This window comes from Bufo bufo, chromosome 4 (assembly GCF_905171765.1).
Source record: "Bufo bufo chromosome 4, aBufBuf1.1, whole genome shotgun sequence".
Lineage (NCBI taxonomy): Eukaryota > Metazoa > Chordata > Amphibia > Anura > Bufonidae > Bufo > Bufo bufo.
Window position 1 is genome coordinate 119,414,724 of NC_053392.1, and position 144,179 is coordinate 119,558,902.

General features: G+C 45.9%; 2 protein-coding genes across 3 annotated transcripts; one reads left to right on the forward strand and one right to left on the reverse strand.

Annotated features, from left to right (window-relative positions):
- Positions 1–1,124: 1,124 nt before the first annotated feature.
- Positions 1,125–29,524, reverse strand: RNF168 (ring finger protein 168). Of its 2 annotated transcripts, none has more exons than XM_040427769.1 (7): positions 29,461–29,524; positions 20,037–20,377; positions 19,865–19,941; positions 19,305–19,484; positions 18,403–18,527; positions 6,100–6,172; positions 1,125–2,216 (listed from the first exon to the last, which is right to left on the reverse strand). In XM_040427769.1, exons 2-7 carry the CDS (start codon positions 20,347–20,349, stop codon positions 1,332–1,334), a joined length of 1,653 nt encoding a protein of 550 aa, XP_040283703.1. In that variant the 5' UTR covers positions 20,350–20,377; positions 29,461–29,524; the 3' UTR covers positions 1,125–1,331. The 2 variants fall into 2 exon arrangements, with proteins under 2 accessions (XP_040283703.1, XP_040283704.1); XM_040427770.1 differs by lacking the exon at positions 29,461–29,524 and adding an exon at positions 28,982–29,138 and having other exon boundaries at positions 20,037–20,374.
- On the forward strand, positions 29,512–86,667 carry GK5 (glycerol kinase 5). Its single transcript, XM_040427771.1, has 16 exons — positions 29,512–29,737; positions 43,420–43,513; positions 43,633–43,708; positions 51,713–51,806; positions 56,358–56,489; positions 57,720–57,795; positions 58,754–58,815; positions 64,444–64,517; positions 65,178–65,238; positions 65,339–65,465; positions 65,555–65,659; positions 66,099–66,193; positions 68,129–68,232; positions 82,436–82,495; positions 82,579–82,712; positions 85,394–86,667. Exons 1-16 carry the CDS (start codon positions 29,615–29,617, stop codon positions 85,540–85,542), a joined length of 1,566 nt encoding a protein of 521 aa, XP_040283705.1. The 5' UTR covers positions 29,512–29,614; the 3' UTR covers positions 85,543–86,667.
- Positions 86,668–144,179: the final 57,512 nt, after the last annotated feature.

The following is a 144,179-nucleotide window of genomic DNA, read 5'->3' on the forward strand; positions in this document are numbered from 1 at the left end:
AAATGATCATCAGACATCTTATAGTACATGACAATCTTTCTAACAAAGCTGAAACCAGCCATGCCCTTCACATGGATCCAGAGATTTCCCCATTCATTGCTCCAATTGTTAGATTGCTAGATTTATTTCATGCTGACAGCTCTGGGGTGTGTCCTTTCTGCTGCAGCTCTTTCCCTGTAACTGCAACAGCTTCTAACAGAAGATATGGCTGGTGACAGTGGAAGTTTTAAACTGAGAATGTGCAACCACCACAGTGGACACGAAATAAAGAAAAGAACAAATAGATGACATTGTACAGATATATTTTATTATATTTTTATAACTTACACTGAATCTTTTTCCCATAAAACTATATATAAATCTTCCCAGCTCCTCCTGCTCTAGAACACGCTGCCTGTATATCGCACAGCATTTTGTGGTGACTGGTTTGCTTTTAAGAGGTCATCTCAGCAAAACAACCCCCATTTATATGGTTTATTGGACATTATAGAGGAGGGGTTCCTGCTCCGAACCCAAAGACAAACTGTAGGAGAAACTCCTAAACTCGAGCCGTCCTTGTATTACATACATGGACATTTATCTGAATAGCCACCCTGTAATCCCACATTTGCCTAGGGCATCAGTGTCTTTCTACAGGACCTGGGGTGATCAGCTGATGGGTCAACCTCTTTAAAACAGTGAGAACGTTAAGGTCTCGAGTTCAACATATCATACCTACTCCTCCCACATACAAAACCACTCTGATCCCCACAGGTGATAACATTATGGCTCTGGATGGTGCCAAGGATCACGAGGGCATCAGTTGCCACATATGTGAATTAAAACCCAATACAAAAACAGGAACAGAAAGTAATTTCAATGCTATGAAATCCTTAAAGGGGTATTCCCATCACATACAATGGGGGCATATCTCTACGATATGCCTCCCATTGTCCCAGAGGAGGGACCCACACCTACAAAGAGAAAAGAGTGGGGAGAGCTGTGGTTGGAGGACTCCGTCCACCACCAAGCACTGCTCCCATACAAGTGAATGGTAGCGCACCGCGCACGCGCGGCCCCTGCTCCCATTCATTTCTATGGGCAGACAGAAATAGCTGAGCCAGCGCAGTGCACCTTCCATTAATTTCCCCGCTCAGTTCTCATTGCAGGTGCGGGTCCCAGAGGTGGGGGCCACACCTATCAGACCATGGGGGCATAGCCTAGCGATATGCCCCCATTGTATGTGATGGCAAATCCCCTTTAAAGTTATAACCAGAGGCAACAATCTGAATGCAGCAACCTGAGAGAAATCAGCAGTATCCATAAAACGAATATAACAGGCACTTATGGCTTCACTTTCCAGCCGACTTTTGAAACATGCCCAGTATTGTTTGCTGCTTATTACTTGGCCTCAAGACTTTGAGGCCTTCAGATAGTTGTGTTCTTGACGAGTGTCCTACTCCATTCCGCTGCACAGATTTTTTGGGGGCAGGTTTTTTATTTTCATCTGATGTGTCCCCACTTCCAGGGCTCTCCGCTTTGCCGTCATTAAATTGTGACTTTTTCTGAGGTGTAGTGTCTGATTCTTCTTGTTGCTGGCTTGTTCTCTTTGGCCGCAGCTTGTACTCATCCGGGGATCCTTTGTGCCTGCTCACCATGCTTTCTTCTTTGTCTAACAGCTTTTGCAGCTTCAGTGCCATCATCCTGTCCTGTTCTTCCTGTAGCTTCCTTTGAATGAGCGCCTCTTCCTGCTCCTTTATTCTCTCTGTATATAACTCTGCAACCGAGTTGTTCTCCAAGCAAGAAACCTTCTGACGCTTTTCGGTTACATGGCTGTCGCCATCTACAGGGGACTCTAGGGTTCGTTTAGCTGTTTTAATCCACTGGTCAGGAGAACTGGGAACATGGCTGGATTCTGAAGAGCTCCACCACCCAACGTCACCTCGATCACTGGAAGACATTGGTGGAGAGATGTTTATAGCAGCCATGTCTGATGGGGTCTTATTTCTTGAACTGAATTTAGCAGTCAAACCCTCAGAGGAGCTTGCCACATGCAGGTCGCTTTGGGCTGCATCAATAGGCGAGTATTTCGATAGACAAGGTATCGGCAGCTCTGTGTCAGAAGCGTGCATTTTTCTGCCATTTACAGAAAAACTGAATTGAGGAGATAAAGATGGCATGGAGTCTTCATCCGAGTCCAACACACTTCCATTACTTCGCAAGGTGGAATTAAGATGCTGAAAAGACAGGAACAGATGAGTGAAAAGTGCAAACACAAACCTGACAATCACACAACACATCAGGATCTTCATTCTGTACCAGCCAGATTAAAAAACTACTTCCTGGTACAGTCTTCACACACAGGAAATGCCACTTGAGCTAACATGGGCCCCTGCTACGACCAGTGACTGGCAGAGCGGACTTTAAAGGAGTATTCCGGTAAAGTAACTTAATTTTTGAAAAACTGCATTAAAGGGGTTGCCTCACGAAAAATATTCTAGTTTTCAAACCAGCACCCGGACCCAAATCCTTTTGTAACTGCATGTAAAAAACGAAAAAATTTTGCATAGCCATTTAGTTATTCAATAAGATGCATCTGTATAGCGCCACCTGTTTGTTTTTTATTTCTTTGACTGGCTCATGAAGAAGGCCGCACATGCTCAGTGTCATCCTACAACTTCCTCCTGAGCTGTGATAGGGAGAGCTGAGACACGCCCCCTGAGCTGTGATAGGGAGAGCTGAGACACGCCCCCTGAGCTGCAGCAGAAAAGACACTCCCCTGAGCTGTCAGCTTGATATAAATCTAGGAGAGCAATGAATGGGGAGATCTCTGGATGTGAGATACAGGGCTGGTTCTAGCTTTGTTAGAAAGAGACTGTTGTGTACTATATCATTTCTGATTTCATTTATTACATTAATCATGGGATAACCCCTTTAAGGCTGCAAGCTGTAACCCAACCAGAACCCATACATACAATCAGAGTTTCAATTTACCTTGCGATCCACTTGTCTAGCTCCTGTGTGAGCCTGCAACACACTGAGTATCATGGCGCCTGATCTTCCCTCACAAAACTTAAAAGACTACAATCCACACAATCCCTAGCTTTCATGCTGTGAGTGTTGATGTTTATTGATTGGCTGCCTGATATACAGTCCAGCCACGCCGCCTCTACTCAGTAATCAGCAGCACACTAACCAGTCCTTTGTTTCACAAGACATTTAGGGTACTTTCACACTAGTGTTTTTCTTTTCCGGCACTGAGTTCCGTCCTAGGGGCTCAATACCGGAAAAGAACTGATCAGTTTTATCCCCATGCATTCTGAATGGAGAGAAATCCGTTCAGGATGCATCAGGATGTCTTCAGTTCAGTCACTGAACGGCGTTTTGGACGGAGGAAATAGCGCAGCATGCTGCGGTATCATCTCCGTCCAAAATTCCGGATCCGGCATTAATTAAACATTGAAATGTATTAGTGCCGGATCCAGCATTAAAAATACCGCACTGTCGGATCCGATAAAAATGTGAAGAAAAAAAAAATAGAAACGGATCAGTTTGTCCGTATGACAAATGGAGAGACGGATCTGAAACAGTCTACAAATGCTGTCCGTTTGCATGCAGATTGCCTGATCCGGCAGGCAGTTCCGGCGACGGAACTGCTTGCCGGATCACTGTACCGCAAGTGTGAAAGTAGCCCAAGCTAGAGGATTGATAGCAATACACTGAGCATGCTCGACCTAACAAAGGCTCAGAACTACAGGTCAATGTCATGGTAATTAATGAGAAAACACAGTGGGTGGCAGAAGAAGAAAACTGGTTTTATAACTACTGAACGGTAAATATGCGAAATTTACATTATCTTAGGTAATTATTTATGATGAATTAGTCTAAAACATAAGTCATATTTATAGTAACCGGAATACCCCTTTAACCTTTGTGCTGAGATGGGAGTTCAAATATTGTTTCATAAAGACTGAAAATAATTAAAACATTCTATCATGGTAAAAATAGAAGCCAGGCCAACAATAAGCCCATCACTGTCTAGCCCACTATTGCACCAGAAAGAACTAAATACGTACTCCTCTAACTTTTAACGCAGGAAAATATGTGTTAGTTTTGGTAAAGAATGTGTTAGAATGAGAAAAACACAAACACTTGTTTTATTCGCAGCCATTGAAACCATTACTCCTAAAGGCCCAATTACACCTGCAGATTATTGTTAAGATGATCGCTAATGAGCGTTCGTAAGAACGCTCATTAGCGATCATCTTGTAGTGTAATACTGCAGCCCAACGAGCTCGTTCATTTAGCAATCAGGATCTTTTAACATGTAAAATAATCCTGGATTGCCAGCGGCTGATCGCGCCGTATAATAGGCACTCTGCTGCAGGCAAAACAGTGAGACAGTATAGGGATGACAGATAGTCAGGTCCATAAATATTGGGACATCGACACAATTCTAACATTTTTGGCTCTATACACCACCACAATGGATTTGAAATGAAACGACCAAGCTGTGCTTTAACTGCGGACTGTCAGCTTTAATTTGAGGCTATTTACATCCAAATCAGGTGAATGGTGTAGAAATTACAACAGTTTGCATATGTGCCTCCCACTTGTTAAGGAACCAAAAGTAATGGGACAGAATAATAATCATAAATCAAACTTTCACTTTTTAATACTTGGTTGCAAATCCTTTGCAGTCAATTACAGCCTGAAGTCTTTAACGCATAGACATCACCAGAAGCTGGGTTTCATCCCTGGTGATGCTCTGCCAGGCCTCTACTGCAACTGTCTTCAGTTCCTGCTTGTTCTTGGGGCATTTTCCCTTCAGTTTTGTCTTCAGGAAGTGAAATGCATGCTCAATCGGATTCAGGTCAGGTGATTGACTTGGCCATTGCATAACATTCCACTTCTTTCCCTTAAAAAACTCTTTGGTTGCTTTTGCAGTATGCTTTGGGTCATTGTCCATCTGCACTGTGAAGCGCCGTCCAATCAGTTCTGAAGCATTTGGCTGAATATGAGCAGATAATATTGCCCGAAACACTTCAGAATTCATCCTGCGGCTTTTGTCAGCAGTCACATCATCAATGAATACAAGAGAACCAGTTCCATTGGCAGCCATACATGCCCACGCCATGACACTACCACCACCATGCTTCACTGATGAGGTGGTATGCTTAGGATCACGAGCAGTTCCTTTCCTTCTCCATACACTTCTCTTCCCATCACTCTGGTACAAGTTGATCTTGGTCTCATCTGTCCATAGGATGTTGTTCCAGAACTGAGAAGGCTTTTTTAGATGTCGTTTGGCAAACTCTAATCTGGCCTTCCTGTTTTTGAGGCTCACCAATGGTTTACATCTTGTGGTGAAACCTCTGTATTCACTCTGGTGAAGTCTTCTCTTGATTGTTGACTTTGACACACATACACCTACCTCCTGGAGAGTGTTCTTGATCTGGCCAACTGTTGTGAAGGGTGTTTTCTTCACCAGGGAAAGAATTCTTCGGTCATCCACCACAGTTGTTTTACGTGGTCTTCCGGATCTTTTGGTGTTGCTGAGCTCACCGGTGCTCACCGTGGCTTGCTTCACTGATAGTGACAGCTCTTTGGATCTCATCTTGAGAGTTGACAGCAACAGATTCCAAATGCAAATAGCACACTTGGAATGAACTCTGGACCTTTTATCTGCTCATTGTAATTGGGATAATGAGGGAATAACACACACCTGGCCATGGAACAGCTGAGAAGCCAATTGTCCCATTACTTTTGGTCCCTTAACAAGTGGGAGACACATATGCAAACTGTTGTAATTCCTACACCGTTCACCTGATTTGGATGTAAATAACCTCAAATTAAAGCTGACAGTCTGCAGTAAAGGCACATCTTGTTTGTTTCATTTCAAATCCATTGTGGTGGTGTATAGAGCCAAAAATGTTAGAAGTGTGTCGATGTCCCAATATTTATGGACCTGACTGTACATTAGCGATTGCTCATCCCTATATACTGGGGAGTACGCTGCATGTAATCGCAGCAGTCCCCTCCTCCAGCAAGCAGAAACATTTCCCTCCTGACAATCGTCTGCTCTGCCTGTGTAATAGGGCCCTACCAAAATGTGTTTACCTTTAAATCTTCACTCCTGATTTGAGCAGAGCTTCTAATATGAATGCTTTCATTAACTTTAGGGGATAGAAATCTGCAGAGTCAAGGAAACGCAACAAGGTTATAAACAGGTCACTGTAGAATACAAAGTTAATTCATTAACCTTAAAGGGATTCTGTCACCTCGTATAACACAAATTCAGATTTTAAACCAGTCATGCTCCACAGCTTACCTTGAATCGGCTGTGCTGTTTTTTATTGTAATCCGTCCAGCAGTTTTGAAGAAAAACGTCTTTTATAAAACCCTGAAGGTGCCCAGAGGGGCGTTATGTTCCCCAGTGCCATTTGCTGGAGACTGAGGGCAGGAGCTTCATCGTCGTCACTGGGCATGCGCCGAGCCCAGTGATGTCCGATGCTCACTCTTCCCTCAGTCTCCAGCAAATGGCACTGGCGCAGCCCTCAGTGGGTACTGCGTCTGCGCGAGACTTCGCTCGGCCGTCAGGGAGGGGGGAGGAGAGGGATGAGACGCTGTGGGCGGTTAGGGATTCTGGAGGAAGGCGTTTTGGGCGTTACTGGGCACACAAAGGGGAACATAACGCACAATAAAAAACAGCACAGCCGATTCAAGGTAAGCTGTGGAGCATGACTGGTTTAAAATCTGAATTGGTCTTATACGAGGTGACAGAATCCCTTTAAAGGCTACAAACACCTTTGGGGTAATTTTTTTATGAATGTCAGCAGTTTTTGCGATATAGGGGTTAAATTTCAATCTATTTGCAGACTCACTTTCTGCTTAGTCCCATCAGGTGCCTGCTCCTTTAGAGCTCCTATCACTGACCTCAAACACTCATTAGGCTACTTTCACACCAGTGTTTTTGCAGGAGCAGTCATGGATCAGCAAAAACGCTTCCGTTCTGATAATACAACCGCCTGCATCCGTTATGAATGGATCCGGTTGTATTATGTCTTATACAGCCGAGACTGATCCGTCATGAACTCCACTGAAAGTCAATGGGGAATGGATCAGTTTTCTATTGTACCAGAGAAAACGGATCTGTCCACATTGACTTACGTTGTGTGTAAGGACGGATCCGTCTTGCTCAGCACCACATCGGACAAAAAAAACACTGCTTGCAGCGGTATTCTGTCCGATGGGGACGCAACTAAACAGAATGCATTCTGATGCACTCAGTTTCGTTCACTTTTGTCCCCATGGACAATGAATGGGACAAAACGGAAGCGTTTTACCCCGCGCTATTGAGATTTTATGACAGATCTCAATAGCGGAAAGGGAAAGCATAAGTGTGAAAAATGGATTTTTTGTACTCACCGTAAAATCCTTTTCTCGTAGTAGGCATTGGGGGACACAGCACCATGGGTATATGCCCAGCTGCCACTAGGAGGCTGACACTAGAAACAAAAAAGTGTTGGCTCCAACCAGGTGGGCTATACCCCTCTGCAAGAGCCGAGAGAAACCAGTCGGTACAAAAGCAGTAGGAACGTCACACCTGAACAAACCGAAAACTGAACGCCAACAAGTCTTCAACTGGGGAAACCCAACGACCACAAATCGCCGGGACCTCAAACAAGAAGAAACTCAAAAATGGGTGGGATCTGTGTCCCCCAATGCCTACTACGAGAAAAGGATTTTACGGTGAGTACAAAAAATCCATTTTTCTCGTGCATGGCATTGGGGGACACAGCACCATGGGACGTCCCAAAGCAGTCCCTGAGGGAGGGAATAAGAACGCCATGTCGCCAATCTAAAGCACAGCCGCTTGTAGAACCTTGCGCCCGAGGCTAGCGTCAGCGGAAGCCAGGGAATGAATATGGTAAAACTTAGAGAAAGTGTGAACTGACGCCCAGGTGGCGGCCCGGCAGACCTGGGAAGCAGATGCCTGATGACACACCGCCCAGGAAGCCCCAACTGCCCTAGTCGAATGAGCGGTCAACCTGGAAGGGGGAGCACGGCCCTTCGCGATATAGGCCTCCTTGACAGCCGACCGAACCCAGCGAGAGATGGTGGCCTTGGAGGCAGGCAAACCCTTACAAGGACCCTTGGGACCATGAAAAAGGAGTCCGAACGACGGAAGGGTTCCGTGAGGCGAAGGTACAGGCGAAGAGCCCGAACTACATCAAGGCAATGGAGGGATTTCTCCCTAGGGTGAAAAGGATTAGGGCAGAAAGAGGGAAGGACGATCTCCTCATTGATATGAAACGAGGAGACCACCTTAGGAAGAAAAGAAGGAACGGGACGCAACACCACCTTGTCCTGATGAAAAACCAGGAAAGGCGAACGGCAAGAAAGCGCCGCCAGTTCGGAAACCCGGCGGATGGAGGTGACTGCCACTAAGAAGGCCACCTTAAGCGAGACAAACGACAGAGAGATCTCTGTCAAAGGCTTGAAGGGAGAAGACTGAAGGGCGTCAAGGACGAGATTCAGGTCCCACGGCTCAACTGGAAAACGAAAGGGAGGGGCTCGGCGAGCGACACCCTGCAGAAAAGTCCTAACCTGAGCCCGTGAGGCCACGGGACGCTGAAAAAGGACTGAGAGGGCCGAAATCTGTCCTCTGAGAGAAGCCAGGCGAAGACCCTTCTCAAAACCGGCCTGAAGGAAGGCCAGAACGTTAGGGACGGAGAAACGGACAGGGCAAAAACGCCCAGACTCGCACCAGGCAAAATACGCTCTCCAGGTCCGGTAGTAAAAACAGGCTGACTGGGGTTTGTGAGCGTGAAGCATCGTCTGAATGACCGAATCCGAGAGGCCACGGGACTTCAGGACCGCGGTCTCAACAGCCACGCCGTCAAACGAAGCTGAGGTAAATTCGGGTGGGACAGAGGGCCCTGTGAAAGGAGATCGTGGCGCAGAGGAAGTCGCCACGGAACGTCGGCGAGCAGAAACACCAGATCTGCGTACCACGCCCTGCGGGGCCAATCCGGAGCCACCAGGATTGCCGGAACACGGGCTGCCTTGAGACGTTTGAGTACTCGGGGCAGGAGAGGAATGGGGGGAAACAGGTACAGAAGGTCGAACTGAGACCAAGGCAGAACTAGGGCGTCTACCGCGAAAGCCTGAGGGTCCCTGGACCGCGCGACAGCGCGGGATCCTGTGGTTGAGACGTGACGCGAAGAGATCCACGTCCGGAGTTCCCCATCGGTGACAAAGTTGGAGGAACACCTCTGGATGTAGAGACCATTCGCCCGGGTCGACTAGCTGACGACTGAGGAAGTCTGCCGCCCAATTGTCGACCCCGGGAATGTGTACTGCGGAGAGGACGGGAACGTGGTTCTCCGCCCAGCGCAGGATGTGGGAGGCTTCCTGCAAGGCCATCACGCTCCTGGTGCCCCCTTGGTGGTTCAGATAAGCCACTGCGGTGGAATTGTCCGTTTGAACCCGGATCCCGGACCCGGACGAAGTGATTCAGCCCCTTCAGGTCCAAGATAGGACGGAGCGAACCGTCCTTCTTGGGAACTGTGAACAGATTTGAATAGAACCCCCGAAAGCGTTCTGACTCTGGAATCGGAACGATGACCCCTAGAGAGCGAAGCGAACGAATGGCCTGAAAAAAATATCTTCTGCCCCGGAGGGGGACCTGGGGGGGCGACGTCAGGAAGAATAGTCCCGGCGGAAGAACGGAAAATTCGATCCTGTATCCGGAGAAGACTACCTCCAGAACCCAAGCGTTTTCCACACTTGCTTGCCAGACATTCTGAAAGGCGAGCAGACGCCCTCCCACCTTGACAGAGTCATGCGGAAGGAGGTTTAGTGGACTGGGGGCGAGCAGGTTTGGGCTTGGCATGCCAGGAGGGCTTGGCATGCCAGGAAGGCCTGGAGGCCTTCTTGTCAGATCGGGCGGGGGGGGCCCGAAAGGACTGCGCCCGAGAGGACGACCCAGGGAAGCGACGGCGGCGAGGCCGATTCTGGGGAAGAAGAGAGCTCTTACTGCCAGTGGCCTCCGAGAGGAGCTCTTCCAAACGCTTCCCAAAGAGCTTCCCACCGAGAAAGGGAAGGGAAATTAGAGCCTTCTTGGAGGCGGAATCTGCCGCCCAAGAACGAAGCCAGATGGTGCGGCGGATGCCACAGAGTTAGCGGCCGCACGGCCGGAACGGCGGGCCGATTCCATAGAGGCATCGCAAAGAAACTTGGACGCCTGGTAAATTTGAGAGGCAAGCACAGCCAGCTCCCCCTGATCTGAGTCTGGGGGTAAGGCACGGACAAGCTGTTTTGCCCAGATAGCGCAGGCCTTAGCCACCCAGGAGGCGGCAAACGCAGGGCGGATGGCGGCACCCGCTGCAACGAAAACAGACTTGGCCAAAGAGTCGACCCGTTTGTCAGCGGGATCCGACAAGGAAGCCGCGTCAGCCAGGGGAAGGGTAGTAGCCTTCGCCAGGCGGGCAACCTGAGGGTCTACCTGAGGAGGAACCGTCCAGGTATTGACAGATTCCTCAGAAAAAGGATAGGGGACGTCAGAGGCCTTAGTAAGATGAAGGCGCCGATCAGGATGACGCCACTCCTTAGCCAGAAGCGAGTCCAGATCCTCGTGATTCGGGAAGACCACAGTGGACCGTCTAGACCGGCGGAAGGACACCGACTCCAGGGAGGAGGAAGAGGGAACGTCCTGCACATGGAGCGCATTACGGACGGCTTTGATGAGGTCCTGAACGGCCGCAGACATCGCCGAGCACCGCTCCGATTCAGAATCTGAAGCGGAGGAGTCCCCAGGAACGGCGGAAGCGGCTGAAGAAGAAATTTCGCCCGACTCAGACAGACGGTCCAAGGACTGCGCTAAGGATTGGGAGAGGCTGGCAAGGTTACCTATGGCCTGGGAAAGGGTAGCAGCCCATTCCGGAAGGACCGACAAAGAAGGGGCCGCAGGGGCGGACTGGGTGGGCCTGGGGGGGGAGGCACTGCACGCAGAGAGAGGTAGACTGGCCGCATGGGAACTTCCTATTAAACATGGAACAGGCGTAATGAGTGGAAATGGCGGCAGGGGGAGTGGGGGCCCGACCAGAAGAAGACATGAGGGCGGATGGTGGAGCCTGCAAAACAAAAAAGTCAGCCAGAGGCTGCCTACCAGACCCAAGGTGCTGCGTCCCACAGGAGCGCGTTCAGAGAGCCGAACCGCAGGAGAAGCTGCAAGATGGCGACAGCTGCAGGCAGGACAGGAGCCGGTAGTAGAGGAAGGCACGCCCCCCCAGCAGCCCGCGCTGGTGTTGGATTGGCAAGAAAAAAGCGCCTCCCAGGGCACCACCCACAGAGGGGAGGGAGAGGAGAAAAGCCCGGGAAGGCAGAAGGCGGAGACGGAGCTCCGCCCCACGTGACCTGCGGCCTAGGGGGCAGAAAAGCCGGGGCCTATAGTAGAAAATGCTGCCGGAAACGGACGTCCGCGGTCGCGGTAACGTCCGGAGGCAGCAGCAGAAGCGGGGACTCAGCGCTGATGCGGGGGGCCCGGATGCCAGGTAGGAGCAGAGGGAAACCCGACAGTGCGGGAAGGAGCAGATAGTGACAAAAAAAAAAAAAAAAAACGGCCGTCTTAAAGGGCCAGGCCCTAGAAACAAAGGTGCCCCCAAACAGAAGTCCCCGCGCAAAATTGACGCCCAGGGGAGTAAAAAAAAAAAAAAAAAAAAGGCATGCAGTGCCCCCTTGCTCAACTCTAAAAGGGGATCAGGGAGGGGAGGGAGCACAGGATACTGCCATACTCACCTTCCGACGTTTTCAGGCGCGGCAATGACCACCCCCTCGGCGGACTCAACACGGGAGCCGTGGGTCCGCCGGAATTCCACTGCGGAAGCAGATAAGTGGGGACTGGGTGGCTGCCGGGTACCTGAGTACGCGCCCGCAGGGGGGCAACTAAAGTGGAACACGATGGAGCCACCCCTGCATCAGGAAGAAACCTGCAGATAAAAAGAGAAAATAGAATAAAATAAAAAATAAAATTAGCAGGATGACCTGCGAAAACAGGTCATGTCTGCCTCCTACGGACACTAGAACTAGACTGGTTTCTCTCGGCTCTTGCAGAGGGGTATAGCCCACCTGGGTGGAGCCAACACTTTTTTGTTTCTAGTGTCAGCCTCCTAGTGGCAGCTGGGCATATACCCATGGTGCTGTGTCTCCCAATGCCATGCACGAGAAAGTAGCCTTATAGCTAAACGGTTATCAAACTGGTAAGAAAATGGCTTAAACAAGTGTTTATGAGGTCAGGAGATCAGAGATAATAGCCATACATGAGCCTTCAATTTGACGGAACTCTGCAAATAGACTGAAATTCAGCACACCAACTGCTGAAATTATTTTAAAAAAAAGACCAATTGCAAAAAATATTTTTGGTCTAAAATGAGTAGAATGCAATAAACTAAAAACAATTGCCTAAGATGTTCATAGTCTAACTAAATTACACCATACATCATCTGCTTAAGTGTTAGGATGGATTCATAAGTAGTGCGATTTTATGACAAGTACAGGTCCACCCTGAATTGTAAAGGGTGAAATCCGCAGCAATTCCATGGTAAATGTAAAGCAAGTGGATTGGTCCATGGTATAAAAATATATCCCACTTAAATGGGGGCTTATCTGCAGTCATTTGGCACAGTCACTACACTATGAATGGAGCAGTGCTTCCAGATAAGTAAAGCTAGACAGTATGTGGATACATGGGACCTCATGCAGTGTGCATCGTGTATCGAATGCTGACCGAAAATACGGTCAAGAGAATGAGACCTGCCACACATCTTTTTCTGGACTTTTTGGCTTGTTAAAAATGCCATGAAATTCTGACTTCTTAAAAAAGGATATTTTGGAGGTGGGATTTTAGTTAAACTTTTTTCAGACTCGCCAGTTTTTTTTTGACAAAAAATAAAGTAAAAACACCCTCATTTTTTATCTTTTATGAAGATTGTGCTGTTGCCTTCAAAACTAACTAGCTCAAAAAAAGGTACAGAAAGGGTGACACCCAATAGTCAATTCATTCATAAATATTGAGGAGGAATTACAGAGGAACTGCAAGTAGCAAAGAAAGTTCTATGCCAGGGGTCAGCAACCTCCAGCACACCAGCTGCTGTGAAACTACAATTTCCAGCATGCTCCATTCATTTCTATGGGAGTTTGGAAATGAGCAGAGTAAGTATGCATGCTGGGAGTTGTAGTTCCACAACATCTGGCGTGCCGGAGGTTGCCTACCCCTGTTCTATGCTCTAGAATTGTTATTTCGTGGGGATTCAAGTACTTAATAAAACAGACATGTCAGGAGAGTTTTTAACCACCTCCGGACCGCCTAACGCAGGATCGCGTTCCGGAGGTGGCAGCCCTGCGCAGAGTCACGCATATATGCGTCATCTCGCGATGGGCGAGATTTCCTGTGAACGCGCGCACACAGGCGCGCGCGCTCACAGGAACGGAAGGTAAGAGAGTTGATCTCCAGCCTGCCAGCGGCGATCGTTCGCTGGCAGGCTGGAGATGTGTTTTTTTTAACCCCTAACAGGTATATTAGACGCTGTTTTGATAACAGCGTCTAATATACCTGCTACCTGGTCCTCTGGTGGTCCCATTTGTTTGGATCGACCACCAGAGGACACAGGTAGCTCAGTAAAGTCCCACCAAGCACCACTACACTACACTACCCCCCCCCCCCGTCACTTATTAACCCCTTATTAGCCCCTGATCACCCCTGATCACCCCATATAGACTCCCTGATCACCCCCCTGTCATTGATCACCCCCCTGTCATTGATTACCCCCCTGTAAAGCTCCATTCAGATGTCCGCATGATTTTTACGGATCCACTGATAGATGGATCAGATCCGCAAAACGCATCCGGACGTCTGAATGAAGCCTTACAGGGGCGTGATCAATGACTGTGGTTATCACCCCATATAGACTCCCTGATCACCCCCCCTGTCATTGATTACACCCCTGTCATTGATCAACCCCCTGTAAAGCTCCATTCAGACGTCCGCATGATTTTTACGGATGCACTGATAGATGGATCCGATCCTCAAAACGCATCCGGACGTCTGAATGAAGCCTTACAGGGGCATGATCAATGACTGTGGTGATCACCCCATATAGACTCCCTGATCACCCCCCTGTAAAGCTCCATTCAGATGTCCGCATGATTTTTACGGATGCACTGATAGATGGATCCGATCCACAAAACGCATCCGGACGTCTGAATGAAGCCTTACAGGGGCATGATCAATGACTGTGGTGATCACCCCCATATAGACTCCCTGATCACCCCCCTGTAAAGCTCCATTCAGATGTCCGCATGATTTTTACGGATGCACTGATAGATGGATCCGATCCTCAAAACGCATCCGGACGTCTGAATGAAGCCTTACAGGGGCATGATCAATGACTGTGGTGATCACCCCATATAGACTCCCTGATCACCCCCCTGTCATTGATCACCCCCCTGTAAAGCTCCATTCAGATGTCCGCATGATTTTTACGGATGCACTGATAGATGGATCCGATCCGCAAAACGCATCCGGACGTCTGAATGAAGCCTTACAGGGGCATGATCAATGACTGTGGTGATCACCCCATATAGACTCCCTGATCACCCCCCTGTCATTGATTACCCCCCTGTAAAGCTCCATTCAGATGTCCGCATGATTTTTACGGATGCACTGATAGATGGATCGGATCCGCAAAACGCATCCGGACGTCTGAATGAAGCCTTACAGGGGCGTGATCAATGACTGTGGTTATCACCCCATATAGACTCCCTGATCACCCCCCTGTCATTGATCACCCCCCTGTCATTGATCAACCCCCCTGTCATTGATCACCCCCCTGTCATTGATCACCCCCCTGTCATTGATCACCCCCCTGTCATTGATCACCCCCCTGTAAGGCTCCATTCAGATATTTTTTTGGCCCAAGTTGGCAGAATTTTTTTTTTTTTTTCTTACAAAGTCTCATATTCCACTAACTTGTGTCAAAAAATAAAATCTCACATGAACTCACCATACCCCTCACGGAATCCAAATGCGTAAAATTTTTTAGACATTTATATTCCAGACTTCTTCTCACGCTTTAGGGCCCCTAGAATGCCAGGGCAGTATAAATACCCCACATGTGACCCCATTTCGGAAAGAAGACACCCCCAGGTATTCCGTGAGGGGCATATTGAGTCCATGAAAGATTGAATTTTTTGTCCCAAGTTAGCGGAACGGGAGACTTTGTGAGAAAAAAATTAAAAATATCAATTTCCGCTAACTTGTGCCAAAAAAAAAAAAATTCTATGAACTCGCCATGCCCCTCATTGAATACCTTGGGGTGTCTTCTTTCCAAAATGGGGTCACATGTGGGGTATTTATACTGCTCTGGCATTCTAGGGGCCCCAAAGCGTGAGAAGAAGTCTGGTATCCAAATGTCTAAAAATGCCCTCCTAAAAGGAATTTGGGCACCTTTGCGCATCTAGGCTGCAAAAAAGTGTCACACATCTGGTATCGCCGTACTCAGGAGAAGTTGGGGAATGTGTTTTGGGGTGTCATTTTACATATACCCATGCTGGGTGAGAGAAATATCTTGGTCAAATGCCAACTTTGTATAAAAAAATGGGAAAAGTTGTCTTTTGCCAAGATATTTCTCTCACCCAGCATGGGTATATGTAAAATGACACCCCAAAACACATTCCCCAACTTCTCCTGAATACGGCGATACCACATGTGTGACACTTTTTTGCAGCCTAGGTGGGCAAAGGGGCCCATATTCCAAAGAGCACCTTTAGGATTTCACAGGTCATTTACCTACTTACCACACATTAGGGCCCCTGGAAAATGCCAGGGCAGTATAACTACCCCACAAGTGACCCCATTTTGGAAAGAAGACACCCCAAGGTATTCCGTGAGGGGCATGGCGAGTTCCTAGAATTTTTTATTTTTTGTCACAAGTTAGTGGAAAATGCTTATTTTTTTTTTAATTTTTTTTTTCATACAAAGTCTCATATTCCACTAACTTGTGACAAAAAATAAAAAGTTCCATGAACTCACTATGCCCATCAGCGAATACCTTGGGGTCTCTTCTTTCCAAAATGGGGTCACTTGTGGGGTAGTTATACTGCCCTGGCATTCTAGGGGCCCAAATGTGTGGTAAGGAGTTTGAAATCAAATTCTGTAAAAAATGACCTGTGAAATCCGAAAGGTGCTCTTTTGAATATGGGCCCCTTTGCCCACCTAGGCTGCAAAAAAGTGTCACACATCTGGTATCTCCGTAATCGGGAGAAGTTGGGGAATGTGTTTTGGGGTGTCATTTTACATATACCCATGCTGGGTGAGAGAAATATCTTGGCAAAAGACAACTTTTCCCATTTTTTTATACAAAGTTGGCATTTGACCAAGATATTTATCTCACCCAGCATGGGTATATGTAAAAAGACACCCCAAAACACATTCCTCAACTTCTCCTGAATACAGAGATACCAGATGTGTGACACTTTTTTGCAGCCTAGGTGGGCAAAGGGGCCCACATTCCAAAGAGCACCTTTCGGATTTCACAGGTCATTTACCTACTTACCACACATTTGGGCCCCTAGATGCCAGGGCAGTATAACTACCCCACAAGTGACCCCATTTTGGAAAGAAGAGACCCCAAGGTATTCGCTGATGGGCATAGTGAGTTCATGGAAGTTTTTATTTTTTGTCACAAGTTTGTGGAATATGAGACTTTGTATGAAAAAAAAAATTTAAAAAAAAATCATCATTTTCCACTAACTTGTGACAAAAAATAAAAAATTCTAGGAACTCGCCATGCCCCTCACGGAATACCTTGGGGTGTCTTCTTTCCAAAATGGGGTCACTTGTGGGGTAGTTATACTGCCCTGGTATTCTAGGGGCCCAAATGTGTGGTAAGGAGTTTGAAATCAAATTCAGGAAAAAATGAGGAGTGAAATCCGAAAGGTGCTCTTTGGAATATGGGCCCCTTTGCCCACCTAGGCTGCAAAAAAGTGTCACACATCTGGTATCCCCGTACTCAGGAGAAGTTGAGGAATGTGTTTTGGGGTGTCTTTTTACATATACCCATGCTGGGTGAGATAAATATCTTGGTCAAATGACAACTTTGTATAAAAAAATGGGAAAAGTTGTCTTTTGCCAAGATATTTCTCTCACCCAGCATGGGTATATATAAAATGACACCCCAAAACACATTCCCCACCTTCTCCTGAGTACGGAGATACCAGATGTGTGACACTTTTTTGCAGCCTAGGTGGGCAAAGGGGCCCATATTCCAAGAGCACCTTTCGGATTTCACAGGTCATTTTTTACAGAATTTGATTTCAAACTCCTTACCACACATTTGGGCCCCTAGAATGCCAGGGCAGTATAACTACCCCACAAGTGACCCCATTTTGGAAAGAAGAGACCCCAAGGTATTCGCTGATGGGCATAGTGAGTTCATAAAACTTTTTATTTTTTGTCACAAGTTAGTGGAATATGAGACTTTGTAAGAAAAAAAAAATAAAAAAAAAAATCATAATTTTCCGCTAACTTGTGACAAAAAATAAAAAGTTCTATGAACTCACTATGCCCATCAGCGAATACCTTAGGGTGTGTACTTTCAGAAATGGGGTCATTTGTGGGGTGTTTGTACTGTCTGGGCATTGTAGAACCTCAGGAAACATGACAGGTGCTCAGAAAGTCAGAGCTGCTTCAAAAAGCGGAAATTCACATTTTTGTACCATAGTTTGTAAACGCTATAACTTTTACCCAAACCATTTTTTTTTTACCCAAACATTTTTTTTTTATCAAAGACATGTAGAACTATAAATTTAGAGCAAAATTTCTATATGGATGTCGTTTTTTTTGCAAAATTTTACTACTGAAAGTGAAAAATGTCATTTTTTTGCAAAAAAATCGTTAAATTTCGATTAATAACAAAAAAAGTAAAAATGTCAGCAGCAATGAAATACCACCAAATGAAAGCTCTATTAGTGAGAAGAAAAGGAGGTAAAATTCATTTGGGTGGTAAGTTGCATGACCGAGCAATAAACGGTGAAAGTAGTGTAGGTCAGAAGTGTAAAAAGTGGCCTGGTCTTTCAGGGTGTTTAAGCACTGGGGGCTGAGGTGGTTAAAGGAATCACTACTTTCTACGTATACTGTTGTAGTGATCACACCACCATTCCTTTAAATGTAGAACTGCACATCCCCTGCTCAATATCTATAGCGTGTTCCACTAAAAGAAGAACATCAGGCGGGGCCTGGGTGGATTTTTACCACTGCGGAGTGCCTGTCCAGTAAACTTAATGGGCGATATGGAAACATTCACCTGTTTTTCTCCACATTTTGAGGTTAGCCAAGTGTCATTAGTAACTAGCAGTCCTCACCTTTCAATGTCTCCAGATTGTTTTGGTTTGGCCTTCACATTTTTGGATGACTTTGAGCTGGGAGTCTGCTTGGAAGCTACGGGCACCTCAATAATGGATGACTGGTCAGATGTAAAGGACTCATTCTAGAAGATGGAAAATGGCAAAACTTGTATTATTGCATCGTTACCCATTTCCTTACTCCAACAGCTCACGTTCCCTTCAGCTTTACATTCTAATTAGAAACTCAACTTTTCAAGCTGGACTACACTCTTATGTGCTCCACTGTATCAGAGGGCATTGTTATAAGAGGTACGGAAAGGGGTTCTGTGATGGTTAATGTAAAACATTTAAAGCAGACATCATATAACACATGACAATTCCTAACAAAGCTAGAACAGGCCCTTTATCTCACATGATCCATAGACCCCCCTTCCCCATTCATTCATTGCACCAGTTGCTCTGCAAGATGTATTGAAGGCCAGGGGGTCAGGGGCATTTCCTTCACTCCCTATAAGGCTCCATTCACACGTCCACAATTCTGTTCCGCATTTTGCAGAACGGAATTGCAGATCCATTCATTTCTATGGGGCTGCACGATGTGCGGCCCAGATCCGGAATGCGGAACGCACATTGCCAGTGTCCGTGTTTTGCGGATCCGCAAAACACACACGGATGTGTGAATGGACGCTAACTGTGACAGCTTCTAACTGTACTCAGTGACTGGCAGTGGTTTGAAAAACATAGAATATTTTTCATTAGACAATCCCTTTAAAATACAGGCTTCGGGTGTCACAGTTGCCTCTGTAACTGGGCTGCGCAGTCTGGTGCTACAGCTCCTGATGCTGATTGCATATTTTGGCAGAGATTTGGCCACTAGATCATAAACGTCACCAAGTCAAAAGGCGGAACATTTAACTTACCATATTACTGTTTAGCATCCGAGCCAACTCTTCATCTCGCTTTAGCTGCTCTTCCGACTGCCTCTGCGCACGTTCCTGATGTAACCGTTGTTCCTCCTCTTCCTCAGCTAACAGTCTACGAATATACTCTTCACTTTTCTTACGTTCTTCCTCTTCTCTGCTAAGTCGCTCAGCTTCAATCTAAGGAGATATGTGCAAATGAAAAAGATTACATTGAAAAGGGTATTCCTTCAAATACACTTATGGCATACCCATGATGATGCACTATATGGAGAAAACTATTGAGACACCTCTAAATCACTGAATTCAGGTTTCATTCAGTCCCATTACCACAGGTGTATAAAATCCAGCCCCTAGCCATGCAGTCTGACTTTACACACTATCCTGAGGATAGGTCATGAATACATATGGCAGGACAACCCCTTTAAACACATAACATTTAGGACAGCTGCAGTGTAAGTTACTGGAATCATATGACAGAATAATTGCTTCAAGTACAGAAAACAGCAGGTTGGTGACGGGCTCCCTTTAAACCAGCACCCTCGTTAGGAAATCCTTACCTTTGTAATTTCAGCCTCATATTCCTGTCGGATTTCTCCAGGCTTGCATATACGAGGTGCTGGATAGGAGATAAAACCTAAAGTGGGGAAACGAGTTTGATAAAAATGTGATCCGGCTTCACAGTGAAGACGTTAGACACACATACATACATAGATTTTCTACTGGTCTTACCATCTTCAAAGTCATCTTCTACAGAGTCCAGTCCACGGGCGCGGCGCCCACACTCCTCTGGGTACTGACGCTGGATGATTTCCCACAGCTCCTTATCCACCAGAGTCCCGGAGCGGGCATTTTTACGTGCCCAGTTAGAAACTCTATGCCGACAGTAAGGACAACACAAGCTAGCTTTTTCTACAGTTAGCCGGAAGCATGGGTGGCACAAGGTGTGATCGCATGGCAGCGTCACCGGCTCCAGAAGTATCTCCCGACAGATGCCACAGATGGATTCAGGGCGTGACAGGGGATATTTTCTTTTCTTCGACATGCTGGCCTTAAAGAGCGATCATCATCATCTGCGGATAGAAGATGGCATGAATCAGGAAACGCAAACACGAAGGCTACTGTAATACTGTCCTAGTGCAGTGAATGAGATTTGCCAGACGTCATGTACACAGTGCGTATTGTGCAAATGCCGACGTTGACCTGCGGTGCAGTTTTTAAAATCTGCAGAATGTTTTTTTTTTTTGAGTGTCTGTGTGGATCTGTGGCAGATATAATGTAGATTCCCCGTTTTGTGTGCAGGCAGCCTAAAAACTATGACCACAGGGCTCTGAAAATACAGCGAAAAGCTCTCCACTGCACAGGGTTAAATCCGCAGCAGAAATGGACATGCTACAGATCTGAAATCCACACCGCGGGTCAACAGACACTCGTTTTGTATGCAGCACGTGGATGACATTTCTTAAAATCCTCATCCACTTTGCTGGTACTGTACAAACAAAAATCCAAAATGGAAAATTCATAGCATTTCAGTCACTCCTGGACGTAGCCTTTGGCTGGAAAAAATAACTTCCTCCAGGTCTAGCAGCAATTTGGCCCTAGCGACTCAGTCCTCTGTTCCTGTGTTAGGGCTCATGCACATCAGCGCGTGTGCCCCGTACCAGTTTTGCAGAGCGCAAATAGCGGTCCACAATGTACAGGTACCGTCTGAGCGCACGCCGTTTGCGGACCCATTCACTTGAACAAGTCCATGATCAGCAAGATACGTCCGCACCACATCTTGAGGATTGCATACGCAGTACAGCCTGCATATAGCAGGTGGCCCTATATTGCGGACCGCAATACAGGCACGGGGTACACACACTTACGTGCATGGGCCCTTACAAGCATCTGACAGCTGGCTGCTTTCACCAGTTGCCAAATGCACAAAGCTGTATTCTGCGACAGCAGACCCGACCCAAACTCATAGATCCCTATAATGCTATAATACAGGAGGAAAACAGGACCATCTTATGCTTGTGTGAACCCAGCCTTACACTAGTTGTATGATTAGAGCCTGAAGAGCCAGATCAGGCCGCACACTTCACAGCTAAGGGTACTTTCACACTAGCGTTATTCTTTTCCGGCACTGAGCTCCGTCCTAGGGGCTGAATACCGGAAAAGAACTGATCAGTTTTATCCTAATGCATTCTGAATGGAGGGCAATCCGTTCAGGATTCATCAGTTCAGTCCCTCTTACGTTTCTTTGGCCGGAGAAAATACCGCAGCATGCTGCAGTTTTACCTCCGGCCAAAAATCCTGAACACTTGCCGGAATGCTGGATCCGGCATTAATTTACATTGAAATGTATTAGTGCCGGATCCGACATTTGGTGTTCTGGCAAAACGGACCCGGTTTTCCAGTCTGCGCATGCGCAGACCTTTAAAAATGCAAAAAAAAAATACAATAAATACCAGATCCGTTTTTCCAGATGACACCGGAGAGAGACGGATCCGGTATTTCAATGCAAATGCCATCTGTTTGCGTCCAGATTGCCGGCTCCGGCGGGCCTGCCTTTCGGAATCCTCTGACGCAAGTGTGAAAGTACCCTAATGCTGAGCAGCAAGAATAACTCACGACAGGCATTGAGGGCGAGCTCTGCGCCCAGCACCCGGCAGAGGGGGGCTCTGACATGTTCAATAATAAAATAATAAGAGGATGTTGTAATACAATGCCGGAGAAGCCCCCCTGGACCAGTAGAATATATTTAATGTGACCACTGTCACGGTATATTGATGTATAATGGAAAGTGAAACCCTGTGAAGGCCCACTGCGTACCCCAGCATGTCTGTAGAAGCCCCCCAGTGTGCAGGATGTAAACAGATCAACAGGTCCAAGATGGCAGTGCTCACATGATGTACCCACGTCATCGCCTTCCCAGTTGTGCCCCTACTGCGCAGGCGCAGATAAGGCAGCACCACCACCTTGATGACGGTGCTCTGTTAATATGCCCCCCGTAGGTTCTCCAGGCCACTACACATCCGCACACAGCCTTTACGAGATCTTTTTAGGCCATAATCACACGGTGTTTGCTCAGTGATTTCCGTCAGTGACTGTCGGCCAAAAACCCAGGACAGGCGCAGATCTCTCCAGCACATCTGATCTCTGTTTAGGTTCCACTAAGGCCACATTCACACCACTGCAGATGCGCAGAACATGGATACCGGCATGTGTGCGTCCAGCAATTTGTGGACTGCACATGGCTGCAACTATAATAGAAAGTGTCAGGGTCTCTCCCCTTACCTGCAGATACTGACATACTTAGATCAACTTCAGAAAAGGTCATACAATGTAAAATGGCCGCTGTAGACACAAAGATGGCGTCTCATCCCTCACAAAAGGGCCTATTCTTCTCTGATTGCAGACAAGAATAGGACACGCTCTATTTTTGTGGGGCCGTGGAACGGAACCAGGATGTGGACAGGACACAGTGAACTCTTTGCGGCCCCATTGAAGTGAATCGGCCCGCAGCCGTTCAGCAAAATTGCAGAACTGATGCGGTCCCATTCATACTGTTGTGTGAGTGAGCGTCTGATCCACATTATTTGCAGATCGCACGTGGACCCATTCATTTCTATGGGATCTAAAAAAAAATGCAGACAGCACACGGATGTCATCCTTTTGGCTATTCTGCAAATTATAGAACATGTCCTATTCTTGTCCGTTTTACGGACAAGTATAGGACAGTTCTACAGAGGGCAGGAGGTTTCGCAAAATGCGGACTGCAAAAGACAACTATGGCCGTGTGCATGAGCCCTTAGGCCACCTGCACATGAGTGCAGGTTAGGCTACTTTCGCACTTGAGTTTTTTGCGGATCTGCAAAAACGCTTCCGTTACAATAATACAACCGTCTGCATCCATCATGAACTGATCTGGTTGTATTCTATAGCCATGACGGATCCGTCATGAACACCACTTAAAGTCAATGGGGGACGGATCCGTTTCTATTGTATCAGAGAAAATGCTTCCAGCGTTATTCTGTCCGGGATGGGAGCGCAACCAAATAGAACACATTCTGGCGTACTCAGTTCCATTCAGTTCAGTCCCCATCGACAATGAATGGGGACAAAACGGAAGAGTCTTCCTCCACTATTGAGACCCTATGACAAATCTCAATAGCGGAATTGAAAATGCTGGTGTGAAAGTAGCCTAAAGGGCTCATGCACACGAACGTATTTTCTTTCCGTGTCCGTTCCTTTATTTGTGGACCGTATGCAGAACCATTCATTTCAATGGCTCCGCAAAAAGAAAACGGAAAATAGAATGTCCTATTATTGTCCACATTACGGACAAAAATAGGACTGTTCTATAAAGGGCCAGCTGTTCTGTTCCGCAAAATACAGAATGCACACAAATATCATACGTATTTTTTGCAGATCTGTTTTTTGAGGACTGCAAAATACACATGGTCGGGTGCATGAGCCCTAATGCACATAAGATCCGCAAAAATTTCCATGTGGATTTATGTGCATTTCTGCAGCGTATTCGCACCAAATGCTGCAATTTCTATTTAAAGGTTTTTGGTGCGGATTACATACGGTTTTGCTGCGGATCTCACCCTTCCAATGAAAAGGGCGAAATCTGCTGTTAAAACCGCAAACATAACGGACATGCTGCAGATTTGAGAATCCGCAAATGCAGGTCAATTTCGGCACAGAAAAAAAAAAAATCTGCAAAGTGTACACTTTGCCAGTACCGTAATACGCAGCGTTTTTTCTGCACAGGAATCGGCACGGAAAAAATGCACGTGTTCAGCAGCGTGTGCAGGTGGCCTTAAAGCTTCTGTCACATATAGGGGCAGATTTATCAATAGATTTGCACCACTTTTATGACGTTAAAAAGCAGCAAACATTTGTAGTATAATTTGCCACTTTCCCTACTGCTCAACACGGACAGTAACCGGCATAAATTAGAGCGCAGATCTCCTGCCGCTCGCTTTATTTTGGGTCTTCTTTGAGCTTTTTTAGTCACACGTTTTTGACAAGCCTTTTCCGTTTTTTTTTTTTCCTCTTTCTTTTCTATAGAGAAGTCAATGGATAAACGCTTGCTGCATTGTGGCATGTCCTTTCTTGGCGTGGTTGTGGCCATTCGAGTGCGACATCATAGCCTATCATTATAAAAATTGTCGCGCGACAAATGTTGCAGTGTAGTTGTGCCCTGTCACGCGACACATGTCGTTGTGTAGACCTAGCCTAACGGCCTCCCATTGAGAACTTTTTGTTGTGGAACCTGCGCCACAATTCCCAAGTCAAAAGCCGCCATGTGAGCAGCGCCTTAGGGTACAGCCATGTGGCGTGGCAGCTGTGGATTTTCCGCAGTGAAGAAGGATGGCCGTCTAATTTGTAGTGCCAAAATGCGCACCAAATGGTGGGGACTGTGGACCGGTCACAGATGTTACCCTTTGCACTGCAAGGAGTAATATCCATAGGGGCCGTTTCCCATGAACGTGTGCAGTCCGTGTGTGAGCGTGATCCTCCATTCTGGACACTGCCCACGGCATTATAATGCTGTGTCTCTCTGCATGACCTTACATTATACAGTCGTGGCCAAAAGTTTTGACAATGACACAAATATTAGTTTTCACAAAGTTTGCTGCTAAACTGCTTATAGATCTTTGTTTCAGTTGTTTCTGTGATGTAGTGAAATATAATTACACGCACTTCATACGTTTCAAAGGCTTTTATCGACAATTACATGACATTTATGCAAAGAGTCAGTATTTCAGTGTTGGCCCTTATTTTTCAGGACCTCTGCAATTCGACTGGGCATGCTCTCAATCAACTTCTGGGCCAATTCCTGACTGATAGCAACCCATTCTTTCATAATCACTTCTTGGAGTTTGTCAGAATTAGTGGGTTTTTGTTTGTCCACCCACCTCTTCAGGATTGACCACAAGTTCTCAATGGGATTAAGATCTGGGGAGTTTCCAGGCCATGGACCCAAAATGTCAACGTTTTGGTCCCCGAGCCACTTGGTTATCACTTTTGCCTTATGGCACGGTGCTCCATCGTGCTGGAAAATGCATTGTTCTTCACCAAACTGTTGTTGGATTGTTGGAAGAAGTTGCGGTTGGAGGGTGTTTTGGTACCATTCTTTATTCATGGCTGTGTTTTTGGGCAAAATTGTGAGCGAGCCCACTCCCTTGGATGAGAAGCAACCCCACACATGAATGGTCTCAGGATGCTTTACTGTTGGCATGACACAGGACTGATGGTAGCGCTCACCTTTTCTTCTCCGGACAAGCCTTTTTCCAGATGCCCCAAACAATCGGAAAGAGGCTTCATCGGAGAATATGACTTTGCCCCAGTCCTCAGCAGTCCATTCACCATACTTTCTGCAGAAGATCAATCTGTCCCTGATGTTTTTTTTGGAGAGAAGTGGCTTCTTTGCTGCCCTTCTTGACACCAGGCCATCTTCCAAAAGTCTTCGCCTCACTGTGCGTGCAGATGCGCTCACACCTGCCTGCTGCCATTCCTGAGCAAGCTCTGCACTGGTGGCACTCCGATCCCGCAGCTGAATCCTCTTTAGGAGACGATCCTGGCACTTGCTGGACTTTCTTGGACGCCCTGAAGCCTTCTTAACAAGAATTGAACCTCTTTCCTTGAAGTTCTTGATGATCCTATAAATTGTTGATTGAGGTGCAATCTTAGTAGCCACAATATCCTTGCCTGTGAAGCCATTTTTAAGCAACGCAATGATGGCTGTACGCGTTTCTTTGCAGGTCACCATGGTTAACAATGGAAGAACAATGATTTCAAGCATCACCCTCCTTTTAACATGTCAAGTCTGCCATTTTAACCCAATTAGCCTGACAGTGATCTCCAGCCTTGTGCTCGTCAACATTCTCACCTGAGTTAACAAGACGATTACTGAAATGATCTCAGCAGGTCCTTTAATGACAGCAATGAAATGCAGTGGAAAGTTTTTTTGGGATTAAGTTAATTTTCATGGCAAAGAAGGACTATGCAATTCATCTGATCACTCTTCATAACATTCTGGAGTATATGCAAAATGCTATTATAAAAACTTAAGCAGCAACTTTTCCAATTTCCAATATTTATGTAATTCTCAAAACTTTTGGCCACGACTGTACAGCTTTATGTCAGTATGATCCTGCAGAAGGTCAAGCAGAGACACATAGCATTAGAAATCAGTATAATGCCGTGCGCTCCCGCAAGTCCAGAATGGGGGTTCACGCACAGAGCGCGATTACCGCACTGCACACGCTCGTGTAAAACAGTCCTTATGGATCTGCTGCAGATTTAGAATTTGTACGTTGTTATGTGTGGATTTTCTTGCAGAACACATCCGCAGCGCATGGACAGTATTTGTGTAAGTCACATTCACTTTGCACCTACCGTACACAGCGCTATGTTGCGGCCGCTCTTTATGGGTATATGCACACACAATCACATTCAAGTTTTTTTAAGCAATTTTTGAAACCAAATTCAGGAGTGGCTTCAAAGGGGAGGGGAAGTGGTGAAGTAATCTTTATATGTCTTAATTACTCTCCTTTTATGACCAACATCGGCAAAAGACCTGATCAAAATCTGCACGTGTGAATGAGCCCTAATAGAACGTCACGTGTGAAGCCGCACCACCACAACCACATCTTCCTTTTCACCCGAGGTCCCAACACAGGAATTTGCTATGAATTTTTTTTGCCACTAAAAAACACTTGCTTTTTTTCATACTGTATGGAGTTTAAGTGGCGTAAAACAAATGTGTGGATGGAGTTTTTTGATCGGGTGGCTTTTTTCCCTATAAAGTAGGAGATAAAACAGTCATAAGTAGAGATGAGCGACTTTCATATTTTGAAATTCGTTCACACTTCGTTTGGTGGTAAAAGCAGAATGACGTTATGGATTCCGTTACCACGGACCATAACGCAATTCTATGACGGAATGCCTTTAGAGGCATTCCGTTATTCATTCTGTCATAATAGAAGTCTATGGGCTGCAAAACGAGACGGATCCGGATGCCGATTCATCTGAAAAATGCAATAAAATACCGGATCCGTCTCTCTGGTGTCAAATGGAAAATCGGATCCGGTATTAATTTTTTTTTGCATTTTTAAAGGTCTGCGCATGCACAGACTGGAAAGCCGGATCTGTTTTGCCAGAACACGTAATGCCGGATCCGGCACTAAAACATTTCAATTCTTGCTGCTCAGCGTTAGGGTACTCTCACACTTGCGTCACCGGAAAGGCCCGCCGGAGGTGGCAATCTGGACGCAAACGGATGGCATTTGTCAGACGTATCCGTCTGACAAATGCATTAAAAATACCGGATCAGTCTCTCTCCGGTGTCATCCGGAAAAACGGATCTGGTATTTATTTTATTTTTTTGCATCTTTAAAGGTCTGCGCGTGCGGATCCGTTTTGCCGGAACACTTAATGCCGGATCCGGCACTAATACATTTCAATGGAAATTAATGCCGGATCCTACATTCCGGCAAGTGTTCAGGATTTTTGGCCGGAGAGAAAACTGCAGCATGCTGCAGTATTTTCTCCGTACAAAAAAACGTAAGAGGGACTGAACTGATGCATCCTGAACGGATTGCTCTCCATTCAGAATGCATTAGGATAAAACTGATCAGTTTTTTTCCGGTATTGAGCCCCTAGGACGGAACTCTATGCCGGAAAACAAAACCGCTAGTGTGAAAGTACCCTTAAAAGTGTAAAAAATAAAACAAACACCACAAAATACCAGTGTGTGTTTTTAGCCTCAACCTGGACGGTATATTTTGTGGTGAAAAGCATTTACGTAGACTGGCGTTTTACGCCGATCTTTGTTTCCCTCCCCCGTGCTGGAGGATAAGGCACAGTATTTAGGCCACTTTCACACATCTGCGTTTCCTTTCCGGTATTGAGATCTGGAAGAGGATCTCAAAACGGGAGGAAAACGCTTCAGTTTTGTCCCCATTCATTCTCAATGGGGACAAAACGGAACAAACCGGAAAGGAGTTACCAGAATGCGTTCTGTTCCGGTTTGTTATGTTCTCATGCTGGACACAAAAGTGCTGCAAGCAGCGTTTTTGTGTCCGTCTTGGGAAACAAAACAAACAATTATGTAAAAGTGTCCGGCATGTTCATTTTCGATATAATACAACCGGATCCGTTCTGATCGGATGCAGCCGGTTGTATACGTTTTGCTGTTGTCAGCAATAACGCCGATGTGAAAGTATCCTTACGATGAGGCTCAGGCCATGTCATAAATTAGGTGTACCACCAGCAGTCTGTGCCCCTCGAGGAAAAACGACTGCAGCCCTGACTGGCGTGGTCTTCGCTCCGCTGTCAGTCGGTTTACAGTAAGTCGCGCCCAGTGTCCCATCCCAGTCACTCCTAAGGGGCGACTACGGTACAAAAACAGCCGTGAGACAAAACAGGGTCTTGCAACTTTTTTTTACGTTTTTGGCGCAACGCTGTAAGTAAATGCCCCCTGACCACCGTGTTCCAGTGAATGGCACAGTGTAACATCTCCAGTATGATACTGGGTCAGGAATATAGGCTCACACACTGAGGCCACATCCTCACATATACTGAGGTGACTGATCCATACATGGCAGTATACTGTCAGGATGGAGACGTGTCTGTACATGCCCGGTGCACCCCCTGATGTCCTCGGCTATACTGACCGTCAGCTGACACCCGCTGGGGGCGCCCAGTACAGCCGCCTCACGAATCACGATCATCCATCTGGCGCCAAACAAACCACCAGCCAAATCTCCTCACCACACACCCGCCAAATCCACGACAGGTAATGCTTCCGCTAGAGGGCAAACTGCAGACCAAGGCGCCATTTTCCCGTAGACCATGGAAAGTACTCGACAATACAGTAAGTCCAGAGGCCGGGTGTTCTGTCAGAAAACCTTACCTCGTCAGATTCCCTTACCCCACGTGACTTAAACATGAATTCTTGGCTTGAAGCTAACACAGACAGGGACACGAGCGTGTCTCCTATTGCTGAGGAAAGGTTTTTATTTTCCATCCGTAACCTTATTGGCCAGAATAGGGAATGTATTCAGCATTATCGCTACGTATAATATCGTCTATTAATTCTTTATGACATGCACGCCCTGTCATATAATATACTTATTAGTGAAGCCTCCCGTACCTGCCAGTAGTAAAAATGGCCGACGTCTCCAGCAATCACAGCCTTCCTTCTTGTGTCAACAAGCCCCGCCCACTGTAAACATGGTAACGCCTATGGCCGCTCCGCCCAGGAGATTTCTGTAGCCTCCGCTGAATGAGCGGCGGTTCGCCTGAGCATGGGGTCTGTTAGGAACGGATACCGGGAGCGGCTGGTGCTGGCCGTGGACGTCGGGAGCACGATTCTACGTTGTCACGTGTACAACGCGTCCGCAGAGACTTGTGGGAGCGCGGAGGACAAGGTATGGGTCCTGCAGGGGAAGCAATGACCGAGCGGGGATCGGCAGTGCCCTACTGTCACAGATGACGTGCAGTGGTTGTGGTGCCCCGTAAGTGAAGTGTAATGTATGGAGAATTGACATTATCATGGCAGCTTGTTGGCTAATGTAAGAAGACTGAGGGCTGGGCTCACCGGTACAGAGGGTTCGCGATGCCACAGACATGGGCTCACAGGTACAGAGGGTACACCATACCACACGGACATGGGCTCACCGGTACAGAGGGTTCGCGATGTCACACAGACATGGGCTCACAGGTACAGAGGGTACACCATACCACACAGACATGGGCTCACCGGTACAGAGGGTACACCATACCACACAGACATGGGCTCACCGGTACAGAGGGTACACCATACCACACAGACATGGGCTCACCGGTACAGAGGGTTCGCGATGTCACACAGACATGGGCTCACCGGTACAGAGGGTACACCATACCACACAGACATGGGCTCACCGGTACAGAGGGTACACCATACCACACAGACATGGGCTCACCGGTACAGAGGGTTCGCGATGCCACAGACATGGGCTCACCGGTACAGAGGGTACACCATACCACACAGACATGGGCTCACGGGTACAGAGGGTACACGATGCCACACAGACATGGGCTCACAGGTACAGAGGGTTCGCGATGCCACAGACATGGGCTCACAGGTACAGAGGGTACACGATGCCACACAGACATGGGCTCACAGGTACAGAGGGTACACGATGTCACACAGACATGGGCTCACGGGTACAGAGGGTACGCGATGCCACACAGACATGGGCTCACGGGTACAGAGGGTACACGATGTCACACAGACATGGGCTCACGGGTACAGAGGGTACACGATGTCACACAGACATGGGCTCACAGGTACAGAGGGTACACGATGTCACACAGACATGGGCTCACAGGTACAGAGGGTACACGATGTCACACAGACATGGGCTCACGGGTACAGAGGGTACACGATGTCACACAGACATGGGCTCACGGGTACAGAGGGTACACGATGTCACACAGACATGGGCTCACGGGTACAGAGGGTACGCGATGCCACACAGATATGGGCTCACGGGTACAGAGGGTACGCGATGCCACACAGATATGGGCTCACGGGTACAGAGGGTACACAATGCCACACAGACATGGGCTCACGGGTACAGAGGGTACACGATGTCACACAGACATGGGCTCACGGGTACAGAGGGTACACGATGCCACACAGACATGGGCTCACGGGTACAGAGGGTTCGCGATGTCACACAGACATGGGCTCACGGGTACAGAGGGTTCGCGATGTCACACAGACATGGGCTCACGGGTACAGAGGGTACACCATACCACACAGACATGGGCTCACAGGTACAGAGGGTACACGATGTCACACAGACATGGGCTCACGGGTACAGAGGGTACGTGATGCCACACAGACATGGGCTCACGGGTACAGAGGGTACACGATGCCACACAGACATGGGCTCACGGGTACAGAGGGTACACCATACCACACAGACATGGGCTCACAGGTATAGAGGGTACACCATACCACACAGACATGGGCTCACGGGTACAGAGGGTACACCATACCACACAGACATGGGCTCACGGGTACAGAGGGTACACGATGCCACACAGACATGGGCTCACAGGTACAGAGGGTACGCGATGCCACACAGATATGGGCCCATGGGTACAGAGGGTACACAATGCCACACAGACATGGGCTCACAGGTACAGAGGGTACACAATGCCACACAGACATGGGCTCACAGGTACAGAGGGTACACGATGTCACACAGACATGGGCTCACGGGTACAGAGGGTACACGATGCCACACAGACATGGGCTCACGGGTACAGAGGGTACACGATGCCACACAGACATGGGCTCACGGGTACAGAGGGTTCGCGATGTCACACAGACATGGGCTCACGGGTACAGAGGGTACACCATACCACACAGACATGGGCTCACAGGTACAGAGGGTACACGATGTCACACAGACATGGGCTCACGGGTACAGAGGGTACGTGATGCCACACAGACATGGGCTCACGGGTACAGAGGGTACACGATGCCACACAGACATGGGCTCACGGGTACAGAGGGTACACCATACCACACAGACATGGGCTCACAGGTATAGAGGGTACACGATGCCACACAGACATGGGCTCACGGGTACAGAGGGTACACGATGCCACACAGACATGGGTACAGAGGGTACACGATGCCACACAGACAACGGTTCTATCCCAGCAGTTGAGTTTACTGAACAATGTAGTGAACAAGAAGCTGAGAATATATAAAACAGATTAAACCAACAGTGAATGTAACGCAGTCTAACAATAAACCAGTAACTGTGATGTTTTCCCCAAAGTCCATTAAGCAGCCTATCTTTTTTTCACGCATCAGTTCTGCGTTGCGTGAAAATCGCAGCATGTTCTATATTCTGAGTTTTTCACGCAGCCCTGGCCCCATAGAAGTGAATGGGGCTTCAGTGAAAAACGCATTGCATCTGGAAGCAAGAGAAGATGCAATGTGTTTTTCACTGATGGTTGCTAAGAGATGTTGTTTGTAAACCTTCAGGTTTTTTTTTATCACACGCGTGAAAAACGCATCAAAACGCATTGCACCTGCGCGGAAACATCTGAACGCAATCGCAGACAAAACTGACTGAACTTGCTTGCCAAATGGTGCGAGTTTCACTGAACGCATCCGGACCTAATCCGTTACGCTCGTGTGAAAGAGGCCTAAGTATTGTGCAATACTATTTGTAATCCACAGAGAAATGATGTATTTCTCTTGTCACTTTAATCCTTACTCCAGCTCCCAGCATATAACACCCTACGAGCAGCCAGTGAGATAGGAAGGTGCCAGTGTATGAGTCCCTTAGGGCTATGCATTAGTTTGCAGCCTTTACACCGCAATGTAACTGTACTTGGAGCATTGTATGTCCAAATGCCACTTCAACAGTGTGGTGCAATTTGACATGGCAGAGCCACAGTTCCTTGAGCAGGTTCTTGGTACTTTATCTTATTTCCTGGTCCACTCCAGAACTGGATCCTACAGACACGACACTCCTGGGGTCCTCGCTGCAAACCTCCCCTTCGTGCTGTCACCAGTCTCCACCGTGAGCCGGTCCATTCCCTTCCAGATTATGCAGAGAAGATCTCTTCTGGTCTCCAGCAGCACCAAACACAGCCTCCCTCTGCTCACTTCCTGCTTCTAGAGGCACCTCCTCCCCTTACACAGGGAGAGTGTGATGCAAGAAGTCATTTGCTAAGTACAGTGTCAAATCTGCATATTCAGTTTGCTATCACACTTGTAAGGGTCCAAAACAGCCCATAAATTAGCTATTTACCAACTTTGCAAACTAAATAGGTTAATAGTATTCTTCTGATAGGCAGCTCCAATGTAGACTTTTATCATCTCCTTTGCTGCCATCTACTGACTAAAGTGAGATGTTGCAGTAATTATACAATTTACAACATAGCAGAGTAATACATTTAAGGGTACTTTCACACTTGCAGTAGAGGATTCCGGCAGGCCGGATCCGTCAAAATGCATGCAAACTGGCATTTGTCAGACTGATCAGGATCCTGATCCGTTTGACAAATGTATTGAAATGCCAGATCCATTTCTCCGGTGTCATCCAGGAAAAACGGATCCGGCATTTATTTTTTTTCACATTTTTGGCGGTCTGAGCATGCACAGACCGCAATGCCGGATCCGGCACTGATGCATGTCAATGGGAAAAAATGTGTTACAGAATTTTGGACGGAGATAAAACCGCAGCATGCTGTGGTATCATCTCCGTCCCTAAAAGTCAAAAAGACTGAACTGAAGACACCCTGATGCATCCTGAACGGATTACTCTCCATTCAGAATGCATGGGGATAAAACTGATCAGTTCTTTTCCGGTATTGAGCCCCTAGGACGGAACTCAGTGCTGGAAAAGTATAATGCTAGTGTGAAAGTACCCTAAGGTCCCTTGTAGAGATGAGTGAATTTCATATTTTGAAATTTGTTCACACTTCATTTGGTGGTAATAGGTGAATTGCGTTATGGATTCTGTTACCACGGACCATAAAGCAATTCTATTGCCTCTAGAGGCATTCCCTTATTCATGCCGTCATAATAGAAGTCTATGGCCTGCATAACGGATCCGTCCGGTTTACGTTATGCTGGAGTCCTCTCTGTTTTGCAGTCCATAGACTTCTATTATGACGGCATGAATAACGAAATGCCTCTAAAGGCAATAGAATTGCGTTATGGTCCGTGGTAACAGAATCCATAACGCAATTCACCTTTTACCACCAAACGAAGTGTGAATTAATTTCATAAGCGGAAATTCGCTCATCTCTAGTCCCTTGCCCCACATCCTTACACTTACAGGGGGCAGTGTGCCCAGGGAGCTGGCAGCGATATTTAATCCAGGGGCATAACTCGCAAGGAAAATTCTGTTTAATAATCTAGAAAATTCGTTTTTTTTTTTAAAAAAGTTGTCCCTTTACAACTTATGTCCTGCCCACAGTATAGGGGATGTGCCTAATCAGAGGGGGTGCAGGGGCCCTGCCAGTGTAAAGAACGGGGGCCCACATTTGAATGAAGCAGTAGACTTGTGTGTATGTGTGTGGGACTGCAGGAGATGTCACCGGCAGCCCTACAGAGATGAATGGAGCAGCAGTGCATCCAAACAGAAGAGCGCGGGCCCCTGTTCTTGTGGGTGGCAGGGGCACCCCTAGTCAGACCAGTGCTGATCAGACACTTAGAAGTGGATGTAAGGGGACAGTCCCTCTAGATTTTGTTTAGATAGTCCTTGTTATTTAGGCAGGGTTCCTACCTATCCAGCCGTACGTTGTATTTTTCCTCCGCTATAGTATAGAAACTGGGAAGCAAAAGTTGCTGACACGACTTATTTTTCTATGGCATTGTTCCTGGCATCTGGCACATCAGTTTTGACTCTGCATGGCTCCTAGCACCAGAGAGCAGAATGTAGCATGCAGCATTTGTCTGGCCAGTGGTTCAGGCTATGGGCACCGGACCATACATCATTTGTGTCCAACTCCGGTATAAATTAGGTGCCTCCCGTAACGGTGTCATCCACGGTGCCTCCCGTAACGGTGTCATCCACGGTGCCTCCCGTAACGGTGTCATCCACGGTGCCTCCCGTAACGGTGCCATCCACGGTGCTCCTCCCCCCGTAACGGTGGTGTGCCCCCCCCCCCCCGTAACGGTGCACTCCACGGTGCGCGCCCCCCCCCCCTCCCCCGTAACGGTGTCATCCACGGTGCCTCCCGTAACGGTGCCATCCACGGTGCTCCTCCCCCCGTAACGGTGGTGTGCCCCCCCCCCCCCCCCCCGTAACGGTGCACTCCACGGTGCGCGCCCCCCCCCCCCCCCCCTCCCCCGTAACGGTGCCATCCACAGGTACCGATAGCGGTGAAGAAACCTGGTGTAAGGCCCCTTTCACACGGGCGAGTATTCCGCGCGGATGCGATGCGTGAGGTGAACGCGTTGCACCCGCACTGAATACCGACCCATTCATTCCTATGGGGCTGTTCACATGAGCGCTGATTTTCACGCATCACTTGTGCGTTGCGTGAAAATCGCAGCATGCTCTATATTCTGCTCTATATTCTGCGTTAAATTTTTTTTTAAACTCACCTTAGTCCACTTGTTCGCGCTGCCGGCATCTCCTTCTGTCTCCTTTCTTCAGGACCTTTGATGACGTCACTCCGGTCATCACGTGGTACGTCACATGATCTTTTACCATGGTGAATCACCATGGTAAAAGATCATGTGACCTACCATGTGATGACCGGAGTGACGTCATCAAAGGTCCTGTTCCTGTAATTAATGCTCACCACAGGTCCTATTCAACAAATGAGACAGAAGGAGATGCCGGACCGCGATCAAGTGGACTAAGGTGAGTTAAATTATTATTATTATTTTTTTTTTAACCCCTCCAGTGCTGTTTTACTTTGCATTCTGTATTCAGAATGCTATTATTTTCCCTTTATAACCATGTTATAAGGGAAAATAATACAATCTACAGAACACCGATCCCAAGCCCGAACTTCTGTGAAGAAGTTCGGGTTTGGGTACCAAACATGCGCGATTTTTCTCACGCGAGTGCAAAACGCATTACAATGTTTTGCACTCGCGCGGAAAAATCCCAGGTGTTCCCGCAACGCACCCGCAACGCCCGTGTGAAAGAGGCCTAAAGCTGAGCTGTGTGTGTGTCAGGTGAGGCTGAGACTGAAGGACCTGCGAGCTTCTATTCGCTAATACAGGTCATATAATAGTGGTATGTTTGCTTTTGTATTAAGATTATTTTTAGTGGTGAATATATAGGGAATAGAGAGCTCAATCCTGGTCTAAAACATTCTGAAGAACCTGATTTACCTATGTGGCAAATTTGGTGTAGATTGGTCTAGTTGTTTTTGGCTGTGAAAAAAAAAAAATATATATATATATTACACTGCTCAAAAAAATAAAGGGAACACTTAAACAACACAATGTAACTCCAAGTCAATCACACTTCTGTGAAATCAAACTGTCCACTTAGGAAGCAACACTGAGTGACAATCAATTTCACATGCTGTTGTGCAAATGGGATAGACAACAGGTGGAAATTATAGGCTATTAGCAAGACACCCCTAATAAAGGAGTGGTTCTGCAGGTGGTGACCTGACCACTTCTCAGTTCCTATGCTTCCTGGCTGATGTTTTGGTCACTTTTGAATGCTGCCGGTGCTTTCACTCTAGTGGTAGCATGAGACGGAGTCTACAACCCACACAAGTGGCTCAGGTAGTGCAGCTTATCTAGGATGGCACGTCAATGCGAGCTGTGGCAAGAAGGTTTGCTGTGTCTGTCAGCGTGGTGTCCACAGCATGGAGGCGCTACCAGGAGACAGGCCAGTACATCAGGAGATGTGGAGGAGGCCGTAGGAGGGCAACAACCCAGCAGCAGGACTGCTACCTCTGCCTTTGTGCAAGGAGGAGCACTGCCAGAGCCCTGCAAAATGACCTCCAGCAGGCCACAAATGTGCATGTGTCTGCTCAAACGGTCAGAAACAGACTCCATGAGGGTGATATGAGGGCCCGACGTCCACAGGTGGGGGTACTACTTACAGCCCAACACCGTGCAGGACGTTTGGCATTTGCCAGAGAATACGAAGATTGTCAAATTCGCCACTGGCGCCCTGTGCTCTTCACAGATGAAAGCAGGTTCACACTGAGCACATGTGACAGACGTGACAGAGTCTTGAGACGCCGTGGAGAACGTTATGCTGTCTGCAACATCCTCCAGCATGACCGGTTTGGCATTGGGTCAGTAATGGTGTGGGGTGGCATTTCTTTGGAGGGCCGCACAGCCCTCCATGTGTTCGCCAGAGGTAGCCTGACTGCCATTAGGTACCGAGATGAGATCCTCAGACCCCTTGTGAGACCATATGCTGGTGCGGTTGGCCCTGGGTTCCTCCTAATGCAAGACAATGCTGGAGTGTGTCAGCAGTTCCTGCAAGACGAAGGCATTGATGCTATGGACTGGCCCGCCCGTTCCCCAGACCTGAATCCAATTGAGCACATCTGGGACATCATGTCTCGCTCTATCCACCAACGTCACATTGCACCACAGACTATCCAGGAGTTGGCAGATGCTTTAGTCCAGGTCTGGGAGGAGATCCCTCAGGAGACCGTCCGCCACCTCATCAGGAGCATGCACAGGAGTTGTAGGGAGGTCATACAGGCACGTGGAGGACACACACACTACTGAGCCTCATTTTGACTTGTTTTAAGGACATTACATCAAAGTTGGATCAGCCTGTAGTGTGTTTTTCCACTTTAATTTTGAGGGTGACTCCAAATCCAGACCTCCATGGGTTAAAAAATTTGATTTACATTTTTTAATTTTTGTGTGATTTTGTTGTCAGCACATTCAACTATGTAAAGAACAAAGTATTTCAGAAGAATATTTAATTAATTCAGATCTAGGATGTGTTATTTTTGTGTTCCCTTTATTTTTTTGAGCAGTGTATTATACACTGCCTGTCCAAAAAAAAAAAGTCGCCACCTGGATTTAACTAAGCAAATAGTTATGAGCCTCCTATTGGATAATTACTTAATGGGCGATTATCTTTCAGCTGGCAATAAGTCATTTAATCCCAGCTGGTGCAATAAGTTGCTTCTCATTTCTTAAACAACCATGTTGAAAGACACATCTCGTGGTCGTGGAAAAGATGTTAGTCTGTTTGAGAAGGGTCAAATCATTGGCATGCATCAAGCAGAGAAAACATCTAAGGAGATTGCAGAAACTACTAAAATTGGGTTAAGAACTGTCCAACGCATTGTTAAAAACTGGAAGGATAGTGGGGTCCCATCATATTCGAGGAAGAAATGTGGCGGCAAAAAATCCTGAATGATCAGCGATCACTTAAACGTTTGGTGAAATCAAATCGAAAAACAGTAGAACTCAGGGCTATGTTTAATACTGAAAGTAAGAGCATTTCCACATGCACAATGCGACGGGAACTCAAGGGATTTGGGCTGAACATCTGTGTAGCCGTAAGAAAACCACTAATCATTGAGGCAAACCAGAAAAGTTTCAACTGTCCCATTACTTTTGGTCCCTTAACCTGTTCCGGACACATGACATACCAGTACGGCATGATGTCCCGGTACTTAAGGACACATGACGTACCGGTACGTCATGTGTAGTTCCAATCACCAGCGCGGTGCCTGCTCAAATCATATGGCAGGCACCCGGGGACAATGCGTGAGGGGGTCCTGTGACCCAGCTCCCTCCCCCCCCGTGTCAGCGATCGCCGCAAACCGCAGGACAATTCAGACCTGCGGTTTGTGGCTTTTACATTTTGCGGCGTTGCCATCGGGTCCCCGTGCGGCTGTAGGGGGGACTTGATGGCATGGAAGGCAGCACAATGCCTTTCTTTAGGCATCGGCGCTGCCTTCCGCTGACGAGCCTGTGAGATCCAGCCCCCTGCATCTCACAGGCCGGAAGCTGTATGAGTTATACACACTGTATTACTCATACAGCCAATGCTTTCCAATACAGAAGTATTGAAATGCATTGTAAAGGGGATTAGACCCCCAAAAGTTGAAGTCCCGAAGTGGGACAAAAAATAAAGTGAAAAAGAAGTTTAAAAAATAAAGTTTTCCCCCAAAAAAATAAAGTTTAAAGTAAAAATAAACAAAAACGTCATTTTCCCCAAATAAAGTAAAAATAAATTGGTAAAAATTAGGGAGAAAATAAAAAGTATACATATTAGGTATCGCCGCGTCCGTATCGACCGGCTCTATAAACTTATAACATGACCTAACCCCTTTAGATGAAGAACACCGTAAAAATTAAAAATGTGCTAAATAAACCATTTTTTTTTGTCACCAACAGCAAGCGATCAGAAAGGCGTTTGCCCACCAAAATGGTACCAATCTAACCTTCACCTCGTACCGCAAAAAATGAGCCCCTACCTAAGATAATCGCCCAAAAAATAAAAAAAACAATGGCTCAGAATATGGAGACACTAAAACATTTTTTTTGTTTTCAAAAAGCTGTTATTGTGTAAAACTTAAGTAAATTTATAACGTATCGCCGCGTCCGTAATAACCTTCTCTATAAAAATATCACATGACCTAACCCCTCAGATGAACACCGTAAAAAAAATAAAAACTGTAAAAAAAGCAATTTTTTTTTGTCCTCTTACATCACAAAAAGTATAATAGCAAGCGATCAAAAAGTCATTTGCACCACAAAATAGTGCCAATCATACCGTCATCTCATCCCACAAAAAAATGAGACCCTACCTAAGATAATCGCCCAAAAACTGAAAAAACTATGGCTCTCAGAATATGGAGACTCTAAAACATGATTTTTTTTGTTTGTTTCAAAAATGAAATAATTGTGTAAAACTTACCTAACATGTATACTTTTTATTTATGTAAGTTTTACACAATTATTTCATAGTGGTATCAGCATGTCTCGCCGACATGGGCGTAGCTGTTCTGCACATTGCATTAAGCAGCTTATATTTCTCAGTGTTACACAATGAGAAACAAGATCCTCCAGAACAGCCCTCTCACAGGTGTGCGGACCCTCATGAGGACGTAGTAATGTGTGAGATGGGATGTCCAGAACAGGAGATTAGTCCCAGCAACCTCATCATCTTAAAGGGGTGTTCAATAAAAAAAAAAATCATAATCTACTCTTGGGAAAGACCATTCATGTGAAGGGACCGCAGACCTCCATTGAATAGACCTCCATTCTGCAGATAAATCAGCCTAGTTATAATGCAGCACGTTCTGTGAAAGTCCACGCCGCAGGTCAGTTTACATGGGCTTTTTGTTTTTCCCGTATCGTGCGAATTAGATTTGTTAACGGGAATACAATATTGATGGCATGTCCTTGGGATAGGCCATCAATATCTGATCAGTGGGGGTCCGACTCCTGGCACTCCCGCAGATTGGTTGAATGCCGAGGCTGCAGCCCCTTCCTAGGCCCGTGGTCATGGGTCACTCACATGGCCTATGTTCCGCTTAGTCCCATTCCAGTGAATAGGGTTGGGCTGCAATGCCAAGCATAGCCACTATACAATATACGGCGCTGTGCTGTGAGGAGGCCGCTGCACTCAGCGGATGCTGCAGGCTGTTTGAACAGCTGATTAGCGGGGGTGCCGGGAGTCGGACCACCACAGATCTGATAATGATGATCTATCCTGAGGATAGGCCATCAATATGCTACTCCTGGAAGCCCCCTTTATAATCTCATCGCTTTACTGCTACTATAATACATTGCGGATTATCCACCCACTGTCTAGCATTCTGCCGCCATTAAACCACTAGACAACATGGGGACAAGTGATGACATAGCGATCGCTCTTCCCCATGCTGCGGAGGAGATCACTGCATGTAATAGCAGCGGTCTCCTCCGCTAGGAAGACTTCCTCCTGACAAGCGCTTGCTGATCTGCCTTTAGAACATGTGCTTATTGCTTCCACCCTGCTTTTTGTCACCCCATAGTCCAAGGAATAATTAGTCCTAAGGAGTGAGAGGGGAGGGTGGTAGAAGAAGATAAGATACAGAGTGGACTATGCTCATGTCTGGCTATAGGACATAGTGCTATGACCTAGTACAGATAATTCCGACTTTACTCTGACTTGATGTCTGGGAACATGCGCAAAGACAGAACACGTCATCATTAAAACGGATCAAGGATTCATATTTTTTTTATTTTTTTTAACAGTCACAAAATCCCTGCTCACTGAGGTTACACTGAATTGCATTGCATTGTGCACATGTATTTATCATCATCATGGCCAAATGTAATATTTCCCATTTTAGCAGAATCATATGATACGTGTAGTAAAGACTGCACCATGCATTGCCTGCCTAGGGGCTCATTCACATTCTGTGTGCCTGGACCGATTGTGGACTTTCATGCGGAAAAAAACGCAGTCCCAGCAAACTGAATGACATTTGACAAACCTCATGTACATTTTCTTTTCTTTTTTTTCCGGGCGGAAATAGACCTACCGTGCGAATTTTGAAATGTACAGCATGTCAATTGTTTTTTGTCGCATATTTAGTGTGGATTTCACACCTGGCAATGCAGGGGGTGAGATCGGGACAAATCCACAACTAAATCTGTAAGGCTCCATTCACACGTCCGTGGTGTGTTGCGGATCCGCAGCACACCCGGCCGGCACCCCTATAGAAATGCCTATTCTTGTCCGCAGCTGCAGACAAGAGTAGGACATGTTCTATCTTTTGCGGGCCTCGCTCCGCAAATGCGGATGGCACACTGTGTGCTGTCCGCATCCATTCCGTCCCCATAGAGAATGAATGGGTCCGCATCCGTTCCGCAAAATTGCGGAACGGATGCGGACCCATTTGCAGACATGTGAATGGAGCCTAACACATGTGGAATTTGGTGTGGGAACGCAGAGTAATCTGCATGAAGATTGGCACAGGAATTATTTTTTGAAAACCAGCACCCATGTACAGGCGCCCTTGCACACGTTGCAGATTAAGCATAGTCTTTCCGTATAGAAAAACCACAGAATAAGGCCTCTTTCACACTACCGTTTTTTTTTCCCGTTTTGTAGGCCGTTTTTTTGCAGTCCGTATACGGAACCATTCATTTCAATGGTTCCGCCAAAAAAAACGGAATGTACTCCGTATGCATTCCGTTTCCGTATTTCCGTTTTTCCGTTCCGTTGAAAAATAGAACATGTCTTATTATTGCCCGCAAATCAAGTTCCGTGGCTCCTTTCAAGTCAATGGGTCCGCAAAAAAAACGGAACACATATGGAAATACATCCGTATGTCTTCCGTATCCGTTCCGTTTTTGCGGAACCATCTATTGAAAATGTTATGCCCAGCCCAATGTTTTCTATGTAATTGCTGTATACTGTTTATGCCATATGGAAAAACGGAACGGAAACAAAAAAGAACAGAACAACGGATCCGTGAAAAACGGACCGCAAAGCACTGAAATAGCCATACGGTAGTGTGAAAGAGGCCTAATACAGTGCCAGCAAAGGGTATGAGGCTAGACAAATCTCATGGACACTTAGCTTCTTTTTTCTTTTCTTTTTTTTCTGGTGTGTGGATTTTGAATTCTGCAGCATGTCAATTGTTTTTCAATATAAGGCCTCTTTCACACGGGCGTGTGCGCCCTGTTGCCGTATTGCGGACTGCATTTGCGGATCCGCAATACACGGGTGCCGTTCCGTGGGCATTCCGCATCACGGATGCGGACCCATTCACTTCAATGGTCCGGAGATGTGGAACAGAAGCACGGAACGGCAGCACTACGGAGTGCTTCCATGGGGTTTCGTCCCGTACTTCCGTTCCGCAAAAAGATAGAACATGTTCTATCTTTTTGCGATCCGCTGCGGCTGCCCTACGGACTGTGCTCGTGCATTGCGGCCCGACTACGGGGCACACACGCCCGTGTGAAAGAGGCCTAAGGGTGAGATGTGCGACAAAACCCGCATAAAATACACAAGTAACGTGTATTTTGATGGAAATTTGGTGTAGAAATGAACAGAAATCAGCATGGAAATTTTTACGGAATATCTGCAAGATCGGTGTGCAGGTAGCTTTAGGGCGTCTTCAAACGTGGCAGATATTGTGGGGAAAATTCCTGTGACTGAAAATCAGTTTTGTTCATTTGCAAGGGGTTGGTGGCAAGAGCACGGATTTCTGCACACACCTTTCAGGTGAATAGGACCGTCACATACATTAGTCTGCCAGGTGAAGGCTACCCAAGTGTGAAGGCTTTCCCAAAACCTGCAAGACCATCCTGTGGTTGCATTGGATGGCAGAACGTCAGTTGACGGGATGCACATCTGTCTTATCACACATCAGAAAATGAGGCACACAAGGGGAAGACCCCTCAATCTGCGGCACATGTGGGCCACCCATGCACCAGAACTGGATTCTGCTCCAGCCAGGAGCCAAAATGGGCAACTTTTCTGGGCCACAAAACGGTTGTAGCAGTTTGATAAATCTCCCCATAAAGCTTTTGATTTATACTTGTAGTCCATTTAGACCTCACTCCTCCTTTTGGGTCTGAAATCAATCTAAGATTCTCGCTGCATGTTTTCACATCTTCTCTCGGCAGTTAAAGGTTTTGTACCCTCACCGTGGACATGTGGAGCTCGACCCTGAAGAACTATGGAAGCAGTTTGTGACCGTGGTGAAAGAGGCAGCGAAAGGTGATCTCTTCTGGAAAGTGGTGGCCATACCTGCTCAGCCACTCATTCTGTTCCACTGCATTACTGCGGTTTTGCTGTTAACCCTTTCTTGACACAAGACGATTCGTATGTCTCCACAGATGCAGGGGTCCATTTAAGCCAAATCGCTGGTCTTGGCATCTCCACACAAAGGGCAACTTTCATTACCTGGAACAAGTAAGCAGTTAAGGAAGAGGGTTAGTTATGAAGTGTCATAGTAAATGTAATGTCCAGGAAAAAGATCTTCCAGCACTAGATAAAGGCCAAAAATTAATTGTCACACCAATAAAAACATTACAAAAAAAAAGTCCAGCCAAAAGATGTTTACTCGTTTCGAACAGATTAATACATGTTCTTAAAGGGAACCTGTCACCGGGATTTTGGGTATAGAGCTGAGGACATGGGTTGCTAGATGGCCGCTAGCACATTCGCAATACCCAGTCCCCATAGCTCTGTGTGCTTTTATTGTGTAAAAAAACTGATTTGATACATATGCAAATTAACCTGAGAGGAGTCCTGTCCCTGACTCATCTCGCGTACAGGACTCATCTCAGGTTAATTTGCATATGTATCAAATCTGTTTTTTTACACAATAAAAGCACACAGAGCTATGGGGACTGGGTATTGCGGATGTGCTAGCGGCCATCTAGCAACCCATGTCCTCAGCTCTATACACAAAATCCCGGTGACAGGTTCCCTTTAATCAGGGGTAGGAGTGATAGATCGCATTACTGTGCCCTCTATGCCTTACTTCAACCATGAGCAAGATTTAATTGGTTCCATGCAGTTTGCACCATTTTCCTATTGATTGCTTGTAACCAGTTTTTGGACAAAGTTGTCCACAGCTCTTAGACTAAACAGCAGCACCTGTCGTTCCTGTTGCGTTGTTTCTGTTGCCACACTGACCGGCCTAGCCCGTCTACTTCTGCTTTAATGAATTTGTCATTCTGTCATGAGATGTGCTGGATTCTTCTTAAAGGGAATGTGTCATCAGAAAATGACCTATTGTTTTAGGCTACTTTCACACTCTCGTTTGGTGCGGATCCGTCTTGTACCTGCACAGACGGATCCGCACCAATAATGCAAACGCTTGTATCCGTTCATAACGGATCCGTTTTGCATTATTCTTTCAAAAAAAAGTCTAAGTCAAAACGGATCCGTCTTGACTTACATTGAAAGTCAATGGGGGAAGGATCCGTTTTCAATTGCACCATATTGTGTCAGTTAAAAACGGATCCGTCCCCATTTACTTACATTACAGGATGGATCCGTTTGACTCCACATGGTCAGGCGGACACCAAAACGCTGCATTTTAGTGACCGTCTAAAAAAAACGCAACAGAGACCAAACGCTGCCAAATTGATGCCTTCTCAACGGATCCTTATCCATTCAGAATGCATTGGGGCTGAACTGATCCGTTTTGGGCCGCTTGTGACGGCCCTGAAACGGATGTCGCAAGCGGACCTAGAAACGCCAGTGTGAAAGTAGCCTTAGGCCTCTTTCACACGGGCGAGATTTCCGCGCGTTCACCTCACGCATTGCACCCGCACTGAATCCGCACCCATTCACTTCAATGGGGCTGTGCAGATGAGCGGTGATTTTCACGCATCACTTGTGCATTGCGTGAAAATCGCAGCATGTTCTATTGTGCGTTTTGCAAGCAACGCAGGCCGCATAGAAGTGAATGGGGCTGTGTGAAAATCGCAAGCAAGTGCGGATGCGGTGCGATTTTCACGCACAGTTGCTAGGAGACGATCGGGGTGGAGACCCGATCATTATTATTTTCTCTTTATAACATGGTTATAAGGGAAAATAATAGCATTCTGAATACAGAATGCATAGTACAATAGGGCTGGAGGGCATCTCTTCTGTCTTCATCTTTGCTGTGCACAGGAAAAGGACCTGCGGTGACGTCACTACGCTCATCACACGGTCCGTCACATGATCCATCACCATGGTAAAAGATCATGTGATGAGCGCAGTGACGTCATCAAAGGTCCTATTCCTCAAAGAAGAAGACAGAAGAGAAGCCGAGCTGCGCGAACAAGTGGATTAAGGTGAGTTAAATTTTTATTTTTATTTTTTTAACCCCTCCAGCCCTATTGCACTATGCATTCTGTATTAAGAATGCTATTATTTTCCCTTATAACCATGTTATAAGGGAAAATAATACAATCTACACAACACCTAACCCAAACCCGAACTTCTGTGAAGAAGTTCGGGTTTGGGTACCAAACATGGCGATTTTTCTCACGCGCGTGCAAAACGCATTACAATGTTTTGCACTCGCGTGGAAAAATCGCGCATGTTCCCGCAACGCACCCACATCTTTTTCCGCACCGCCCGTGTGAAACCAGCCTTAATCGCATTTTTGTGTTAAACGTTTTCAGTTTTTTATTTTTTTTTATTTTGGTGAGCTGTTTTTTAATCTTTGCATGCCACTTTCTATATTTAACCAAAATGTGTATAATCCTGCAATTTTTGCATTGGCCACTAGGCCTAATAATAGGTCACGAATTCCTGTTCTGTAGAGGTAACATTTCATTATCATCACAGGCAGGATTACAATGGCAGGTAGCACCTCTCTATAGCTAAAACGGGATCCATCATATGATGGCTTATCTGCTCCCTCCTGACCTCCGCACAGGACACGGAGAACTCTTCTCATAGAAGTCAATGAGTGACATTTATCAATAATGGTGTAATTTAGATAAGTGGCATCCTCTCCCACTCTCTCTCATGGGGCGTATTGCTGCGACTAAAATGATGATCTTGCCCAAGCTTCTGTATCTTTTTCAGACCTTACCGATTAAAGTTCCCCTTAAAGATTTGAGATCCACTAAATCTCACCTCCTTAGATTCATATGGGCAGGAAGGCGTCATAGAATCCCACGGTCAGTCCTATCTAGTAGGCATCAGGGGGGACTAGGGGTACCTGATCTGTCCAAATATTATCGGGCGGCCCAGCTACGTTCTGTCACGGCCTGGGCTTCCTTGCACCCATACTCTGTCTGGATGCAGGTAGAAACACTCTCGCTAGCTCCAATACATCCTAACTCCATGCTATGGTCCGGATCTCACAAGACTCTGCCAGCTAAGGATCTCTTAGGGCCCATGGCTTGTACTAGACTCAAGGCAGCAGTGCAGTGGTAAATTCCCTCTGGTTTCTAACCACTCCCCCATGACCTCCTCTTTGTATCACCCTATACTCCCTGCTAGTCTTACCTCGTCCACAACGAGACCATGGTTTCAGCGGGGAGTGTTTCGGTTTGCAGATATTGTGGACCCCTTCACTAGGGACCTTCTACCGTTTTCTACCCTCCAGACCAAATATGATCTCCCCCCCTCCAATTACTTTTATATCCAGATTAGTCTCTTTGCCCAGTCCATTTTTTCAGGGATCACAGTTTCCCTCCCGACTCCCTTTGAATGCCTTTGCAGGGAAGGGGTACATGCGAAAGGTCTAATTTCTGAGATTTACTCCATATTGCTGACTCCCTTCCCCGATCGGGTTAAAAGGCATTCCTACATAGTGCGGTGGGAGGAGTATCTGGGGAGGGCCTTACCGGACGCACTCTGGCACCTTATATGGAGGAGGGCAGCGAAATCCTCTATGTCGGTACCACACTCCTGACTTCCTCCATAGAATGAACCCAGTAGTCCCGGGAGACTGCTGGAGATGCGGCTTACATAGGGGTACATTGCCTCATATTTTTTGGGACTGTCCCAAGATATGCCCCTACTGGAATGGAGTAGGCACCCTCCTGAGTGATATCTTTGGAATTGAAATCCGACCTGATCCTATGTCCTTCCTGCTCAATGTGGTCCCCATTCAAGTTAAAAAACACGCACTCAAGCTATTGCTACTGATACTAACAGCAGCTCGTTGTCTAGTCTCCCGAGCTTGGAAAAGCTCCGAACCACCACGGGTCTCTGATTTGTACGCTAGGGTGATGGAGGTCTGAACAACGGAGTACTCCACTGCTATGTTTCAGGACAAAATAGCACTCTTCAACGCCATATGGGACCTGCGTGATAATTATTGGGCCACTAGGCAGCCTTGACGACCTCATGTGAAAGGAATGTTCCCTCCCCCCATTATGTCTTTGTCTATGTTATTTGTCTTGTCTGTTTGCGGTCCGCAAAAAGCTGTTCCGTGATCCGTTTCGTGTGTCTTCCTTGATTTTTGGAGGATCACCAGACATGAAAAGTGAAAAAAAATCTAAGTCAAGTTAGCCTTGCAAATGATAGGAAAAAATTCAGACGCGGATGACAATCTTGTGTGCCTCCGTGTTTTTTCACTGACCCATTGACTTGAATGGGTCCGCGAACCGTTGTCCGTGAAAAAAATAGGACAGGTCATATTTTTTTGACGGACTGGAAACACGGATCACGGACGCGGATGACAAACGGTGCATTATCCGAGTTTTCAACGGACCCATTGAAAGTCAATGGGTCCGCAGAAAATCACGGAAAACGGAACAACGGACACGGAACACAACAACGGTCGTGTGCATGAGGCCTAAGCATTATTGGCTGAGAAGCTCCGGGCTTTTGGGTCTTTAAGGCTCTCCCGCTACTACCTGATGTCTTTTTGTTTAGGATACACTGCTTAGTAGTCCTTCTTCTCACTGATTACAGAAGGACACAGTCTCCATTAGTTCACTTTATTGCTTTATTTCTGCTCGGTCTCTCATTTTCCATCACTGACTATTATCACGTGATACAAACACTCATTCAATATGTATGTGATGTATTTCATGTTTCATCCTTACTTTGTACTTTTGTGCATTATTCTATTGTAAAAGTGTATTTTCATTTCTGTTTTATTTAATAATAAATATACAATTATAAAAAAAATAATAATGGTGTAATTTGTGCCAAAAACAATACTCGCATTACAAGTCAAAAGTGGTGATTTGTTTCACCTCCTATATCAAAAGGCACACGCCACTTTTAAAATGTGACTTTTTTTTTAAAATATGAACTTGATTATCTGAATATTAAATGATAGGAGCAGTAACATCAATAAAACATAACCTTTAATGGAAATCACGTAAAGAGTAGCCCCTACAAGCACTGACCACCGGGCACTAGACATGGAACCCAACAAAAGGCCACAACCGGAAACGATTAGCCAAAATTCACCCTAAGGGTGACTGGCTGGTAACGCCTATCAATACAGATGTCATACAAATAAAGAGAGAAGATTAGCCAAATTACACCGTAAGGGTGACCGGCTGGTAATACCTATAAACACAGACGTTATGGAAGTCAATATATATACAGTATATGGGTGGATCTTACCGGTCAAGCTGAATGCTCTCACGTGGAAATGTAGAGGCAACTTGATTGTACTCATTGGTCTCAGTGTAGGTCACGAACCAGGCCGGGCAGCGGGAAAGATTACTATCCCCGATGTGCCCTACTTGGACTATGCTGTCCCTAGTTTCCTCCTAACGCTGAGTCATCGCCCTGAAAAGGGCGGCCCCGTCCGGAACGTACCCCTGAGCTAACGGCCCTAGAGTACCCTAAAAAAAAAAAGCGTGCAGAGGATGATTACCGCAAAACTCGGCCTGTTTGCACTTTTACTGTGGGAACTTCTCAAATGTTAACGAGATTTCAAAGTCATCTCAAGAGATACTCTGGTGCTGTTACAATAATCTCCCAACGCGTTTCATCAATTAGAATAAGCCCTACGACTCATCAGGGGACACGGGGCTGAGAGAACCGGTGAGGAACGATGCAGGTGACAATGTTCACCCGGTTTATGTATTGACCTGGAGGCAAAAAAGTTAATAAAAAAATGTAAAAGATATAGCAATAGTTACTAGTATTACCAATAGTAGTTAGACTACGTACACACCCCTACAAACATCCCGCCCCTTTTTCGTTCATAAAAAAAAATTATTTATATAGTTATAGTTTTAGCACTAGTATAGTGGAATTTGTATGTGTAAAATATACAAACATAATCAGATGTGTGTATTTTAAAAATCTAGGTATTTGTTTTAGCTATTTTTTGTATAGCAGAGGTTTTTTTTCTGCGTAAAATATACAAATGCACGCAAAAATGTAACAAAAAAAAAAAAATTAATGTCTAAATTTCCCCAAGATGAATAACTTAGCCGAATAACCTAAAAAAGTCACTTTGAAGGGGCTTGTAACATTTTGCCAAAATGTGCTCCAGTCTTTTGAAGTCTTGCGGTGGGCTCAGCCAGTAGATAAATTACCGTATTTTTCGCCCCATAAGACGCACTTTTTCCCCCCCAAAAGTGGGGGGAAAATGCCCCTGCGTCTTATGGGGCGAATGCTTCCATTTTACATCGCAGTCTGCGACGCTGCAGCATCGCGGACTGTGATGTATGAGCCGGAAGAGGGGAGGGGCTGGAGTCCGGAACTAGGGGCGGGGCCCGGTGCAGTCACTGTACTCTTACACCGGCCCCGCCGCTCACCGCAGTATTTATAAACATGAATCCTCATCCTGTAACTAACGCTGCGCTCTCCCATGTTCCAATGTCCCCTGTATCCCCACAGCACTTAAGAACAAGCTCCCATAGCAGGCAGAGCGGATGGCAGCAGTAACGTCACTCACTGACGTTAAGCGTCTGCTTCGCCCACTTTATGAATGAAGCAGGCGGAGCAGGCGCGCGACGTCAGTGAGTGACGTAACGCTGCCAGCCGCTCTGCCTGCTATGGGAGCTTGTTCGTAAGTGCTGTGGGGATACAGGGGGGACATGGGAGAGCGCAGCGTTAGTTACAGGATGAGGATTCATGTTTATAAATACTGCGGTGAGCGGAGGGCCGGTGTATTTTGGGGTACACTGTTAGGAGGGGGATCTGAGGATGACATATAGCAGTGTCATCCACAGATCCCCCCCCATAACAGTTCCATCCACAGATCCCCCACCCCATTCAATGCCATCCACAGATCCCCCACCCCATAACAATGCTATCCACAGATCCCCCCACCCCATAACAATGCCATCCACAGATCCCCCCCACCCCATAACAATGCCATCCACAGATCCCCCCACCCCATTCAATGCCATCCACAGATCCCCCACCCCATTCAATGCCATCCACAGATCCCCCACCCCATAACAATGCCATCCACAGATCCCCCACCCTATTCAATGCCATCCACAGATCCCCCACCCCATAACAATGCCATCCACAGATCCCTCACCGCATAACAATGCCATCCACAGATCCCCCGCCCCATAACAATGCCATCCACAGATCCCCCGCCCCATAACAATGCCATCCACAGATCTCCCGCCCCATAGCAGTGCCATCCAGAGATCCCCCATAGCAGTGCCATCCAGAGATCCCCCATAGCAGTGCCATCCAGAGATCCCCCATAGCAGTGCCATCCAGAGATCCCCCATAGCAGTGCCATCCAGAGATCCCCCATAGCAGTGCCATCCAGAGATCCCCCATAGCAGTGCCATCCAGAGATCCCCCATAGCAGTGCCATCCAGAGATCCCCCATAGCAGTGCCATCCAGAGATCCCCCATAACAGTGCCATCCACAGGTCCCCCATAACAGTGCCATCCAAAGGTCCCCCACATGACAGTACGTCATCCACAGATCCCCCATAATAGTGTCATGCACAGACCACCATTAATTCAAAACCCACCAAAAGCACACCTTTTGGTTAAAAATATTTTTTTTCTTATTTTTGTCCTCAAAAACCTAGGTGCGTCTTATAGGCCGGTGCGTCTTATTGGGCGAAAAATACGGTACATACCGGTAAATAGCACTCATTTTCAGAGTACAATAGTACAGTAATGGTTTCAGAAATGTTTTCTCTTGAAATCTTTTGTAATAGAAAAAAAAAAATTGATAAGAAAGGAAAAAAATATATATTTTCTTCATCAAAATTTTCAGTTTTTTTTATATTATATCAATCATCTAATGGCACAAAAAAAAAGTCTTAGGTGTCCCGAGAAAAATAATATCAAATACATGTAGGCTGGCTCAGAGATGAATCAGTTATTTGCAGTTAGATAGACGCATTGCTACAACTGAAAAACTGGCCTGGTAAGGAAGGGGGATAAACACTTAGGTAGTTAAGTGGTTAATAAGTGGCGTCATCAATTTAGTTACATTATTGCTGTTTGTAATATAGCAATGTGTGAGTTATTTAATCTTTTAATGTCTCATCATGTTTTTAGGAAGACTGGAGAGCCTTTTCATAATTTTATCAGCTGGCAGGACCTGCGGGCGGCAGATCTGGTCAGTTCCTGGAACAGCTCTTTTACGTTGAAGGTAATAAATACATCCTTCTGTTCATAAAGGATTATATATGCTGGCAGGGAATCGAAGGTTTACAGTGAAGGTAACAATAGAGGATTACACAATGGCACGGTACATCGGTAGACTGCAGGGTCATATATAGGATGTTTCATCACCTCAATAGCCCCAATCCTACATTTCTGTGCCAGCTCCTGGCAGTCGGCCAACATACAGGTGTCACTTCTATTCAAAGTCCTGTCTCTTGGCTGATGGGCAGGTCATTTGCATCAATGTCATTCCCTGATCCCATATTATAGCATAGGAAAGCTGGCTGACATATTTAGACAACTGAAATGGTTACTATAACTTACACCAGAAACAGGCTGGCGTAGATTTCAGTTTCTGGCACACGACAGATAATAAATTACCGTAGGTGCATCTTACTCGAGTGCAGGGGGAATAAAGTACGGCATGTAGGAATGTCCCCCAATGTCTGCAAACTTCTGTAAATAACTTCTAGTTTTATGTAAAGAGCCCATTTAATAAATTGCCATTAAAGTAGTTTAAAAGGTTATTCCCATCTTAGAAACTGCAAAATACTAGGATATTCCAACTAGGGATCGACCGATATAGATTTTTTTAGAACCGATACCGATAATCTGGGAACTTTCAGGCAGATAGCCGATAATTTATACCGATATTCTGTGAATTTTCATTTTTGAAAAAAAAAAAATCCTACACAAATCTGCTGAATGAATATGTTTATTGTTAATGTGTAGGTTTCTTTTTTTTTTTTTTTTTGTAAATCTTTCTTTTTCATTTATACCTAATAATAATAATAATAATAATAATAATAATTTTTATTTTTTTACTAACTTTTAGCCCCCTTAGGGACTAGAACCCTTGTCCTATTCACCCTGCTAGAGATCTATCAGGGTGAATAGGACTTCACACTGTCCCTGCTGCCCTGTACATAGTACACACAGCAGCAGGGAGCCGACTATGGCAGTCAGTAGTGTCCTGGCTGCCATGGTAATCGATCGGAGCCCCGCGATTACACTGCTGGGGCTCCGATCGGAACTGCCACTGAGGAGGGGGAGAGGGGATCCTGTGGCCACTGCCACCAATGATTAATACTGGGGGGTTCTTGGGTGGGGGGGGTCGCACTGCGCCACCAATGAAGATAACTCTCTCATTAATTCATATACAGGAGGCAGGAGCTGGCTGCAGAATCGCATTGCCATTTTCCGACCTCTATAAGCGGTAGCTGCGATCCGCGGCAGTTAACCCCTCAGGTGCAGCACCTGAGGGGTTAACTACCGCAGATCGCAGCTACTTGTCATAGAGGTCGGGAGCCGGCTATGTGATTATGCAGCCAGCTCCCGCCTCCTGTTGAATTTGAATTAATGAGAGAGTTATCTTCATTGGTGGCGCAGTGACCACAGCCTCTCCCCTTCTCTTGTCCTCTCTCCTCTCATTGGTGGCAGTGGCACAGGGGGGAGGAAGACACTGCTTCCTTCTCCCCTCTGCTGCTGAGGGAGCACGTATCGCACTGAGAGCAGCGCGATCCGTGTTCCCGATTCATTATCTGAATATCGGCAAAATACATGTCGATACCGATAACTTTCAAAATCCTGAATATCGGCCGGTAATATCGGTAAAAGCGATAATCTGTTGATCCCTAATTCCAACACTATGGTCTGATCTCTGGGACCCCTTACCGATCTTGAGAATGAAGGGGCTTAACACTAGCTTAGCACAGCGTCTGTGTCTGTTTTTTGGCACCCCGGCCACCGTACATGAAATAGCACCGTGGCTCCATTTACTGGAATGGTACAGAGTGGCATTTCCCTACACAAACGGACACCTGGAACTACCACTGTGCAGATAAAACCAGTTAAGAGGACAAAGCTCTAAACTAGCGCTGCAGTCCCCACATACTCAAAGTAGGTGGGGGGTCCTAGAGGTCTGACCCCTACCTTTTATAATGGTGATGACATATCATGGAGCGGTGATGGAGAACCTTTTACAGACCGAGTGCCCAAACTGCAGCCCAAAACCCACTTATTTATCGCAAAGTACCAACACTGCAATGTAACCTGAATACTACAGTCCAATATAGTATATCTTCCATGTACTTTATCATTTAGCTATAATAGCCTGCCTACATTCAGTGCGCTGCCTGTGCTGTTCATGGTGCGCCCTGCGCTGATGAATGGCAGGAAAAGTCTAAGGCATATTGGTACACCATAGACTTGTTCCAGGCTCTGAGTGCTGCCTCTGGCACCCTTACATTTATTGTTTACTGCTGGAAGATGAAAACCTGTCCAGGTGACATGATGATCAGGTACACCGCTTGTTAGGGCTCGTTCACACATAACTGGATTGCAGGGGGTTTTCAGTCTGAAATTTGCGGACAGAAAATCCCCAGCAGATTTATATTGCTAGCTGCACAATATGCTGCTAACAGTAAAGTAATAAGCATTATTAAACTATGAGCACTACATCCGGTCTGGAATGCGGCAAAGTTTAGACAATATGGGGATTTAGCGGATGTTATTCCACTGTGGGATAATCCAATGTTTCCCCATTTAATATCACTTGAGGGGACCTCATTCTGGAAGGAAAATGGGATACTCATTCTAAAAGATATGACAATGGGACGCTATACTCTTTCACTCAGTTGCAGGATAAATATGGTATTGCTCGTCCACATTTTTTTTAGATCTCTACAGATGAGACATGCCCTTCAGGCACAACTTCATAGCATTAAGTGCGCTATCTCTAAATACCCATTGATAGGTGTACTCAATACTCAGGGACCGAGGGGTGTTATATCCGCCCTCTACACTTATCTTTTGAGTAATCGAGTGGCTCTGAACCCTCTGAACTTGGAGGCTAGATGGAGGGAGCATATCCCACAACTAACTTCAGAGGAGTGGGGTGAGGCACTGGAAGCGCCTTCAAAAGGATCACCTTCACTCAATAACAGACTGATACAGCTGTTCATATTACATAGGAGCTATTTAAACCCATAGTAGATGCCACAGATGTGCAAAAGTTGGTGCTAGTTTTTGGCATATGATATGGGACTGTAGTTATATTAAACAGTTTTAGACGGAGGTTTTAAATGGTCTTTCTACCATGGTCACAGGCCCTTTGATGGTATGCCCTAAAATGTGCCTTTTGGCGCTGAAGTGGATGGCGCAGCGATAGCGCTGAGGTGGATGGCGGATAGGACACCCACAGTCGGCCAATGGAAATCCCTGGTGAACCAAATTATTCCTTTAGAGAACATACTATTCCAAAATAGGAAATGCCCTGAAAAATTTCAGAAGGTGTGGGGTAATTAGTGCTCCTCGCCCCTGACCGTTACTAATCATCATATGTATACTAGCGACTAACTTACATGATAAATGTAGGATGGAGTAAAAAAACACATGTCAATGGAAGTCATGTTCATTTTATTGGATGGAAATCATAAAATATATATGTTTATACGTGCAGAAATAATACAATGTAACTGATATGTATAATGGACCTCCTCTAATGTATGGAAAATACTTACTCCCATGATGATGCTTGATTTGTTCATGTAACATGTCTTACTTGTTGTTTTTCAATAAAATGAGTAAAAAAATAAATAAAAACTATGAGCACTGATATCTGATTGTTTAATAAGAATAATTCAGGTCTACACATGGGTCCGTGGCCTGCGTGCCAGCACCGCACTGGGAACATGGCTGCTGATGGAGGATCCCGTTCATCAGCAAACTCCATTCCCTTAGGCTACATTTACACGACCGTAGTCTTTTGCAGATCCGCAAAACACGAATACCGGCCGTGTGCGTTCTGCAATTTGCGGATCGCACATTGCATCTGCTATCATAGAAAATGCCTATTCTTGTCTGCAATTGCGGACAAGATTAGGACATGCTCTATATTTTTTCCGAGTCCCCGGAACTATGGATGTGTACAGCACACGATGAAATGAATGGGTCCACACCTGTTCTGCAATTTTGACTCCTTCAAAATGCGGAACGCACATTGCCAGTGTCTGTTTTTTGCGGATCCGCAAAACAAATACGGACGTGTGAATGGACCTTAAGGCGAGATGAGACGCAGTTCTGACCACCTCCAGGCCGCTCTGCTGCTTCAGTAGCTCTTTGCCGGGCATGAGAGCCCCGGAGACGGTGTAGCACAACAAGCTCTGCTGTCTCCCCAACTCAGAAACACCAGAGCTTGCTGTGCTGCGCTGTGTCCGGAGCTCTCATGCACCTCAATGAGAGCTACTGAAGCAGCAGAGCGCTGGAGCACACTGATGTTTCCTGGCCGGGAGGTAGACTGTAAGATGAGACAGATGGATTTTCAACCCATGGAAGTAAACAATGTAAGTTGCTATTCATCGACTACCAGCAGAGATCTTCAAAACCATGAGGAATTGTTAGAGAAAGTTTATTAGATAATTGTATAACTTTTCCTTATACAGAGAATAAGATTGACTTACTCTTTTGGTTATTGTGTTAAAGAACCTGCGTCCTGTCTGCTCTCCAGTAGGCTCAGACCCTTCATTTTTGTCTTTAGGCTGTTCATGGTTCCTGTAAATTCCTCCACTTCTTCACACGAAGAAAGCGTTTTCTAGCAGCGAGCCTGATCAATTTCACCACTCAGCATGTGTCCCTGCGGCTGGCGTGGGTCTTACAAAACATCCCTGAGGTAAAGATGAGCGCCATCGTACATGTAATGTAGCAATTCATTCTGTTGGATATTGATGTCCTGAGGATACGCGATCAGTGTCATGAAACACAAGACGAGATGCGATTTTAGGCTATGTTCACAGGTAGCAGCTGAGGTGCGGTCAGAACTGTACCATAACTACATCTGGAAAAAAAACATGCATTTACTTCTGGTTTTTACAGGTGACTCCCGGACAGGTTTGATATGATTTTAACCGCACCTCGTGCCCCAATATGAGAGATTTCACACAGGTGCAAAACCCTCAGAACATCCCCTTCCACGCTTTCCATCCATGAGGAGGGGGGTGTTTAGTATATTTACATGGTATGTGTGGTACACCTTACTGTCCAAGAGCCCGTTGTTCGTACCCATTCTATTAGCACAGACTGCTACCCAGCCCCTTGTAAGCACACGACACCGCGTCCTCCCCCAATATCATAAGGAGGCCTGGTTCCATGCTGCAGAAATACAAAACCCATGTCAAGGGTCCTCATTGCATCAGAATACCAGATGTTGAAAACTGCAACTGCAATTTCATGCACTTTTTTCCTCTTGGGCCAGAGACACACGAGCAAGTACAATGCGATTAAACTCGCAGCGTGTGTCAGTGAGAGGTCCCGTCTTGACAGGATCGCACATCATTAAATTAACTTATAATGCTGTGTAACCTTTGGAGTTCTGGAATCTTTGGTATTACACTGACAGTATTCTGGCAGTGTAATGCAATCGATTTCAGGGCTCTAAGGGATGCACAACATTACAAATCGGTATAATGCTGTGCAATCCTGTCGAGGAGCGGAGGTCAGGACGGAACCTTTGACTGACACGTTGCGAGTTTATCGCATTGCACTCGCTCGTGTGTCTCTGGTCTTGGGATACACTGCAGATTTTCTTCTGTGGAGTTACAGTTGGAAGATCTGCAGGATTTTACAATACCAGCAAATCGGCACAGCTGCATTTCAGTGGTTTATTGCATGCTGCCTCCACCTAGAAGATCGCTGTATATTTATTGTTGAGTTCAATGGGAGCTGTATAAATCTCTGTGCTAAGAGCTCCCCCTAGTGGTGGCTGCTGTTATATCTAGTCGGTGGGGAAAAAACACCACTAAGAGGCAATAAACACAACATGTTGCAGTTTCAAATACGTATGTTCTGTTGGCTTTGTGTGGTATTATCTCAATTGATTTGTGTCGTCTTTCAACATTTTCAGGTGCGTCAAGCGGCAGAAGAGGGAAATTGCTGTTTTGGTACCATTGACACATGGCTGCTGTATAAACTCACGAATGGTAAATGCTGTCTATTTCTGAAAGATGCATGTTTTCACCTGTGGTGATCATAGCATCACCTCTTTTTTTTCGTACATGCAGTACGTATGTATGATTTGAATGATCCAGGCATGTTGTACAGGACCTGTATCTTCTGTTGTCCAATGGACAGTCCTGAGTCTATTCATGGCCCCTGGTTGTTAGGGCATGCGGGTAAAGGCTAGTTTCGCACTACAGCCAGAGTTCTCCAGACCCCGCAGGACCCCAAAGACTATAATGGGAACCAGTGGGGATCTGGCCACTCCCTTCCATAAATGCTGAGCTTCAGAAATTTCTACACGCAACAGTTTTTGTCCAGTCAAATCCCAGAATTTATGCCGGGGAGCGGCTGGCTCCCATTCAAGTCATTGGGCTCCGGTGGCAAACGGTTGTATCCGGCTAGGCCGTCAATATCTGATCGTGGAGCTCTGACTCCTGGCACCCCCACCGCAGAGCTCCGGTGAGCGCTGCAGCCTTCTCTCAAAGAACAGCACCGTACATGGCGACTGTGTTTGGTATTTGGCTAGGCCCATTCCCTTGGATGGGACTGAACTGCACATAGACTGTGTGACCGATGAACGTGACTTCACTTTCCTAGGAAGAGGCTGTGACGGTCATTTGAGAGACCCAGCCTCCTCAAATAGCTGATCATCGTGCGTGACGGGATTCAGACCCTCATCGGATATTTTTGAATGATCCTGAGGTTAGGCGATCTAATATTGAATGCTCAATGCATGCAATAATAAAGAATATTCAGTAAATTCGAATGTATACGTACCCTAAAATAAGGAAAGTACAACAAAGCCCCATATAACTATACTGGAGTAAAAAAAAAAAGTTGTATATGTCAGGAAAAAAGATTTGGATGGTGGAGGCGAGAACTGTATGTGGTTGAATGCAGTGCTGGGAGTTATTAAAAGCTTCTTTTTCTCCTTTTCAGGCTCTGTACACGCAACTGACTATTCTAATGCAAGTAGCACCGCCATTTTTGACCCTTACTTGGTAAGTGGCCCCAACACATGGATGGTCAGAGTGAACAGTGCGTTTTTTATGAAACCGTACAGGGAAGATATGTCCATCTGGGCCTGGAAAAAATGAGTGGGTATCTACCTGCCTTGGGGAACTGTTTCACTTTTCCTTTACATCAATTTGATTTCCCCCAGCATATGCAAAAATAAACTGCTACCCACAGTGGTAATTTATATGCTCTCTGTGCTTTCTGCACTAAAACAGAATGGGCCCCATTTCGCAAGTCACAGAAACCGCATAGCTTGCTGATCTACGTTTCCATAACTTGCGTTCACTTGTATGGCAGTTGGTTGGCTGTTTCTGCAGTTGTCACCACCTCTGGCTGCCATATCCAGGCAGGGGCAGGTCACAGAGGTGGACGGGCATTTATGGTATATCCTGTGGATGTAGCAAACATGTTTGAGATGGGAATACTCTTTTTAATGGATATTTACTTCACTTATAAAATAGGCAGAATATAAAAAATCTAAAGTTGGAGCACCAGCCATGTTAGATTATTTAAAAAGGTTATCCTAGACTAATAAAGACCTCCCAGAGAGGGGGCGACTTGCAGTGGTGATCATACTTATCTGGACCCACACCACTGGATTTGGTGTCTATTGCTCCTAGACCAACTTTTTCTCCCTGCAGCGCTGAAATCAAAATCCGTTGATGGGAGGACGCGTGATCACTGCAGCCACTGACAGGCCACTGTGGTGACCAGCTCCCTTTGCATCACGACAACTGGTCACGTTATGTAAGCGAGGCAGGTCATGGATGTTTACGTCGCTGCAGGGAGAGGAAGAGCCGGCCTGGGAGCAACAGACACCAAACCCAGCTGCGGGGACATGGTAAGTATGATCACCACCACAAGCCATCCACTCTGTGAGGTCTTTATTAGTCTTGGATAACACCTTTAAAGGGGTTGTGTAAGTATGGGGGAGGGGGGGGGGGGTTTATCTGGACCTGTAAAGGAAAGATGACTTACTGCTTCCCGGCGCTGGCTTCCTCTGCTGCAGGCCTGTGATGCTCCGCTGGGCTCCCTCAACAATGTCAACATTTGGTTTGGCATCGCCGCAGTTAGTGTTGAGCGAAGCGCGCTTTGTATGCCGAAAGTCGCATACGAAGTCGCTTCGTTCAAAACTTCGGAATAATACTAACTTTGGCTCATCGGAGCCTATACATTCTAATACTGTACGGAGACGGATATTCCGAAGTTTTGAACAAAGCTCTTCGGCTGAAGCATCCGACGCTCGCTTCACTCAATACTAGCTGTAGCCAATCACCGGCCACAGCGCTGATCAGCTCCCCTCACATGCCCATTCATGCACAACCCCTTTAACCCCTTAAGGACGCAGGGCGTATCGGTACGCCCTATTTCCCGAGTCCTTAAGGACTCAGGGCGTACCGGTACGTCCTAACTTGAAATCAGTATTCCAGCGCCCCAGGGGTTAATCAGAACGGGATTTCATCATTCAGCCGGCATCCTGTGACAATGCCAGGGGGGGGTCATGTGACCCCCCCGTGTCGGCGATCGCAGCAAACCGCAGGTCAATTCAGACCTGCGGTTTGCTGCGCTTTTTGCAGTTTCTGATCCCCGCGGTCCCTGAGCGCGGGGATCAGAAACTTTTGAGTGCCTAAAATCAATATTTTTCACCCCCCCCCCCCCCCCCCCTGCACCCCTGCATGATTTGATGCCTGCGGGGGGGGTGTCGCATGCGGTGGGGGCTTTGCGGGAGGCGGGCGGTGCCAGCACATTGAATGATCGTTGGCTTCTAGTGGGTATACCAGGGTGCCAGCACATTGCTGGCACCCTGGTATAAACGGCTGACATCTGTGTAGATGTCAGCCGTTTAACCCTTTCCATACCGCGGTCCGTACGGACCGCTGTATGGAAAGAGTTAACTGTCATCGGTCAGGGAGCTCCCTCCCTCTCCATCGGGGGGCTGCTGTGCCTTTGCAGCCCCCCGATGGAGAGGGAGAGAGCCCCCCGACAGCCCCCCTCAGCCCTGTGCTTACCCTTCCCCGTCTGCGAAGTTGTGGCAGACGGGGAAGGTTCCCATGGCAACAGGACGCCTGCTCAGGCGTCCTGCTGTCCATGGTGCTGAACAGATCTATGCTAAAAGCATAGATCTGTTCAGTGTAAGTAAAATACAGTACAGAACAATATATACTGTACTGTATTATACAGACATCAGACCCACTGGATCTTCAAGAACCAAGTGGGTCTGGGTCAAAAAAAAAGTGAAAAAAGTTAAGATAAAAAAGAAAAACATTCATCACTGAATAAAAATAAAAAAAATAAAATACACTACACATATTAGGTATCGCCGCGTCCGTAACGACCTGATCTATAAAACGGTCATGTTACTTTCCCCGCACGGTGAACACCATAAAAAAATAAAAACTATGAGAAAATTGAAATTTTGCCCACCTTACTTCCCAAAAAAGGTAATAAAAGTGATCAAAAAAGTCACATGTACGCCAAAATAGTACCAATAAAACCGTCATCTCATCCCGCAAAAATCATACCCTACTCAAGATAATCGCCCAAAAACTGAAAAAACTATGTCCCTCAGACTATGGAAACACTAAAACATGATTTTTTTTGTTTCAAAAATGAAATCATTGTGTAAAACTTACATAAATAAAAATAAAGTATACATATTAGGTATCGCCGCGTCCGTATCGACCGGCTCTATAAAAATATCACATGATCTAACCCCTCAGGTGACCACCGTAAAAAATAAAAACGGTGTAAAAAAAGCAATTTTTTGTCATCTTACGTCACAAAAAGTGTAATAACAAGCGATCAAAAAGTCATATGCACCCCAAAATAGTTCCAATCAAACCGTCATCTCATCCCGCAAAAAATGAGACCCTACTCAAGATAATCACCCAAAAACTGAAAAAACTATGGCTCTTAGACTATGGAGACACTAAAACTAAAAAAATAATTGTATACATATTAGGTATCGCCGCGTCCGCGACAACCTGCTCTATAAAATTACCACATGATTTAACCTGTCAGATGAATGTTGTAAATAACAAAAAAAAAAAAACGTGCCAAAAAAGCAATTTCTTGTTACCTTGCCGCACAAAAAGTGTAATATAGAGCAACCAAAAATCATGTGTACCCTAAACTAGTACCAACAAAGCTGCCACCCTATTCCGTACTTTCTAAAATGGGGTCACTTTTCTGGAGTTTCCACTCTAGGGGTGCATCAGGGGGGCTTCAAATGGGACATGGTGTAAAAAAAAACAGTCCAGCAAAACCTGCCTTCCAAAAACCGTATGGCATTCCTTTCCTTCTGCGCCCTTCCGTGTGCCCGTACATAGGTTTACGACCACATATGGGGTGTTTCTGTAAACTACAGAATCAGGGCCATAAATAATGAGTTTTGTTTGGCTGTTAACCCTTGCTTTGTAACTGGAAAAAAAAAATGGAAAATCTGCCACAAAAGTGAAATTTTGAAATTGTATCTCTATTTTCCATTAAATCTTGTGCAACACCTAAAGGGTTAACAAAGTTTGTAAAATCAGTTTTGAATACCTTGAGGGGTGTAGTTTCTTAGATGGGGTCACTTTTATGGAGTTTCTACTCTAAGGGGGCTTCAAATGGGACATGGTTTCAAAAAAACAGTCCAGCAAAATCTGGCTTCCAAAAACCATACGGCGCACCTTTCCCTCTACGCCCTACTGTGTGCCCGTACAGTAGTTTACGGCCACATATGGGGTGTTTCTGTAAACAGCAGAGTCAGGGCAATAAAGATACAGTCTTGTTTGGCTGTTAACCCTTGCTTTGTTAGTGGAAAAAATGGGTTAAAATGGAAAATTAGGCAAAAAAATTAAATTCTCAAATTTCATCCCCATTTGCCAATAACTCTTGTGCGATACCTAAAGGGTTAACGAAGTTTGTAAAATCAGTTTTGAATACCTTGAGGGGTGTAGTTTATAGAATGGGGTCATTTTTGGGCGGTTTCTATTATGTAAGCCTCGCAAAGTGACTTCAGACCTGTAGTGGTCCCTAAAAATTAGGTTTTTGTAAATTTCAGAAAAATTTCAAGATTTGCTTCTAAACTTCTAAGCCTTGTAACATCCCCAAAAAATAAAATATCAATCCCAAAATGCTACAAACATGAAGTAGACATATGGGGAATGTAAAGTCATCACAATTTTTGGGGGTATTACTATGTATTACAGAGGTAGAGAAACTGAAACTTTGAAATTTGCAAATTTTTCAAAATTTTTGGTAAATATGGTATTTTTTTATGCAAAAAATTTTACTTTTTTGACCCAATTTTAGCAGTGTCATGAAGTACAATATGTGACGAAAAAACAATCTCAGAACGGCCTGGATAAGTCAAAGCGTTTTAAAGTTATCAGCACTTAAAGTGACACTGGTCAGATTTGCAAAAAATGGCCAAGTCCTTAAGGTGAAATAGGGCTGAGTCCTTAAGGGGTTAATACAGACCAGAACATTTTTGGCTGAGGAAGCCACCTATGCACAGTGTGCTGAGGAGCAACATTGTGCGGTCAGACCTCCATTTGTAATGGGCAAGGCACTGTGCTGTGTATGCATTGTATGTTGCCTGTAATGTACTGTACAGAGCTGTGGAAATTGTTGCCACTTTGTCAAATTATATAATAAAATACCTCTCATCAAACCTGCTTAACAAAAAAATGGCCTTGTTGGTCACAGCAGCCAATCACAGAGAATCTTTCATTATTCCATAACAGTTTGAGAAATGAAAGCTGAGCTCTCATTGGCTGTTACAAATCCGGATACAGTAAGCTCCCCCTGGTGGTGGCTGCAGTCAGCCAGAAATTTCTTAGCAATCGGAAAGACTTGGATTTCTGTATGACAAAAATGAAGTTCCAACCCTTGTAGAGAAATCTGTTGACCTTATTTATCAAAGCTGCTGAACAGTAAGAGGCTTTGTTAGAAAATATTCACAGTGCACTTTAATGTTCTTTGTTTCCCAGAACTATTCAGGAAATAACAGCCGACCTTTCTGTTAGATTTGATAAATGAAGGCACTGTATTTTTATTTTTTGTCTCAAGTCCATGAAGCGCAAAGTGACTAGTGAAGTTCTCAAACCCCCCTAAATAATTTTCTTTTAAAAATTATTTTAGATTTGTGTTTTGTAACTTTGCTAGTGAGCTATGGCCGTCGCCTCCCCCTTCCCCGTGGTCATTGCTACCTATTTCTAGGCCGCTATATCTTCTCAGTCGGAGGTCTGACCACCTTATTTTTGTTGTTTGATTAAGTTTTTTCTTTTAAACGTGTTGGGCAGCGGTATAATCCCCTACAGTCCAACATGGGACGTGGAGGGACACAAGTCCCGCTGGGCAGATTCTGCGGGTGAAGGGTGGAATGAAGACCTGTGCTTCTATCTCAGTGAGCAGGACAGAGAAATTAGAAAAAGAGCAAACAGCAGGTGGCGCCATACAGATGGATTTCAGTGAATTATACATTTTTAATTACATGCAGTTACAAAAATATTCTGATCCAGGTGCTGGTTTGAAAACTGTAGAATATTTTGTAGGACAACCCCTTTAAGCTTTATTAGGTGATGCTGTAGTATTTCACATAAATGATCCTTTACCTTTTTTTCTAGATGAGCTGGAGCTCCTTCCTCTGCTCGCTGATGTCCATCCCTCTCTCTATATTTCCTCGTGTGGAGGACACCAGGTGGGGTTACTCAGGATTTTTTGCTCTGTCAACCTCTTAGGCTCCATTCAGACGTCCGTAGTGTATTGCGGATACCCAATACGCCCGGCTGGCACCCCCATAGAAATGCCTATTCTAAGAATAGGACATATTCAATTTTTTATTTTTTTTCTGGAGCCGCGGACCGGAAGATCGGCGGCGCGCTTCGGAAATGCGGATGCCGACAGCACACTTAGTGCTGTCCGCATCCATTCCGTCCTTATAGAGAATGAATGGGTCCGCACCCGTTCCGCGCAATTGTGGAACGGATGCGGACCACAATTGCGGATGTGTGAATGGAGCCTTAGTCTTGTTTCACATTTGCACTATACATTTTCGGCAAGCTGTTCCAGCAGGGGAGCAGCCTGCCGGAGACGACTGGATCCAGCACTGCCGGATGCTAACATGCCGAGAAGCGGCCGGACAAAAACCACTACGCGCAGCGGTATTTTGCCGGCCGCTTCTCGGTTGCGGCCAGATAAATAGCGATCCCCACTATAGTGAATGGGGCCGGACGGCAAAGCATCTGCTTCTGGCAATGCCAGCATGCAAAGATATGCCAGATCTCTTTAACGCAAATGTGAAACAGGTCTTATGTGTTATCAGTCTGACATGGTATTTTTTTTTTCCTCACATTTTTAGTCATAACTTTGGAGAAGTGGATTCCAGTATTTTTGGAGCTCCAATCCCGATCCGGGCGTTGGTGAGTGAAACCACTGATATAAAAGAAACAGGTGATATAACCAGAGTCCTGTGGAGGACAGCTACGTCTCCCTTTTATCATGACTTGCTCATTTCCATAGGTTGCAGACCAACAGGCTGCCATGTTTGGCCAGTGCTGTTTTGATGTGGGGGATGTTAAATTGACAATGGGAACTGGAACATTTATGACCATCAATACTGGGACTAATCTCCACACTTCTATAGCCGGTAGGGGCAGATATGACTCGCATTCTACAACCTACCATAGCAAACACCTGAAAACTTACAAGGTTGATAATTGTATGTTTTTCTATAAGGTCTATACCCGCTAGTTGGCTGGAAGATTGGCAATGAGTTGGCGTGTTTAGCGGAGGGTAATTCCTCCGATACAGGGACTGCTATCAAGTGGGCACAAGAGCTGAGTAAGTCCTCAGAGTAGTTCTAGGCCCATCATGTATAGTAGTCTGAAGTAATGGTGTTAGTGGGTTCACATCATGTTTTCCATTGGTTTAATGTATACAAAAAACAGATGCCTCAGACAGATGCCATACAGTGGCATCCTTCCCCATAGAGTTCCATTGTAAAAATAAAAAGTATTTTTTTTACATTGTAAAAAAAACGTATAACTTTCTTTTTTACCGGACTCTTCAGGATACAAGAACGTTGTGCACAATGTTTTTGTATCTTTTTTTAATTTACTAATAAATAAGTCAAACAGACGCATAAAATGCGATGTGAACCCACCCTTTACAGATGGAGGATGCATCTGAAAATACATTATGAATTCCCAGTGAATTATAGAATTCTGGTAGATTTTGCTATATCTTCCTCATCCATTGAATAACCATCTTCATTTCTAAGATCTTTTCACAGATTTTGCAGACACCGAGATAATGGTCAGAAATGTCCCGGACTGTGATGGGATTTACTTCGTACCATCCTTTTCAGGCCTGCAGGTAAGTACAGGCAATGGAAGGACCACTATTAGAGCACAGCCTTTGGGAATTTAAAGGAGTCTTATAACTCTCAGCTCCAGCCTGCTGTACCTTTTGGGGAAAAAAAAAACATTCCTCCCCGACACACAAGTCCAGACATGGCCAACCTGCGTCTCTCCAGCTGTTTCAAAACTACAACTCCCAGCATGCCGAGACTGCCTATAGCAGGGTATGGTGGGAATTGTAGTTTTACAACAGCTGGAGAGCCGCAGGTTGGCCATTCCTGCACAAGTCCATCTCAATGGGTGACTTCAATGGTCTTCTAGTCCCCGTTCTGTAGACTCCTAGAGCAACAGCATCATATGTGCAGCTGCAGCCAATGACTGGTGTCAGCAGTTTCTCTGCTGGGTCACGTGCTGCTTGAGGACACATTGCATGGAGATGGGACATCTGTCCGTATGCATCTGTTTAATAAAGTGCTGAGGTGCTGAATTCATACCATTTGTGAAAGCGGCGTCTGTTAGTTTACACTTTTTTCTATGCGGTTTTCAGCTGCCCATTATTATTTTCATTTCTTTTCTTTCTTTTTTTTATTGTACTCTGTATGTATTGTAGTTTCAGAACTATGCGATGCTTTAAAAACGATCTGTCATGGCGACAAAAGAAGTTTGTTGCCCACAGGTTATATTGTGTTTTTTTAATTTTTTTATCTAGGTCCTCCGTTCTCCCGAAGATTGCAGCGTTACTTCATGTTCCATATATGTTAATTCTTGAATAAATTGACAACTCTGTGGTCTCCAACGCCCACTATCAAAGGAGTGTGAAGTAGAGCCACTCTATCGTTGTCAGAGCGGCTCCAGCAGTGTGATCCCATCTAGAGCTTCTTCTTCTCCTTGGTGGCATTGATCCTCAGCTTCCCCTGCTGTGGGCTGGCTGCCTGACGCTCAGGGGTACAATCTCCTTTGTGTGGCCTGCATTCTCGAATTAGATGGTGTAAGTCTCAGTAGATCCTGCTGCGAGAGCCTCTCTGATACTGTCCATGGGCAGCGACCAAGTGGCTATGGTTGACACCCCTTTAACACTGTGCGGTGTAGACCCCCTAGTTGTCAATTTGTCTGTTAATTAGCCGCGGGAAGTAAAGGCAAAGATTATAGGGGGAACCTAGAGAAAAAGAAAAACCCATAGTTCAGTAAAGGGGGCAACAAACATTAAAGATATGGGGGTGATTTTATCATTCAGTCGAGGCGCATCCTCCGGCAGCGCAGTCGGTATCGTAGGCCAGTGTAAAACACCAGCTATGATAACTCCCCCCATGGTGTCTGTAGTTTTTGGCCACATGACAGTTCCTCTTTATGGGAGTAGATGTGTCCAACTAAATACAATGGGGGTCAATTATCAACCTGAAATATGCCTATATTAGGTGTGTTTCAGGCACAGATTGCGGTTCGCTTTTTTTTGCGCCGCAATCTGTGACTTTGCCACGGCAGGTCTAAAACGTGCGGGGGAAGTGGACCGGTCTCATTCACCATTTTCTACACCTGTTTTAGGCGCAGAAAATGGCCTCTTCATAACTTTGGCGATCCACCGCCAGAGCAGGAGCTTTATTAAGATCGGTGTCTAAAACGCCGGTCTTAATAAATGACCCCCCCCCCCCCCCTACCCTTTTGAAATGAGGCTTCCTTATACTGCTCCCAGAAGGTCACTGTCTACAAACTTTCGCCGTAGTGTTCTGCATTGCCGCTCTGTGTACATTATACGTGGGCATTTGTATTATATGCATAGACATCTCTACAGCCAGAGATAATGCATATAGAGTCTGTATCGTCTGCTTGTAACGTGTCTGTTTTCTCCCTCCCTGCTGCCGGTACATGTATGTAAGTGTTACTCTATTACTATATTATGGAAGGCAGTGGCAGGGAGCATGTTCTTTTTGCTCATTGCTTTCTGTGTATTTAGGCTCCAGTGAATGATCCCTATGCATGTGCCTCCTTCATGGGACTGAAGCCTTCCACCACAAAGTGCCACCTTGTACGAGCCATAATGGAGTCGGTTGCTTTTAGGTAAAGATTCAAATTTTTTAATACTTTATAATGTATATGCAGCCAAGAAATGAAGCAGGTAATTACCTTGATTAAAGAGGCGCTTTTAAAATCTCACTAAATACATTCATCTCCCTTCTAATTGCAATTCTGGAGCATCTATTCTTATGACTCTGTGTCGTGTCATTCCTTTATTACGCCCGCTAGAAGTTTATGAATGATTTTCAAGCAGTTTGCAAAGAAGGTCCAGATGGGTGTTACCAGTTGTGGGTGTATTCTTGCAAAGTCTGACACTATCCAATCAGTGCTGCCAGTGTCAGACTGTGCAGGGACAAAACACCAGCTGGTACCACCCATCTGGACCTTCTTTGCAGACTGTCAGTAATTTATTCCTAACAGCTAATCTAACTCTGGGCTTCCTTGGCAATCCAAAGGACAGGTCATCAATATTGCAGTTATTGCTCTTTTATCCCTTCAGGACTGGGCCAGTTTCCATTTTTTGCATTTTAGTTTTTTACTCCCAACTTTTCCAGAGCCATAACTTTTTTATTTTCTAGGTCACATAGCCATATCAGGGCTTGTTTTTTTGTGGGACAATTTGGACTTTCCAGTGGCACCATTTAAATATTGCATACAATGTAGTGGGAAACTGAAAAAAAAAAAAAAAAACATTCCAAATATGGTGGAATTGGAAAAAAAATGTTTTGGGGTTTTGTTTTTATGGCATTTTATGCAGTAAAAATGACCTGTTTCCTTCGTTCTCCGGGTCAGTACGATTACAGAGATACCACAATTATGTAGTTCTTCTTTTAATACTTAAAAAATATGTTTTTTGGGGGGGAGGAATTATTTTCATCGCCATATTCTGACCACCATAACTTTTTTTTATAGTTATGTTTACAGAGTTGTTTAGTCTTTTTTGCAGGGTGATCTGTAGTTTTTATTGATACCATTTTTGAGTGTTTATGACTTTTTGATCACTTGTTTTTTGTTTTTTGAAGGGGGGGGTGAATCAACTAAATATATATTTTTTTTTCCATTATGGCATTTACCATATGGGGTAAATAAGTTTATATCTTAAAGGGTTTCTGTCATGAGAAATAACGTTATGTAGCTGACTGAGATTAGCGATGGGCTACTGTCAGCAGTACATAATGGTGTGCTTTATGACTCCCTGCCCGCCGCCGTTCTCTTAAAAGAAAGACTTAAAATATGCTAATGAGCCTCTAGGTGCTACTGGGGCGTTGCTTCAGCACCTAGAGGCTCGTTCTGCGCACCCTTTGGCACGCCCAGGTCCAGTTGATTGACTTTCGAGTTCTCCTCAGTGTCCTGTAAATCTCGTGCCTGCGCCATCTCGTGCCTGCGCCGTCTCGTTTAGTATTCGGCGCAGTGAGTAAAGGATGCGCTCCTGCTGCCGGTTTCCTTCCTTCGGCGCAGGCGCAGTGAGGAAGCCGGCAGCAGGAGCGCGTCCTTCACTGCCTGCGCCGAATACTAACGGGATGGCGCAGGTTCGGGATTTACGGGACGATGAGGAGAACTCGAAAGTCAATCAACTGGACCTGGGCGTGCCAAAGGGTGCATAGACCGAGCCTCTTGTCAAAACTATATCTTTTATATAAAATATCTTATCTAAGAGATAAAATGTCAATAAAACATGGAAATCAGTCAGGAAATACACTAGGCGGACATAAAAACGCCTTTTCTTTTATCTTGAGACTCTAAATTTAATTTATGCAATTAATAAAAAAAAAGGGCAATCAATTATGCAAAAATATAAAATTTATTTATTTACAGAATGCATATAAATTCAATAAAAATACAGACAATTTTCAGACATACAGATTTTAAACTGTGATACCACTCACCACCACTAGATGGTGCTGTAACCAAACACCATCACTTCACCAATACAAAACGACTTAAAATTATATATGATAAAATGCGAATGCTATATTTTTAGCAAACAGACCAATAATTAATATACCAAGAAAAACTCAGGATCTTCTGTTTACCAACAGGCTATAACATGACAAAACAGATTAATATAGGAACAATAAATGTTGTCCCTTGACTCTGTCTCAGCCTATGACAATCAAAAATATGTGATATTAATATGATAATTTATTCAATTCGGCAATCAGACTATGGAATATAACTTTCTCGCCCATATTCATTGGGGGACACAGAAACCGTGGGTATAGCTATGTCCTCTAGGAGGCGTTGACACTAGTAAAAGCTGTTAGCTCCTTCCCTGGCAGCTATACCCCCTCCAGCCTGGAGAGAGAGCTTCAGTTTTTTCTAGTGTCAATAGGAGGCAAGACCCCCCCCTACTCCCAGCGTCCTGCCACTACGGTGCCAGTAGCTGAAGGGGTGACCCTGCTGGACCAGAGGAGGTGAGTACACGGGACTAGGTAAGTATTAACCCCTTCCCCCTCCCTCCCTCTTGGCATGGTTCTCCCCTGGTGCTTCTCCCTCTCTGCATAGTTTTCTCCTGCCCTCAGGGTTAACTAGGGGGACACAGCAGGCACAAGCTGCCAGGGGCCCTTATTATCTCTCAAGACCCCTATAACAGTCCCTCTCACTCCCCCCTAGGCCAGTAGACTGCTAATAGGGGGTTAATATGGAGGAGGAATTGGGGCCGCAACTCTCAGCCAGGGGCAAGATGGCGCTGCGGGGTGACAGTGTATACATCATCGGGATGGAGAGGAGCGCACGGCTCCCGCTCCCCTCTACCGCTCCCCAGCTCCATATTCTGACCCTGTCGGGAGCGGGCGCCAAGCGCGCCACTCCGACAGGGTTAATGAGGGAAAAGCAATAACGGACGCCTCGTGCGCCGCATACTTCATTTACTTCATGGGGGACTCCAACCACCTGCTGCATTCCCCCTTAGCTTTTTTTCTTCCCCCGGGCTGCCCGGCAGTGTTCCCGGCAGCCATGTGTTAACTGGGCCCCGGTTTTTGGGGCAGACTAGGCCACAACTGTTCCTGGGGGGTGCAGTTACTTAATCGGCTGTGCACCGAATGGGGGAATACAAAACACGACAAGCGGAACACTTAACTTCAGAGGATGAAGGATGAACAGGACTTCAAAGCGAACCACACTCTAGCTCTTCCAAGTCCAAATGAAGCTATCCCAAGCAAGGAGTGATCTGAAAAGTCAGACTAAATAAGGTGTGGTAGAGGTCACATGATCCACACCTGAACAGGAGGTGTGGACATACCAGCAACATACAGACAAAGTGAAACCAAAAGAGGCTGTCAGATCACTAATGCATAGATAATCTTTCAGACCTTCTGGGACCTGTCACAGATGTGACAGTACCCCCCCTTCTACGCGTGACCTCCGGGCACCCAGGACCGACCTTATCAGGATGAGCTCTGTGGAATGCTCTCACCAGACGACTAGCATTAACATCGGTCGCTGGAACCCACATCCTCTCCTCTGGTCCGTACCCTCTCCAATGAACGAGATACTGGAGGGATCTCCGGAGAACTCGGGAGTCCACAATCCTGCTGATCTGAAATTCTAAAATGCCTGAGGAAGTTCAAGACTGAAGGCTACAGGGTTAACAATGGCAGTGATCTTATATGGACCAATAAATCTTGGGCCCGACTTCCAAGAAGGTACCTTAAGTTTAATGTTTCTTGTAGACAGCCACACAGAATCACCCACTCTCAGGTCCGGACCACTCATACGTCTCCTGTCAGCCACACGCTTATACCTGTTGCCCATCTTTTTCAGGTTATTTTGGCTTTTCCGCCAAATAGAAGACAAAGAAGAGGAAAATCGTTCCTCCTCAGTAATGCCAGAATTATGAGCACCAGAAAATGTACCAAACTGTGGATGGAACCCATATGCTCCAATAAACGGCGACTTATCAGTGGATTCCTGTCTACAGTTATTTATAGCAAACTCAGCTAACGACAAAAATGAAGACCACTCTCCCAGATTCTGATTAGTGCGCTCCGTCTGTCCGTTCGACTGAGGATGAAAAGCCGAAGAGAAGGACAATTGTACACCCAGACGAGTACAGAACGCTTTCCAGAATCTGGAAACAAACTGAGTCCCTCTATCGGACACCACATCAGAGGGAATGCCATGTAGTTTCACGATGTTGTCGATAAACACCTGCGCAAGAGTTTTAGCATTGGGTAGACTAGGTAATGCAATAAAGTGTGCCATTTTACTAAAACAATCTACAACCACCAGAATCACAGTTTTTCCCGAAGAATTCGGTAAATCCGTGATAAAATCCATGGACAAATGGGTCCAAGGTCTGGACGGGATGGGCAATGGAAGCAGAGATCCGGAAGGCCGAGTATGTGTCACCTTAGCACGTGCACAGGTACCACAGGCTGACACATAGTCCTCAACACACTTACGCAACCCCGGCCACCAAAATCTGTGAGAGATGAGATCGACAGTCTATCTGCTGCCAGGGTGCCCCACAAGAACCGTACAGTGATGTTCCTCGAACACCTTGTGACGTAATTCGGAGGGAACAAACAACTTCCCCGGAGGACAAGAGTCTGGAGCATCCTCCTGTGCCTCCAACACCCTGGCCTCAAGATCAGGATAAAGAGCGGATATGACTACCCCTTCAGATAAAATGGGACTAAGGTCAATAGACTCACACCCCCAAGCACCCCCCACCCCCAGGAAAGCTACGTGACAAAGCATCCGCCTTGACGTTCTTAACCCCAGGGTGGTAAGTGACGATGAAGTTACATCTGGTGAAAAACAATGACCATCTGGCCTACCTTGGGTTCAGTCGCTTAACCGACTCCAGGTAGGCCAAATTCTTGTGATCCGTAATTACTGCAATAGGGTGAATTGCTCCTTCCAACCAATGCCGCCATTCCTCATTCGCCAACTTAATGGCCAGCAATTCCCTATTCCCCACATCATAATTCCTTTCAGCAGTAGAGAGTTTTTTAGAGAAAAATGCACATGGGCACCATTTACTAGGTGAAGGACTTTGCGACAAGATTGCTCCTACCCCTACCTCAGACGCGTCAACCTCAACAATAAATGGCTGAGACACGTCCGGTTGCATCAGAATAGGGGCCGAAGCAAAACATTCTTTCACAGCAGAAAAGGCCTGTAATGCCGCATCAGACCAGACAGAAATATCCGCACCCTTCGTAGCCACGGATGAATAGTTCAAGATAAATTTACGGTAGTAGTTGGTAAACTTCAAAAACCGCATAAGCGCTTTCAGATTTTCGGGTCGATCCCAGTCCAACACGGCACGGACCTTCTCGGGATCCATACGAAAACCTGAAGATGAGAGCAGGTAACCCAGAAATTGCACTTCCTGTATAGCAAATACACACTTTTCCATCTTGGCATACAACTTATTCTCTCTTAGGATCTGTAACACCTGTCTCACATGATCCTGATGAGTCTCTATATCAGGCGAATAAATTAGTATGTCATCAAGGTATAAAACGACAAACCTCCCCACCAGATGATGAAAGATGTCATTGACAAAGTGTTAAAAAACTGCAGGAGCATTGGTTAACCCAAAGGGCATGACCAGGTTTTCAAAATGACCCTCAGGGGTATTAAATGCGGTCTTCCACTCATCCCCCTCCTTGATCCTTACCAGATTATATGCCCCCCTCAGATCCAACTTAGAGAACACCTTGGCACCGACAATCTGACTAAGCAAATCCGGAATCAAAGGAAGGGGGTAAGGATCACGGACGGTAATACGATTGAGCTCACGGATGTCCATACATGGTCTCAGGGTACCATCTTTCTTCTTTACAAAGAAAAACCCAGCAGCCACTGGGGACTTGGATGGTCTAATATGTCCCTTTGCCAAACTCTCAGTGATATACTCTCGCATGGCGTTTCTTTCGGGTTCCGAAAGAATATACAACCGAGATTTGGGCAATTTAGCTCCGGAAATAAGATTGACGGGACAGTCATACTCCCGGTGCGGAGGCAACTCCTGATTACCACTCTCAGAGAAAACATCAGAAAATTCTGAAATGAACGAGGGTACAGTTTTAGTGGTCACCATAGAGAATGATGCATTAAGACCGTTGTCCATGCAAAAATCACTCCAATCGAGAATCTGTCTCGCTTGCCAGTCAATGTTAGGGTTATGTTTGCTTAACCATGGTAAGTCCAACACCAATGGAGCAGGCAGACCCTCCAATACATAACAGGAGATAGATTCCTGATGCAAATCACCCACTCTTAAATGAATGTCATTCACTACCTGCGACAGACATTTTTGGGTGAGAGGTGCTGAGTCAATTGCAAAGACAGAAATACTTTTCTCTAATGCATTAGTAGTCAATCCATGAATGCGTACAAACTCTCCATCAATCAAGTTAACTCCTGCCCCACTGTCGATAAATGCTTCGATTTTCACAGTTTTGGACTCTAGCGCCACCCCGGCAGTCAGGAGAAAACGGGTACTACCAGTAAAAGACAAATGTAGGTTTTCTTGCTTCCCATCCACACCACCAATAGTAATTTGAGGATTAAAAGGTTTTTTCTTTTTGTTTACACCTTGATGCTGCAAGTACGGACAAATGTTCACAAAATGTCCCTTCTTGCCACAATAAAAGTAGACTCCTTTCACATGACCAAAGCTTTTGCCAGTAGTTCCAGGAGTAGCTCCTCCTAACTGCATAGGCTCATCACAAGGCGCAACTACCAGTGTCTCTCCACCATAAGTGTCGAAGGAAGCAGTACCCTTATTGGACAGTACGTCCTGAAGGAGAGGACCCCTAGATCTCTTCCTCAGGCGTCTATCTAGACATACAGCAAGGGACATAGCTGTCTCCAATGACACAGGATTTTAACACAAACCACACTCCAGCTCTTCCAAGACCAAATGAACCTATCCCAAGAAAGGAGTGGTGGGAAAAGTCAGACTAAATAGGGCGTGGTAGAGGTCACATGATCCACATCTGAACAGGAGGTGTGGACATACCAGCAACACACAGACTAAGTGAAACAAAAAGAGGCTGTCAGATCACTAATGCATAGATAATCTTTCAGACCTTTTGGGACCTGCCACAGATGTGACGGGCGTCTTCCTAGTTAAAAAAATAAATAATAATAAAAAAGGAAATGTGCGTCCATACGGGTCCCCCTCCTCAGCCGCAGAGCCACCTGGTCTGTGTGGTCCCACACTGGGCCCGTGCCCTATCTCGGGTAAAGGGGGACCTCGCATAGTTCCCAATCCGCCCTCCAGGGCCGTTTTGGTCGATGATTCTCCACCTGCGCAATCCAGTGACGGACCACTGCAGGATCCCAATCCGTCCTCCGGGGCCGTTTGGTTGATGATTCTCCACCTGCGCAATCCAGTGAAGGACCACTGCAAGATCCCAATCCGTCTTTCGGGGCCGTTTGGTTGATAATTCTCCACCTGCTCAATACAGCGGAGAGCCTCTGGAATTCCCAATCCACCCTCCGGGTGGATTGGTTGATAATTCTCCACCTTCGTAAATCACGTGGAGGACAGCTGAAGTATTCCAAACCCACCCTCCGGGTCGTTTGGTTGATAATTCTCCACCAGCGTATTCAATAAGGGACCTCTGACATTCCCAGTCCACCCTCCCGGGTCGTTTGGTTGATGATTCTCAGCCGACGCAATTTTATACAGGACCTCTGTTCCCATTCCACCCCCTGGGTAGTTTGGTTGCTAAGCCCCCACCTGCGCAGTCCGCATCTGCCAGGGGCGAGGTTCTGAGGGGCAGACCTGCGCGCTAGCGGACCACAGCAGGTCATCTTCTCCTCGAATATCTCCACACCCCCTCCCTTCCTCCCCGTGTCACGCTCTGGCGCACCCTCTCTCACAGGAGCGGGTCCGTCCGAGGGAAGGGGGGGGGAATCACTGATTCAGACCCTGACATGAATCCGAAGCAATCTCCTAAGATTGCGTCTACGGTGGCCAGCAGCACTTGTCGTAGGCATTACCCCCTTCTTTGGCGGAGTAATTGCACTACTTTGGGATACAGTACTGACCTTATACATTGTTCCCTGTCATAGGCGGACTAAGTGCAATAACACTGATTTCAGTGCCGGACGTATACATTCCCCCTTCTGTAGGTGGCGGAATTGCATCTCCACTGGGTTCAGTACCTGCCGTATTTTATTAGCTCCTTCCACAGGTGGCGGGATGACATTATCACTGGTTACAAAGTGTGCTGTATGCATTACCCCCTTATTTAGGTGCTAATTGCACTCCCACAGGGTACAGGACTTGCCATATGCACTAGTTCTCGCCGTGGGCATTAAACCCCCCTTCTTAGGTGGGGTATTTTCCCTACCACTGGCTTCAGTACCCCGTACGCATTCCACCTTCCATAGGTAGGGTAATTGCACCATCATTGGATACGGTCCGACTGTCGCGCTATCCTCCCATAGGCGGAGTGTTGCACATCACTGTGCTTCCTGCCTGCCTTACCCCCTTTCGCAAGTGATCCATTAGCGGGGGAATAACTGAATATCTTCAGATACGGCAATTCAACAGTCTGTACTCGTCGGTGCCCGGTACTCTTACTCTAGTGCTATATGAGTGCCACCAAGGGATACGGTGGCTATTCTCATTGTGTTCTTTTGCTGCTGGTTTTGGCCATGATTATAACTCCTCTGTCTTCTCAGGGGGTTTACTAGCATCACTTGTGGCCTAGAGACTCCCATCTCCATGGGTCTTCATTGTTTCAGTCGGTCATGATATTGTCCGCATCAGTAGTAGTGCGTACACCATTGCACATATATGGTGTGTACGTTCCAGTGAGTCAAGTGCTTCACTGACTGTATTCTCTATCCACCACTCCTCCTTCTCGCTCTACTTAAACTGGGGCAGTATGGTACGTGGCTTCTACGGATAGTCTCAGGCCTCCCTCTCAGTTTTTTTGCGCTGACGGGGCGAGCGCTGGCTACTACTGTGGGAGCGGTATTGCGTACCACTACATACTTGGGTTCTGTCTGATTAGTTTTTCGTCAGTTGATGGACTCTTCTACAACTGAAATCCTTGGCTACTTCTGTATAGCGCCAGTCTCAGTCTTCCCCTGTCCCTTTCCTCCTCTGGATCATGATTCATAGACACCCCGCATGCCTTGGTAGTTACTACCTTCCCTCATCTGCATCTGCACGGGGTATTCTTTTGATGGCCTTCCATTCCAGACACGCTCCGGTCCCGACTGATGGGCTGTGGCGCCCTCCACATCCCTCCTTCTATGGGGACTCCTTCCATTGGTCTGGGTGTAGGAGTTCCGGAAACATACGACATGGATGCCCTGACATCTCCTTGGCGGGAGTTCTCCCTCCTTGCGTGTTTCTTCTCTCCTACCCAGGGTTCTACGGAGGATCAGATGGAGGGCATTCCGACAAATCCTAGTCTCTTCGGGTGGCCCCGTTGCGCGTGGTACGCCGATCTCGTTCTCCTTCTAGGAGATGTCCCTTGTCGCTGCCACTCCGAACCGACCTTCTTTCAGGGACCGGTCTTGCATCGGGCGAGAAAAGGAGATTTTTGTATGACTTACCAGTAAAATCTTTCTCGCTCTTCATTGGGGGACACAGCACCCACCCAGTATTGTTGTTCTGCCACAGTTGTGGCGGTTGCTGGTTAGAACCCTATTGGGTCTTTTGGCATGGTTGGTGTTCCATGTTTTTTCTTGGTTGGCTTGCTTCTCCTACTGCGTGTTCACAAACTGAAGCTCTCTCTCCAGGCTGGAGGGGGTATAGCTGCCAGGGGAGCAGCTAACAGCTTTTACTAGTGTCAACGCCTCCTAGAGGACATAGCTATACCCACGGTTCCTGTGTCCCCCAATGAAGAGCGAGAAAGAGATTTTACTGGTAAGTTATACAAAAATCTCCTTTTCCAAAGGTTTTAGTCCTCTTTTCAAATAATGCCAGATTTTCCATTAGTAATATGCATCTTTGCTAATAGAATACTAAACATTATGGAGGTGCTTAACACTATATATTCCCACAATATGGGGATTTTTATCTATATACCGATAGAAGTATCTTATCAATATCACAAGTAATAAGTATAACATGCGTTAGCAAATCAAGGATGGGCAGAGTCTCGGATGGGACCAGTTCTCAGGAGTTCTCTAGTAGTCGAAATATAATTCAAGTTTCTTCTAGTATATTTTTCTTATGATCAGCTGCCTTTATGGATCTTTTCTTTCTTGTGAGGACCCTGTTCCTTGAGATGATTTAAATCAGATCTGATGATCTCTTCTTTTTCTATGTTCCTACCCCAGCAGTACTTATCCTCCCTGATACAGTCCTGATCAAAAGTTTAAGACCACTTGAAAAATGGCAAAAAATCATATTTAGCATGGCTGGATCTTAACAAGGTTCCAAGTAGAGCTTCAACATGCAACAAGAAGAAATGGGAGTGAGACAAAACATTTTTTGAGCATTCAATTTAATTAAAACAACGAATAAACTGAAACAGGCTGTTTTTCAGCTGATCAAAAGTTTAGGACCACACCTCAAAAAAAAAACGAAACCCCCCCCCCCAAAACAGAAATCCATCTTCCAAACATGAACTCAGTAATGAGTAGCTCCGCCGTTATTGTTTATCACTTAAAAAATTTGTTTCGGCATGCTTAATGCAAGCGTTTACATGAGGTGAGTGGGAACATTTCTCCAAGTGGTGAAGACGGCCGCACAAAGGCCATCTACTGTTGTCCATTTTTGTAAACTTCCCTTGCCATCCATCCCCAAAGGTTCTCAATTGGATTTAGATCAGGGGAACACGCAGGATGGGTCAAAAGAGTGATGTTATTCTCCTGGAAGAAGTCCCTTGTCCTGTGGGCATTGTGTACTGTAGCGTTGTCCTGTTGAAAAACCCAGTCGTTACCACACAGACGAGGGCCCTCAGTCATGAGGAATGCTCTCTGCAACATCTGGACATAGCCAGCGGCCGTTTGACGCCCCTGCACTTCCTGAAGCTCCATTGTTCCACTGAAGGAAAAAGCACCCCAGACCATTATGGCGCCCCCTCCACTGTGGCGCGTAGAAAACATCTCAGGTGGGATCTGCTTGTCATGCCACTAACGTTGGAAACCATCAGGACCATCAAGGTTAAATTTTTTCTCATTAGAGAATAAAACTTTCTTCCACCTTTTGAATGTCCCATGTTTGGTGCTCTCTTGCAAAGTCCAAACGAGCAGTTCTGTGGCGTACAAGGAGACGAGGTCTTTGAAGACGTTTTTTGTTTTTGAAGCCCTTCAGTCTCAGATGCCATCTGATGGTTATGGGGCTGCAGTCAGCACCAGTAAGGGCCTTAATTTGGGTCGAGGATCGTCCAGTGTCTTGACGGACAGCCAATTGGATCCTCCGGCTCAGTGCTGATGAAATTTCTTTGGGTCTTCCACTTGACTTTTTTGTTCCATAACCCTCAGGATCATTTAAGAAATTCCAAATGACTGTCTTACTGCATCCCACCTCAGCAGCGATAGCGCGCTGTGAGAGACCCTGCTTATGCAGTTCAACAACCCAACCACGTTCAAAAAGGGAGAGTTTTTTTGCCTTTGCCATCACAATGTTTGACTACCTGACAGAAAATAACAATGAATCCACATCTTTGCACAGATTTGGCCTTTTAAAGGCATGTGGTCCTAAAATTTTGATCAGCTGTAAAACAGCTTGTTTCAGTTTATTCGTTGTTTTCATTAAATTGAATGCTCAAAAAATGTTTTGTCTCACTCTAATTTCTTCTTGTTGCATGTTGAAGCTCTGCTTGGAACCTTGTTAAGATCCAGCCATGCTAAATATGATTTTTTGCCATTTTTCAAGTGGTCTTAAAATTTTGATCAGGACTGTATCTTACGTTACCTCCTCCTGGATTATGATCTCCCAATCAACTGAGTGGGGTGTAACGTATGTTAATACTACTATGATGTCCTCTTAACCCTTGATATGCTAAATGGGATGCTGTCCTTCTGCTGCACTGCAGATGAATATCATAACATTAAACATTAATTCTAAATACCTAATAAATACATTCACATGACCTTCTTAACCTCTCCATTATAAATCAGTAATAAGGGTTCCTTCCTGACATTTTAATTACCCATAATCTAGACATGTTGGAGTCACCATCTTCTACTGTCTTTTTAAATTCATGATAATGAACAACGGGACAATGGGCCTTCCTACTTGGCATCCGGGTTTATATATTTAACTTGTCCACATGGATGACTAATAACATTCAGCCCTCCTCATGAAATCCAATTAGTAGGAAGACAACTTCAATACTTTCTAGACCTTCTAAGGCTATATTTAGTCAGTGAGACACACGGCATAAAATATATATTCTAAATGAAACATGCATGGTACAAAATATATATATATATCGACACACTGTTACACATAAATGACACATTATATAAATCATTGGTTAAGATATGTTGCAAATCTAAATGTACCACACAGAAGTATATAGAATATAATTATGAATACATGAATTGGACATCACATACCAAATGTTTCCCATAAGGCATGAGCTTGTAAGGAAGTAAAATAATACATTGCTATTTAAATGGTTCTCTCTCACAGACACATGTCTGTAGGACCCATTATAGTATTAACAGATGCACCACATCTGCTCTCAATAATTTTTAAGAGACAATACACTCTATGTCCGCTACAAACATTTTACCCAAACTGAACTCGGCATAAACTCATCTCGGCCTATTTCAATCCTATAGAAAGATTTCAGACTATGGTTCAGTCTGTCTTTACACTTAAAGATTACACTGACAGGCCCTATAAACATATTTAGTTATTCCTATGCAGTCATAGATCTATTAAAGTGTATTCCAATGATATTAGAGTACCCCCTGTCTGCATTGTAGACCATGTAAAAACAACTTTATATTAATCTGTCAATCACATTTCTTTATGCCCAAGGGGCGTTTTTTCTCATACCTTTGTGCCCAGCCGCGCCTCAACTGTCGATTCCTACCGCCGCCCAGCTCATTATTATTCACTGCGCTGGGCGGCTCTTACATTCACCGATCTTGTCAGTTCCCGCGCATGACAGATAGATACTTATGGGCATCGGCCTCAATCGGACCATCTGCGCATGCGCCGGCACCCTCCCAAGCCTGTAATTGAATGCGCCTGCGTCCGATCTCTCCTCGTATCCAGCGCTTCAGAGCGCTGATGTCATCAGAAATTCAGATGGTTAATGCGCCTGCGCCGGCCGAGAAACTCTTCTCTCGGGTGACAGGATCGGGGAATGTAAGAGCCGCCCAGCGCAGTGAATAATAATGAGCTGGGCGGCGCTAGGAATCGACAGTTGGGGCGCGGCTGGGCACAAAGGTATGAGAAAAAACGCCCCTTGGGCATAAAGGAATGTGATTGACAGATGAATATAAAGTTGTTTTTACATGGTCTACAATGCGGACAGGGGGTACTCTTATATCATTGGAATACACTTTAATAGATCTTTGACTGCATAGGAATAACTAAATATGTTTATAGGGCCTGTCAGTGTCCCTTTAAAGGCAATGAGCATTGATATTTAGACTATAATATCTTCAGATAAGACTGTACACTTATGAAAATGCATGACACTCTAGGTGCTGAAGCAACGCCCCAGTAGCACCTAGAGGCTCATTAGCATATTTTAATTCTTTATTTTAAGAGAACGGCGGCGGCAGGGAGTTATAAAGACACAGTTATGTACTGCTGACATTAGCACATCGTTAATCTCAGTCAGCTACATAACGTTATTTCTCATCACAGAAACCCTTTAATAATTCGGGCGTTTTGGGACACAGCGATGCCTATTTTTTTTTTTTATTGTTTATTTTGATGAGGAAAGGGGGGTTATTTTTTTAGTCGCCCTAGGTGACTTTAACAAGCAATTGTTAGATCACTTGTGGGAGTTCCATTAATATGGAGCTCTGCCATCTGCAGGTTTCCAAATGAACTACCAATGGAGATGCTGTTCAGCCCCTCAGATGCTGTGGTCACAATTGATCGCAGACATGAGCCCCGGCTGTCTGCTGTTTGAGTGGGCACCATTTTTACATGTATGGCGGAGGTCCAGAAGGGGTTAAACAAAACTACTACAGCTTTTGATGTGATTGTTACAATTCTTATGATGATTATTGCTGTATTGCGTCTATTATTATTGTGTATTGAGTAGTATTTTTATGCTTTATCCATTTATTGTTTTCACATTTGATTTTTTAATTTGATTTTTTTGCTATATTTTCTAAGGAATAGGCAGCTTTATGACACCATGCGGAGAGAGACCTCTATTAAAATCTCAAAAATAAGGTATGTATTTATTCTCTGCAGAAATATGTCCTGATATTTTCTGGCATTGTTAGAATGGGATGTTCTAACGTGAATGTTTACAGGGCTGACGGAGGAGTCAGTAACAACAGCTTTGTGATGCAGATGACCGCAGATCTATTTGGCCAAACCATTGATAAACCAAAGCACACAGACATGTCTTCCCTGGGAGCTGCTTTTCTAGCTGGCTTAGCTGTAGGTAAGTCTGTGCATAGGGGAAATGCCTGTTGTATAAGAAGCATGTGCCGTATCACTGAAGTGTGGATATATTCACAACGGGTACGTGCAAGTAAATGTTCTACTATTGTATGTGTTTAGAACATCTTTGATGATTTGTTGGTGCTTTGGCAGTCATTTATAATAAATAATCGCCACTTTTTGGCGTATTTAAGGCACAGATTTGGCGCAAAGATGTCTTGGGGCAAAATCAATGCCTTTTTTCCTCGTGTATGCCACATACGCCAGCAGGCCCATCTCCATTTTCTACGCCTGTTTTTGATGTAGAAAATGACTTAAAGGGGTTGTCTCATCTGAGACAATGTGGGATATGCCCCCATTGTCTTATAGGTGCGGGTCCCACAGCTGGGAGCCGCACCTATATCGAGTACGGAGCGGGCCGAAGTGGTGGTTGGAGGACTCCGGTCCGGCCACCACCAAGAGCTCTCCCCATACAAGTGAATGACCGGTCACCACTCCCATTCACTTCAATGGGCTTGACTGAAATAGCCGAGCCAGCGCTTGGCTATTTTCGGCGGCCCAATAGAAATGAATGGAGGGCGGCTGCGTATGTGCAATGCGCTGTCCACCACTTTCAGGGCTCCGTTTAGGAGATAGGTGTTGGTCCCAGCGGTGGGACCTGCACCTACTAGACAATAGGGGCTTATCCTAGCAATATGCCCCCATTGTCTACACTAGCAAGGGAGCTGGCATAGATTTAATTTTGTTGAACGGCCACCAGATCATGCGCTTAAGTTGTGTCGAGGCCGGCGCCTATACATAACTTAGGCGTATAAAGCTGCAGCAGACAGGGACTAAGACCGGTGACTAAATCGCCAGTCTTAGTAAATGTCCCCCTTTTTTATTTTTTTGGAATTTTTGTAAGATCTGAACACATCTATAGCTTAAGGCCTCTTTCACACGGGCGTCTTGTGTGATGGCCGGATAGGATGCGGGTGCGTCACCGGAAAATAATAAAGATCGGGTCCCCATCCCGATCGTCTCCTAGCAACCATGCGTGAAAATCGCACCGCATCCGCACTTGCTTGCGGATGCTTGCCATTTTCACGCAGCCCCATTCACGTCAATAGGGCCTGCATTGCGTGAAAAACGCACAATATAGAACATGCTGCGATTTTCATGCAACGCACAAGTGATGCGTGAAAATCACCGCTCATTTGCACAGCCCCATTAAAGTGAATGGGTCCGGATTCAGTGCTTGTGCAATGCGTTCACCTCACGCATTGCACCCGCGCGGAAAATCGCTCGTGTGAAAGGGGCCTAAGAGATGCATTGACACTAAGGGTGCGGATTACATGCGTTTTTCCATACGGATTTTCATGCAGAAAAACTGCAGAGTAAAGCCCTAATAGACTACATGATAGTCACATTATCCAGAACAAACGTTCATAGAAACACTCATTCCCTATATTTGGCTCATATAATTGAGCATTTCATTAGCCGATGAATGAGCAAACACTCGTTTATAGGCTGATTGGCATCTTTTATCAGGGTCAAAGATGCCCGGTTTTTGGCAGCACATCCGTGTATAATCAGGGATGTGTTGCCGTTAATAAATAGAACAGAATGAGGGAGGAACGATTCCACCTGCATCCAGTTTGCATCGGCCTGTGAAATCAGGCCGAAGATTGGGCAGTGAAATACCAGCCTAATACTGCACCAGCTCAGTGAATGAGGTCAGATCTTATGTGCACAATGGGCGAGATTGATCAAAACTGGTGTAAAGGAAAACGGTCTTAGTTGCCCATAAAAACCAATGAGATCCCACCTTTCATTTTTCACAGCTCCTTCGGAAAATGAAAGGTGGAATCTGATTGCTTTGGGCAACTGAACCAGGTTTCCTTTACACCTGCTTGATAAATCTCCCCCATTGTGTATTTTGTACTTGCAGATTTTAAAATCCACAGCATGTCACACCTTATATACAGTGTAATGGTTTTCTTCATAGACTTCAATGGGATTGTTAAAATAAACTGACCATCCGCACCAAAAACCACAATAAAACAGCACAAACACTGTGATATATAGTGCAGATTTATGTACGGGTTTTATCACAGATTTCCTGCATAGAAATACACACCATGTGCAGGTAGCCTTAGGCTTTAGCCCACAAAAAGTATTTTTCACCTGTACAGGTGATATACGGTGCATTTGGAAAGTCTTCAGACCCTCTCGCTCTTCACATTTTCTTATTTTGCTAAAATTAAGTTTAGGGAAGACCTGCATCTAATAAATCTATATTGTGCCATTCTTTTATTATTCCTGAGAGAACTTTGCAGTTAAGGTCCAGATGGTTGTTATAGTGTCAGACTGTGCAGGGGCACATCGCCAACCGGTAACACCCATCTGTACCTTCATTTCACACTGCTAGCAATTCATTCCTGACGTCTAGCAGGAATAATAAAGGAATGAGACAAAATAGAGTTATTGGATGCTCCAGAATTTTTATTACATTGAGAAAGCAAGTAGACGCTAAAACAGACATGTCAGGAGAGGTGACAGGACCGCTCTAAAGGGTTAATCAAGACAGTGATCATCTTTCCTATAAATAGATATATATATATATATCTCCATATGCTCTGTATACATTGTATATATAACTATTGGTCAGAACAAGATCTCATGTTTGCATTTCTTATATAGGAGTCTGGTCCACCAAAGAAGAATTGAAGAAGCTTCGGCATCCAGAAGTCTTGTATGAACCACAGCGCAAACTCAAAGATTATGAGGCCTCCATGTCTGGCTGGGAACTGGCCCTTCAGCGCTGCTCCAACTGGTATAATGACTCGTAGCTAATGCCATAACCAGTATGGCCGGAGGACACAGGAGCAATGGCGCAACACTATGGACACCAACGTGGATGTCAGCAGTTCCCTTTGAAGGAGACTATAGTATGATGAGGGATCTGGCTGACACATCGGGTTAAAACTACCTAAAAATGGAATGAGAAGTGCACTTTCGTATATTTGTGCTGCTGTTTCTTACTTGTATGTTATGTCCATATATCAGGGTATTTTATTCCCATATCTAGGCTTTCGGAGCTGCTGGTATGGTGACTGATGTGCCTTGATGTTGTAGGCAATGTCTTAAGAAGACACAGTCTTTCTAGCTGCATTATTGAGTTCTTTAGTTCCTGTGGTATGGTCACAGTCTGCACACAGGCGGTACTGGTCCAGATGGTAGTTATTGTACATGTGATGGATCAGTCTGAACAGCGGCAGCTTAGATTCTTCACAGCACCAAAGTGTTGATGCCACAAAAGTTGTGCTTGTGTTTGTGATATCTTTTCATTGCCAAAATGTTCTTATTTTATGGTGCTTTTAATTGTACCTTAAATATCAGGGAATTGTCTTATGAGCAATTTCCTGATGTTATGTCAGTTGCTAAATCTAAATGAATGTGAAGGATGGCAGTCCTAAAGTCCTATGCAGCTTATGTTATCATTATATTCTGTAAAGGTCAGTGCAGTAGATCTTCATGTCCGTGGGACTTGGCGCACTTAAAGGGGTTATTCCTCACATGGATCCAGAGATCTCCACATTCACTGCTCCAATTTCTCTGCTAGATTTTTCAGATCAGTGAGAGCTTTTATTTTCAACTGGGGTTTATGATACCTGCTGAGGTGAGTAGTTCTGTACTGCAGTCGAAGGTCACGTCCATGAAGCTGTAACATGCTCCATGCGGTAGACCTATATTTTGTGCCCAGAGTGGGACAAGAGAGAAAAAGCTTTGAGGTTCTGCTTTCTCCAGATGGTTTGCGGTCCTGTTCTTCATACTAAATCCTCCTCTGTCGTACTGAGGTGTATTACAGCTATCTGAACACTGCCTAAGCACCACACGAAGGCTACTTTCACAACCCCGGTGTATAACTCCGGCATGGCTGTTCCGACAGACAAGTGGAGAATCGGCCGGACACAAACCGCAGCAAACGATCTCTGCTTGTCTGCCGGAATGCCTATGGATCTCCGCCGGACGCCATTATGCAGAGTTACATAGTTCATAGTTGTTATGGTTGGAAAAAGACAAAAGTCCAACCTGTAATCCTGCTTTATCGATCCACAGAACAAATCCCTGGACCAATGTCCATCTTCCTTTTAAAAAGGGCTTGGGCCAAAGGGAAAGGGTGCGTAGAACAAGATTTCTATACATTGTCATAAGACCTCATGCACCCGGCCGTTGCCCGGCCATGGTCGTATTGCGGCCTGTAAACAGCGGGTCCGCAATATGTGGGCACCGGCCATGTGGTCCCATTCACTTGAGCAGACTTATATTTGCAATGTCTTTTAAAATCTTTTTTGGCACCCCTGCCTAGCAGCTGTTTGAAGAGGCCACGGCACATCGATGAGCACTGCAGCTTCTGCCTAGTGACGTCATGTTCATCAGTACAGCTCAGTCCCATGTGAATGGGCCTGGACTGCAATACCAAGCACAGCCACTATACAATGTACAGTGCTGTGCTTGGTATACTGCGAGGAGGCCGCGGCGTTCACAGGAGCGCCAAGGCCTCTTCAACAGCTGATGGACGGGATCCCGGGAATCTGACCCCCACCAATCCAATATTGATATTCTATCCTGAGGATAGGTCTCCAGTATTCTACTCCCAGAAGACCCCTTAAGTGGATTGGCACCATCCTAAAAGTGCCTGTTTTGGTGGGATGTTCTCTTTTAATGATGTATAGGCTATTATGTAGTAATCTATTCATTGTTCTTCTAGATTATGATAAATCTTTATAACCTGTAGTGATGCTATAAAGATGTATTCATGTCCACTCCTCAACCGAAAGCAAACCGACTGCAGCATCCAGTATGAAAGGGTTTCCGTTTTTTGCTCACCTATGTGAGACGTTCCTGGTATACATCAGCTACATACCATCGAACCTTTGCACATGGTTGACCAATAAAAAGAGCCGTTTTTGGACAGTGTCAGACTTTGTAAAGTTAAGGGAAAGGTTAACACCCAGTTGTCAAAAAGAATTCATACATTTCCATGAGGAATAACAGAGGAACAGCACAGTGCAGAGTTCTAAGGAAAAGAGTCGTAGCTGGAGGCTTTGAGCCTTTACCTCAATCTTCTGCCGATGTTCTAAATCCTATTTTGTGCCTCCATTACTTGACTGTCTGTTATCATAAACCTGTAAGAAATAGAATGAAGGCAAAATTACTTTTGACTGTAAGAAATTAGAAACAGTTTTGTAAAATGACCTCAGTGTTTGTAGCTCCTCCAGAACGATGTACGCTGTGAATAACTACATGTAATAAAGGACAAATGCGATAAGTTTTATTCCTTTTCTTTCCTGCACTTTTGGTCCGTGCAGTTGGGAGGTGATGCCGTTAGGGTGGGCATGAGAGGGCATTTTACCTTCACTCTGGGTCCACACAGTTATACCAGCATGCACTGAAGAATATTCCACCACGCATGATGGTTTTTCCTAAAAATCTAAACATTGCACAATTCCATTTGGAGCTATCCTGTTTTGCGTTTACATAGGATCTCAATACCAGAGAAAAATGCTTCCATTTTGTCCCCATTCATTGTCAATGGGGACAAAACGGAACTAAACGGAACGGAGTGCTCCAAAAAGCGTTCTGTTCAGTTTGGTTCCCAGCAAGCTGCAGTTTTCTGCAAAACAGGTCCGGCATGACCCACAATGCAAGTCAATGGGGACGGACCCGCATAGAAAACAGATCCATCCCCTATTGACTCTCAATGGAGTTCATGACTGATCCGTCTTGGCAATGTTAAAGATAATGCAACCGGATCCGTTCATAACGGATGCAGACGGTTGTATTATCAGTAACGGAAGCGTTTTTGTTGAACCCTGCCGGATCCTGCAAAAACGCTAGTGTGAAAGTAGCCTAAGCCGTAACCAGTGCCTGTCCTTGATGAAATAAGAGAAATGAATATATATAATTTTTTTGATGACCTGTATAATAATGTATACCTCGTTTATGATGATCGCTGTACAGCTAATCCACATGTACCATAAAATATAACTCGTCCTGCCAATAGAGAGGCCTTATACAGCTATACCCACTGTAAAGGCCTATTCCCATCTGGACAGAATTGGTATATCCACAGGATATAAATGAAAGTAACAACTCAGTTTTACCGCATAGGAAACGCTGTCAAAACAAAACCCATAAAACTCTGATTTATTTTTATTTTTTATAATTCTACCCCATTTGGAATTTTTTTTCCTATTTCCCACTACATCGTACGCAACCGTAAATAGTGCCATTAAAAAAAAACAACTTGTTCTGCAAAAAAAAAACAAGCCCTCATATGGCTAGGTGAAAGGAAAAATTAAAAAGTTCTGGCTTTGGGAAGGGAATGTACCGTATATACTCGAGTATAAGCCGACCCGAATATAAGCCGAGGCCCCTAATTTTACCCCAAAAAAATGGGAAAAATTATTGACTCGAGTATAAGACTAGGGTGGGAAATGCAGCTATAATGTAGAGTGTATGTGTATATAATGCACACACTCTACATTATATACACACATCTGCAAGAAGGTGACTCAGATTGATGGGAGTCTGACTCTGACTCCCTGTATTTAATGCAGAGTGTGTGCATTATATACACACACACTCTGCATTAAATACAGGGAGTCAGACTCCCATCAACTGGGCATTTATTTATTTATTTAATTTTTTTTTATATTTATCAGGTTTTGTTTTTTTTGTTCCCCCCTACTTCATACTTGGCCAGGGAGGCGGGGCTGTCCAGGGGGAGGGGGGATGTCCAGGGGGAGGGGAGGCTGTGCAGGGGCCGGTACTTACTGCCAGTGTAAATCTCACGGTCTACTCCCAGTGTAAATCTCGCGGCCCGCGTGTCTCGCGAGATTTACACTGGGAGCTTAACAGAGGTGCCGCGCGGACGTGCTGGGAGCTGACTGGAGCAGCTATAAAGGTAAGTAACAGCTTCTCCGGCCCCCAACATGTCATGGTCTGTATTATGGCAATGTAAGTTGCCATAATACAGACCTAGACTCGAGTATAAGACGAGGGGGCTTTTTGAGCACACAAATATGTGCCAAAAAACTCGTCTTATACTCGAGTATATACGGTAATCCATTTTCTGGCACGTCTTATTTAGTAAATCTTTGACTTCCAAAAGAAGATGTGAGATAGTCATACACGCAGGGGTCATGTATATCGTTTGTGTGGTGTTTATCTCTTTTAATATTTCCATTTGCTTGTGAGCAATGGTTTTGCCCAGGACAGAATACACAGAAAATGCCTTTACTCCCTGGCTATTGAGTGACCTGCATCTGTTGTGAGTAGAGCTCCCTCTGGTGGCATTTATAGTGAATTCACAAAGAGCCATTATCCAGGCGATTCCTATATACCGTACTGTAAATCTGGTAATCCAGGCAAAGCTTTACCAGTGCAAAGCTTCTACTTATTGATGTGCAAAGCTATATAATTACTGAAATCTCTGACATGCCTTGTTGGACAGGTTTACTGAACCGCATCCATGAAATGGGGGAAATAATCTCGTGGGTCCTCTGCCGCCCACTCCTCCAGGCTTGTTAATAATGGAGATCGCACGTCCCCGGCTGTACCTCTGCTTGCTTTTCTGCTGCTGTGCTTTGTCTTGATGAAACAATTAGTTGGTTAATTATGAAGGCTAAAATCCCTAATGGGCTTCTCTCGAGTGCTCTCAACAGGTTGTGAATCGGGCTCATAATTACTGCACTCTAGAAAGATCAATTTACAGATGCATGACGGGACAAGTCCTCAAAATCAGAATATTGGGGCTTTTCTCACTTTCTGTTTTCTCGCTAGGATAGTTTATATGGAGGGAAAACTCCATGTTTGGTTGCATTTAAGATTAGGACATTCTGGCAAGTAATGAGTTACTAATGAATCGGTTTTGGGCAAAGACCAAGGGGATAATCTCTTTTTGTGAGGGTCTTCTGGGAGGGGCAGGGAGGAGGAATCCCGCATTCAGAGCCACTACAGAAGGGGCTCCAGGAGCAGACATAAGGCTGATTATCCTCTCAGTTGCTGGCTTCTGAAAGTTGAGATGTACAGACGGCATATGGCTGACAGGTGGTCTAATCCAGTTAGTCAGGGAGCCTGAACTGGGGGGGACGTTTAAAATGCAGCCTGTTCTTTCTGGTATTAATACTGCTAAACTCTGCAGGCGTTCTCATCAGGCTGCCGTGTGGGGCCTTTCAGATGGTTTTATCTGGATAGTCACATTTGTAACAATATAATCGTTTTATTTATTATTAGACTGTTATATGTTTATTTGTTTAATTTCCTACAAGACCATAGAAAAGTTTCTGAAATGATGGGGTTGGCCCCCAGTAAATGGTGTCGCACATGGACGTGCCGCCCCTTTGTTTCAGGACAGAATACTCGCTGATAATGCGGCAGTCCCATCTGGGACATGGTCGCTGACTGAGGAGCACATAGCCAGTGAATAAGGGCTTATTCACACATCAGTGATTCACGTCTGTGTGCTGTCCGTGTTCTTCATGGATCCATTGAATTCTGTACGTGTTTTTCAGCATACTGTTGGTCCTCAGGGAAAAACACAGGAACATGTCCTATTTTATGGACAGATAGAATAAGAATTGCATTACAAAAGAAACACCAGTCTTAGGGCTCATTCAGACGGCCGTATGGTGTCCGCAAAAATGCGGATCCGTTTTTTTGCGGATTAGATGCTGTCCCATTCACTTCTATGGGGCCCTTTTCTTCCATTGCACGGATTAGCAAAAAAATGAAACATGTCCTATACTTGTCAGTGAAAATCAGGACATGGCCCAATTTAAGTCTATGGATCAGCAAAAAAACGGAATGCAATCAGTTTTTTTGCGGACATGCTGAACTGTCCGCAGAAAAACTGATTCGCATTTTAGCGGACAGCCTACTGCCGTCTGAATGAGACCTTAGTATAAGGGCACCTTCATACACAGATTTTATGGCAGAAAATGCAGCGAAATCCGTTCCATTAATTTAAATGGGGCAGCAAGCGCATGAATTTCTGCAAGCCCCATTAAACTGAATGGAACTGATTTTCTGTCCGCTGAATTTTCGGCCACAAAATCTGCCGCTCGTGAAAATTTATAAGAGGCTCAGGAGAAATGAGCTAATCAATTCACCACATTGGCCAGACTTCTTCACCTGTGAGGGGCTACCCCCTGCCCAATGATTGACAGGGCCACATCTGCTTTCGCCACTGCCGTAGCTCACATTCAGCTTCGGGAGCAACTACTGCACACATGCCGCTACCAAGAAGTGTAGCGGCGCTTGTGCAGGGGCTGAATTTGAGCTTCACCAGCAGCACAGGCAGGAGATTGACAGGGCCAGGAGGGATGCTTGGCCCGTCAATCATGCGGCTGGTGGATGCTTCTTCACCTGTCAGGGGCTGTGCCTACAGGTGAAGAAGTCTGGCTAATGAAACACATTGATTTTCAATAGATGTTCCGCAAAAACGGAACTGATACGGATGCATTGTGTTTTTTTGCTGAACCATTGACTTGAATGGAGCCACGGAACGTGATTTGCGGACAATAATAGGACATGTTCTATCTTTGAACAGAACTGGAATACTGAAACGAAATGCATACGGAGTACCTTCTGTTGTTTTTGCGGACCCATTGTAGTGAATGGTTCCGCGTACGGACCGCAAACGGAACACAACAAAACGGAAACAGAAAAAAAAATACGGATGACTTCCATGTGCATTCCGTATTTTTCGGAACGGATCAGCTGGCCCCTAATAGAACAGTCCTATCCTTGTCCGTAATGCAGACAATAATATGACATGTTCTATTTTTTTTGCGGAATGGACATACGGAAAAGGAATGCACACTGAGTAACTTCCGCTTTTTGCGGGAACCATTGAAATAAATGCAAAAAACGCAAAAAAAAACGGAGGTTTCTTTCCTTTCTGTGAGTGGGCAGCAGCTCATCAAGCATCTGCATCTCCTCTGCTCTTCCTTAGGGCCCATGCACACAACCGTATGCCCTCCGAAACATTCAGTCCGTGAGCGGCATTGATCGTGCACACGGGAGCTCACAGCATAATAGATTACAATGATGCTGTGCACGTCGGGCCGCCCGCGGGGCTATAGTCCTGCACTCATAAGATCTTAGGAGTGCTGGACAATATAACTGCGGGCAGCCCGACGTGCATAGTATCACAGTAACCTATGATGCTGTGTGCTCCCGTGTGCACGATTAATGCTGCTCCCGGACATACGGCCCGCCTACGGACCGTATATCGCGGAGGGCATACGGTCGCGTGCAAGGGCCCTAACTCCTTCCTCTCCTGCATACAAAATAGTCCTTCCCCGGGACCCAGGGATAAATATGGTATGTAACGCCCCCTCCATTTTCTTCCTCATTGTCTAGAGCAGGCATCCTCAAACTGCGGCCCTCCAGCTGTTGTAGAACTACAACTCCCACAATGCCCTGCTGTAGGCTGATACCTGTAGGCTGTTCGGGCATGCTGGGAGTTGTAGTTTTGCAACAGCTGGAGAGCCGCAGTTTGAGGATGCCTGGTCTAGAGCGAGACACCGCTATATATTTCTACGAATTTAGAAGTAGGGACAAATGATTGAAAGGTGTCCGAGTGGCTTCACTATGAGATCATTACACCTGCACTTAGAGGAGGAATGGGACAGGTTAGTCCACCATTGAATGCAGCAGATGGTGGACCAGAATAATAAACAGCAGGGGGCGCTACCAGAGAGGAAAATTTATTGGACATGAAAACTAAGCAATATTTTGATTGCATGTATCAGCACTAATGCTTCACTTGAAATGCTCTGTTCATTGCTAATACTTTGCATGGGATAACCCCTTTAATTTCATATATCCCATCTGGACTATCCCCTCATGCAGGGGCGGATTGGCCATAGACCCTACAGGGAAATTTCCCGGTGGGCCGATGCTCAGGGGGTTGCTCAAGCCCTCCTGATGGCCGCAGGCCAGGTACATAATGTTCTGATGCTAAACGGCCGCCGTTGCCGTCCTGAACTCAACTGTATTACAGTCCTCATGATGGTGATACAGTTGAATACTGTGGAGAGGACAGCAGTATTTTGTGCTGCAATGTGACATTTGATTCTGCAGAGGTGGTATTTTTTGCTTCAATGTGGTATTGCAGACCCTGCCTACTTCTGTTGTCCTAGCCGTCTTCTATTAATTTAGTCCCACCTACAACATGGGGCCACTTTTAGTTGTTTTTTTCCAGGGCCACTTTAAGTTCCCAATCCTCCCCTGCTTCCATATCACACTCACAGGAGGCTTCCTGGAAACTGAAATATGGATGTTGTATGGCAGGGTCCTCACACTGGATGAGTTGCCATATTAGACCTACAGATCCATTTTTCGGATAGGGTATTTGTAACTAGGTATAACACAGCAGACGTGTTTTGCCCGGGGTGCTCCTTTAACTGCCTTAGGCCCCTTTCACACGGGCGTTGCGGGAAAATGTGTCGGTGGTGATGGACCATGTGATTGGAGCATGTGATCTGACGTCACCAAAGGTCCTTTAGCCCACAACTCATCATTAAAGAAGTAAAGAAGAGACCAGGAACTACGCGAACAAGAGGAGAAGATGAGTTAATTTTTTTATTTATTTTTTAACCACTTGCCATCTGGGCCATTTGCCCCCTTCCTGACCAGGCCAAATTTTGCAAAACTGACATATCTCACTTTATGTGGTAATAACTTTGGAACGCCTTTATTTATCCAAGTCATTCAGAGATTGTTTTCTCGTGACACATTGTACTTCATGATAATTATAAATTTGAGTCAAAATATTTCACCTTTTATTTATGAAAAAATCCCAAATTTACCCAAAAATTTGAAAAATTCGCAATTTTCTAAATTTAAATTTCTCTGCTTTTAAAACAGAAAGTGATACCTCATAAAATATTTATTATTTAACATTCCCCATATGTCTACTTTATGTTGGCATCATTTTGGAAATGTCATTTTATTTTTTTAGGACATTAGAAGGCTTAGAAGTTTAGAAGCAATTCTTCAAATTTATAAGAAAATTGCCAAAACCCACTTTATAAGGACCAGTTCAGGTCTGAAGTCACTTTGTGGGGCCTACATAGTGGATACCCCCATAAATGACCCCATTGTAGAAACTACACCCCTCAAGGTATTCAAAACCGATTTTACAAACTTTGTTAACCCTTTAGGCGTTCCACAAGAATTAAAGGAAAATGGAGATCAAATTTTTAAATTTCACTTTTTTGGCAGATTTTAATCAATTTTTTTCTTTAACACATCGATGGTTAACAGCCAAACAAAACTCAATATTTATTACCCAGATTCTGCGGTTTACAGAAACACTCCACATGTGGTCATAAACTGCTGTATGGGCACACGGCAGGGCGCAGAAGAAAAGGAACTCCACATGGTTTTTAGATGCCATGTCCCATTTGAAGCCCCCTGATGCACCCTTACAGTAGAAACTCCCAAGAAGTGACCCCATTTTGGAAACTAGGGGATAAGGTGCCAGTTTTATTAGTACTATTTTTGGGTACATATGATTTTTTGATCATTCATTATAACACTTTACGGGGCAAGGTGACCAAAAAATTGGTTGTTTTAGCACAGTTTCTATTTATTTATTTTTACAGCGTTCACCTGAGGGGTTCAGTCAAGTGACATTTTTATAGAGCAGATTGTTACGGACGTGGCGATACCTAATATGTATACTTTCTCATTTATTAAAGTTTTACACAATAATAGCATTTTTGAAACAAAAAAATTATGTTTTAATGTGTCCATGTTCTGAGAGCTATAGTTTTTTTATTTTTTGAGAGATTTTCTTATGTAGGGGCTCATTTTTTGCGGGCTGAGGTGACGGTTTTATTGGTACTATTTTATGGGACATACGCGTTTTTGATCACTTGGTGTTGCACCTTTTGTGATGCAAGGTGACAAAAATTGCTTGTTTTGACACTTTTTTTTTTTTTTTTTTTTTTTTTACGGTGTTCACCCGAGGGGTTATGTCATGTGATATTTTTATAGAGCTGGTTTTTACGGACGTGGCAATACCTAAAATGTTTACTTTTTTTTATTTTTTCTATTTTTAACTTTTTTTTTTCATTCCTAACTTTTATTTTTTTATTTTACACTTTTCGTCCCCCATAAGGTCGTACAAGATCTCTGGGGGACATTTGCTTCACTTTTTCTTTTTTTTTTTCACTGTTGATTTCTCTTGTAACTGGGGCTGACATAGTAGCCCCAGTTACAGGACAAATGCACCCCTATAGAGGCTGTACAGCAGCAATCCAGCGCTGTACAGCCTCAGAGCAGGGCTGATCGAGGTCTCTGAGAGACCTCACACAGCTCCTGCACACTCCGGTCACGGCGGTCACATGACCGCCGGGCCGGAACAGGAAGCGCACAGAGCTCTGCGGACACAGAGCTCGGTGAACGCTGTGTCTGCAGCGATCCGGAAGGCAGGGACACCTGGGCACTGTCCCTGCCTTGTCTTAGGGTTGCCCTGCTGTCACTGACAGCGGGCAACCCGATCAGCAGCTGCACGATTAGCGTGCAGCTGCTATTTCTGACAGGACGTTCTAAAACGTGCTTTCAGAAATAGACGTCCACCCATAGGACGTTTAAATCCTATGGGCGGACGGGAAGTGGTTAACCCTCAATTGATCACCTACTAAGCATTCTGTATTCAGAATGCTATTATTTTCCCTTATAACCATGTTATAAGGGAAAATAATACAGTGAATAGACTGTCACCTAGCAACCATGCGTGAAAATCTATGGGGCCTGCGTTGCGTGAAAAACGCAGAATATAGAGCATGCTGCGATTTTCACGCAACGCATAAGTGATGCGTGAAAATCACCGCTCATCTGAACAGCCCCATAGAAATGAATGGGTCGGTATTCAGTGCGGGTGCAATGCGTTCACCTCACGCATCGCATCCGCGCGGAATACTCGCCCGTGTGAAAGGGGGCTTACACCTGACTCATGACATTCTTAGGCCCCTTGCAGATGAGCGTGTCTGGGTGCGTTGCGTCTGCGTTCAGTGAAAACTGAGCGAGTTCGCAGGGAAAGTCATTCAGTTTTGCCTGCGTTCACGTTCAGTTTTTATCGCGCGGGTGCAATACATTTTGCACGCGCGTGATAAAAAACTGAATGTGGTACCCAGACCTGAACCCGGACTTCTTCACTGAAGTTCGGGTTTGGGTTTGGTGTTCTGTATATTTTATTATTTTCCGGAAATAATAGCATTCTTTATACAGATTGCTAAGGGCTTTTTCACACTTGCGTTCTTGTCTTCCGGCATAGAGTTCCGTCGTCGGGGCTCTATGCCGGAAGAATCCTGATCAGGATTATCCCCATGCATTCTGAATGGAGTGAAATCCGTTCAGGATGCATCAGGATGTCTTCAGTTCCGGAACGGAACGTTTTTTGGCCGGAGAAAATACCGCAGCATGCTGCGCTTTTTGCTCCGGCCAAAAATCCGGAACACTTGCCGCAATGCCGGATCCGGAATTAATGCCCATTGAAAGGCATTAATCCGGATCCGGCCTTAAGCTAAACGTCGTTTCGGCGCATTGCCGGAGCCGACATTTAGCTTTTTCTGAATGGTTACCATGGCTGCCGGGACGCTAAAGTCCTGGCAGCCATGGTAAAGTGTAGCGGGGAGCGGGGGAGCAGCATACTTACCGTCCGTGCGGCTCCCCGGGCGCTCCAGAGTGACGTCAGGGCGCCCCAAGCGCATGGATCATGTGATCGCATTGGACACGTCATCCATGCGCATGGGGCGCTCTGACGTCATTCTGGAGCGCCCCGGGAGCCGCACGGACTGTAAGTATACCGCTCCCCCGCTCCCCGCTCCTACTATGGCAACCAGGACTTTAATAGCGTCCTGGCTGCCATAGTAACACTGAAAGCATTTTGAAGACGGTTCCGTCTTCAAATGCTTTCAGTACACTTGCGTTTTACCGGATCCGGAGTGTAATTCCGGCAAGTGGAGTGCACGACGGATCCGGACAACGCAAGTGTGAAAGAGCCCTAAAATGTCCTTTGAGGATTAAAGAATAAAGAAAAATTACTCACCTCATCTACTTGATCGCGCAGCCAGGATCCTCTTCTTTGTTCTTCCTGCAGGACCTGCAAAAGGACCTTCGATGATGTCAGCGAAGGTCCTTTTGCAGGTCCTTCAAGCAGAAGAAAGAAGACAATGCCAGCTGCGCGATCAAGTAGATGAGGTGAGTAATTTTTTTTATTTTTTTTAACCTCAATGGACATTTTACTAAGCATTCTGTATTAAAGAATGCTATTATTTTCCATTATAACCATGTTATAATGGAAAATAATAAAGTGAATGGACCTCATCCCTATTTATTATCATCTCCTTAGCAACTATCCGTGAAAATCGCATTGCATCCGCACTTGCTTGCCGATACAATGCGATTTTCACGCAGCCCCATTCATTTCTATGGGGCCTGCATTGCGTGGGAAAAAAAACGCAGAATATAGAACATGCTGCGATTTTTATGCAACGCAGAAGTGATGCATGAAAAACATTGCTCATGTACATAGCCCTATTGAAATGAATGGGTCAGGATTCAGTGCGGGTGCTATGCGTTCACCTAACGCATTGCATCCTCGCGGAAAACTCGCTCGTGTGAAAGGGGCCTTAGTGTTCAACAAACAGCTTCAAGTTTCCTATGTGGTATCAATTTTCAATAGGAGAATTATAGCAGGGTAATGCATGCATGGCAGGATTAGATGACTTTGACGCACTGCATTGTCTCCTAGGCTCTGTGCACACTGGGGCACATTTGCTAATGCCGGCTTTTTGCGCCAGTCTTAGTTTTCCCCCCTCTGCTGCCGCTAGATACGTCTAATTTGTTATAAATTAGGCACATCTGTGGCATTCTACGAGTCTGGAGAAAAAACTACGCAGGCCCGTGGCTGTCGGGAGTTATTAGCTTCCATTTGCGCCTAAATGTAGGTAAATTGGCCACGTCCCTGCCCTGCCATTGTCAGGTCCAACTGGCGAACAAGGCTCAAACCCAGCCGTGCGCCAAAATTGTGTCGCACAGCCAGACAGAAAAGGAGACTTCCAGCACTTTTTAAGTCTAAAAGTGTCGCAAGTCCATTAGTAAATGTGCCCCACTGCGTTTGACCCTGCCATTGGATGTATATAGCAGAAAGATTTCCCAATGTATATCTCTAACGTAAACCATTTGCCTAGGCGTGTGTTACCCATTGGCTCCAGTTTGCATTTTATTTGCAGTGGTGCTGTGTTTTTGTTTACAAAAATAGGTATAATGACGTATACTGGCCTGACAAAGGCAAAAAGAGACCCTCCGGCCTCCAGCGGATGAGAGGAGCCCCATGGACTTATGGTGTATACATCAAATGTAGTGCTTGGAAACAGTGAGGCACATTTACTAATGCACTTGCCACACTTATAGATGTAAAAAAGTGTCGTAGGTCTCCTTTTCTGAATGGCCGTGCTACACCATTTTGACGCACAGGCGATTGTAAGCCTTGTACGCCAGTTGGGCGTGACAAGGGCAGGGGCTTGTCAGGGGCAAATTTACTTACATTTACACCTGGAAACAGGCGCAAATGTAAGCTAAAAACTGAAATGAAATGGCACCCCCCTTCCCCCTCCCTCAGTGCTTTGTGGCCAGGGGAACACATAGCCTTTCTGCTACCTGAGGTAAAGATTGAAACGTCACCCGGCACCCCCCCCCCCCCCTCCCCGATCAGCTATTTGAGATGACAGCGCTCATATGAGAGCTGCTTTCTCTGCTCACTGCAGCATTTGCAGTGGTGAGCAGGTAAACAGAGCAGAGAAGGCAGCGCTCGTACGAAAGACATAGATACAGTGCTACAGAACATACAGGGTTATACAGCGCCACATATGTACCTCTTCATCCAGTAACGTCTCCTCTCTGATGTAGATGTTCTCTTTCCTCATCTCCTGTCAGACCAGACCGCCATGATGATTTCTTTTAGCCATCTCTTCTCTTTGCAGAGTTTGACATACAGACATCTTAGTTTCCTCCTTTTCTGTCAATCTCCCACCTTCTGAACACCCTATCCTGCCCTTTCCCCCTCCAATACTGTGTCCTATGTGCTCCCCAATACTATACTGCAGAAACCTTCTTTAGACCTCTATGTCAGACCCCATATCAGACCTCCATGTCAGAAACCTCCCCATCTCAGACCAAATCCCCCATGTATCAGACCTCAGACCAAACCCCCATTAGACCTCAGACCAGACCTCCAGACCCCCATATCAGACCCTAGACCAGACCCCCATCTCAGACCCCCCCCCCACCCGATATCAGACCTCCAGACCCCCAATCAGACCCCCTATATCATAACTCAAATCCCCCATATCATACCTCAGATCCCCAATCAGACTTCCAGACCCCCCATATCAGGCCTCAGATCAGACTTAAAAATAAATAGATTAACTTACCTCTCCTGCCCTGCCGCTCCTCTCTAGGTCTGGCGGTCTCCCGTTCTCGTCTTGGGGCTTGCGCTGCAGTCACTTGACCTCCTGCAGCGTCACGTCAGAGTGTGCCAGGACAAACGGTGCAGGAGGAGGGGTGAGTACAGCGCTTTACTCCCCCACCTCCTGCATACTAGTGAGCGCTTCCATAATGGAAGCGCTCACCGGTATTCCCTTTATAAGATGCACTGCATCTTAAAAAGGGAAAAGTAAAGCGCTATTGGCAAGGGGGGCATCGTCCACAGGCAGCGCCTCATGGCAAAAGCAGGCCTGCTTTACATACATATTTCTATTTACTATCAGCTGTTTTAAAAATACTTTTATATGAACATTGGGTCTATTGCTCTTCTAAGAATATATCCAAACAGGTTAAAACCGCGTCAGAAAAAACACCTATAAACATACCGTAAAGGGACACACCTACTTACTGTACACTGACCTATATGTTGCAGATCTGGTGGAGTTATTGCCTCTCTAAACTGATCACTAAACTAAGCTTTCATTGCACAGAACGTACGTGACAGTCCTCATCCTCCCTTCTCACGGAAAGGCCACAAAGCTCTAATTCAGCATACAGTGACTAAGCACTAGTTATTACTTTAGGCATTAATGGATTTTTTCCTGGTAAATATGAGCTGTTTATACAAGTTCTCCTGCACATATGAACTCACAATTTCAAACACCTAGCTACAATCTGTGACATGTGGATCGACATGCCAGTTATCGCCACTTGTCGCAAACTGAGAATCTATGAAGTGAGAGACCTTGGTTTATCACTGCAGCAGATCACTATGTCCCTAGGCCGAGATGTCAGCGCTGTTCAATGTTGTGTGTCCCTATGATTGGTAGAGCAACAAACTAGAATGACAGCAAGAGGTGCACAGAGGGGAACCTCTGCACGGACCGATCATCTGATTAGAAGAATGGCGCATAGTGATCCATTCTGTACTGCACATCCCAAGCCTAGGGTGGCAAACAGTGTCTAAACAAACCATCAGAAGACGTTTGCATGACAGAAGACGTCCAGCTACAGGTGTTCCTCATGTCACTGCTGCAAATGTTATCATGGTGCATGGAGACAACATGGGCAATGCCATGAAGAGACCTTCACAAGAGAACGTCACATCAGCCCTACTCCTGGGATTATGTTGTGGGGTGTCATAATGTATGGTAGCAGGACTCTTCTAGTCTAACAGCTCAGTGTTACTTGATTTGGTCATGGAACCAGTGGTACGGCCATTTCTCCAAAGTGTCCCAGGAGCCTTTTTTTTTTTTCAACAGGACAGTGCCATGCCATATGTTGCTCGTGATACTGTGAGCAGCCTTAGTGGCCTATACTTGCTACTGTGAAATGTAGCATCTCCGGACTTGTCTCCCATCAAGCACACCTGGAACGTCATTGGTCCCCAATTGTAAAGAGAACTGCCAGCGGCCAATCTTGATGATTTGCATGCCCAAGTGCATTCAGCATGGCAGGACATTCCTCAGACAACTCACAATTTTTTCTTCTTGGTATTGCAATTTTAATGTTGAGGAATCTGTGTGTGTATATATATATATATATATATATATGTATGTAACAACTCGGAGTCACTTAGCTCCTCAGGATCGCCGTCTTCTCAGCTTAGATGGTTGGCACACTTCAAGAAGCCACTCCAACACTGCAGATTTGGGTGCAAACTGGCCACAACCAGCTTTATTGTCACTTTTACAGGCATCAAAACATAACCCATAAACATAAATCCTTAACCGTCTGGCCACTATCTACCGTATTTTTCGCCCCATAAGATGCGCCCCCCCCCCCCCCCCAAAATGGGGAGAAAATGCCCCTGCGTCTTATGGGGCGAATGCTGACAGTTTTACATCGCAGGCTGCGATGTACGAGCGAGCGGGGAGGGACTGGGAGGAGGAGCTGGGGGCCGGCAATTGCGGCAGGGCGGTGCAGTCACTGTACTATAGCCCCGCCGCTCCAGTATGCAAATATAAAATGTCTCATTCAATTAAAAGTGATTAAACATGCCCCCCCCCCCACTCCTAATATTACCGTACATCCTAACCGCTTCTGTAGAATGCAGGCAGGCCGGGCGGGCGGAAGCGTAACTCCCTGATGTCACGTGCCTGCGCCGCCTACTTTATGAATGAAGCAGGCGGCGCAGGCAAGTGACGTCAGTGAGTGACGTGCCGGCCACCCGGCCTGCCTGCCTGCATTGTACAGAAGCTGTTAGGATGTACGGTAATATTAGGAGTGAGGGGGCATGTTTAATAACTTTTAATTGAATAAGACATTTTATATTTGTATACTGGAGCGGCGGGGGGGGGGGGGGGATCTGTGAATGACACAGTAAAGGGGTGGGGGGTCTGTGGATGGCACTGTTATGGGCTGGGGGGTCTGTGGATGGCACTGTTATGGGGTGGGGGGGTCTGTGGATGGCACTGTTATGGGGTGGGGGGGTCTGTGGATGGCACTGTTATGGGGTGGGGGGGGTCTGTGGATGGCACATATATAACAGTGCCAGCCACAGATCCCCCCTGTAACAGTGCCAGCCACAGATCCCCCCTGTAACAGTGTCCGTCATCCACAGATCCCCCATAACAGCGTCCGTCATCCACAGATCCCCCCATAACAGCGTCCGTCAGCCACAGATCCCCCCATAACGGCATCCGTCATCCACAGATCCCCCCATAACAGCGTCTGTCATCCACAGATCCCCCATAACAGCGTCTGTCATCCACAGATCCCCCATAACAGCGTCCGTCATCCACAGATCCCCCCATAACAGCGTCCGTCATCCACAGATCCCCCCATAACAGCGTCCGTCATCCACAGATCCCCCCATAACAGCGTCCGTCATCCACAGATCCCCCCATAACAGCGTCCGTCATCCACAGATCCCCCCATAACAGCGTCCGTCATCCACAGATCCCCCCATAACAGCGTCCGTCATCCACAGATCCCCCCCATAACAGCGTCCGTCATCCACAGATCCCCCCATAACAGTGTCCGTCATCCACAGATCCCCCCATAACAGTGCGTCATCCACAGATCCCCCATAACAGTGTCCTTCACAGATCCCCAGTAATAGTGCCATCCACAGACCACCATAAGTTCCAAACCCACCAAAAGCACACCTTTTGGTTAAAAATATATATTTTTTTTTATGTTCTTAGATGGACAGGTATCCTTGTCAATAGCTACATTAAACAATATCCCCTGTGTTAAAACTATTAAATATTTAGGGATTAACATATCACCCAAACTGACGGACTTTGAGGAGCTAAATCTGTCTCCGATGCTGACAAAGTTCAGGCTTCGCTCCAAGTCTTGGTGCAAACTGTTTTTATCAGTGATAGGCAGGGTTAATCTGATCAAGATGGTTATGATGCCCCAATTATTGTATATACTACACAATGCCCCGACGTGGATACCACTTGATAGATTTCGGAAAATCAATTCTACATTTAGGGACCTGATATGGAAGAAAGGCCAATCTAGAATTAAATTAGAGACCTTACAGTATTCAAAAGAGGCAGGGGGTCTGGCGGTGCCTAATCCATGGTTATATTACTTGGCGGCACAAAGTCAGCACTTTAGGGGATGGATAGATAGTGACATGACGGACATGACAGGTCAAATATTGAAGCATGCATTGGGGGGTAAGGAACTACTGTGGATATTGGAAGGGGCAGGAATACCCTTTGTAGATACTCGGTCACATTTGGTGAGTTTGATGAGGAAGGTTTGGGAAAAGGTTAAGCAGTTGAGGGGTGCAGTTGGAACTACGGTACTTACACCTTTATGGAATAATCGCAATGTACCTGAATTCTTACATCTCAGAGGATTTACCAAACAATGGCGGGATAGGGGTGTGACCAAATTTGGGGATATAATGGAGAAAGAGGGACTAAAAACGTTTGATAAATTACAGGAGGAGTACGGTATACCCAAGAATTGCTTTTACCAGTTTTTACAGATAAGGCACGCATTTACTGAGATGTGTAGAAATGACAATACCATGATACATAAAGACGCAGCTTTACGTTTAATATTGGAGAAAGGGGATAAAAAAGGGATTATTTCATTGATATACCAAATGTTTCTGAATAAATATCTGGAAGCGTTTCCTCTTTCTAGAATGAAGGGGTGGGAAAAAGATATAGGGGAAATATCTTAGGAGCAGTGGGAGGATATATTGGAAGTCATACCGACAATATCATTGAGTGAAGGTGGGAAGTTGTCTCAACTTTTCATTATTCACAGAGTCTATAAACACCAGTCTTTTTACACCGCATTGGCATCAGAGCAGATGCAAAGTGTCCACGATGTCAGGCAGAATCGGCTAATCTACTGCATATGCTGTGGCAATGTTCACGACTAGATGGCTTCTGGTCAGACGTGTTGGCAATGATTCAGGATATCTTCTCACTCCGGATACCTAGGGAACCCAAAGTGTGTGTCTTGGGATATGTGGCAGATATTGGGAAAGAGGGGACAGACAGAATTGTAGCGAGTAGACTATTGTATGTGGCAAGAAAGTTGATTGCCTTAGATTGGATTCAGTCAAGCCCTCCAGTTATTGAGGAATTTAGGAGGAAAGTAAACACGATGTTAGCTTATGAGAAAATGGTGTTTAAGAAGAGAGGATGTCCGCAAAAATGTGAAAAATTGTGGGGTCGTTGGAGGTCTAGAACTGAATAAAATAGGTGAAGTCCATTGAGTGCTGAAGTGGGAGTTGGAGGGTTGGGGGGGGGGGGAAGGGTATGTTGCGGTTACACTGTCATTGTATGGTTGCCTGCTGTATCATAATCATCAGTGATATTGATTTTGTATGTCGGAATGTGGGACATGATACGCTTATATTTATAACAATGTTGAATTGTTGTATTTTATTACAATAAAAATGATCTGATTTAAAAAAAGCCGGTGAGTCTTATAGGGCGAAAAATACGGTACACAGTAGTTTTCCCTCTTTATCGGGATCTGGGTCTACCACCCAGCTCTCCAAAACACAACTCAGTGCCTACCTATCACGTCTGATATGGCAGGTAACAGATGTGCGGCGCAGAGGGGAGGGAAGGAAAGTACCCTTTCACTAGGGAGAGGGAGGAGTGGTGACCCCTAACTCAACTAGCACTGGCACTTGACTGCCCTGACGTCCCTAGACGGGCTGCTAACCTGTACGCCAATCACGTGCCTCGTCCCTGGCTTACCCTGAAATAAGCCCTAGGTAGTGAAAAGGGCGGTGGGAGCACTAGTCCTTGCCACTGACACCTAGGGTAACAACAGGGAAAGGACAAACAACACAAACACCACATACAATTCCCGAAGGGAGACAACAAACAGGAGAGAACCGGAGATCCGACAGCACCAGTTGCAACTGTTCCAACACCTCTACAGCAACTCCAATTCCACCAGAGGTCAGAATAGAAGATCTGGAAAGAAGGTCTATATCTGGCAACAAGAGAAGCAGAAAGGGAGAATATATAGTAGCTAGGAGTGGCTGACAGAGAGCAGCTGAAAGGAAAAGCTACAGATTCCTAAATGGGACAAAAAGGATTGCAAACCTAAGCAGGAAAATCTGGACCGGAATCCATTCCCACAACTAGGTCATAGAGCAATCTCTTGAAACCGTGTGAGTAGCCATCCGCTGGGACCTTCTGACCCCAGGCACAACCGGGTCAGCGATAGGTCGTTACACCCTCGTGACAGTACCCCCCTTTCTACAAAGGGCCACCGGACACTCAGGACCAGGTCTTTCCGGATGAGGAATGTGGAAAGAACGAATTAATCTGCTGGCGTTTACTTCAGACGCTGGCACCCACATTCTTTCTTCCGGACCGTAACCCCTCCAATGCACCAGATATTGAAGGGAGCGACGGACAAAACGAGAATAAACAATTCTTGCCACCTCAAACTCCAAATGCCATCGACAATAATTGGTGGGTGCGGTAACGGTGATGGTTCCGGAGGTGCAACATACTTTTTGAGCAACGATTTATGAAATACATTATTAATTTTCAATGTTTAAGGTAGCTCCAGGCGAAATGCCACGGGGTTTAATGACGGCAACTATTTTATAAGGACCGATAAACCTAGGACCCAATTTCCAAGATGGAACCTTTAACTTAATATTTGTAGTCGACAACCACACAGTCATTCACCCCTAGGTCCGGACCTAGCGAACGTTTTTTATCAGCCATACGTTTATATCTGTCTCCCATATTTTCAAGTGATGACGCAAACCATTCTTCCTCAGGGATCCCAGAAGGCTCCCCCTCACTGAAAGTGCAAAATTGAGGATGAAAACCATATGCACCAAAATATGGTGATTTACTAATTGATTCTTTTTTATAGCAAACTCTGCTAAAGGTAAGTAAGATGACCATTCCTCTTGATTTTCAGACACAAAACACCTAAGGTAAGTCTCTAGGTTCGGTGGTGTGTTTGGTCTGGCCGTTCGACTGCGGATGGAGGCTAAGGAAAAGAACAAATGTACCCCAAGACGAGAACAAAAAGCTCTCCAGAATTAGAAATAAACTGGGTTCCACGATCCGAAACATCAGAAGGGACACCGTGGAAGCTTCACTATTTCACTGATAAAAACCTGAGTCAGGGTTCTAGCATTTGTCAATGCGTGTAAGCCAATGCACCATTTTACTGAACCTGTCTACTACTACTATGATAACAGTTTTACCTGCAGATACAGGTAGGTCAGTAATAAAATCCATTAACAGGTGTGTCCATGGTCTGTTGGGAATGACCAGTGGCAACAGAGACCCTGCCGGACGAGTATGAGTCACTTTAGCGCGTGAAAAATCAACTACATCCTGGTGCAACCTCGGCCACCAAAAACGACGAGACAATAGCTCCGAGGTTGCCCTACCACCTGGGTGCCCAGCGAGTGCAGAATTACGATGTTCTTTTAATATTTCAAGGCGTAAATTCAAGGGCACAAACAACTTTCCTGGGGGACAGGAGACCGGGGCATCCCCCTGAGCCTCCAACACCATCCCCTCCAGGTCTGACTGCAACGCAGAGACAACCATCCCCTTTTGTAAAATCAGCACCGGATTGTCAACATCACCCCCTCCAGGAAAACTTTAGGATAACGCATCAGCTTTAGTATTTTTTGCCCCTGGACAATAGGTGATAAAATTAAACCTGGTAAAAAAAGAAAAAACACCTAGGTTGAATAGGAGTAAGACGTTTAGCAGATTCAAGGTATAACAGGTTTTTATGATCCGTAATCGCCGTGACGTGATGAGCTGCCCCCCTCCAAAAAGTGCCGCTATTCCGCTAATTTAATAGCTAAAAGTTCCCTGTTGCCTATATCACAATTCTTCTCGGCTGCCGACAACTTCTTAGAAAAGAAAGCACAAGGATGCCATTTACTTGGAGACGGACCCTGGGACAGTACAGCCCCCACCCCCACCTCCAATGCATCAACCTCCACAATGAAAAGGTTGAGAAACATCAGGCTGGACCAGTATGGGCGCCAAGGGTTGAAAGACAGCAGGAGCATTAGTCAGGCCAAATGGCATAACCAGGTTTTCAAAATGCCCCTCAGGAGTGTTAAACGCTGTCTTCCACTCATTCCCCTCTTTGATGAGAATCAGATTGTAGGCTCCACTTAAATCCATTTTGGAAAACCATTTCGCACCTGCAATCTGATAAAAAGGTTGGGAATGAGAGGAAGAGCATAGGGGTCTCGGATAGTTATCTGATTTAGTTCACGAAAATCTAGGCAAGGACCCAAGCCCCCCTCTTTCTTCTTCACAAAGTAGAACCCTGCAGCCACAGGTGAAGAAGAGGGTCTGATATGTCCTTTAGCAGGACTCTCGGAAATATAATTCTTCATGGCTTGTCTTTCGGGGTCAGAAAGATTATATAACCTGGTTTTAGATAACTTTGCTCCAGGGAGCAGGTTAACTAGGCAATCATACGGACGATGGGGTGGTAACTCGTGACACCCCTTCTCAGAGAAAACATTTTCAAAGTCAGACACAAATGCTGGTAAGGTTGTAATGGCGATGGCTGAGCAACTGCTACTTAAGAAATTGTCCCTACAATGTTCACTCCACTCAATATCTCCCTGGCCTGCCAATCAACAACAGGATTGTGCGCTACCAACCAGGAAAGACCCAATACCATAGGAGTAGGAAGACCTTCAAGGACATAGCAAGAAATAAACACATTATGGAGGGACCCCACCCAAAGATGTATGTTATGTACAATGTGTGTCAGGTTCCCCTGGTTAAGAGAAGCAGAGTCGATAGCGAATATGCGGATAGATCTCGGTAAAGGACTAAAATAAAAACCCAGAGTCCCAGCGAATCGGGCATCCACCAAATTGACCCCCACTGTCTAAGAAAACAGAAATCTTCTCAGTTTTATTACCCAAAACTACCACAGCTGGCAAAACAAACTGAGATGTTTGTATGGAGGAGATGTATACACCCAGGTTGTCATCCTCCGCACAACCTGGGGTCAGTAGTTCCGGCGGTTGTTTCTTTTTGAGTACGGATAGACAAGCTCCAGTGAAATTACCCCTCCGACCACAGAAAAAAAAAAACTCTTGTCTTACGGCGAACCAACTGACTCCTGCCTGAGAAAAGTCTCTGGAGGACAAGAACTCCTCAGCCTATCCCTAGGGCCTCAAAAAACTAATCTACCGACCGGAGGGCCAGGGTACCAGTTGGCAATGAAAAAGCCCAGGATTGAGGATCCCCTTGGAGAAGGAAGATAACAATCCCAACCCGCTGTTCCTTATTACCAGAGGAATTTGGGAGCAGCCTGAAATATAATTTACAGTCTTCTCGGAACACCACAAATTTATCTCTCCCTCCAGAAAATCTGTCTGGGAGAGCAACTTTAGGTTCTGGATTGCGCTGGATACCCATAGCAACCACTGAGCTTGAGGTCTGCTAATGTGAAAATAGCTTTACCCGTACGCTGATCACGTGCCTCGTCCCTGGCTTACCCTGAAAGAAGCCCTAGGTAGTAAATAGGGCGGTGGGAGCACTAGACCTCACCACTGACACCTAGGGTAACAACAGGGAAAGGACAAACAACACAATCACCACAACATATAAATAATCAACATAAAATCAAATAAGAAAAGGTAAAAACAGCAAAAATACACAATATAAAAATAATTAAAAACAAAGTTTCTATATATCCTATAATGGGAAATCTGGAAGTGCATTCACTATTAGTGAGTGAATTATACCAGATTCCAAAATATCCACTTGGTTCACTCAATTTTCAGAATCTATATTGCACTTAATTTCCAAGGTGAATATTGCACAATAGTGATTTACACCACCAGCTTTGTCTCAGTGGGTGTACATTATGTCTCAAACGTCTCTGCAGTTATGCAATCATAGGTGGCACTTGTTGAATTACAATGTTGCTGCAGGTCTATATTTCGAAATGCCTCCCTTTGCGTTCCAATATTGCTTTGTATCTAGTTTTTATGCGGATGTAGTCTATCCCCCATTTGAGGATCGGGTGGGCTATATCTATAGTTCCCAATAAACCACCATTAGGACATATGATATATTTGTCCAGGTAGTTGTCCGATGCTCAAATGGGGGGGGGATAGACTACATCTGCATAAAAACTGGATACAAAGCAATATTGGAACGCAATGGGAGGCATTCGGAAATATAGACCTGGTGCCCGCTGCATGTAAAGTGCTGACAGAGGGAGTGGAATCCCTCTGTCTCCAATTGGCACCCCGCAAATGCGATCACGGGGTGCTGATGTGTGTGAAGGCTTGCAGGGGTCTGATGTAGGCCCCAGACCAGCTTTGAGTAATTTCCAGCAGGTTGCGCTGTCAATGTCAATGTCAGAATAGCATTGACATTAAAATGCAATGCACTTCCGGTTTCGGCGCGCACATGTGAATACGCGCGGTGGAGGAGCTCCGTATACCCAGCTATATATCAGGGGATTGCCGGGACCAGAAGCCCGATCGCTGCCTCTCATCTTAAGTCGGGAGGCACATGGACAAGTTTTTAGTCCGCAGCGGCTCCCCACAGACGGACTCTCCTCTCCCACCACAGGATATAGCCCAGCCCCAGCTGCAAACAGGCAAGATGGCGGAGGGTAAGCAGAGAGCAACCCGCTCCTCTTCTCAGCCCCCCCTTCTACCCAATGCTGAAAACTTCAAGGGAGATCAGACAGCACAAACTCAGCAGCTTCAACAGCTCCAGGGGATGGAGCTCCCATGTAAGGAAATTGCGCTGGCAGTCGCGCAGATATTGGCCCCTAATATAAAGGCCACATTAGAATCTACTATTACTGCCACCATGAAGCAGTTACAACAGGACATCGCGCAGAATTCTTCACGTATACGTGAACTGGAGCAAAAAACAGGGGCCCTGGAAGATGAACTGGGAAAAAAAAATCAATCCCAGGTCAGAGAAATTTTACGCATTAATCAGGTCCTGCAAGACAAAGTGGAGGACCTGGAGAATCGCTCCCGGAGGAGCAATATCCGGATTATAGGTCTTTCTGAGGACATTCCGGCACATCAGTTGGCTCGTTTTTGTTCCTCAGAGCTCCCACAAGCGTTGGGGTTTGAGATGCCGCTTACAGTGGAAACAGCCCATAGAATCGGCCCGCCCAGGGAGGCACGTTTGGAAGGTCAAATGTCCAGACCGAGGCCGGTAATAGCAAAATTCCTAAACTACGCAGACAAGAAATCTATCCTGCTGAAGTACAGGTGTTTAAATCAGCCACTCATGGTAAGAGAAAATAAACTTTTATTGTTTGGGGACTATTCTGTAGAAGTGGCTAAGAAGAGAAGAGCCTTTTCTCAGATATGCACACAGCTAGTGCAAATGAAGATCCGGTTCGCCCTCATTTACCCAGCCATCCTGCGTGTCTTTAGACAAAATGGGGGAACTGACACTTATCTATCACCAAGAGATGCGATGGCAGCTTTGGAGGACGGCGAATCAACTGGCAGCCCAAGGTCAGGAACAACACCCAGAGGACGCTCATCACCTAGAGGAGGTCCCTCAGGCGGGCAATCGAGTACGAGGTCTTTTGAAGAATATCCGCGCCTGTCTGGAGAAGCTCTCAGTCAAATATCCAACTCGGACTGGGACTGATTTTCGTTATTGGAGGCCATTCAGGCTGGAAGACACACTTATTGAAGGTCCAGGATATCATAGATCCTTTGCTGACTCTTGCGACTCCCGCAATTTTAAAAGATGATTGACTCTATGCTGTTATTTTGGGGGTGTACATCGGTGTGAGTATCTTCTTATTGGGTGTCAGGGGAGGGGGGGGGGAGGGTGGGGGGGGGGAGTAATTACTACTAGATATCTACGGGTAATAGGGGCAAAAGTAAGATGGGATTGCGTTGGAGGAAATCTGGCGAGGCAGAGTCCGGCTACTCTCGCCAGTTCAGTGCGAAAAAAGTGAAGTCTAAAAAGTCACCACACGGATCGTTAAGATCTATACGAGCGAGACAATTCGTTATTGTTATTGTTCTAAGGTTGGGGGAAACGTTTTTAGTTACATATTCGGTCATGATTCATAGATGTGCTGCTCTAATTACATGTGATGTTAACAAATGGAAGATAATTCCTCCGGGGGGGCGCTCCCTGTAAGACCCTTTTATTATATATTTTATGAAAGTAATCACGTGGAATGTAAAGGGTCTCAGAGCCCCGCAGAAAAGGTTAATGGTACTTAAACACCTTAAGAAATTAAATGCAGATATTGCATTGCTCCAGGAGACGCACCTGGAGGAAGCTGATTTGTGGCGTATGCAACGTCTATGGGTAGGGCGTGTCTTAGGCTCTCCCTCGAGAAGCAGGAAAGCAGGGGTAGTAGTTCTCATTCACAAACGGTTGAGACATGATGTCGTCTCGACGGATTGTGATGAGGATGGCAGAATTTTGCATCTCAAGCTAAACACTGATGTGGGACCCCTGAGCATCTTTAATGTTTATGGGCCCAACTCCGGTCAAGCCTCTTACCTGGAAAGTAAGATTTTACATGATGCGGGGGGCCAGATTCTGGTAATGGGAGATCTTAATGCAGTGCACAATTCGGCAGAAGATCGTAAACAATCTCAACCCACGCATCAAACTCAGCAGTCCATTGGGGGGGGGGGAGGTATTCCTTGGGATCCTTTTTGAGTTCCACAGGACTGACAGACATATGGAGGTTCCTGAACTCGGTAGAGAGGGAATTTACTCATTTCTCTCATGCGCACCGGTCGTGGTCTAGGATAGATTATGTCTTGACCTCGCCGCAGCTCTCGAAGAAAGTTCTACTGGCAGAGATCACAGACTTGGTGGTGTCGGACCACGCCCCGGTGTGCATTACACTTGCTGAATTGCCCCTAGAGGTACAAACCGAGTGTGGCGCTTGCCTAGCTACCTGATGTGGGATGATGATTTTATAGACAGGTTGAGGGGATGGTGGTGGGAATTCTTGGATAACAATGCAGGACATAGAGATAATCACTGCCTTCTCTGGGACACGGCGAAAGCGGTTATTAGAGGAAACATAATCTCGTACACAGCAGGCAAAAAGAGAAAGGTGTGGCTTGGGCTTCAGCGAGCCACGAAAGTAGGTGCATACACCTCCTTTCTAGCGAACCCTACTGAAATAAATAAGATCAAATGGGTCACGGTGAAACACAACTATGATCACAATTTAGAACAGCAGATAAAGTTGTACATGGACTACCACTCAGCTAAATTGTTTAAGTACGGCAATAAAGCAGGGAGAATGCTGGCCAATTTGATAAAAACACAACGTTATAACCCTACCATTAAGACAATAGTAGATGAGACCGGGAAAAAAACACACAAATCCGAAGGATATTGTGGAATGCTTTAGGAAATATTATGAAGTATTATACTCCCAGGATGAGTAAAACCAGGTGAGAGCTGAGGAACTTCTGGCTAAGGTCTCTCTCCCCAAACTCACAGAGACATTGTTGAGCATCTCAATAAACCAATTTCAGTTGAGGAGGTTCAAAATACTATTAAATCGCTTGGGAACGGGAAAGCACCGGGCCCGGATGGGTACCCAGCAGAATTCTTTAAGGCCCTAAGAGAGGAAGTCTCCCCAGTTTTGCAGGAGCTATTTAACTCTTGTTTAACTGGGGGAGACATTATGTTGTCAGGAAAGTTAGCGCCCATAAAACTTATCCTTAAATCGGGTAAGGATATTGCCCAGATGGGCTCATACCGTCTGATCTCCCTGATTAATCAAGATTTGAAAATCATGACCAAACTGATGACGAATAGACTAGCAGAATTTATGCCGTCTCTGATCGGCCCTCATCAGGTAGGGTTTACTAAAGGGAGAGCAGCTGTCACTAACATTAGGACCGTTTTGGCGGTGCAGGATTATTTGTTTCATGGACAGGACCTAACTGTTTGCCCTGCCTTGTTATCTGTGGATGCGGAAAAGGCCTTCGATAACGTAAATTGGAAGTGGCTTGGAAGGACACTGGAGGCCTTCGATCTTAGTGGGCCGTTTCGGTCATTCCTTGACAGTATATATGCTAGTCCAAGAGCGCAGGTTCACTTACCGGGATTTTTGTTGTCGCCTTTCCGCCTACACAGGGGCACGAGGCATGGGTTGTCCTCTATCCCCCCTCCTTTTTAACCTGGCCCTAGAACCATTGGTCTGATTCTTGATACAATCAGATCTGTATCAAGGCATCAAGGTAGGGAATAGAGAAATTAAGCTTACATGTTTTGCAGACGACATTCTGCTCTTCATTAATTCCCCGGCCACAGATCTACGAAGAGTTCTAGATTCCTTACATTACTTTGGAGATATGACAGGTTACCGAATTAATGGGAGTAAAAGCCAATTGCTATATTTAAGAGGCTCTACCAGGGATCGTTGTTCACCGCCTATGCCCCAAGATGTGTAAGTGGTCCCTCAATACCTGACATATCTTGGCATTAAAATAGGCAGGAGTCCTCTATCTCTCTACAAGTTAAACTTTGACCCATTAATTAAGAAGATAGAGGAAGAACTTGAGAAGTGGCTGCATTTACCGCTGTCTCTATTTGGAAGAGCCCATCTATTAAAGATGGTTAGCTTTGCCAGACTGCTTTATCCCATACAAACCATCCCTCTCCTGCTGAAACATGTAGATATCAACAGGATTCATGGTGCTTTCTCACGTTTTCTATGGCGAGGGAAGAGACCGCGGATTGCGTATGCAAAATTATGTTTACTGAAGTGGGAGGGTGGTTTGCAGATGCCCAATGTCAGGAATTATAATTTGGCCTCCCTATGGAGACATATCAGGGATTGGCTGAAAGGTTCGTCAAATTTCTCAAATACGCCTTTAGAAAGGGAACTAGCTGCTCCATGGGATTTAGGGGCCATCTTGCACACTAGACTCCGAGACGTCCCTTCTCTTTTGAGAAAATATACACTATTGAAGGATACTTTGGCAATATGGAAAGGAATTCGTAAGCTCTATCGGTTGCCCATGTATCTCTCTCCGTATATGCCGCTATGGACCCTTCCCAGCAGGGAGACAGTCTGTGATGTTTGCCCGATGGAGGGAGAAGGGGATAACCTCATTGAAACAGCTGCTTAATCCCACAGGGACTGAGCTCCAATCATGGCAGGAACTCCAGTCACAGCTCCGATTGCCTCCCTCACACTTTCTGCCCTATAATCAATTAACCACCTCCGGACCGCCTAACGCAGGATCGCGTTCCGGAGGTGGCAGCCCTGCGCAGAGTCACGCATATATGCGTCATCTCGCGATGGCCGAGATTTCCTGTGAACGCGCGCACACAGGCGCACGCGCTCACAGGAACGGAAGGTAAGAGAGTTGATCTCCAGCCTGCCAGCGGCGATCGTTCGCTGGCAGGCTGGAGATGTGTTTTTTTTAACCACTAACAGGTATATTAGACGCTGTTTTGATAACAGCGTCTAATATACCTGCTACCTGGTCCTCTGGTGGTCCCCTTTGTTTGGATCGACCACCAGAGGACACAGGTAGCTCAGTAAAGTAGCACCAAGCACCACTACACTACACTACACCCCCCCCCCCCCCCCCCCGTCACTTATTAACCCCTTATTAGCCCCTGATCACCCCTGATCACCCCATATAGACTCCCTGATCACCCCCCTGTCATTGATTACCCCCCTGTCATTGATCAACCCCCTGTAAAGCTCCATTCAGACGTCCGCATGATTTTTACGGATCCACTGATAGATGGATCGGATCCGCAAAACGCATCCGGACGTCTGAATGAAGCCTTACAGGGGCGTGATCAATGACTGTGGTGATCACCCCATATAGACTCCCTGATCACCCCTCTGTCATTGATTACCCCCCTGTCATTGATTACCCCCCTGTAAAGCTCCATTCAGATGTCCGCATGATTTTTACGGATGCACTGATAGATGGATCGGATCCGCAAAACGCATCCGGACGTCTGAATGAAGCCTTACAGGGGCATGATCAATGACTGTGGTGATCACCCCATATAGACTCCCTGATCACCCCTCTGTAAAGCTCCATTCAGATGTCCGCATGATTTTTACGGATGCACTGATAGATGGATCCGATCCGCAAAACGCATCCGGACGTCTGAATGAAGCCTTACAGGGGCATGATCAATGACTGTGGTGATCACCCCATATAGACTCCCTGATCACCCCCCTGTAAAGCTCCATTCAGATGTCCGCATGATTTTTACGGATGCACTGATAGATGGATCCGATCCGCAAAACGCATCCGGACGTCTGAATGAAGCCTTACAGGGGCATGATCAATGACTGTGGTGATCACCCCCCCTGTCATTGATTACCCCCCTGTAAAGCTCCATTCAGATGTCCGCATGATTTTTACGGATGCACTGATAGATGGATCCGATCCGCAAAACGCATCCGGACGTCTGAATGAAGCCTTACAGGGGCATGATCAATGACTGTGGTGATCACCCCATATAGACTCCCTGATCACCCCCCTGTAAAGCTCCATTCAGATGTCCGCATGATTTTTACGGATGCACTGATAGATGGATCCGATCCGCAAAACGCATCCGGACGTCTGAATGAAGCCTTACAGGGGCATGATCAATGACTGTGGTTATCACCCCATATAGACTCCCTGATCACCCCCCTGTCATTGATCACCCCCCCTGTCATTGTTCACCCCCCCTGTCATTGATCACCCCCCCTGTCATTGATCACCACCCCTGTCATTGATCACCACCCCTGTCATTGATCACCCCCCTGTCATTGATCACCCCCCTGTCAGGCTCCATTCAGACATTTTTTTGGCCCAAGTTAGCGGAATTTTTTTTCTTACAAAGTCTCATATTCCACTAACTTGTGTCAAAAAATAAAATCTCACATGAACTCACCATACCCCTCACGGAATCCAAATGCGTAAAATTTTTTAGACATTTATATTCCAGACTTCTTCTCACGCTTTAGGGCCCCTAGAATGCCAGGGCAGTATAAATACCCCACATGTGACCCCATTTCGGAAAGAAGACACCCCCAGGTATTCCGTGAGGGGCATATTGAGTCCATGAAAGATTGAAATTTTTGTCCCAAGTTAGCGGAACGGGAGACTTTGTGAGAAAAAAATTAAAAATATCAATTTCCGCTAACTTGTGCCAAAAAAATAAAATTTCTATGAACTCGCCATGCCCCTCATTGAATACCTTGGGGTGTCTTATTTCCAAAATGGGGTCACATGTGGGGTATTTATACTGCCCTGGCATTCTAGGGGCCCCAAAGCGTGAGAAGAAGTCTGTTATCCAAATGTCTAAAAATGCCCTCCTAAAAGGAATTTGGGCACCTTTGCGCATCTAGGCTGCAAAAAAGTGTCACACATCTGGTATCGCCGTACTCAGGAGAAGTTGGGGAATGTGTTTTGGGGTGTCATTTTACATATACCCATGCTGGGTGAGAGAAATATCTTGGTCAAATGCCAACTTTGTATAAAAAAATGGGAAAAGTTGTCTTTTGCCAAGATATTTCTCTCACCCAGCAAGGGTATATGTAAAATGACACCCCAAAACACATTCCCCAACTTCTCCTGAATACGGCGATACCAGATGTGTGACACTTTTTTGCAGCCTTGGTGGGCAAAGGGGCCCATATTCCAAAGAGCACCTTTAGGATTTCACAGGTCATTTACCTACTTACCACACATTAGGGCCCCTGGAAAATGCCAGGGCAGTATAACTACCCCACAAGTGACCCCATTTTGGAAAGAAGACACCCCAAGGTATTCCGTGAGGGGCATGGCGAGTTCCTAGAATTTTTTATTTTTTGTCAGAAGTTAGTGGAAAATGAGACTTTGTATGAAAAAAAAAAAAAAAAAATCATCATTTTCCACTAACTTGTGACAAAAAATAAAAAATTCTAGGAACTTGCCATGCCCCTCACGGAATACCTTGGGGTGTCTTCTTTCCAAAATGGGGTCACTTGTGGGGTAGTTATACTGCCCTGGCATTCTAGGGGCCCAAATGTGTGGTAAGGAGTTTGAAATCAAATTCTGTAAAAATGACCTGTGAAATCCGAAAGGTGCTCTTTGGAATATGGGCCCCTTTGCCCACCTAGGCTGCAAAAAAGTGTCACACATCTGGTATCTCCGTACTCAGGAGAAGGTGGGGAATGTGTTTTGGGGTGTCATTTTACATATACCCATGCTGGGTGAGAGAAATATCTTGGCAAAAGACAACTTTTCCCATTTTTTTTATACAAAGTTGGCATTTGACCAAGATATTTATCTCACCCAGCATGGGTATATGTAAAAAGACACCCCAAAACACATTCCTCACCTTCTCCTGAGTACGGAGATACCAGATGTGTGACACTTTTTTGCAGCCTAGGTGGGCAAAGGGGCCCATATTCCAAAGAGCACCTTTCGGATTTCACAGGTCATTTTTTACAGAATTTGATTTCAAACTCCTTACCACACATTTGGGCCCCTAGAATGCCAGGGCAGTATAACTACCCCACAAGTGACCCCATTTTGGAAAGAAGAGACCCCAAGGTATTTCGTGATGGGCATAGTGAGTTCATAGAAGTTTTTATTTTTTGTCACAAGTTAGTGGAATATGAGACTTTGTAAGAAAAAAAAAATAAATAAATAAAAAAATCATCATTTTCCGCTAACTTGTGACAAAAAATAAAAAGTTCTATGAACTCACTATGCCCATCAGCGAATACCTTAGGGTGTGTACTTTCCGAAATGGGGTCATTTGTGGGGTGTTTGTACTGTCTAGCCATTGTAGAACCTCAGGAAACATGACAGGCGCTCAGAAAGTCAGAGCTGCTTCAAAAAGCGGAAATTCACATTTTTGTACCATAGTTTGTAAACGCTATAACTTTTACCCAAACCATTTTTTTTTTACCCAAACATTTTTTTTTTATCAAAGACATGTAGAACTATAAATTTAGAGCAAAATTTCTATATGGATCTCGTTTTTTTTTGCAAAATTTTACAACTGAAAGTGAAAAATGTCATTTTTTTGCAAAAAAATCGTTAAATTTCGATTAATAACAAAAAAAGTAAAAATGTCAGCAGCAATGAAATACCACCAAATGAAAGCTCTATTAGTGAGAAGAAAAGGAGGTAAAATTCATTTGGGTGGTAAGTTGCATGACCGAGCAATAAACGGTGAAAGTAGTGTAGGTCAGAAGTGTAAAAAGTGGCCTGGTCTTTCAGGGTGTTTAAACACTGGGGGCTGAAGTGGTTAAGATCGTTTTGTAGATCACAAGCTGTACATATGGGAGATCAGGAGAGACGAGCATGGTTTGATGCCTTGTTGGGAGTTCAGAGTCTTTCCTTATCAGACTGGTATCGGAAAATTCTAAATAATCACTCAATTCCTCTGGAAGCAATAGTCTTCCAGAAATGGGAAGTTGAACTTGAAGATAGGTCGTTAACCGCTAAATTGAGAGAAGGAATGGAGCGAGTGAGGCAGGCAGGCAATTAATCAATGAGACATGGAGGGAAATGCATTTTAAAATATTACACAAGGCAACATATGCATTTGACTTATCTTATAGAGATGCCCCAGCGCATTATCTTAAATGGTGCCCGAAATGTCAATTGCAGAGAGCCAATCTACTGCATGGACTGTGGAGCTGCCCTTCTCTACATCCCCTATGGAAGGGGGCGTTGGAGTTCATGAAGCAGGTTTGGGGAATTGATGTACAATTGACTCCATTGCATTGTATCTTTCATTATATTCCTTTTGATGCCAAGGGGGAAATAACCCAATCCACACACATTAAGGGCATTCACTTGTTTTTATTGGCAGTCAAAAAAACTATACTGAGACATTGGATATACCCTACCATCCCAACACTGGAAGAAGTTGTAGGTACACTGAAACAGGTTCTTTATATGGATAGCTTAGAAGCAGAACATAACAAAGAATAGTATACAAAGCCCTTTTTTTGTAAGTGGAGGAAGTTTATTGCCTATGCTCTGACCTCGGTGGAAATTCAAGAGCTGATGATGCCATTCCGCCACACTAAGTGGTATCTGGAAGAACAGATAAAAGGGACGTTAGGAAAACTGGGAGTGGAGAACACGTGATGTGAGTTTTATATTGACAGGTTAAGAATATAGGGTGATACTTATCTGTCAACAGATGGATAGACCAATAAGATATATCTACGCAGACATCTTCGATGAAGAGTTTTTGACCGATAGTTTGGTTAACGGATGGGGATATCAGTTATAAGTGGGAGGGGGGGGGGGGGGGGAAATGGGGAATATACCTGTTTTGTGATCAATGTGGTACATTACTAGATTCTATTTGATTCCATATGTGCTCATAATGACATCTATATTTACTATGTATCACCAGTCTTTGTATACTGCTAAATTGTATTTTCCCTGAATAAAAGTATGTTTAAAAAAAAATTATAAAAAAAATGCAATGCACTATAGCAGGGGTAGGCAACCCCTGGCACTCCAGCTGTTGCGAAACTACAATTCCCAGCATGCATACTTCCTCTGCTCTTCTCAGAACTCTCACAGAAATGAATGGAGCATGCTGGGAATGGTAGTTTCACAACAGTAGGAGTTTGCTGATTCCAGCACTATAGGGATAGTGCGTTGCATTTTAAAATCAATCAAAAAGCTGTCTGTTATAGTCCCCTTGTGGGACTATTAAGTGGTAAAGAAAAAGTTAAAAAAAAACACATTTGTTTAATACAAAAAATCCCATTAAAAAATTATGCTTTTTTTCCATTGAAAATACGCTTTTCAATTTAAAAAATAGCAAAAAAAATCTCCCCCATATGTTTGGTATTGCCGCGTCCGTAACATCCCAGACAACATAAATATCATGTACATTATCCCTTACGGTGAACGCCGTAAATAAATAAAAAAAAAGACAGAATTTATTGTTAGTTGCCACCGAAAAAACGTAACAACATGCGATCAAAAAGCGTAATTTACTCCAAAATGATACCAATGAAAAATACAAGTCGTCCCGCAAAAATCAAGCCCTCACACAACTCCATAGAAAGAAAAAAAAAAGTTATGGGTCTTGGGAAGCTGCAATGCAAAAACATTTTTTCTTAAAAAAAAAAGGGTTTTATAGCAAAAAAACTTAAAAAAAAAACTATAAAGTAAAACGTCAAAAAAAATATATATATATTTGGTATCACTATAATCATACTGACCCAGAGAATAAAGATCTTATGTTATTTATACCGAAAAATTAACGCCGTAAAATTTATAACGTAAAAACACAGTGGCAGTATTGCAGTTTTTCCCATCTTCCTCCCTGAAAGAGTTAATTAAAGTTAATCAGAAAGTTTTTTGCAGACCAAATGCGGAACCATTCACTTCAATAGGTCCACACAAAAACGGAAGTTACTCCGTGTGCATACCGTTTCCGTATGTCCATTCCGAAACAAAATAGAACATGTCCTATTATTGTCCGCATTACGGACAAGGATAGTACTGTTCTATTAGGAGCCAGCTGTTCCGTTCCGCAAAATACGGAATGCACACAGACGTCATCCATATTTTGTGGATCACAAAATACATACGGTCATGTGCAAGAGGCCTTAGGCATCCTGCACACAAATTATTTTTTCCGTTTCCATTCCGTTTTTTGCGTTCCATATATGGACCGTATTCGGAACCATTCATTTCAATGGATCTGCAAAAAAAACGGAAGGTACTCCGTATGCCTGCTGTTTCCGTATTTCCGTTCTGTTCAAACATAGAACATGTCCTATTATTGCCCGCAAATAATGATCCGTGACTCCATTCAAGTCAATGGGTCCGCAAAAGAAAATGGAATGCATCTGTATGTCTTCCGTATCCGTTTTGTTTTTGCGGAAGCATCTATTGAAAATTTTATGCCCAGCCCAATTTTTTTATGTACTTACTGTTTAAACATTATTGTATGCTTCCGTTTCCGTTTGCGATCCGCAAAAAACTGTTAAAAAACTGAAACCAAACGGAACGGAAGCAGAAACACTACTGAAACAAAAAACGGAACAACAGATCCGTGAAAAACAGACTGCTAAATACTGAAAAAGCCATACGTCCTGTGCAGGAGGCCTTAACCAGATACTACCTTTTCCCACCAAAGCCTTTGACTTTTCCAGCATTAGTACTGGGATTCGGCCGGACAAAAACTCTGCAAGCAGTGGTTTTTGTTTATCCGAATCCCGGCACTAATGCCGTAAACAAGGCAGCAGTCAGTGGGGCCTGGTGGTGTTCTGGCCCTTTCCAGCTATGCCTTATACAATGAACTCTGGCAGGCTGTTCCTCTGCCAGAGCAGCCTGCCAGAAGATTTTACCACCTCAGAGCTACAGCGCATTATTCTTTTTGGTTTGTTTCATAAAATTGTCTAAAATGAGATGGATCAACTTGCACCAAAATAGTACCACATAGAAAATGTACCACATAGAAAATGTACCACAATAGTAGATGTGGGCCAAAGTATATAAAGGAGAGTTCACATCCCCGTTTTTTTTCCTTTCTTCCGATCCATCAGAAGAACAGAAAAAAAAAACAACTGATCCTGTGCATCAGTTATGCACATTTGGCCTCCGTTTGAGCCATTTCTGTCTGAGATCATTTTTTTTAGACTAAATAAAGCCCTGCATGCGATACTTTTTCTGTCTAAAAAAAACGGATCTCGGACGGAAATAGCTCAAACGGATGCCAAATGCATTAACTGATGCAACGGATCTCTACTTTTACAGGATCCTGTTTTTTTTTTGTGTTCTGACGGATCAGAAGAACCGAAAAATAACAGTCATGTGAACTCTCCCTTAGAGAACTGGAGAACTCTTCATTCATTCAGAGATGAAGCTTTGCTTATACTAGAAAAACTCTGTACTGTTCATGTATTTGCATTGTGCAAACTCCCACATCCCTGCATGGTGCACCGAGCAGACGTCCTTGGATAATTATCCTATAGATTGTGAGTAAGGACAGTGATTATTCAAAACAGGAACATTCAATTTACTATTTTTATTCACATTTTCACCTGTGACCTCTTTCCCATAAAGATTTGTAGTGGACATCACATCACAGTCATTGTTTTCCCCTCACCCCCTTTATCCAAGGCCACTCCCCTGACCTAATTTCTTTAAAGGCTTGCATGCCAGTCCCCCCTTCCTTAATGAGGCATATAACAAATGTGTTATCTATGGAAACCTTTCCATGTGTGTACAGTAGCTCCCATATTCTCTTTGTTCCTGACTACCACAAGCTGTAACATTACGTAGCTTGTGATTTTCTGTTTTAATATTTTTTTTCTTAAATCGGAACGCCCATCTGAAAGAGGGTATACACAAAAAGAAATTTCCCAAAAGGTGATTTTTTTTTTTTTTTTTTTCTTGTGGAAAATCATTTAGATCCTGTGAAGTAGTCTGCAATACCACAGGTATTTTTCTCAGGTAGGTTGAGCTTTACAAACTGAGAAGTTTTTGTACCGTAGACATAATGATTAATGTTAGCGACTGTAAAAATTAGTAGAATGATTCTGATAATTGTCATGTCTGTGGCCCACTTTACTCATTAATACATGAATATTGGATTAGTCCATGTAACGTATGAATACTTAACAGTGCCATTTAATATTCATGTATCATTCAGCAGGTGAGCTTATCTGACTCCATACATTTCAGGATACCACTATATGTTCCAAGCACTTAACAGATATATACTATGAAAAATGAAAGGCTTTGGACAAAGGGAAAAAATATTTATGTTAGTAGCTATCAAAAAAGGGAAATTAATGGGAAGGAGTGTTCCATTCCTTCCCAATAATTGCCCTGATCATTGGCCAGTGTAAAGGGGCCCACTTTGTGACACTTGTCACTTGCAACTCTGAGTTCCTGACCAGAAGCTACTTCCTTGTATACCAACTGACAAGGAACCAGCATCCAGGCAAACTCTTTGACTAAAGCCTGCAGAGGGTGCTACATAGGTAGTACCCCAGATCAGGGGGTACTACTATGGTAAATGGTTTGTAATGCAATATAATGTAATGTCATGCTATACACTTTGTTCACCAGCAGATGGTATACGGTTGGCAGTGTTTGGCAACAGGAATGGGACTTACCATCCCATTTCTGTTTCTATAGTAATATCAGGAAGTATTACTTTACTGAGAGAGTAGTGGATGCATGAAATAGCCTTCCTGCAGAAGTGGTAGCTGCAAATACAGTGGAGTTTAAGCATGCATGGGATAGGCATAAGGCCATCCTTCATATAAGATAGGGCCAAGGGCTATTCATAGTATTCAGTATATTGGGCACACTAGATGGGCCAAATGGTTCTTATCTGCCGACACATTCTATGTTTCTATGTTTCTATGTTTCTCACTTCTTGGTAGGAGTGGGCTGGTCTGACTTCCTGCCAAGGGAAGGGCAGAGCTAGTTAGAAGTCAGAAAGTAAAGAGTGAGGAGCAAGGAAGCCTATGATCCAGAGTCGGCTCCTCCAAGCCATGAGGATCCCAGGGGCAGCTCATCTAGGAGTAACACTTCCCTAGAGAGCCTGCAGGGTCCCAGGCTACAGATGATCTGTAAACTATGGCGTATTTGTGTCAGCAGAGTGATCAAGCAGTCAAGCTATACAGATTCCACTTGAAGGTGAGGGAAAACACATCAAGACACCACCACTACACCTCAGGACAGACACAGCTGGAAGCCTGTATCATATAGTGGACACCTACAGCCACATGTGCCAAAGTAAAGCCTTGGGGAAGGGAATCAGCAGAGAGACATTGTCAGCTAGCAATTTTGTGAGTGTCATCTTCTGCCACATTGCCAGCCATCATACCCCATTATCTGGGAGGAGAAATTGCACTTTGTACAAAGTGCTTCTGGATGTTCTGCTATTTGTTTTTGCACTCAATAAATAAAGACGTTCTTAGTTCCATAATCTCTGCCTGGTTCCTTCGCATCACTTATTCACTGTACTGAACCCCAGGGAGCGATGACCTGAGAGAGCACATGTGACACACCACTTCATCAGGGTCACTACCACTCTTATCCTCTGCACCAGCTCCTCTGCACGTGTGTGTCTATATATTGGAGTTGGAGCTCTATATTAGAAAAATTGAGCTCTATTTGCTGTAAAGATGAATTATCAAATTAATCAGTGCAACATTTGCATCTAACATGTTGTTAAAAGGTAGACACTCACTTTAAGAGCATACAAGCCACTAGGGATATTACAAGTGAACAATCAGTGGTGATATCATTATTGGTATTATCAGGTATGATCATGACTAGTCTTCTTGGCCAAGGAACTTATTCTTACAAGATTTTAATCTAGCAGCCATATTATTGTACAATATGGTGTACACACTGGAATAGCTGCCCATTGTGGGGGTATAGTGGCTACATGCTTATATAGAGGCCTGAGACGCAGCACCTGTAATCTGTTGTCACTCCCAACATTATAACATCGTGCTGGCTCGCATCAGGACTTTGCCATGTGTTAAGTAAATTAACAATTGACAGTAGTTGTCACTTTTTACGGAACTTTTTTTACTCAGGAGCTCACACATTAACGTGACACAGCTAATGGTCTCATCACATCAGACGTGTACTTCATCAGGGAATGTTTGTCTATAGAGCTGCTACACAGAAGCACCTCAGATATGTCTGCTCATTTCCTTTTGCATCTTAGATGTTCTTTTTACACCTTGGATATGTGTTTTTTTTTTGCTGTATACCTCACCATAAAGACTTCATGCAGTCTCATGAAGAGTTCCAGATTTGCCCTGCAAAAAAAGAAAATCAAAAATCAAAAGATCTAGCGCTTCAACAATTACAAATGTTATCATTTCCTTGTAATCAGAGGAAGATTATTATGTACCAGTTATACATTTTTATATGCTTTGACATTAAAAGGGTTTCAGGCACTTAGATATTGATGGCCTATCCTTAAGATATGTCATCAATATCAGATTGGTGGGGATCTGACATCTGGAACCCACTACAATAACCGTTTCGGGCAACCGGACAGCACCACAAACCATACAGTGGACAGAAGGCTCCATCCACTGTATACTTTCTGGCACTGTTGTACTGCAGCTCAGCTTCCTTTGACTTGAATGTGGGCTAAGCTGCAGTACCCACACAAGGTCCCACACACAGTATACAAAGCCTTCTGCCTCCAACTCCCTCCACTGTATAGATTATGGCGACCAGCGGTTGCCTGAAACACCGGATTGTGGGGTGCTGAGTGCTAGACCAATGTTATATTGAAGACCTATCCTGAGGCCATTGGTATCTAAGTACCAGAAAACCCCTTTAAGTACTGTAATTACTGACCTTGGGAGAGGAGATCTTCTCTGGAGGGTAGTGGCCATGGGACGTCTGCTAGCAGAGCCACCAGATCGGCGTCCCACGAACGTCTGGGCCAATGGGGTACGAGGACGATTGCTAGGACTCCCTCTACTGACCTTTTTGAGGACCCTGGGGAGCAGCAGCAGGGGGCAAATATGTACAGGAATATGAACCTGCGCCCAAGAACCACCAAGGCGTTGGTCGCTACCACGCGGAGGTCTGGTATCGGGCCATGAAGCGTGGTACTTTGTTGTTCAACCTGGATGCCATCAGGTCGACGTCCAGCGTTCCCCATTTGTTGCACACTTCGTCAAAAACATCAGGATGGAGGGACAATTCTCTGGGGTCCACGTGTTTTCTGTTCTAGAGGTCCACTATCCAGTTGTCCACTCCAGGTATGCGGACTGGTGACAGAGCTGGTATTGCCTTCTCCGCCCACTTGAAGATCTTTGCCCTCTCTTCCATTGTGGCTTGGCTGCGAATTTCTCTTTGGTGATTTAGGTAAGCCACCATGGTTGGATTCAATCCTTACGTGGCCAAGTACAGTGTCTGAGAAATAAAAGAATCGGCCGTAGCTCCAAGATGTTCATAGGGTGTTGCGCCCTAGCAACAAATAAACCATTAGTGGTAGCAACAAAAGACAGCACCACCGCTCCGTCTGATTCGGGGAAAAATGCAGACGATTCACATATGCGAACCCCGCATGCGATTACTCAATCTCCTAAAAGAAGCTATGCTGATTTCGTCACAGCATCAGTTGGTAATGCCAATGCCCCACCTGTGAAGGGACAATGGGGTAGATGAGTGCCACAAGCAGGTTATGCCAGCTAAAAAAATCAGTATCAGTACACACCAGAAACCGTCCATCAATGCAGACGATTCACATATGCGAACCCCGCATGCGATTACTTAATCTCCTAAAAGAAGCTATGCCTATGTGCGATCAGAAGTGATTGGACTTATCAGCAACTGTATCAAGAGCCAGTGTAGTGTCCCACTAGGTAAATGTGGGCACTACACAAGGGTCAATTGGGCCACGTTGTTCTCCACCTCCTGTGGAACAGTGGCATTGTATTTTACATCACATTTTAATGTGTATTGCTATGCTTTTATGTGCATATTTCCCCTGTTATCAGTGTATCAGGCCTGTTAGGGTGTAGTTCCACCTCCAAGACTGTAGAGGGAGCTAGGGAACCCCTAATATAAATAGTCAGGTCCTGTTCAGGGAGAGGGGTGTAGAGTGTGGAAGTGAGTGTGGACTTTAGCTAGGCATCAGCTGAAGTAAGCTTCTGACATGCAGCTAGACAGCCCAGGCTAACATTGTTATATAAGCCTGCTTGTGACTGCTACTGTGACATATGGAACTTTAACAAAAGACTGTAAATAGTTAGTTGTTTCCAGTAAAAGGAAGTTCTGGTTCACCACAACAACGTGTTCCTCAATTATTCCTATTATAAATCGGTGTGCCACCGTTACCAGCACTGGCATCACGAACTTAAAGGGACCTTGCCACCGGTACATTAAACCTGCAACACCCAGGGCACCTCACCTACCACCGGCCTGGTCCCTATACATTGAGAGTGCCCCAGAGGACTGTGCCAGCCTTTCCATTACTGCTGTACGCCTGCCCAGGGTCTTCCTATAAACTGTGAGTAACCAAGAGCAACCCTCGATTGCCTAGTAACCGTGACCTCACCATCGCAATACCCTGCAGGGCTGCGTACTGCACCAGCACAAACACAAAACCTGTGGTAGCCAGAGCACCCACTGCTAGTAGAACATTAGCTAAAGTTCCACCTGTGGGAGAAGGAAATACAGAGACAAGTCCAATACCTAGGACCAGCGGAAAGGCTGCCCTACCGCACACAATGTCATGTCTGAAACTCCTATGGAGTAAAAGGTATTATGGTAGAAACTACACATCCATTGGGTAGTAGGGACCTTATGGGTATTCTGGAGGGTGCAGGGATGCATGGGGGGAGAGAGAAAGTAACGCTTATAGAGCTTATGAAAAAAGTGTGGGCAAAGGTGAAATTGATCAGGGGTGTTGGTGGGGTAGGTGAGCTTTCCCCAGTATGGAACAATAACTTAATGCCAGAATTCATTTCTCTATCAGGAGTCCGGAATTGGGAATCCCATGGAGTAATGAGGATAGGTCAATTGATCGAGACTAATGTATTTAAATCATTTCAAGGCCTACAGCAGGAATTCAACATTCCTAAAGTCTGGTTCTATCAATATTTGCAACTGAGACATGCCTATGATGTTACGATGAGGAAGGGTTGCATTATAGCAAAAATGGATGTGGTCCACAAACTGGTTCTACCAGCTGGAGGGAAGAGAGGTTTGATATCACAGGTGTATACTCTGCTACTAGACAAATTCTTGATAGGATTCCCTCTTACAAGGATGAGGAAATGGGAAAAGGATCTGGGGGACATTTCGAAGGATCAGTGGGAAGATATACTGGAGGCAGTCCCTAGAGTGTCTGTAAGTGAACAGGGCAAGTTGTCACAACTATTTATCATCCACAGAGTCTAAAAAACTCCAGTATTTTTACGGAAAATCGGTGTTAGAACTGATGACAATTGTCCAAAGTGCATGGAGGAAGGTGCCGATTTGCTTCATATGCTTTGGTCATGTCCAGTGTTAAGTAGTTTCTGGGATGAGGTGTTGACTTTGATTAATCGTAACTTGGAGTTGAGGGTGCAGAAGGGCTCGAATAATTTGAGTAATAGAGTACCTTAAAATGTATATTTTATTAATACCATTAAAATAATAGGCCCAACGATAAAGGATATATACAACACCTCACTAGGAGGTAACATCTGCCAACCAGAGATGAACTGGTAGGGAAAATGATAATAAATGAGCCAGGCGGTGTGTACACTGGCTCACTCAGAGGGTGAGTTAGGAAAAAACAGGGATAGAGATATGGGAGGGAGACAGATGCTGGGTCTCTACCCCTCAATATGTCCCTGTATCCTAACTATAGAACTTAACCCTCTCTGACTGCCCCTAGATGGCCCTCAGACCTATCCATTGACTGCCCAGCTTCGTCAGAAGCAAAAAGACCAGTCACTCGCTAGGGCAGGCAGACAAGAGAAATATATGTGAACAAAACAAAAGAAAACGTCCCTACGCGTTTCACTGACCGATGTCAGATCATCAGGGGACCAAAATATTACCAGGAGCGCAGGCAGACAGCAACAAAACAGTATACGCCTGTTGTATCCTAAATCATAGGTTGTGGCAGTTAGTTAAACAATCCATAGAGTGCAACCGGATGTACTTAGCTTGCCCGAGTAGTCAACCTGCGTCCTCGGTCCGCACCTCTCCTGCGTATGGCAGTGGGAGCGGATGACTAGCGCTGGCGACCTTTTTAAGCCTCGCGCGTCGTATACGCCCTCCCTCCTGCCGCACATGATCAATCACGTGACGCATGACGTATACCGTCGCGTCACTCTCAGAAGTCACATGATCGGGTGCGGCGGTGAAACTATCCCATCTACTGTTAACGTATCTCCTAAGTATCTGATAGGTCCAACAGTGTAGGGGAGGGGTAGGGGGGGGGGCGGATACCAGGGTATGCACATAGCGATGTGGGGCTGGGCTAATTCCACTCGCCACTAGCAACCTAATAACACGGCTAATATAGCCAAATGGAGGTGCGTCACTCCGTATAATCACAGGAGGCGCTACCTAGGATATTCAGTGGCAGATTAAAAGGACAACATACTGGACAGGTAAAGATCAAAGTTTGTGGGGATGATGCATATCAAACTGTGTTTATGGACACCCCACATAAGGTGCCCAAACACAGAGAGAGAGCGGCATGAAAAGAAGGGGAAACAAAGGAGGGAAAGGGAACATTGCAGGATAGAAGACATCATAGATTCATAGAAGACATCCTAGATTCAAATAGCCCAGGTCGGCAACCTAGATAGTGGGCTGAAAGTACTGTGGTTGAATCAGGACTAGACACAAAATGATGGTATAATATATAGCCTGTTCATATTGGGCATAGTGTAATCCATATAGAGGGTGAATAATGGGTGTAATATTCCTAAGAAAAGGACATAGATTCATATCTGGTATAGGGCTAAACATATTCATTCATATATAGCTATAGCTGAGTGTACTTATGTGGACAGATATCCAAATGAATAGATAAGGAAAGCCTAAGTCAATGAGTGGATCTTGACTCCTCAATGAAACAGCTGAATGAGAGCTGTTCATTAAGGCCTGTGGGATTGGTAGTCTTAAGCTCAAATATCCTCCATGTCTCACGCTGCAATATCCTCCTATCCCAGTTACCCCTCTCTTCAAGGGAGGGATTACTTCGATGCCCATAAAGGTAATACCTCTATAATTACCATTATGGCTGATTTCAATATGCTTGGCCAATGGAGTGTCTCTTTTGTGCCTGATGTCTCCAAGATGTTCCCCCACCCTCCGTCGAAACTCACGTGTGGTTTTACCCACGTATTCCATACCACAATGACATGTGGCTCTATAGATGACTCCTTTGGATCTACAGTTTATAAATCCCTTGATGGAGTAGATTTTGCCAGTGACATTACTTTGGAATTCACTACCTTTTTTGATATAGGGGCATGCAACGCAGCCACTGCAGCGAAAGCATCCCGTAGGTGGTTTCAACCATCCACCTGACCGGTCATTGATCTCGTCGAAGTGGCTGCGCACTAGGCGGTCACGTATAGATCGCCCCCTACGATACGTGATGTTGGCCCTGGGTGCAACAATATTCCTAATGTCTGGGTCAAGCAAAAGGATGTTCCAATGTCTAGATAGCACCTCACGTACCTCTTTTGCAGCCCCATCAAAGGTGCCGATTAGGCGAATCTGTTTATCCTCCTTGACAATCTTGTTAGGATGTAACAGTTCTGTTCGATTTTTTGAACAGGCCCTCTGGAACGCTGTTCTAAGGGTCGAGTCGGGATAACCCTTTTCCCTGAATCTTAAACGTAAATCATCCGCCTGTTGTTTAAATTCTGTCATTGTGGAACAGTTCCTCCTCATTCGCAGGTACTGCCCAGTGGGAATGCCCCTTTTGAGGGGAAGGGGGTGATGGCTATTCCAATTAAGGAGGGCATTAGTGGATGTAGGCTTTCTGTGTCCACGACCTTCCATTCGTGGGAGAGGTCGTGGACGCAGAAAGGGTAGAGGGCCACGGGGAGGCTATGAGAACAGTGGTCCATGTGGTTCTTATGATAATAGTGGTGTCCGTTTTTTAGACCAAGGAATACCCTATTATCTGCGAAACCGCAACCAGACTACATCACCCACAACTCCAAGTCAAAGCAGTGCGGGCAGATATTGAATCTGTCCTCACGCAAATTGGAACAGGCAGAAATGGCAATCCTGGGCAAAGGGCTGTCTTTTGTGCCAACTTCCTTTTTCAATTTATTCAGTTGGATCAAGGACCTGAGTTTGTTTGCCAGGAAACTCAAATGGCACAAACACTATGCCTTGATCAACAGACGAGAGAGTAAAGAACTAGCTATTTCATCTGATATTCTACAGGATGTCAAGCTACTGTTCAGTCTGAGTGATTGTACTATGCAGGAGGGTAAAGGGCCCTTTACCACTTTGAAAAATAGAAGTGTAAGAATGCCACCAGTTGGGGATCCCTCCTGCATCGATGTGTTTTTGAATCAGGTATCGCAGGATTTGGAGCAGATGACTCTGGAGAAACCCAGATTCAACTGCTCTAAAGAAGAGTATAAGGCTTTAGAGCATCTGGCGTGTGACGGGACCATCACGATTAAATCCTCCGATAAAGGGGGTAATGTGGTGGTTCTGGACACGCCAGACTATAAAAAGCTCTGCCTTGACCTACTGAGGGACACTGACACATATGAAAAACTCAGAATTGATCCTACTGCTGGCTTTCAAGCTACATTGAAAACTATTCTTTGTGAGGCCAAATCATCTGGTCTCATTTCAGGAGATGAGTTTGAGTTCCTGTATAAGAAATATCCCACCACTCCGACCTTCTATAGTCTCCCGAAGGTTCACAAGGGAACAACACCCCTTAAAGGAAGACCAATAGTGGCCGGAGTTAACAGCTTAGGACAAAATGTAGGGATTTATTTGGACCACATTTTGGCCCCTTTTGTGAGGACTTTACCGTCTTACATCAGGGACACTAGTGACCTTCTGGGTCGACTGGAAGGTGTCTGCATTGATGGGGATACTTGGCTTGCCTCTATTGACGTGGAGGCGCTATATTCCTCTATTCCACACCATCTGGGATTGAGAGCTGCAGAGACCTTCTTGCTGACCAGGGGCCGACAACATTATGCCCATGATGATTTTGTCATGAAACTTTTGGAATTCATTTTGACATCTAATTATTTCCTCTTTGATGGTGTCTTCTACCACCAGCTCAGGGGCACGGCGATGGGGAGTCCCTGTGCCCCGTCGTATGCCAACTTGTTCCTGGGCTGGTGGGAAGAGACAATTGTGTTCGATGAATCACTGGCCCATGTCGTCACTAATGTGGGGACATTGGTCAGATTCATCGACGATGTCTTTTTATTGTGGAATGGAGAGGGAGGTCAACTGCAGCATTTTGTTGAAACACTCAACATTAATGATGTGGGGCTACGGTTTACGTTTGAGGTCCAAAAAGACTCCCTTCCGTTTCTGGATGTCGTCATAATGAGAGGGAGACAGGGCGAACTTCAAACTAAAACATACAGAAAGCCTACATCCACTAATGCCCTCCTTAATTGGAATAGCCATCACCCCCTTCCCCTCAAAAGGGGCATTCCCACTGGGCAGTACCTGCGAATGAGGAGGAACTGTTCCACAATGACAGAATTTAAACAACAGGCGGATGATTTACGTTTAAGATTCAGGGAAAAGGGTTATCCCGACTCGACCCTTAGAACAGCGTTCCAGAGGGCCTGTTCAAAAAATCGAACAGAACTGTTACATCCTAACAAGATTGTCAAGGAGGATAAACAGATTCGCCTAATCGGCACCTTTGATGGGGCTGCAAAAGAGGTACGTGAGGTGCTATCTAGACATTGGAACATCCTTTTGCTTGACCCAGACATTAGGAATATTGTTGCACCCAGGGCCAACATCACGTATCGTAGGGGGCGATCTATACGTGACCGCCTAGTGCGCAGCCACTTCGACGAGATCAATGACCGGTCAGGTGGATGGTTGAAACCACCTACGGGATGCTTTCGCTGCAGTGGCTGCGTTGCATGCCCCTATATCAAAAAAGGTAGTGAATTCCAAAGTAATGTCACTGGCAAAATCTACTCCATCAAGGGATTTATAAACTGTAGATCCAAAGGAGTCATCTATAGAGCCACATGTCATTGTGGTATGGAATACGTGGGTAAAACCACACGTGAGTTTCGACGGAGGGTGGGGGAACATCTTGGAGACATCAGGCACAAAAGAGACACTCCATTGGCCAAGCATATTGAAATCAGCCATAATGGTAATTATAGAGGTATTACCTTTATGGGCATCGAAGTAATCCCTCCCTTGAAGAGAGGGGGTAACTGGGATAGGAGGATATTGCAGCGTGAGACATGGAGGATATTTAAGCTTAAGACTACCAATCCCACAGGCCTTAATGAACAGCTCTCATTCAGCTGTTTCATTGAGGAGTCAAGATCCACTCATTGACTTAGGCTTTCCTTATCTATTCATTTGGATATCTGTCCACATAAGTACACTCAGCTATAGCTATATATGAATGAATATGTTTAGCCCTATACCAGATATGAATCTATGTCCTTTTCTTAGGAATAATACACCCATTATTCACCCTCTATATGGATTACACTATGCCCAATATGAACAGGCTATATATTATACCATCATTTTGTGTCTAGTCCTGATTCAACCACAGTACTTTCAGCCCACTATCTAGGTTGCCGACCTGGGCTATTTGAATCTAGGATGTCTTCTATAAATCTATGATGTCTTCTATCCTGCAATGTTCCCTTTCCCTCCTTTGTTTCCCCTTTTTTTCATGCCGCTCTCTCTCTGTGTTTGGGCACCTTATGTGGGGTGTCCATAAACACAGTTTGATATGCATCATCCCCACAAACTTTGATCTTTACCTGTCCAGTATGTTGTCCTTTTAATCTGCCACTGAATATCCTAGGTAGCGCCTCCTGTGATTATACGGAGTGACGCACCTCCATTAGGCTATATTAGCCGTGTTATTAGGTTGCTAGTGGCGAGTGGAATTAGCCCACCCCCACATCGCTATGTGCATACCCTGGTATCCGCCCCCCCCCCCCTACCACTCCCCTACACTGTTGGACCTATCAGATACTTAGGAGATACGTTAACAGTAGATGGGATAGTTTCACCGCCGCACCTGATCATGTGACTTCTGAGAGTGACGCGACGGTATACGTCATGCGTCACGTGATTGATCATGTGCGGCAGGAGGGAGGGCGTATACGACGCGCGAGGCTTAAAAAGGACGCCAGCGCTAGTCATCCGCTCCCACTGCCATACGCAGGAGAGGTGCGGACCGAGGACGCAGGTTGACTACTCGGGCAAGCTAAGTACATCCGGTTGCACTCTATGGATTGTTTAACTAACTGCCACAACCTATGATTTAGGATACAACAGGCGTATACTGTTTTGTTGCTGTCTGCCTGCGCTCCTGGTAATATTTTGGTCCCCTGATGATCTGACATCGGTCAGTGAAACGCGTAGGGACGTTTTCTTTTGTTTTGTTCACATATATTTCTCTTGTCTGCCTGCCCTAGCGAGTGACTGGTCTTTTTGCTTCTGACGAAGCTGGGCAGTCAATGGATAGGTCTGAGGGCCATCTAGGGGCAGTCAGAGAGGGTTAAGTTCTATAGTTAGGATACAGGGACATATTGAGGGGTAGAGACCCAGCATCTGTCTCCCTCCCATATCTCTATCCCTGTTTTTTCCTAACTCACCCTCTGAGTGAGCCAGTGTACACACCGCCTGGCTAATTTATTATCATTTTCCCTACCAGTTCATCTCTGGTTGGCAGATGTTACCTCCTAGTGAGGTGTTGTATATATCCTTTATCGTTGGGCCTATTATTTTAATGGTATTAATAAAATATACATTTTAAGGTACTCTATTACTCAAATTATTCAAATCTTTATTTTGGGCGCCATTTATATCTATTTCGTTTGACCAGCACTCACCTTGGTTGTGTTCATTCATGGTGCAGAAGGACCCAAAGATCTGTGTGCTGGGATATGTGAAGGAGATTGAAGACACAAACTGTCTTGTAATAAGCTAATTTTATTTGAATAATAAAAACGATTTGATTAAAAAAAAAGAAACTACATATCCATTACCCAGACATGTGAGAAGGAAGAATGTGGTTGCAGTCGGTGTAAATGATAACGACTTATGCGGTAGTGCATCTGCCTCAAAGGGTCTCATGGCACAAGAAAAATTATGTTTACACCCCAGCAAGGCAGAGGGCAACACGGAGGTGCTCAACACCAACACACAAAGGGACTTCTCAACTAAAGGGTTAGTGCAATAATAGTCACAATATCCAGTGGTAGTGCGGGTAATGCAATAGGACCTACAGAATCCAGTGGTAGTGCAATTACTTTGCCTATGGAAAGAGAGCAGGGGCGTAGCTAGAAATGCATGGGCCCCATAGCAAAAATAATTTTATGCCCCCCCCCCCCCCAGTGCCATCCACAGATCCCCCTCCCCTAAATAGTGCCATCCACAGATCCCCCTCCCCTAAATAGTGCCATCCACAGATCCCCCTCCCCTAAATAGTGCCATCCACAGATCCCCCTCCCCTAAACAGTGCCATCCACAGATCCCCCTCCCCTAAATAGTGCCATCCACAGATCCCCCTCCCCTAAATAGTGCCATCCACAGATCCCCCTCCCCTAAATAGTGCCATCCACAGATCCCCCTCCCCTAAACAGTGCCATCCACAGATCCCTCTCCCCTAAACAGTGCCATCCACAGATCCCCCTCCCCTAAACAGTGCCATCCACAGATCCCCCTCCCCTAAATAGTGCCATCCACAGATCCCCCTTGTCATGGTCTTACCTTCTTGCTGTTCTCCTTCGTTTGACATGTGCTGGCGGCCATCTTGGTTTCTGGGTTTCTTGTAGCCTTCCACCCTGCGGCTCCTCCTTCCCACTGGGAGGAGCTGGATGCCTAGCTCATATATATAGGAGGTCTGTGGCTTCAGTTCCTTGCTTGGTCCTCCTGTGTTCACATGCTTCTAAGACTGCTGCTGCTTCTGGTTCCTGATCCTGGTTTCGTCTGACTACCCTGCTGGTTCCTGATCCTGGCTTCGTCTGACTACCCTGCTGGTTCCTGATCCTGGCTTCGCCTGACTACCCTTCTGGTTCCTGATCTCTGGCCTCTCAAAGACTCTGCTTCGGTTTCACCATTCGTTTGGACTTTTGCTTTACAGCTTTATTTTCAATAAAGCCTTCTTATTTTCACTTATCTCTTGTTGTACGTCTGGTTCATGGTTCCGTGACATTAGGACCAAGCCATGAGTTCTGACGGTACAGGGCCATCCTCGCTACCCATGCTGGTTGCCAGACTTGATCAGCAGGATCACCTGTTGGGTCGGTTCGCTGTGGCGTTGCAAACCCTGCTTGAACGCACGGCTCATTTCGCTCCCGTTGCCGATGGGTCGGTTGTCGCTCCTACTGCCGCTCCGGTTGTTGCGCCAGAGTCTACCCCGACACCTGTTGTTGCGCCTGCGGTGTTTCGGGGTATGACCGGTTCTGCCCCTCTTCCACAGCGCTTTGGGGGAGAGCCAACTCAGTGCCGAGGTTTCCTTAACCAGGTGGGCATTTATTTCGAGTTGCTGCCACATGCCTTTCCTACTGAGAGATCAAAGGTGGGCTTCTTGATCTCGCTGCTCTCGGACAAGGCCTTGGCCTGGGCCAGCCCTTTATGGGAGAACAACAATCCGGTGGTTGCCGAGTTTTCCGGTTTTGTTGCTTCTCTTCGGAAGGTATTCGATGTGCCGGCTCGTGCTGCCTCTGCTGCGAAGCTCCTTATGTCCATCAGACAGGGTTCACGATCCGTAGCTGAATACGCCATTGAGTTTCGTACCCTGGCAGCAGAGGTGGGCTGGAATAATGAGGCTCTGGTCGCTGCTTTCTCTCATGGTCTCTCGGATGCCTTGAAGGATGAGGTTGCAGCTAAGGACCTACCAGTGGAGCTCGAGTCTCTTATTTCTTTCCTGATTTTGATTGACACCAGACTCAGGGAGAGACCTTCCTTTAAGGAGAGCCTGCGGAGGTCTTCTAACAGATTGGCGCCTACGTTTGCTGTCCCACCCGTGCCTCGCTCTCCTCCCACGCCTCCTGGGGATGACTTGTCTGGGGGTGAACCCATGCAGCTGGGGTTTGCTCGCCTGTCCGAGGGGGAGAGGGTACTCCGGAGACGCGAGGGTCGATGCATGTACTGTGGTCTCGGTGGGCATTTTCGGTTGACATGTCCGAACCGTCCGGGAAACGCTCGTACCTGAGATTCTGTCGGGGGCAGATCTTGGGTGGAGTCTCCTCGTCCCCGGTTTCCAGTGTTGACAAACCACTGATCACTGTTGTCCTCTCCTGGGTCGGGGGCTCGGTGACGACCCAGGCGTTGGTGGACTCTGGTGCTGGTGGTTTGTTCATTGATAGTGTGTTCGCTGCCGCCAATTCCATTCCTCTGCAGGCTCGAGGTTCCCCACTGGCTCTTGAGGCGATAGACGGCAGACCTCTTCTGTCGTCACACGTGACTCATGAGACCCTTCCAGTGGGGATAGCCATTGGTGCCGTTCACAGAGAGTGGGTCTGTCTCCAGGTTATTTCGTCTCCACACTACTCGGTGGTCTTGGGGTACCCCTGGCTCCAGAAGCATAATCCGACTTTCGATTGGAGATCGGCCGAGATCCTCTCGTGGTCACCGCAGTGTGGGGCTAGTTGCATCCATGGGTCTGTCAAGTTGCTGTGTACTTCCTCGGACTCTCTGTTGCCTCCTGAATACGAGGAGTACCGGGATGTATTCGATAAGGTGCGCGCGGTTGCCCTACCTCCGCACCGCCCATACGATTGTGCCATAGAGTTACAACCTGGTGCCGTTCCTCCTCGTGGCAAAGTCTATCCACTGTCGGTAGCGGAGAATGAGGCCATGGAGGAGTACGTGAGGGAGGCGCTTTCACGCGGACACATTCGCAAATCCTCGTCCCCGGCAGGGGCTGGATTTTTCTTTGTGAAAAAGAAGGGCGGTGAGTTGAGGCCTTGCATCGATTACAGGGGTCTCAATCGCATCACGATCAAGAACGCTTACCCGATACCCTTGATTTCCGAGCTGTTCGATCGCCTTAAAGGGGCCACGGTCTTTACCAAACTCGACCTGAGGGCGGCATATAACCTGGTAAGGATCAAGGCGGGCGATGAGTGGAAGACCGCGTTTAACACCAGGACCGGTCATTATGAATCCTTAGTTATGCCCTTTGGGTTGTGCAATGCGCCCGCAGTCTTTCAGGAATTCATCAATGATGTTTTCCGTGACCTGTTGCAGCAGTGTGTGGTGGTCTATTTGGATGACATCTTGGTATATTCTGAATCCATGGAGGCCCACATTCTGGATGTCAGACGAGTGTTGCAACGGTTACGAGAGAACAAGCTGTTCGGTAAGCTTGAGAAATGCGAATTTCACCGATCCCAGGTAACCTTCTTAGGTTACATCATTTCCGCTGAGGGGTTCTCCATGGATCCTGAGAAGGTTTCGGCTGTCTTACAGTGGCCCCAGCCCAGTGGTCTTCGTTCCCTGCAGCGCTTTTTGGGCTTCGCCAATTATTATCGGAAGTTCATCAGGGACTTTTCCATGCTGGCCAAGCCTCTCACGGATCTGACCAGGAAGGGCAGTAATTCCCAGGTCTGGCCGCTCGAGGCCATCCGAGCTTTTGAGGCCCTAAAGTCCGCTTTTGTGTCGGCTCCGATTCTGTCGCATCCCAACCCTGGGTTGCCCTTTGTCCTCGAGGTGGACGCGTCTGAGACGGGAGTAGGCGCCCTTCTGTCTCAGCGTAGAACACCAGAGGGTCCTCTGCTTCCTTGTGGGTTTTACTCCCGGAAACTGTCTTCCGCGGAGTGCAACTATCAGATTGGTGACAGGGAGTTATTGGTCATCGTGCAGGCCCTTAAAGAATGGAGGCACTTGCTCGAGGGTTCGGTGGTTCCGGTTCTCATCCTGACGGACCATAAGAATCTGACCTACCTTTCTGAGGCCAAGAGATTGACACCACGTCAGGCCAGATGGGCTCTGTTCTTGTCACGTTTTAATTACGTGGTCTCCTACCTACCCGGTTCCAAGAACATCAGGGCGGATGCCCTATCACGGCAGTACTCCGAGCTGTCCAGGGAGGAGTCGATTCCGACTTCGGTCATACCTCCGAATCAGATCCTGGCCGCCATTCGCACCAGCCTGACCTCTCCCCTGGGTGAGCAGATTTTGGCGGCTCAATCTGGTGCTCCCTCTGGGAGACCCAACGGCAGATGTTTTGTGCCTGAGGAGTTGCGCACTCGGTTGTTGCGAACCTACCATAACTCCAAGACCGCGGGGCATCCTGGAAAGAATCAGCTGTCCTGGGCTGTTTCACGTCTGTTCTGGTGGCCTTCCCTACATTCCGACATCGCCGCATATGTAGCGGCATGCTCCGTTTGTGCCCAGAGTAAGTCCCCTCGGCACCTTCCGTTGGGCCTTCTGCAACCCATAGCCACCGGGGAGCGCCCATGGTCACACCTGGGGATGGATTTCATTGTGGACCTCCCTGCATCCCGAGGCCATACGGTCATTCTCATGATTGTGGATCGGTTTTCCAAAATGTGCCACTGTGTTCCTCTCAAGAAGTTACCCTCTGCACAAGAGTTGGCCACGATTTTTGCCAGGGAGGTCTTCCGGTTGCACGGTTTGCCCAAGGAGATTGTGTCGGATCGGGGGAGTCAGTTTGTGTCCAGGTTCTGGCGCGCCTTTTGCTCCCAGTTGGGGATTCATCTCTCCTTCTCCTCGGCCTACCACCCTCAGTCCAATGGGGCCGCAGAACGATCCAATCAGGCCTTGGAGCAATTCCTTCGTTGCTATGTCTCCGATCACCAAGACAATTGGGTTGACCTTCTGCCTTGGGCTGAGTTTGCCAGGAACACGGCGGTGAACTCTTCCTCTGGGACGTCTCCCTTCATGGCCAATTATGGGTTCCAACCTGCCGTGTTACCGGAGGTATTCTCTCCCCAGGATATTCCGGCGGTGGAGGATCACCTTTCCGTCCTACGTGCTTCTTGGGTACAGATCCAGAAGTCCCTTGAGGCCTCTGCGCAGCGCCAGAGACTCCAGGCTGATCGCAGACGAGCGCCTGCTCCTTCCTACCAGGTCGGAGACCGTGTATGGTTGTCCACCCGCAACCTCAACCTTCGAGTGCCCACTCCCAAGCTGGCGCCTCGCTTTGTTGGTCCCTTCCGAGTGCTTCGCAGGGTAAACCCGGTAGCCTATGCCCTTGCGCTTCCTCCTGGCATGCGGATCTCTAACGTGTTTCATGTCTCCCTGTTGAAGCCACTGGTGTGTAATCGTTTCACTTCCTCGGTTCCTCGGCCTCGTCCGGTCCGAGTGGGCAATCATGAGGAGTATGAGGTGAGCAATATCCTGGACTCACGCCTGGTCCGCGGTCGGGTGCAGTTTTTGGTCCATTGGCGTGGTTATGGTCCAGAGGAGCGTTCCTGGGTTCCCTCCGCAGATGTCCATGCTCCTGCCTTGCTCCGAGCCTTCCACGCACGCTTCCCTCAGAAACCGTTTTTTGCTCCGCGGAGGAGGGGCCCTTGAGGGGGAGGTACTGTCATGGTCTTACCTTCTTGCTGTTCTCCTTCGTTTGACATGTGCTGGCGGCCATCTTGGTTTCTGGGTTTCTTGTAGCCTTCCACCCTGCGGCTCCTCCTTCCCACTGGGAGGAGCTGGATGCCTAGCTCATATATATAGGAGGTCTGTGGCTTCAGTTCCTTGCTTGGTCCTCCTGTGTTCACATGCTTCTAAGACTGCTGTTGCTTCTGGTTCCTGATCCTGGTTTCGTCTGACTACCCTGCTGGTTCCTGATCCTGGCTTCGTCTGACTACCCTGCTGGTTCCTGATCCTGGCTTCGTCTGACTACCCTTCTGGTTCCTGATCTCTGGCCTCTCAAAGACTCTGCTTCGGTTTCACCATTCGTTTGGACTTTTGCTTTACAGCTTTATTTTCAATAAAGCCTTCTTATTTTCACTTATCTCTTGTTGTACGTCTGGTTCATGGTTCCGTGACACCCCTCCCCTAAACAGTGCCATCCACAGATCCCCCTCCCCTAAACAGTGCCATCCACAGATCCCCCTCCCCTAAATAGTGCCATCCACAGATCCCCCTCCCCTAAATAGTGCCATCCACAGATCCCCCTCCCCTAAACAGTGCCATCCACAGATCCCCCTCCCCTAAATAGTGCCATCCACAGATCCCCCTCCCCTAAATAGTGCCATCCACAGATCCCCTCCCCTAAATAGTGCCATCCACAGATCCCCCTCCCCTAAATAGTGCCATCCACAGATCCCCCTCCCCTAAATAGTGCCATCCACAGATCCCCCTCCCCTAAACAGTGCCATCCACAGATCCCCCTCCCCTAAATAGTGCCATCCACATATCCCCCTCCCCTAAACAGTGCCATCCACAGATCCCCCTCCCCTAAACAGGGCCATCCACAGATCCCCCTCCCCTAAATAGTGCCATCCACAGATCTCCCTCCCCTAAATAGTGCCATCCACAGATCCCCCTCCCCTAAACAGTGCCATCCACAGATCCCCCTCCCCTAAACAGTGCCATCCACAGATCCCCCTCCCCTAAATAGTGCCATCCACAGATCCCCCTCCCCTAAATAGTGCCATCCACAGATCCCCCTCCCCTAAATAGTGCCATCCACAGATCCCCCTCCCCTAAACAGTGCCATCCACAGATCCCCTTCCCCTAAATAGTGCCATCCACAGATCCCCCTCCCCTAAACAGTGCCATCCACAGATCCCCCTCCCCTAAATAGTGCCATCCACAGATCCCCCTCCCCTAAATAGTGCCATCCACAGATCCCCCTCCCCTAAACAGTGCCATCCACAGATCCCCCTCCCCTAAATAGTGCCATCCACAGATCCCCCTCCCCTAAATAGTGCCATCCACAGATCCCCCTCCCCTAAATAGTGCCATCCACAGATCCCCCTCCCCGACGCTCACAGGAGCACATTTATAAACTAATTAGTAACTTTAATCATTGACAGTGCTGAATGCTGATCTCTTGCATTGGATACCTTAGCTCTGGTAACGGTAGAGCAGGCAGTGCGGGCGGGCGGCGCCCACTCACTGACGTCACGCGCCTGCACCGCCTAGTGGGAGGAGCAGGCGTGTGACGTCAGTGAGTGAGCGCCGCCACCCGCACTGCCTGCTGTTACCAGTACAGGAGCTAAGACAGAGCTAAGGTATCCAATGCAAGTAAAGAGATCACCATTCAGCACTGTCAATGATTAAAGTTCAAGTTACTAATTAGTTTATAAATGTCCTCCTGTGAGCGGCGTGGCCCTGTATATTCTAACCCCCAGGCAAGCGTCCCTGTCACCACGGGAACGCCTGGGGGTTAGAATATACCATCGGATTTGAGTTTGAAAACTTAGATCCGATGGTATATTCTAACCCCCAGGCAAGCGTCCCCATCACCATGGGAACGCCTGGGGGTTAGAATATGATCGGATCTTCCTTACTCAGTGGCCTGGCTGGAGCCTCCCCAGCCTCTGTCGGCCCGGCCCTGCGTGTCCTGACTCCTCCCCAGCCAAGCCTGAGCAGCGGACCGCCCACTCCCCGCCCACTACACTAGTGTAGTGGGCGGGCGGTCCGCGGCTCGGGCCTGGCTGCTGTTTGTAGTGTGTGTAAAAAAAATAAATAAATCAACAGAAGGCGGCCCGGACGGGCCCCCAGTGGCGTAGGGCCCCATAGCCACTGCTATGGTTGCTATGGCGATCCCTACGCCACTGAAAGAGAGTAATGCGACAGGACTTGACAGGAGCCTGCGCCTCTTCATAACTTCAGCGATCCACCAATAGCAATGGGTCTTTATTAAGACCAGCGTCTAAAACGCCAGTCTTAATAAATGTGCCCCATAGTGCCAACATATTCTGCAGCACTGTATAGAGATTGTCCCTGTTCATCTAATCTATTATCATATTTTCAGAATGTGCATGTGCCACAAGCTGGGAGGAGCAGAGCGGAGGATGGGAGTGCTAGTGGCTCTGGCTGTAACAGTCCATCAGAGTGGCAGTCCTTACACCAATGCTCCCTAAGGCCAGGGCAGTGAAAGGAGGACACACCCTTTCTTTCCTCGGGGCACACCCTGATTCTGAGGCTCCTGTCTGATGGTAGTTGGGGTGCCATTGATGTTGTAGGTTTGGCACAGATGCAAGGCAGGATGTATAGGGTGCAATGGCTGGCATATGATGCAGGAGTCAGTAAGTAAACCAGATATAGAAAATAAATGTCTCTTTACAGAATGGGAGTTGTAGTAAATCGAAAGGTATCAAAACACAGTTCCAACAACTCACAGCACAAATCTCCCTAGATAGCAATGTGTGGATTTGAATAAGAATCCGATTTATTCTACTCTTTCCATTTTATCTTCAGAAAATCTCTTTCTGCAGAATCTATGGCTGGCAATATTACTCTTGCAATGCTGGCTGTAATTTCCAACTGAGGGATACAGGATACAACTGACCAGGTCATGTCCCAGTGTGAAGGGTGTCTCAACAATGTCCCTCTCAAAGCAGTAATGTCTATAGCTTTAATCAGCAAATACCTGACTCCAGTGCTCAGCCATGCAGATTCCCTCTTTCCCGAGTACTGTAGGAATGGTAAGGTTTTTCTCTCAGTAGATAATCCTCAGAGAAGGTCAGTCTCTGGATCTTTGATCCAGTCCTGTGAGGAATGGAGCACATGTAGAATACACTGAGCTATGAGCAGATCTGGATCCACACCCCACATTCTGCAGGGTCTGTGTCAGAGTTGGTTAACTCCGTCACTTCCATACATAGCCAT

Bases quoted from the DNA above. Each gene is read 5' to 3' on its own strand.
- RNF168 (XM_040427769.1), bottom strand. From the start codon at position 20,349: ATGTCGAAGAAAAGAAAATATCCCCTGTCACGCCCTGAATCCATCTGT. The intron at 19,485-19,864 runs GTAAGGATTTCC...ATATCTCCTTAG, and splicing joins ATGAGGCTGAAATTACAAAG to ATTGAAGCTGAGCGACTTAG. The intron at 6,173-18,402 runs GTGAGGACTGCT...TTGACTCTGCAG, and splicing joins CAATCTGGAGACATTGAAAG to ATTTCTATCCCCTAAAGTTA.
- GK5 (XM_040427771.1), top strand. From the start codon at position 29,615: ATGGGGTCTGTTAGGAACGGATACCGGGAGCGGCTGGTGCTGGCCGTG. The intron at 58,816-64,443 runs GTAAGTGGCCCC...CTTTTTTTCTAG, and splicing joins CCATTTTTGACCCTTACTTG to ATGAGCTGGAGCTCCTTCCT. The intron at 65,239-65,338 runs GTGAGTGAAACC...TCATTTCCATAG, and splicing joins CAATCCCGATCCGGGCGTTG to GTTGCAGACCAACAGGCTGC.